Source organism: Nycticebus coucang, chromosome 4 (assembly GCF_027406575.1).
Source record: "Nycticebus coucang isolate mNycCou1 chromosome 4, mNycCou1.pri, whole genome shotgun sequence".
Lineage (NCBI taxonomy): Eukaryota > Metazoa > Chordata > Mammalia > Primates > Lorisidae > Nycticebus > Nycticebus coucang.
In genome coordinates this window covers 143,615,511-143,758,429 of record NC_069783.1, presented here as the reverse complement: position 1 = coordinate 143,758,429, position 142,919 = coordinate 143,615,511, and the positions used below count along the sequence as shown (strand labels likewise).

At 45.6% G+C, this 142,919-nt stretch overlaps 3 protein-coding genes and 1 long non-coding RNA gene across 26 annotated transcripts in view; 1 reads left to right on the top strand and 3 right to left on the bottom strand.

Annotated features, from left to right (window-relative positions):
- The window catches only part of LOC128584226 (leucine-rich repeat-containing protein 37A3-like), a 3,186-nt gene extending 1,060 nt beyond the window's left edge, over positions 1-2,126 (bottom strand). Inside the window, exon 1 of the mRNA XM_053589284.1 lies at positions 2,053-2,126. The gene's annotated coding sequence lies outside the window, so the exon portion shown is untranslated. The remainder of the gene's footprint in view (positions 1-2,052) is intronic.
- Positions 2,127-22,126: 20,000 nt separating this feature from the next.
- On the top strand, positions 22,127-103,260 carry LOC128584216 (small G protein signaling modulator 1). 23 transcript variants are annotated; one of them, XM_053589264.1, is made up of 26 exons: positions 22,424-23,170; positions 23,278-23,321; positions 44,309-44,384; positions 47,610-47,772; positions 51,872-52,024; positions 54,795-54,862; positions 55,128-55,273; positions 55,390-55,521; positions 58,257-58,381; positions 61,569-61,636; positions 62,816-62,979; positions 63,314-63,446; positions 68,264-68,428; positions 70,314-70,452; positions 72,793-72,857; positions 75,381-75,526; positions 78,693-78,821; positions 81,968-82,150; positions 83,389-83,457; positions 84,949-85,536; positions 88,227-88,351; positions 89,740-89,822; positions 93,678-93,787; positions 96,472-96,568; positions 98,103-98,270; positions 101,190-103,260. In XM_053589264.1, the coding sequence occupies exons 1-26, from the start codon at positions 22,834-22,836 to the stop codon at positions 101,276-101,278; spliced, it is 3,765 nt and encodes a 1,254-aa protein (XP_053445239.1). In that variant the 5' UTR covers positions 22,424-22,833; the 3' UTR covers positions 101,279-103,260. The 23 variants fall into 23 exon arrangements, 20 of the variants coding, with proteins under 20 accessions (XP_053445226.1, XP_053445230.1, XP_053445237.1 ...); XM_053589257.1 differs by lacking the exon at positions 68,264-68,428 and adding an exon at positions 25,738-25,898 and having other exon boundaries at positions 23,078-23,170; positions 88,227-88,360; positions 96,439-96,568; XM_053589258.1 differs by lacking the exon at positions 68,264-68,428 and adding an exon at positions 25,738-25,898 and having other exon boundaries at positions 23,086-23,180; positions 88,227-88,360; positions 96,439-96,568.
- Positions 50,765-61,578, bottom strand: LOC128584252 (uncharacterized). The gene is made up of 3 exons (XR_008379669.1): positions 60,747-61,578; positions 60,284-60,329; positions 50,765-51,222 (listed from the first exon to the last, which is right to left on the bottom strand). It is a non-coding gene; the product is annotated as an uncharacterized LOC128584252 (long non-coding RNA).
- Positions 103,261-109,387: 6,127 nt separating the features above from the next.
- Positions 109,388-136,190, bottom strand: LOC128584235 (LHFPL tetraspan subfamily member 7 protein-like). Its single transcript, XM_053589295.1, has 5 exons — positions 136,159-136,190; positions 129,889-129,960; positions 112,777-112,994; positions 111,762-111,900; positions 109,388-109,814 (listed from the first exon to the last, which is right to left on the bottom strand). The coding sequence occupies exons 2-5, from the start codon at positions 129,944-129,946 to the stop codon at positions 109,546-109,548; spliced, it is 684 nt and encodes a 227-aa protein (XP_053445270.1). The 5' UTR covers positions 129,947-129,960; positions 136,159-136,190; the 3' UTR covers positions 109,388-109,545.
- Between the last annotated feature and the right edge of the window lie 6,729 nt (positions 136,191-142,919).

The window sequence follows — 142,919 nt, the reverse complement described above, 5'->3', positions numbered from 1 at the left end:
TCTGAGAAATAAGGCAATATGTAATTAAGTGCACTAATGACATCGCTTTCATCACTGAAGTCCATCTGGTCGCTCGTGAAGCCTGACAAGCTGACGCCATTTTTATTTGCGGATACCTCTGGCTCAATGGTCAGCTCGGTGCTCATGTGCTTCTTCCGAGCCTGTAATACCTTCATGAGCCCTCCCTCCGCATTTCCTACACTTGCTTCTTCAACTGTCAAGAAAGAAGAGACTGCTTTTGAAGATGGAAGGCTGATGGCATAGCTTTTTGCCAATCCACAGCCATATAACCCAGTCAAATAAATTAGGAGTCAGCAAACAGAAGAGTGCCACTTAGAGAGGAAAAAAAGAAACCCCAGTTTAAACCTATACAATGGAATAATAAAAGGAGAAAAATATCTTTGGGAAAAGTGGCTACCTTCTCAGAACATTCCATAATGTGACATACAGTTACAATACTTGGGGTTATTCCACTGGTCCCCAAAATCCACTCGCCCAGCACTCAGTAAATGCCCCAGATGGGAGACCCTTGCTCCCTGCTCCTGGCTGAACCAGCCCTTCTGCAGCCCAGACTGTCCTGCCTCAGATGCAGAGGGGGCATGCTTGTAGATGACTCTGATGAAAGACAGTTCCCTAAGGGGACCAAGAGAAGAGATGCTAATGTGGAGGCCCCAATCCTATTACGAAGACGTCCTTATCTGGACATGGCCTTGTCATCTCCCCACCCAGTTCCTCTTCTTGGCCCCTGCTCTCATGTATCCTAGCCCGGATAATAGGAGGTTCTGCACAGAAAAAACACGAGGTAGATTCTGGTTCTTTCCTCAATTTGGGCTGGGATCTGGGATGGAGGTTAAGAGGTTTTTATTTCCCAGATTATATGCTTATGTGGCGTGTTCAATAAATCTAAGGAATAACAGCAATTTTAGATAAACATTACTTGACTTCCTAAAATGCAGAAAGGAAAAAGCAACTTTTTCAGATGCCCACTTTGCTTTCGTTTCATTTCTATAATTCCCAGCTTTACTTGTGGAACCATCGAAAGCTTCTAACTGCATGAAAAACAAGTGTACCATTGTGTAGCTGGGTTCCTGTCCAGAATGAAAAGTTTCTCTGGTAGTGGTTAAAGGTCAGAGAAGTAGTAAGCATCATGAGAAATGAGGAACATGGGCTATGGAGAACCCAAATTTGGGGACAGAAGGCCTGAGAATAGGCTACAGCACTAAATGCCTCTGATCTTGTTTTTCCTCATCTGTAAAACAAGATTAGAAATGTTTGTTCTGCCTACTTTCAGGGGAGAAGAGACTAATACAATATAATATAATATGTGAAAAATTGTTTTGGAAAGTATGCAACTTTAGTATCACGGGTAGAGATCTGTATTCAATTGTGTGGACATGAAAGCAGTCACATTTTGATGAAGTTAGTGCTAATAAACGTAATATGAGAAAAACACTTTAAAAAGCACCCGAGTGTTTGTTCTGTGGATATAAATGCTTTAGATTTAGAGCAAGTTCAGAGTTGGAGAGTCTAAGAATGGAAAAGCTCTCTGTTTCTTTAGAAGGGCCAGGTAGCAATTTCTGCTCATGCAACTGGAAACTCTCAGGCTCCAAATATCACTTCTACTCTTTGTAAAAATAAACGAACCAAAACCCGATCTATACCTGTCCTATAAGGCAAAGAGCTCTTGAGACCTAATGGATATAAAACCAGTTACAAACTTTGAGGAGCTGTATAGACAAGTTATTGGTGGGGGGCAAAACACCAAGCAGAGACACAGTACAGAGTATGTGGCCACTAATATTATACTCTCCCCCTTCCGTTCCTTCCTCTCTGTCCTTTATGGATGTGGAACAGTTACATTATTAAATTATGTAATAATAATTGAGAACCTGACTTTCAGCCAGGGAGTAGTTCAGAAATACAGGGAGTTTAACTCTGAACGAATAAACAAGAATAAAGCAATTTCATCATTAGCTTAAAAATTCTCAAATTAAAAACTTAAAAAACAAAATAAAAATTAAAAAAATTTATAATTAAGCAATTTAAACTCACAACAATCTTCTGTGCTGTTTCCTATCCATGCATCACAATGTAGCTTCACTGTCTTGCAGACAACCTCAATAGTATTTTTAAATTGGCAGAGGCAGCAGGCCATATGGCTAGGTAAGATCCTATAAATGGAAACACAGAGAATTAAATGAATGGTAAAGGGATGACTTCAGTTGGTAGAAGAGGGAGGTTGAAACTACCGCAGGGCTAGGCAAGAAGAGTTCTTGAGGCATATGGCCTGGTCAGTTGTTGGGTAGGAACCAGAAAGGCAAAAGGAAAGGAGACAGAGAGATGGGTGAACATGGCAGTGGATATGGTATGCCTAGAGTAAACGTGATAGAGATTAGAGGTGCCAGGTATGGTAGCTTTCACCTGTAATTCCAGCTACAGGGGAGGCTAAAGCAGGAGGATTGCTTGGTGCTAGGGTTTGAGACCAGCCTGGGCAACATAGCAAGACCCTGCCCCTACAAAAAATTTTTCTTAATTAGCTGGGCATTGTGGTGTGCACCCGTGGTTGCAGCCACTCAGGAGAGTAAGGTGGGAGGATTGCTTGAGGCCAGAACTTTGAGACCAGCCTAGGCAAGCTAGCAAGACCTCATCTCTAAAAATAATAAATTTTTAAAAAAGGAACTAGAATTGGGTGACACTGATTTGTAGTTTCATTCAGAAATTATCTTCTCCCATAGAAGACAGAAGAAGAAAATCTGTCTCACTTTGGGTTGAGAGGACGCAGGAGGCAGACTTCTAAGAAGAGTCTGGAGGCCCCAAACTTCTAGAATTCCTTTCTCAATTACTGGTGGGAGTGGTAAATATTAGAAATTACTCTGGGCATAAATGATAGCTTAGTTTAAACCACTTTAGAGGGTTGAACAATGAAGATTACATTGGCCAAATGTGGACAATTTCAGCCTTCAAAATAATAATGATGATAATCAGGTACAACATAATTACTATAAAGAAGAATCCATGAATTCACAGAAGAATCCATGAATTCACAAAAGGAAAAGAGGGCCAGCTCTTCTTTAATATTAATAGAATAATGCCAGCTATGTAGAAGGAATGATATAATTAGAAAAGTGTCATTTTGCAAACACGATAATAATGGATTTGGATAGTGATTATCACTGATGCACAGTTGGTTGGTTTGTTTGTTTTTTAAGACAGAGCCTCAAGCTGTCGCCCTGGGTAGAGTGCCATGGCGTCACAGATCACAGCAACCTCCAACTCCTGGGCTTAAGCGATTCTCTTGTCTCACTGATGCACAGTTGGGTAAAAACATGTTTTGAAAGAAGGATCTTCACTGATCTCAAAGCATCACCCCGGAGATTATTTATACTTATTATTGTTTCTTCTTGGACTTTTGTCTACGATCAAATGTATTTACACATATTAATTAACAATGGAAAAAATAACTTTATAATGGAGAGCTCTAGAAGATATCACTCTGTAATCAAGTGATCAAACTTAGCATTATGGGCCATCTGAAGTCATGAGGTAGGAAGAACACATCGTCTATTTATTAATAGTATTCTTCCTCAAAATGTTTTACCTGAATCTAATCAAGAGGAAATAGACAAATCCGGATTGTGGGAGTATTTACAAAACAACCCTGTTAGACTCTTCAATGCATGAAAGACCAAGAAAAAGTAGACAAATGTTTTAGACTAAAGGAAACAGAGACATAACGAGCAATGCCTGATCTCTGATTGGATCCTGGATCAAAACAAAGCAGATTTAAAGATTATTATTAGATTCTGGCCAAGATGTAATAACAGGGACATTGCACCCCTGGCCAGAAACAACCAAAATACCAGATAAAAGAAACAAAACAACAGTTTTAAAGACACTGGACATCAGGCAATGAAGGACGGTGATCTCCGTAAGATGTGAAATAAATGAAGTGAGCCCCGTGACTGCCCTAGCTTACTTCTTTGAGAGAGTTTCCAGGTCATGGTGCTAGGATAGGAAACTGGTGGACTCTTCGATTAAGGAAATGGAGCTGCGAGTCTGCGAAAACCAAGGTGGCTAGAAGTCTCAAAGCAGAGTACTAGAGAGAAAAGAGGCACACAGAACATGAACTCTGGAGACACACAGAGGGAGCTCTTGAGTGTTCAGAAAAGTACTGATTGGTGCACGTGTATGAGGAAACTACTTGAGGCTAGGAAAAGAACCACCCAAAAGTATCAGAAAATAATTAGATGGTGCTCAAGATTAGGAAGACTGCCTGTTAGCATAAGCTAGATAGGACACTCTCATGAACCATGGGGCAACACGTACCAAGATCCAATAGAAAATTACCAAACATGAAAAGAAGCAAGAAAATACGACCCATAGTAAAGAAACAAAGCAATCAATAAGAAACAACTCAGAACCTACATGGATAGAATGAGCAGGCAAGGACATTAAAATCGTTATTTCAAAAACTTAAAACTTCCCAAAATGAAACACAAGGAGAAACAAAATAAAACATGAACAGAGCATCAATGAGCTATGCAACAATATTCTGGGCCATAAAACAAATTTTAATAAATTCAAAAGAATTCAAGTCATTCAATATGTGTTCTCTGATCATAATGGAATTAAATTAGAAACCAACAGAAAGATCTGAAAAATCGCCACATATTTGGAAACTAAACAACACCTACTGTTTTCTTTCCTTTTTTTCCTTTTTCTTTTTTTTTTTTTTTTTAAATTTTTTTATTAAATCATAAGTGTATACAATGATATGATTATGGGGCATCATACACTCACTTCATAAACCATTTGACACATTTTTATCCCAGTGGTTAACATAGCCTTTCCGGCGTTATCTCAGTTACTGTGCCAAAACATTTATATTCTACATTTACCAAGTTTCGCAAATACCCCTGTAATATGCACCACAGGTGTGATCCCACCGATTCCCCTCCCTCTACCCACCCCCCCTTTCCCACTTCCCCCTATTGTTAAGTTGTAGCTGGGTTATAGCTTTCATGTGAGAGTCCCAAATTAGTTTCATAGTAGGGCTGTGTACATTGGATATTTTTTCTTCCATTCTTGGGATACTTTACTAAGAAGAATATGTTCCAGCTCCATCCATGTAAACATGAAAGAGGTAAAGTCTCCATCTTTCTTTAAGGCTGCATAGTATTCCATGGTATACATATACCACAATTTATTAATCCATTCGTGGATCGATGGGCACTTCGGCTTTTTCCATGACTTAGCAATTATGAATTGGGCTGCAATAAACATTCTGGTACAAATATCTTTGTTATGTTGTGATTTTTGGTCTTCTGGGTATATGCCCAGCAGAGGAATTACAGGATTGAATGGCAGATCTATTTTTAGATCTCTGAGTGTTCTCCATATATCCCTCCAAAAGGAATGTATTAATTTGCATTCCCACCAGCAGTGCAGAAGTGTTCCCTTTTCACCGCATCCACGCCAACATCTCTGGTCTTGAGATTTTGTGATATAGGCTAGTCTCATTGGAGTTAGATGATATCTCAAAGTAGTTTTGATTTGCATTTCTCTGATGATTAAAGATGATGAGCATTTTTTCATATGTCTGAAGGCCGTGCGCCTGTCTTCTTCAGAGAAGTTTCTCTTCAAATCCCTTGCCCAGCCTGCGATGGGATCCCTTGTTTTTTTCTTGCTGATGCGTTTGAGTTCTCTGTGGATTCTGGTTATTAAACCTTTGTCAGAGTTATACCCTGCAAATATCTTCTCCCATTCTGAGGGCTGTCTGCTTGCTCTGCTTACTGTGTTCTTAGCTGTGCAGAAGCTTTTTAGTTTGATCAAGTCCCAGTAGTGTATTTTTGAAGCTGCTTCAATTGCCCGGGGGGTTCTCCTCATGAAATACTCACCCAGACCAATTTCTTCAAGGGTTTTCCCTGCATTCTCCTCTAGTATTTTTATAGTTTCATGTCTTAAGTTTAAATCTTTAATCCAATGAGAGTCTATCTTAGTTAATGGTGAAAGGTGTGGGTCTAATTTCAGTCTTCTGCAGGTTGCCAGCCAGTTCACCCAGCACCATTTGTTAAATAGGGAATCTTTTCCCCACTGAATGTTTTTAATTGGCTTGTCAAAAATCAAATAGCGGTAAGTAGCTGGATTCATCTCTTGGTTCTCTATTCTATTCCAGATATCTACTTCTCTGTTTTTGTGCCAATACCATGCTGTTTTGATCACTATCGATTTGTAGTAAAGTCTGAGGTCTGGTAGTGTGATTCCTCCTGTTTTGTTTTTATTTCTGAGTAAGGTCTTGGCTATTCGAGGTTTTTTCTGATTCCATATAAAACGAAGTAATGTTTTTTCAAGATCTTTAAAATATGACAGTGGAGCTTTAATAGGGAGTGCGTTGAAAGTATATATTGCTTTGGGTAGTATGGACATTTTGATAATGTTGATTCTTCCTAGCCATGAGCATGGTATGTTTTTCCATTTGTTAACATTTTCAGCTATTTCTTTTCTTAGAGTTTCATAGTTCTCTTTATAGAGATCTTTCACGTCTTTTGTTAGGTAAATTCCCAAATATTTCATCTTCTTTGGCACTACTGTGAATGGGATAGAGTCCTTAACTGCTTTTTCAATTTGACTGTTGTTGGTGTATATAAAGGCTACCGATTTATGAATGTTGATTTTGTAACCTGAGACGCTGCTGTATTCCTTGATCACTTCTAGGAGTTTTGTAGTAGAGTCCCTAGTGTTTTCCAGATACACAATCATATCATCTGCGAAGAGCGAGAGTTTGATCTCTTCTGACCCTATATGGATACCCTTGATCGCCTTTTCTTCCCTAATTGCGGTGGCTAAAACTTCCATTACAATGTTGAAAAGCAATGGAGACAATGGGCAGCCTTGTCTGGTTCCTGATCTGAGTGGAAATGATTCCAATTTAACTCCATTCAATATGATATTGGCTGTGGGGTTGCTGTAGATAGCCTCTATCAGTTTAAGAAAAGTCCCTTCTAGACCAATTTTCTTGAGTGTTCTGATCATGAAGGGATGCTGGATATTATCAAAAGCTTTTTCTGCATCAATTGAGAGAATCATATGGTCTTTGTTTTTTAATTTGTTTATGTGCTGAATTACATTTATAGATTTACGTATATTGAACCAGCCTTGAGACCCTGGGATAAAACCAACTTGGTCATGATGTATAATTTGTTTGATGTGTTGCTGGATTCTGTTTGTTAGGATCTTGTTGAATATTTTTGCATCTATATTCATTAGTGATATTGGTCTATAATTTTCTTTTCTTGTTGGGTCTTTTCCTGGTTTGGGGATCAGGGTGATATTTGCTTCATAGAACGTGTTGGGTAGTCTTCCTTCTTTTTCTACATTTTGGAACAGGTTGAGTAATATAGGTACTAATTCCTCTTTAAAGGTTTGGTAGAATTCTGACGTGAAACCATCTGGTCCCGGGCTTTTCTTTTTAGGGAGGTTTTGTATAGTTGATGCTATTTCTGAACTTGATATGGGTCTGTTCAACATTTCCACTTCATTCTGGTTAAGTCTTGGAAGGTGGCGTGCTTCCAAGTATCGGTCTATTTCCTTCAGATTTTCATATTTCTGAGAATAAAGTTTCTTGTAATATTCATTAAGGATTTTTTGGATTTCTGATGAGTCTGTGGTTATTTTGTCTTTGTTGTTTCTGATTGATGATATTAGAGATTTTACTCTTTTTTTCCTGATTAGGTTGGCCAGAGGTTTATCTATTTTATTGACCTTTTCAAAAAACCAGCTTTTTGATTTATTGATCTGTTGTATTATTCTTTTGTTTTCAATTTCATTTAATTCTGCTCTAATTTTGGTTATTTCTTTTCTTCTACTGGGTTTGGGGTTGGAATGTTCTTCCTTTTCCAGTTGCGTGAGATGTCCCATTAAGTTGTTAACTTCCTCTCTTTCCGTTCTCTTGAGGAAGGCTTGCAGTGCTATAAATTTCCCTCTTAGAACTGCCTTTGCAGTGTCCCAGAGGTTCTGATAGCTTGTGTCTTCATTGTCATTTTGTTCCAAAAAATTGGTGATTTCTTTCTTAATCTCATCTCTGACCCAGCTATCATTCAGCATAAGGTTATTTAACTTCCATGTTTTTGTATGGGTATGCAGATTCCTGTTGTTACTCAATTCAAGTTTTATTCCATGATGGTCCGAGAAGATGCACGGAATAATTTCTATTCCTTTAAATTTACTGAGGTTAGACTTGTGACCTAAAATGTGATCAATTTTGGAGTAAGTTCCGTGGGCTGATGAGAAGTATGTGTATTCAGTTTTGTTGGGATGAAATGTTCTGTAGATGTCTGCTAAATCTAAATATTGGATGGTTAGGTTTAAATCTAAGATTTCTTTGCTCAGCTTCTTTCTGGAGGATCGATCCAACACTGCCAAGGGAGTGTTGAAATCTCCAACGATTATGGAGCTGGAGGAAATCAAGTTACTCATGTCTGTTAGAGTTTCTCTTATAAATTGAGGTGCATTCTGGTTGCGTGCATAGATATTAATAATTGAGATCTCGTCATATTGAGTATTACCCTTAACAAATATGAAGTGACCATTCTTGTCCTTCCTTACTTTTGATGGTTTAAAGCCTACTGTATCTGCAAATAAAATTGCAACACCTGCTTTTTTCTGATTACCATTTGCCTGAAATATGGATGACCATCCTTTCACCCTGAGTCTGTATTTGTCTTTTAAGTTGAGATGTGACTCTTGTATGCAACAAATATCTGGCTTAAGTTTTTGTATCCAGTCAGCTAACCTATGCCTCTTTAGAGGACAGTTTAAGCCATTCACATTGATGGAGAGTAAGGATAAGTCTGGTGGAATTTTGGGTATCGAGTTTTTCAAAGGTCCAGTGGACATTTTTAATCCTTTCGCCAGTGTGGAAGTTGGAGTTTGATCCGAAGTTTCTGAGTGAGTTTACTTTTGTGGTATAGGATTGGGTTGGTCATTGTGGAGGATAGGTCTGAGAACATCCTGAAGAGCTGGTTTACTTATGGCAAATTTTTTCAACATATGAATGTCATTGAAGTATTTAATTTCTCCATCATAGATGAAACTCAGTTCAGCTGGATACAAGATCCTGGGTTGAAAGTTTTTTTGCTTTAGGAGATTAAAAGTTGATGACCAGCCTCTTCTTGCTTGAAAAGTTTCAGCAGAGAGATCTGCAGTTATTCTAATATTCTTACCTTTGTACGTTATAGTTTTCTTTCGCTGGGCTGCTTTGAGAATCTTCTCTTTCATGTTAACTTTAATGAAGCTAATTATGATATGTCTGGGAGATGGCTTTTTGGGGTTGAATCGTGCTGGGGTTCTGAAGCTGTCTGCTCTCTGAATTTCAGATTCTCTAGGCATGTCTGGAAAATTTTCTTTCATAATTTCATGTAGAAGGGCCTCTGTGTCCTTGGCTGCCACGTCATCAGTCTCCGAAATTCCTATAACCCTTATGTTATTTTTTTTCGAATTATCTGAGAGCTCTCTGAGTGAGTGATCCGTTTTTGCTCTCCATTTCTCTTCCTCTTTGAGAGATTGGGAGCGTTCGAAGACTTTATCTTCAATGTCAGAAATCCTTTCTTCTGCTTGCTCCATTCTGTTACTGAGGGATTCTACTGTATTTTTCATATCTTTGAGGGCTGTAAGTTCTTGTTTCAGTGTGTCTAAGTCTTTGGTGGTTTTGTCTTTAAATTCGTTAAATTCTTGAGACAGTTTTTGAATTTCTCCTCGAATTCCTAATTCCATTTTATTAATCTTGTCTGCAAACCAAATTCTGAATTCGACTTCTGACATCTCAGCCAGTTGTTTATGAATGGGATCTTCAATCACATCTGCCGTATCTTTTCTTGGGGGGGTTGATCTATTCTGGTTATTCATGTTACCAGAGTTTTTCCGCTGATTCCGCCCCATGGTTTACTCCCTTTGGTTTTTCCCCTGGGGTTTTATCGAGGGCCCGTACAGTGTTGTGGCCTGAGAAACTGGGGCCCTGTCTGGTGTGGTGGAGCAAAGTGGTTCTGTCTTGTTTTCAGCTGGTTTCTGTTCGATCCTATTGCAACTTCTACTCTGGCTTGAAGTCTCAGCTGTGTGGAAAAATCAGCAATTAAGTCACCCCGCCTGCCCACCTCTGGCCCCAGTTGGAAAAGGAGAATCAAACCTTCCTACAATCGCACACCCAGGGCACCACCTGAAAAGTCCTCAGTCTATTAGCCCAGTTCAAAAGGTCCGAATCAACTGTCTCAATCGGCACTTGTCTCAGGTGGAAGGGTTCAAGAGGTCTCTGGGAACTGGATCACAGGGGCCTGGTGACTCCTCTGAGACAGCTCACCCCAGTGCAGCGTGGAGTCAGGAGGAGCCACCCCGCAAACAGAGCCGTCTGGGAAGGTTGACGTCTCCTTCCCCACTTTGCCCCTCCATCGGACCCAGTCACTGGTATCTCTGCAGATGGCTAACCCAGTTGCCTGCAGTGAACGGACACTCCAGGGGTTTGCACCTGCCTGAATCGCGAGGAAGTCTGCCAGGCCCCCGCAGACTGCCGCTATCTAGCAGGAGGAGATGGGGCCTGACATCTTTGAGTGTTTGATGCAGGTGATGGGAAGGAGGTGTTCACTCAGGCTTAGCCCCGTCCCTGATGGATGCTGCTAACAGAACAGAACAGAACAGACAACTTTGTGAGGTTCTGTCTCTGTTCCTGTCGTCGCCTACAGGAGACGGGCTGTTTTGAGTTCAAACGTCTTTGCTGCTGGAGAATTGCGTCTGAACACCTCTCTGGGTCGGCCCCGCCCTGGAGGCTTCCGGGTTTGTGAGCCGTGTCACCGGTGGCCTCCTCTGGTTGCCCAGGGAGACGGGGGTGTGGCCTCAGAATATCCAGAAGTGAGCGTTCTGCCGTTAAAGAAAAAACGGCTGTTGATCTACCTCCAGGGAACTGCTGCTCTGGTGTGGGCACTCAGGCGACCCTTTTCTCCTCTGTCCCGCGCCCCAGAGTCAGCACTGAGCGGCCGCAGTTTGTGCTGGGTCCACACCCCTTAAGAGATCCCCCAAGAATCAGAACTCTTGGGGGATGGGCCCCCAGACCCGGATTGGGAGTGGGGCGGGGGGAAGCTAGAGTTTCATTCAGTTTCACGCAATACTACGGTCAGGGGAGGGCTCCTGCACTGCACCGCAGGGAAGTGCCGCCAAGGCTTGATTTCCCCTCAGCAGAGTGCCCTCTCCTCGCTCACGTATCCCAGAGTCAGCGCTGACCTGACGCAGCTCAGGCACTGTGCACTCCCCTCGAGAAATCACCCAAGGAGCCGAACTCCGGAGGGATAGGCCCTCAGACCCCGAGTGAGAGTAGGGGTTCTCAGCTCTCAGCGGGGAGGCCAGAGTCTGATTCAGTCTTGGGCCCTGTATGCCCGGGGAGGGTTGCTGTACTGCACCGCAGGGAAGTGCTGCCAAAGCTTGATTTTCCCTCAGCAGAGTGCCCTCTCCTCGCTCACGTATCCCAGAGTCAGCGCTGACCTGACGCAGCTCAGGCACTGTGCACTCCCCTCGAGAAATCACCCAAGGAGCCGAACTCCGGAGGGATAGGCCCTCAGACCCCGAGTGAGAGTAGGGGCTCTCAGCTCTCAGCGGGGAGGCCAGAGTCTTATTCAGTCTTGTGCCCGGGGAGGGCTCCTGCACTGCACTGCAGGGAAGTGCCGCCAAGGCTTGATTTCCCCTCAGCGGAGTGCCCTCTCCTCGCTCACGTGTCCCAGAGTCAGCGCTGACCTGACGCAGCTCAGGCACTGTGCACTCCCCTCGAGAAATCACCCAAGGAGCCGAACTCCTGGGGGATAGGCCCTCAGACCCCGAGTGAGAGTAGGGGTTCTCAGCTCTCAGCGGGGAGGCCAGAGTCTGATTCAGTCTTGGGTCCCCTATGCCCGGGAAGGGTTGGTGCACTGCACCGCAGGGAAGTGCCGCGAGGCGTGACTCCCCCTCAGCCCGGTGCCCTCTCCTCACTCGGCGCGCCTCAGAGTCAATGCTGACCAGTCGCAACTCGGGGACTGTCCACTCCCCTTGAGAAATCACCCAAGGATCCGAAGTCCTGGGGGACAGGCCTCCAGACCTCAGTGGGCGGGAGGGGAGCGCCGGGGATTCAGGGTTGCCGGCAAAGGATTCCCAAAGTTTTATTCAGCCCTATGTCCGGCAGGAGAACGCCACGGCACCCCAGTAGGGGAGGTAGGTCCAGTTTTTAGAAGGTCTCTCCCGTGGAGTGTAGTGGGAGGGGCTTTAATTTCTGCCCGCTTGTTCAATTGTGGGGCTACAGAGCCGGTCTTATGGGGGAGGGGGACTCCCGTCCGCTTGGTGGTGGATTTTGTACCTTTTGTTTGCGTCCTTGTGATCACAACTTGCCTCAGCGGTGTTGATGTGCGTTCTTCAGCCTTCTCTCTTGGTGAGGCTCAAGTCCACCAGGATACTTACTAAATTCCTGTCCCTTAACTCTCCTTCTGGACGGGAGCCTTTGTTGAAAGCTGGCTTCAGTCCGCCATCTTGTCTCCCCTCATCCATACCTTCTTGCTATAAATAAAAGTTACTGTTTCCCTGTAACTTAGAAAATTACATAATCTGATATCCTAATGTTAGTTTAATTCATAACTTCCCAAACAAATTAAGTTTATCTTACAGAACTAAATGGAAAACTATTTAAAAATTGATCTGGGGTCAGGCACACTGGCTCACACCTATAATCCTAGCACTTTGGGAGGCTGAGGTGGGTGGACTGTTTGAGCTTGTGAGTTTGAGAAATGACTGAGCAAGAGCAAGAACCCTCTCTACTAAAAATAGAAAAACTAACTAGCTAGCCATGGTGGTAGAAGCCTATAGTCCAAGCTGCTCTGGAAGCTGAGGCAAGAGGATCACTTGAGCCCGAGAGTTGAAGTTGCTATAAGCTATGACACCACAGCACTCTACCCAAGGTGAATACAATGAGACTCTGTCTCCAAAAAATTATTGTTATTATTATTATAAAATAAAAATTAATCTGGGAGCTTAAAACATATTAACAGTAAAAGAAATATAAGCCTGAGACCAAAAGAGTATGAATATGATTTTAGTTAATATTTATAATATAATTTAATTTCTTATTTATTTATGCCTGTGATTTATAAAGTGCTCCAGAATTGTCTGTGGTTACTTTGAAGAAAATGTGTACTAAGTGGAAAAGCTCATAAACATGAATAAAAAGTAACTTCCAATAATAGTTTTTGGTGTTCTTGGTTTAACTGGCCCATTGTGGGCAATGCTAGAGAAATAAGATGCTTGGAGAGATGTTGCTCAATGTGAAGACGTGGGTCCATTACTAAGGTGACAAAAAGTCATATTTGTGATGCCCATATCCAGCAAAATCCCTACTCTGTGTAACCAGAGATTCACCCACAGTGCAGGTGGAGGCACAGTGCTGGCTGAATTCCCTTTATCGAACTCAGTGTCCAGAATCCAAGTTCTAAAGCCAGTTGGATCTGTCCTCACTGGGAAGCAGATTCTTTGCAAACTCCCAGATCCGCATCCTCATAATGGCTGACAGAGTGAACCTAGGGGAGCCCAGGACACAAATTCGGAAGCTGAATTTCTCAGCGTAGCCTTTCAGATCCTGTTTGATACACCCATAGTGGTCACTCCAAAGGTCATCAGAAATGATGAGGACCTCATTAGCTTTGTCAACATCCAAGGTCCTATCTGCTGTGGAAGAAAAATGAGTGGCTCAGCAAACGGGCAGACTGAAGATGAACTCTTCATTTTGCAAAGGCTCCAGCATCTCATTCACTTCAACTTCATTAATTCTTTCCCCCTAAATCAGAAATCTTCCTAGTGAATCTTTCCTGAACTCCTGACTAGGGCCATTATCCTACCAGAAAGATTTTGTAAAACATCTGTCTTGTCTTAATAGTAGCTTTCTGTTTATTGCAAATGACATTATCTAAAGTTTTTTTTTCTTTAACTTGTAAGATCCGTTAGGGCAGGGACCATGGACATTGTTTGCTTTCCAATTTAAAATATATGTTGGCACAAATATACATCCTATCAAAATATAAGCATTCCATATGTACTTTGAAGAAAACATAATTTTATTGATTGCAGAAGAATATAGAAATATAACACTTGTTTCCTTGCATTTCCATCTCATCCTACTGGCTAGACAATTGCATGCAAAGCTTCCTTTTACTAGTGTGATAACAAAATGAAGAGTTCTAAGATGAGCTGGGCTACCATTGCACAAGTCCAGATAGACGAAGAGATTCCCTTGGGCATGAGTTGAGATATCTTTGGATTTTGGCAGCACTGAGATCCAGAACTTACACGTAGTACTGTTTAGAGTTGAGGGGAACTTGGGAACCAGTGACTTTTTGCGTTGCCAACATTTCCAGTAATTCTTAGTTATTGGGATAACAGCACAGAGCTGCTTGTTCTGATGAGGCCAAGTGGATGGATGCAATGGTAACCACAGAAATAAACCCTTTGGACGAAGTACCAATTACTTCCCCAGGATTCCTTTTCAATTAGCACCTTGGAAGGTTCTGAGTCTGTCCTGGCCCATACAAGCCTTGCAAAGGACCAAAAATGTTTGGGACATGTTTTATCACCCCAAATGAAAGTGTGCTCACTTAGAAAGTATAGTATTTTGTTTTCCTTGTGACTGATTCTGTGTACTACCATATAAGATAAAGTATATCTCATCATAAGCAAACCCAGCACAGCCACCATTGATTCTATGAGGCATCCTATAGTAGACACTGGGAAAAGACAGAGCAGGAGGACTTGGCACATTCAGCGGAGTCTGGATCCAGGACTCTGGCAGGTGGGGCCTGTCTCCCTACATTTAGCACAATGGGGATACAGTTGCATTCTAGCAATTCACTGTGTACCTTTGGAAAATCAGGTCATAAGTATGGGGTAGAGTTCAGTTGTGACATTGAATCAGGCACTTATATACTTTAGAGCCTGGCACACGATAGGGTGTTCAGGGCCAGAATCTACAACCAACCTCAGTCTACAGGATCAACAGTCACATGCAGTTTTACCAGCCTTTGCTTGGTTCTCAGGATGGACTCTGGGTTAAAATCCACCCAGGCGCCTTTACACGTTCAGGGCCTTGCAGCCAGAGAGAACCCCAGATGTAACTGGTGTAGGTCTTGCTACCCAGCAGGTATTCAGGAAGCAGCTACAGCAGCACCACCTGGGTACCTGGGTCAGAAACCCAGATGCTCAGGCCAGCCCAGTGCTGTGGAATCAGAATCTTCATTTTCAAAAGAGCCAGGGTCATCTAACAAACACCAGGCCTGGAAAGCCACAGGGCAGTGCTCCCATTACAGAGACATGATGCCACCACAAGTGTAATTTTAGTTCCTAGTAGCCATATTATCAAACATAAAGAGACACCAACGAACTAATTTTAATGTTTTATTTGACCCAATGCATTAAAAATATTACCATTTTCCTACCTGGCTATAGCCACATTTCAAGTGCTAACTAGCCACAGTGGCTATCATTTTGGACAGCACAGATATAGGGCAGGACCTAAATATTATAGTTCCTTCCAAATATCCAGGTGGTTCTAATCTATACTCAGGGCAGAGAACTAGTGTTGCTTGGAGAGTGTTAGGTGCCAGGAATCGGCTAACTCCTATATTTAACGGAGAGCCTTTTGTACTTTGCATTTCTGGGGACTTCATGGGGAGGGCTGGGTAGGACAGAGCCTCACTTTGAACTTCAGCATCCTTGGCTTCAAGTGGTTTTGTATATCAAGGAAGTGAAGTCCCCCTGAGACTATTCTGCACCTGGTCATTGACATGAAGGATCTAGTCCTGCCTACGGCTCTGGAGTAGAGGGCCTGGTGGCCCTACGTGCACACACTGTGCCTGGCACTGACTTGGCCTCAGTCAGCACTTGCCATATCAATTACTCCAGTCTTGAAACCTCACTCTTTTACATTTACCTCTCATACAAAGTTGAGATGTAAAAAAAGAAATGATTGGCCTCATTTCCATGAGAGTCTTCTCTGTCCTCTAGCTGCTTCTGAAGGTAGCTCAGATGTGGAGATCCACCTGCCAGGGGCTTTTACACAGACGGTCCCTCCTACCGTCTTATCACCTTGCCTCTCTAATTCAATCACAGCCTCATTGAAATCTGCCATAAATGAGTTTTTGCTGAAGAGGCATAGAAGTACTATGTGCAAAATAGAGCAAATTATCCCGAAGCTGTTGTATTTTTATTAACATACACAGACACCCCTTCTTCTAGATTAGCTCTTGAATATCATGTCTGTATATGACAGTGGTTCTCAACCTTCCTGATGCCTCCTTATGCCACAACCCTTTAATACAGGTCCTCATGTTGTGGTGACCCCCCAACCATAAAATTATTTTCATTGCTACTTCATAACTGTAATTTTGCTACTGCTATGAATCATAATGTAAAGATCTGATATGCAGGATGTATTTTCACTGTTACAAAAGGGTTGTTGCGACCCACAGGTTGAATTGCTGGTATATGAGAAGATTTGAAATTTGGAAAGTAACTTTTAAAACAAAATGTTTGGTCTCCTTATTACTGTTTGTGCAATGAGTGGAGTTGGTTTCAAATACTTTTTGCTCACAAAGTAAAACCACCTCATATTTTGATTTGGGCAACTGAGGAAACCTAATTTGTCCTTTTTAAAAATCACCTTCACTAGACCACAGTGACACCTTCAAATGGGCTTTTTCTCCATGATTGTGAAGATCCATGTTTTAGAAGTTTCGCAATAAACAAAAACAAAAAAATGAAAAAAATTTTAAACCCACACTGTTCCAAGATAATCATTTGGTCATTCAAGGTCCTGGGTTTTGTTTCTGTTTCTCTCTTTGTTATTTGCTGTAACCCTATCAAAAATAAAAAGTATTTTCATAATCTATTTCCTTATATCACAATTTATATAAAACGATTTTTTTAACCTTCAAAAAAGTCTCCATGTTTTCATTTTTATTTCATTTTTTTAGAGGCAGAGCATAACTCCACTACCAGGCTGGCGTGCACTGACTAAATCATAGCCCACTGCGGTCCCAAACTCCTAGGCCCAAGTCATCCTCCTGCCTCAGCTTCCTGAGTACCTGGGACTACAGGCACTCACCACTGTGACCAACTAATTTCTTTACACTTTTTATAGAGCTGGGACCTTGCTATGATGTCCAGCCTACTCTTAAATCTTGGCCTCAACCATTCCTGGCCAATTTTTCTTATTTTTGTAGAGACAGGGTCTTGATTTTGCTCCAGCTGTTCTTGAACTCCTGACCTTAAGCAATCCTCCCACCTAGTCTCCCAGAGTGCTAGAACCATCAAGAACTAAAAAGAAGACTTTCCCAAACCACAGCTTAGTGCAGCTCGTCTGCACTAACAGAGACACCTCTTAATCCACGGAGTGCACTGTTTTCACATGTGACCCTGCTCAGCTGTTTCTTCCTCTCTTCTTTTATCTCTTGTGGCATCCTCACTGCTGTGCTCTGACAGACCTGGTGGCTGTTGAGACAGCATGCCAGTTGCTAGTTAAAAGAAAACAGGACTTGAGGAGGGAAAAAAGATGGCAGTCAAGTAACAGCTTCTGTGCAGCCGGGCACAGTGAGAGTGGCGAGAGAAGACTCCAGGCATCTCTGGCTGGTGAGTTTTGCCCAGAGGCTTCCCTTTGGTGACACAGGAAGCCAGTGAGAGACTTCTGGACCCAATGAGGAGGACAGAAGCAGTGGAAAATCTGGCAAGTGGTAGGTGCGTTTGTTCAATCAGAGGCTGCCTGCAGCTGCACCCATAGCAACAGCGAGACTGCACGCAGGAAAAGCCTTACCTGTGGGCTGTTTGGGTTTTCTTGGACTTGGGCACTCAATTAAACTGCCTTGGGAGATCTTGGGCCGTGTGTGAAGACGACTTTGGGCCTTGTCTGGGGCCCGGGTCAGAGACACTGAGCCGGAAGGAAGCTAATATCGTTCAGCTTTGCACTGCCTGCACAGCTGCTGTGGGAGAGCTGCCCTGTGTGTTGCAGCGTGGAGATCAGCCGGGAGAACTTGGGTGAGCAATCTAGTGACTGAGCTGTCCAAAGGAGGGCACTGAGACACTGGGGAAGTGTGGAGTTCCAAGTGTGGCAGATTAAAATCCTTGGCCCTCAGGGGCATAGTGGGAGTCTGGACGTGGTGCACTGGATAAGCAGGCAGCCACACTGGGAGAGATCCCAGGGATAAGTGCTTTCCCTGGAAAGCTTCTGCTTGGCCAAGGTTCATAGTTTGGAGTGTCTTTTAAGTGGGCTGAGGACATTTTTGGGCTCCCAAGCCTGCAGGGTCTGAGAGGTCAGCAGAGACCTCCAGTCTCCATCTTGTACAGCTGTATCAACATTGTGATTAACATCTTATAACTCAGAAGATCGCCTGTTGCCCGGACAATATTCAGTAAGATATATATAGTATTTGGTTATTTTGGGTTGTTTTTGGGGGGGGGTTGGGGTTTTTCTTTTTTTGTTTATTTGTTTGTTTTCTTAATTCCAACATTTTTCCCTGGTGTTTTTCTTGTTTTTTTTTTTTTTTTTTATATATATTCTTTCTTTTTTTTTTTTTCACTATCCTAGTTTAAATACAATCTTCCATTTTTGCCTTCTTTAACAATTAGAATTTCATTTTTGCCAGTGTTTCTGCCCCTATTATTTGTTGTTGGTTTTTTTTTGCTCCAATGTTACCCCATTAGGGTTCTTGCTTGTTTGTTTTGGTTTTATTTACAGTATTTTTGGCTTTTCACTTTACCAGGTGGAGGTGGGGTACTGTTTTTGATCCGGCTGGCAAAGAGCTGTTGACCTCAAGGGAATCACCCAACCCAGCACCCCCAGAGGTTGGGGTCTTCAAGGTTGTGTCATAGTACACTACTATACAACTATATTACTCCTGTTTCTTTCTTTCAGTGCTTTCCTTTATTTTTTTTCTCAATATTTCCTTTTACTCACCACCTCTTCTTTCTCTTTTTTCTTTCTTAAATCTTTTTTCCCTTCTTACTCTTCAATTTTCTCATGCTTCTAGTCGCCTACCAAAAGAACCTATTAAAACTTTAACGAGTGGAGTTTATCTAACAAAGGACGAGAAAGATCTCTATAAAGAGAACTATGAAATTCTAAGAAAAGAAATAGCTGAAAATGTTAACAAATGGAAAAACATACCATGCTCACGGCTGGGACGAATCGGCATTGTAAAAATGTTCATACTACCCAAAGCAATATACAATTTTAATGCAATCCCTATTAAAGTTCCACTGTCGTACTTTAAAGATCTTGAAAAAATAATACTTCGTTTTATATGGAATCAGGAAAAACCTCGAATAGCCAAGATATCTGGGCAAATTCAGTCTTCTCATGAGGAAGAGAAGGGGAATGGATATTGAAGTGACAACTGTATTAGTTATGGTTCTCCAGGGAAACACAGCCAATAACATGTATATGTGTGCATATATAGACACACCTATGCACGTGTATACATGCATATATGTATATAAAGAGAAGCATTATAAGGAATTTGCTCCTACAATTATGCAGGCTGAGCAGTCCCAAGATTTGCAGAAAGCTGAAGACCCAAGAGGACTAATGCAGACCTGCAATCCAAGAGCCAAGGTTTTTAATTCAAGTCAAAATGTAGGAAAAGATCAATTTCCTAGCACAAGCAATCAAGGAAGAGTAGTTCCCTCTCATTCAGCCTTTTTCGTTCTATTCAAGTCTTCAGTTAATGAGGCCCTTTCAAATCATAGAGGGCAGTTGGCTGTACTCAGTCAATACACTCAAATGTTAATCTCACCCAGAAACACCATCATAGACACACCCAGAGTAATATCTTATCAAGTGTCTGGGCACCCTGTGGTCCAGTCAAGTCGACACATCCAATTAACCACCACAGCAACAAAGAGCATCTATTGCATAGGGCATACAAAACAACGTGTATAGCAAGTTGGTTAAGAGTGCCTTGGCCTAAATCTACCCTCTATTACTTACTGTCTAACTACATGTCTCTGGTTAAGATAATTTTTTGAGCCTCCACTATAAAATTCAGACAAAGGGAGGAACCTGTATCACTGGGTTGACCTGTAAATTAAGTGAGATTGTATGTGAATAGTTCATATTAATATGTCAGACACATTAAATACGCAACAAACTGTAGATGTTATTAACATGAATCATAATATTACGCATTGTGTCAGTTATCAATGGATTGCCTCTGAGCTCCAAATTCATTCTTCAGCGTTTGCTTCTCCTAACATACAGGAATTTTTTATTTATTTATGCCGAGCTCGATGCTGAGCTTCCTCAGTAGAGGGCGCTAAAGGAACACCGCAGGAGGAAGAGGCTTCTCTTACCAGCAGCAGCACCATCGGTCAGCGGCGAGGTATGAGGTGTAGCCTGGGTAGCCTGGGTCAGCTGATAGCCATTTTCAGACTCTGGAAAAAAGCCTTTGAGACCTGAGTAAGTTTACCTGCTCTGGCCCCATGGAGGGTCCAACTCTTCCTACATTGTTCTTAGGTGAGGTTGCCCCTAGTGGTGAATGTTCCAACTGCAGCAGGGGCCGAGCTCCAGATTCAGAAGTTGGGCAATCTCTGGTTTCAGCCAGGCCCATCTTCCTGTGGCTATTGAGCCAAACGCTGTCAAGTCCTTTATCTTGGAGGGAAAGCCCCAGGTTTTCAAGGAAAGACCAGCACAGATCAATTTCCTAGGCTTGGTGCTTGGCAGAGAAACGAAAAGCAAGGATTTTGAAAATCTGTTCCCTTGGGTGAGGCTTAGGCACCCTACCTTTTTATAGAGACAGAGTTTCACTTTATCGAGCTCGGTAGAGTGCCGTGGCGTCACACAGCTTACAGCAACCTCCAACTCCTGGGCTCAGGCGATTCTCCTGCCTCAGCCTCCCGAGTAGCTGGGACTACAGGCGCCCGCCACAACGCCCGGCTATTTTTTTGTTGCAGTTTGGCCGGGGCCGGGTTTGAACCCGCCACCCTCGGTACATGGGGCCGGCGCTCTGCTCACTGAGCCACAGGGGCGGCCTGGCACCCTACCTTTTTAAAGTACTCCTGTTAATTTAAGGATACAGCCAAGGAGGAGAACCACTGGATGAATCGCTTTGGCTCTGCGCTCAGAATTTCTCTGGCCCAGAACTCAGATGCTTTCTTTATCCGGTTGTAGGGATAGGCTGGGAAGGGGATCAATAAGGTCATGGAAGCAAGGCTCAAAGCCTGTACAGTGCTGGACACATAGGAGGTCCTCAATATATGACTTTTTATGCCAAGGAATAATTTCCTATTCTCCAGTCTCCTGGATGGCTCACTACACCCTCACTGGAGATAGTGAGGAGGTGGGATTGTAACTGAGACTCCCCTCCCCTAGCCAAAAGGCAGGTGTGTGTCTCAAGTCAGGCCAATTGAATGCTCCTTCCCTGGAACAGGAACCTTCAACAGATGGAGTTCCTTTCACCTGAATGGTGGCACCATAATTACACTGTCTTTGCCAGGTGAATACTCCCCAAACTTCCCCTGTCTGGCATTCTAAAGCTGCTTCGGTTTCATTTCCCAGTTCTCCATGTTCCCATGGATTCTAGAAACACACATATTTCCAGTCTATTACATTTTGCCAAAGTTGGCTTCCGTGGCTTATGGCCAAAAACTCCTGCCACTGACCAATGTAATAAAGAGGACCCTGGATCCACTGCTGCAGGGAGAGGGCCTGCTCTGAGCTGTCCCAAGGTCCTTCTGAAGGGAAGACTGAATACTGGGGAGGGCGATAAAAGGCATTGCAAATCCCTATAGGAAACTTGGCGGCCTCACAGGATCTTGGTCCACCACCTGTCTGGCCCACCTCCCCCTTACTCCTGCCACTCCATCCACCGACCTCCTTACTATTTGTCACCCTCAGTGGGCACATCCGCACCTCAGGGCCTTTGCACTTGCTGTTCCCTTGGTGTGAACTGCTCTTCCTCCAGAAATCCCCACCATGTCTTCTTTTTCCACTTTGTTCAAATGTCATCTGCTCAGTTGGGCCTCGTTCAACCACTGTATTTCAGAACACACACTCCACCTATCTGGGTCCTTACTGTCTCCTTTGCCTGATTTTCTCCAGAACCTTCCAACATACTACATCATTTAATTATTTATTTTGCTGTCTGCCTCCTAAGCTCCAGGAGGGCAGGGATTTTGGTCTGTCTTGCTCACTTAGAAATTTCCCACACAGTTACCTGGCACATAGTAGATGCTCAATGAGTATTTGTTGACCTGAGTTGCATTCTGGGTAGACACGGTCAGGGACCTGTGGGGTAGGGGTTGCTCTTGGTGAAATAAGTGTATGTCTTACAGAGCCGACTGCCTGCCCAGCCCTGGAGATCTTGACTGACAGGTGCCAATATTAGGGGCTGACTCCTGGGAGGACCCACTCCCCCAGTAACCCTGCACATGGGATAGGGAGGCACTTTAAGTCCTGGCTTCTTCTGAGATAAAGAGCCAGTATATCTTGATACTACACTTGATCTTAGCCAAAAGGCCAAGAAGTGACAGCCAGTACACCTTGAAAGACTTTGAATGACAACAACAACAATAATAACAATAGCAGTGACAGCTACCATTTATGGTTGCTGGTCATTTTCCCTTGGGTCTGTGTTAAGTGCTTTGCAGTGAATATCTCACTTAATTTCAGATCATTCTGAGACCCATGTTATACCATATTGTACCCATTTTAAAAATGGCGAAAACTGAGGCTCAGAGACTGTTAACGACGACAGCCCCACCGTCTCCCATCATTTCCTCCAGTCCAGTGCATAGCAGATGGTCAGTAAACAAGACGCATTTTTTGTAAGAGGGTGGGAAACGGGGCGTCGGATAAGGAGAGTGGGGGGCCCCCTCTGGAAACTCAGGCACTGGATGTGCAGCACCGACCCTACCACCGGCGACCTCGGCTGCTCGGCTGTGCCGCGGCTTTCCGGAGGGGTGGGGCGAGCGCAGCCAGTCCTGACGTCGGGCGCCCTGCGGCCGTCACTCGGCGCTCGGCCCCGCCCCGCGGCCGCCGCCGCAGCAGCAGCCACAGCGCCCAGGCCAGAGCTACGGCCGCCGCCGCCGCCGCCGCCGCCCGGGACTCGGAACACCGCGCGGAGCCATGGCTTCGGTCCCCGCGGGTAGGGGGGCGCGGGGCGTGCGGGCGGCGGGAGGGCGGCCCCGGGCCCCAGCTCCCACCCCTGGGCTGATCCGCCGCTTCTCCGTCTGGTCCCTCAGAGGCGGAGACCCGGCAGAGGCTGCTGCGCACCGTCAAGAAGGAGGTAGGTGACGGGGTGGGGGGCGCTGTGGGGGGCGCTCGGTGCGATCCCCCAGGGAAGGGACAGCCGCAGCCACGCGGGGAGAAGAGTCTCTGTGGAAGGGTGGCGCCTGGCGGCGGGGCCGGCCCCCTCAGGAGTGGGGTTCACCTCTGTAGGCACTTACCTCCCGCAAGGCTGGGGATATGGCGAATGAGTTGGGGGGTCCTAAGTATGGAAGGACTCTGGATGTCTGGAAGCTGTTTGTGGGGGTGCACGCGGCACGAGGGTCCTCCAAACGTAGGGGGCATGCCTGGGTGTGTTTGATAGGACCCCTCTCCTGTGTAGGAGCAGGTGGGTGGTCTCAGGAGATCTGGGTGAGAGGAGCTGGGCGGGGGAGCAGGGCGCGTTGGGGGAGGGGCGCTCACGTAGCTACAGGCCAAAAGGGGACCAGACTTCAGGAAAACAGAGCGTTTCGATTTGGGAAATTAAACCCTCCCTTCCCCTACCCCAGTTCTCAGTCCTTGGAGCCACCTCCAGGAGCCAGGGGACTGTTCCCTTGGCAGTCAGGGTCCCCTCACCTTCCTTTCCCCACCCCGCACATAGGAGGGTGAAAATCAGACAGGCTTCCACTGCCCCTCTGCCCCTCCACTCTGTCTCCCTGGTGCCAGTTGGAAGCCCAGTCTGGTTTCTAGGGCTAGTAAACATTGACACCCCCCACCCCCACCCCACCCCCACCCAGAGAGAGTTTACAGTGGTAGGGCCCCTGCTAGGCATTTGGATGCTTGGATTGCGTGTGTACATGCATGCATAAGCCTGCGTGGTTGAGGACATGTGGCTGTATGTGTATGTGACAATGTTTGTGCATTTGTCTGGAGATACCTGGTGTATCTCTATCCCTCTGTGTGTATATCTGTGTGTATGTCTGGTTTTGTGAGTATGGGTCTCTGTGTGTGTAATTTGTGTGATGTATGAGTCGTGAATGAGTGCGGCTGTGATCGTGTGCATATGTGTCTTGAGGGGGTGTGAAACGTGTGATGCATGAGTCTGTGTGAATGACTAAGGCTGTGACTGTGTGTGTTTTGCCCTCCCTGTGTCAGCTTGGGACCCCTTTGCTGCCGCGTCTATGCCCTGAGTTCAAGGCTGCATGGTTGCAGACCTGGTGGGTAGGCCTGGTCCCTGTGCCTGGCTCTGTGTGTGTGTGTGTGTGTGTGTGTACTGTGAATGTCAGCTGTAGTGACAGTGCCCAGCACAACTGAGGAGCCCCTCCCTGCGCAGTATCAGACAACCACCAAGGGCAGCCTCAGGAGGCCAGGACCTGTTGCTGTCCCTTGCTCCTCCTTGGGAAGTGGGTGTGTGTATGTGTGTGGCCTGTCCTATTTTGCTTAAAGATTAGCTCCATGGCTGACTGCACATTCTAGTGTTTTCAAATAAGGAGATACATAAGGTCCCTCAGAAAGGCCCAGAAATTTTCAGCTCCTTAAAGACCCTTGTAAAGACCCCAAAATAGCTCTGTGTAGGCCCCATTCCCAACAAAACCCACAAATCCACAACATTCTCATGGTGATTTTAAGAGAGGAGTGTACGTGGACCCACAGAAAACCTTAGGCTAAAAACCAGCTGTCTTTTTGTTCAGACCAAGATGTAGTATTTGCTCCCCAGATGTTTTTGCCTAGGGTAAATTGTTTTGAAGGAAATGGTTGGTTTAGTTTCTGAGGGGCCTGCAGTCAAAAGAGAGTTTCAGCCAGTCTTCTAGGGAGGGCTCAGGCTGAGGTCCTGCTTCCAGCTGCCTCAGTGCCCCACACAAGTCCTTTGCTCTGTCTAGGACTCAGTCTCCCCATCTTCAGAAAGATTCATTTGTCCTGATGTCCTTTGAGGTACAGTCCATGTCAGTCTATAGTCCAGTTTGGGTTCTGGGTAGACTCAGAAAAGGGGATTGATTTCACAAGAGCATGCAGCTAAGAATGGGCAGAGTCTGGCCTTACCCCTCAAGTCTGTCTGACAAGCTCTTACCCTCCCATACCACAGGTGTGCCCACCCATAGCTACACAGTGCCTCACCTTAGGATGTGTGGGTGGTATAATTTCCATTGTGTGGATGAGAATACTGTGGCCCAGAGACAATGAGTCATATTCCAGGGACACTGAACCAGTGCTGCAGAAAGAGGTCCAGTCTTCAGTCTTTGAGCCCCCCATTCAACATAATGACTATTCCATGTCCCCAAAGCAGCCCTCCCATGTCCTTTCCTTCCTTTACATACCTCTTCGGTGGACATCTCCCCCAGTATCAGAGGATGAGTCTCCAGTCAAATGGAAGGGAAAGTTCTTTGCTAGAAATCTGAGAGTCAAGTTATGTCTTCTCTCTCCCCACCCTCCCTGGGTTCAGAGGAGCCACATCTCTGCATGTCACAGCCTTGCACAGAGCCACTTCTCATCCTTTCTAGAAGGGGTGCCTTAGCCATCAGCTTCTTTAGATAAGGAGAGCAGCTCTGCGAGTTTGACTGGAGCTACTGCAGCCACCAAGGGTCCAGCAGAGTTTGTATGGCTGGAAACTCTGCCCAGTGCTGATCTGGGAGACCAGGAGGACCCAGCACCCAGAAGGCAGGTGAGGAAGGACCTTTGGACTCACCCAGAGTTGGATGGAAATCCCAGAAGTGTTTATTTACTGAGAGTTGTACATCAGGCACTGGGCTAGGTTCTGTGGATACAGCAGTGAATAAGATAGGCCCTATCCTTGTCCACTTGGGGCTGACATTGCCATGGGGGGGTGGGGGAGATACCAACAGATGTTAAATCCCAGTTACAAGGAGAATGACATGTTGAGCACAGAGATCTGAAGGGAGGTACCAGGTGCCACAAGAACACGAAACAGAGAGTACTGACCATGAGCAGGGGCCCAGGACAGGATGTTTCAGAAGGCATCTGGAAGATGAGTAGGTGAAGGTATGATGGGATGGGGGGCGCCCAGGGAGAGGGATCTGGGTATGCAAAGGCTCTGTGGCCAGACAACACTGAATTTGAAGGAATTCAAGTGACTGGAGCAGAGAGGAAGGAGAAGGGTGAGGTTGCTGAGGAGGCAGAGCACAGGGTCGTGCTTTAAAAGCAAAAGAAAAGTAATGGGGGTGGTGCCTGTAGCTCAGTAGGTGGGGCACCGGCCACATACAGCGAGGCTGGTGGGTTGGAGCCCAGCCCGGACCTGCTGAAACACCAATGACAACTGTAACAAAAAAAATAGCTGGCTGTTGTGGCAGGCGCCTATAGTCCCAGGTACTTGGGAGGCTGAGGCAAGAGAATCACTTAAGCCCAAGAGTTTGAGGTTACTGTGAGCTGGAATGCCATGGCATTCTACCAAGGGCGACATAGTGAGGCTCTGTCTCCAAAAAAAAAAGAAAAAAAAGAAAGAAAGAAAGGGAATGGGGAGGGCACAGGGAACGGAATGGGGGGGGGAGCTGATGTTGACTGCATGTTCATTGCACAAGCATAGACAAGATCCGTCTTCACCTTCCACAGTGTGCGGGTTTTAGTCTATTCATAACAGGGATGAAAATTGTTCAGACGATAGGATAAACCCTGTGACAACACCCACCGTGTTAGCATGAGCTTCTGCAGGGCAGGCATGTTATTTTTCATCTTGTCTCTCCCTCCCCAGTGCCACCAAGGGAGAGCTGGAGACAGGGTGTCCTCAGCATGGTCTCTTCCTGTCAGATCCACCTGGCTCTTTTCTGGCTCCTTCCTGGCTTGTTCTGCCCTCCCACAGCCACCCCTTAATTTTGTTTTGGTTCCTGGAGTGAGAGAAGAGACTGGCTTCCTGTTCCCATGACAACTGCCATTAAAGGAGCTGGTCATGTGATGCCAGTTGATAAGGGAAGCAAAGTGACTAACTGCTTTGTTTTCCTGCCTCCAGGTTGCTGGGCCTAGGAGGCCAGTTAATTGTAGGGGAGGAGGTAGGGGCTTGTGGGCAGCAGAGGGGACCCCGGGAGGGAGGCAGGGAGATGAGGTAGTTGCTGGGGGAAGCTGCTGCATTTAGCTCTGCACACTGGAGTTCATGGAAGGGTGTTGATTCTGAGTCCTTCAGCGCAGCTGCCTGAGAAGAGTTAAGTTCGGGAAACAGAGCTTCTCAGCCTCTGGGTTGGAGACAGTGGGTTTCAAGAGAAAGGCGAGACGTGCCGGGAAGGTTGAAGAAAGATGAGGGAAGCAGTCTATGTTACTATGGAGACCCCCATGGTTTTACTCTAACTCAGTGGTTCTTAATGAGAACGAGGACAGTTTTGTCTCCCAGTCGTAGGTTGGCAAGGTAACATATAGGTTAGCCCATTAAATCAGACTTTCAGATAAACGATGAGTAAGTTTTTAGTTTAAGTGTGTGTTGCTAAATTGGTCAATCCTGCTCCAGAGGACAGAAAACGTCTGGAAAGTTTTTGGTTGTCACAGTTGGGGGGGCGCTGCCGGCACGTAGTGGGAAGAGGCCCATGATGCTCCTTACGTTCTTGGAATGCACAAGACATCGCGCACTGCACCCTGAGAATGCGTCTGTTTCTTCTAAAATGAGCTGAGGCCATAGGACAGAAATTGAACTAGGTAATAGCATTCCTAATTCTGTCTGTTATGAATGATTAACTCTGTGCCAGGCACTGTGCACAGTGCTTCCTAAGCACTGTCTCCTCCACTCCTCACCATCAGCCCAAGAGGGCAGTCATCATCCCCTTTCCTGGACAGATGAGGAACTGGAGGTGCAGAGAGGTCACATGGCTCACTTTAAGGTCACACAGTTAGTCCACCAGAAGCCAGGATTCCACCTTCACCCTGCTGGCATCTGAGGGTAGCCTCATGCCTCTGGCTTACAGAGGGTACGGCAGTAGGGAGAATATGAACTTCAAACAAGCCCCTGGAAACACAGCTTGGGGTAAAGTCTGTGTAGGGGGAGGAGATGAGACAGGAAATGTCCATTTGTCCCAGTTTGTGCAGGGCTCTGTGTGTCAGGCTGCAGCATTTGGACTTGCCTCAGCAGATAGTGGGGGGCTATAGAGGATTTATGAGCAAGGGAGGGTTTGGGTTAGAGCTGTGCCGAAGAAATAGAGACACCAGGTAATGAGGCAAGAGAGGAAGTTTCTGTCTTGTTCTTTGCTGACCTTTCAATTCTTGGATTGGAAATCACAGGACCCTCTACTCCCACACTCCCCTCTGTGCCACCATGTGGAGTAAAGGCTCCAAAAATGCATGTGCCTGTAATCGCTACTATTTGAGGAATTGAAGGAGAAGGGTCACCTGAGCCCAGGAGTTTGAGGCTGCAGTGCACCATGATTGGACCTGTGACCAGTCACTGCATTCTAGCCTGGGCAACATGGCAAGACCATGTCTGGGGGAAAAAAAGAAAGAAAAACGCATGAGGTTGAATGAGTGCACGAGTGCCAGGTGCCTTTTGGGGGGCTCTCTAATGCTTGCAGGATGGACTCAGATCAGCTTGTGTCACATCTGTGAGCTTAAGAGGGCGGAAATTCTGTTAATGAATAATGCAGCCATATTCACATGATGTGCTTTGATGTATTTTCAGGTCTCTGGCAACCTGGCTTCTGGGAGCTTTTGGTAGCGATGGGTGTCTGTAGCAGGCGTGGGCGCCCTGGTTCGATGTGGCGAGGGTAGCTGGAGGGACTCTAGCTCTCTTGCTTGATCTCTTGTACTGTCTGGCTGAGTCTCCCCCAGTGACCTCATGAGGTGTCCCAGGAGCTGGTGGTAGCATTTGTTGCTGGTTGGGGTAGGAAAGTGCATTTTTGTTACCCCAGGTGCCCACAGTTGCTGACTGCAGAACCCAGGGTGGGAAGTGAGGAGACCTGAGTCCTGATTATGATTCTTCCCCTAACAATCTGTGTGGCTTCCGAAGCAGGTTCATCCTCCTAGCCTCATTTTTCTACTTTCTAAGTGGATGAGGTCAGACAGCTCCAGAATTCTAAGAATGTCAACTCATCTAATTTGGCCAGCATCACTTTCTGAGAGCCAAGTCTTCCACATTTTGTCTCCTGTGAATTTGCCAATTCAGTATTTAAACCTTATTAGAACTCTGTAGCTGATAAGGCTTTATGGGAACCTTCAGTCCATTCGGGGAAAGCCAGGGCTTAACTAAAGACTTCCAAATAGGATAAATTTAATAAAAAACAAACAACAACAACAACAAAAAAAACCCCAGCATATACTGAACCTTTCGTATAAGTGACCTTATTTATATTCACACCCTGTGAAGTGAGGAAAGCCCCTTCTCAAGGAAGTCAAGGCACAGAGATGACAAGTAACTTGTCCAATAGTCCAGCCTGGGAGGCTGGCTCCAGATTCCTGTTCTTTATGACTCTGGTGCTAAAGCCAATATCACACACATGGTGATGAGCTCTGCTTAAGGTCATGGAGTGGGGAAGACGTTCCAGGTTTGGAACCAGGTGGCCCTGCATTTGAATTGTGGCCCTGCCACTTAGTAGCTGGGTGAACCTCTATGACGTGAGTCTACTCACGTGTCACACACAGAGGGCATTCATGCAGCAGTGCTGCTGGGCTGGCACTGTCAGGCAGTCAGCAGCATTTATGGAAGGGTCAGGCACAGGGCTTGGCTCACCTGTAGGGGGCAAGATGGACTCAGTCACAGAAGAACACTTTGCTGCCCTTTCCAGTCACATCTGAACTTGGCAGATGCTCTCAGCATGAGATATTCCTCTCCCTGAATGAGCCCTGGGCTGAGGGGTGCTACAGCCCCCAGAGTAGAACTGCGGAATGAATGGGAAGAGGTGTTTCTTGAGGTCCAAAGGGACAAGCTCTTGTGTGGCAGTCAGTGAGCTGAGTCTTGGCTGGCTGTATTGCCATCCTGGGGTGGGCAGCCGAGTTTTCCTTCTGGGTCTGGTTGCTCATAAGCTCAATAGAGATAATCTCTGAGCCTAGGAGATCAGAGTCCCTAGTGAGTCTCCTGTCCCTGCTGCTTAATTGCTATGCTCCCCAGGCGAGGGGGCTAAGAGTGCTAAACTCAGATGTGAGAGGTGGGCATGTATTTTTTTCTTTTTTATAGAGACAGAGTCTCACGGTACCGCCCTCGGGTAGAGTGCCGTGGCGTCACACGGCTCACAGCAACCTCTAACTCTTGGGCTTACGCGATTCTCTTGCCTCAGCCTCCCGAGCAGCTGGGACTACAGGTGCCCACCACAACACCCGGCTATTTTTCTGTTGCAGTTTGGCCGGGGCTGGGTCCGAACCTGCCACCTCCGGCATATGGGGCCAGCGCCCTACTCACTGAGCCACAGGCGCCGCCCTGTATTTTTTTCTTTTAGTGATATATATTACGAGAAGGGATGGGAGATGATTGCACAACTTGGCAGGAACTCAGATGGTAGGTGTTTATCAGGAGCACGACAGTTCCTTTTTCAGGAATGTCCCATTTAAAAATCAGATAACTGGGGCAGTGCCTGTGGCTCAAAGGGGTAGGGCGCCAGCCCCATATGCCGGAGGTGGCGGGTTCAAACCCAGCCCCGGCCAAAAACTGCAAAAAATAAAAATAAATAAAATAAATAAAAATCAGATAGCTGGCCAGTTGTGGTTGCTTATACCTGTAATCCTAGCACTCTGTGAGGCCAGGATGGGAGGACTGTTTGAGGCCAGGAGTTTGAGACCAACATGAACAACATAGAGAGGGTCTCTCTCTCTATTGACAGGGGTCCTCAAACTTTTTAAACAGGAGGTCAGTTCACTGTCCCTCAGACCGTTGGAGGGCCGGTCTATAGTTTAAAAACAAAAACTGAACAAATCCTATGCACACTGCCCATATCTTATTTTGAAGTAAAAAAACGAAATGGGAACAAATACAATCACACTGTCGCATGTGGCCTGCGGGCCATAGTTTGAGGACCCCTGCTAGAAAAATTAAGTCGGGTGTGCTGGTATGTGCCTGTAGTCCCAGCTACTTGAAAGGCTGAGGCAGGAGGATCACTTGAGCCCAGGTGTTGGAGGTTGCAGTGAACTGTGATGACATCACTGCTCCCATGCTTAGGCAATAGAGTGAGATCCTATCTCAAAAAAAAAAAAAAAAAAGTAATAAAATAAAAATCAGATAACTGAAGCCCCAAGAGTTAAGAAACTGGTGATACTTGGGACATTCAATTAATTACTGTATTATTATTGTTTAGTAAATTATGCTTAATTAGTAAATTAAAATTATAACAACTGCCATTTACCAAACATTGCTGTAAGTGCTTTGCTTTATCTCATTTTATCTACAAATCATTCTTTAGGAGAGCCAGCACAAGTAGCAACTTCTCTTTAATACCAAGGAAATTAAAGCTCAGACAGGTTAAGAAACTGAATCAAGGTCACACAGCTGAGAAGCAGTAGAGCAAGGCGTTTTCATCAACTCCATGCCATGTCAAGTTAGATAAACCCTAATTAAACTAGCCAGGGTGATGGGGCAGTGCCTGTGTCACATGCTTCTTTTGCACCAATCACAGTGGGGCAGATGGCCCTGATTGGACAAGCCTGCAGGGATGAGGGTGGACTCAGCCTTCTGAGAGTAAGGAAAGGGCACCAGTGGAGAGTCAAGGTGAAATGACCAGACAGGGAGATTGAAACCAGGCAGACAAACCACAAATGTCCACATCAGAGGAGTAAGGCGCCAGCATTTGGAGCTCAGCCTCTGACAGTGGAGTCGTCCCCTCCTGGGCTCTGCTTGTGTCCCTCATGCTGTGTGCCAGGTGTCTGCTGGATCAAGGACTTCTCTTCTAGGGATAAGCAAACCCTGAAATTGTACAAGTACTTTGTGCTTCCCATGTGGAGAGAAGATTAAGCTTTCATCAGTACCTGAAAAGGGTTCCACAACACAGATACCCAAACAGGGTTCAGGATCACCCTGTGTCTTCCTCAGTACATAACAAAGTACTAAGACTGGGAGGCTTTTGTGTAAACAACAGAAATATATTTCTCATAGTTCTGGTGGCTAAAGTCTGAGATCAGGGTGCCAAAGCATAATCAGATTGTCTTCCAGTTGCCAGGGTGCTGACTTCTCATCATATCCTCACATGGTGGAAAGGGAGTAAGAGAGGTCATTGGGTGCCTTGTATAAGGGCAATCATTCCATTCAAGAGGGCTCGGCCCTCATGACTTAATTACTGCCCAAAGGCCCACCTCCTAATACCATCACTTTGGAGGTTAGAATTTCAACACATGACTCTTGGGAGAGACACAAACATTCACTCTCTAACACCCTGCAAGATGATGTGATACAAAAATGAATACATTGTACTTTCTGTCCTTGATATGCTCAGAAACGAACTAGTGCCTCCTAATTTCTAACCCAGTGAGCTTTTAACAAAAATGGTAACACCTGATAATAATTAGCATTTCTTGGGCACCTACTACATTCCAGACCCACTCTGTCTAATATGTTAGCTACTAGTCACAAGAGATTATTTACATTTCAATTAAATGGGATTCAAAATGCAATTTCTCATTTTAAAATTGGAACTAAATGATCAACACTCAGGCATTAAAATTAAATTCCGTGGAAATTCAGTGGAAATCAAGCAGGTGGGAGGAGGAGTGGAGGTAAATTCACACCTAACAGGTGTAGTGCTTACTAGCTGCAGGATGGACACACTTATAACTTAAACTGTACAGAAGTAATGCATATAACCAAAACTTTATACTCCCATAATATTCTGAAATAAAAACATAATTAAAATAAAATAAAATAAAAATACAATTCAATTCAATTTCTCCATCACATTAGCCACATTTCAATTGTTTTGTAGCTATAAGTGGCTAGTGACACTATGTGGGACAGGACAGGTACAGAAAATTCCAGAAAGTTCTGCCATGTCCTAGACATTATGTTATGTGCTTTATATGCATTAATTTATTTCATGTCAGAAAAAAGTAACACCTTGGTAGAGGAAGTCATACATATTGTCCCGATTTATAGATAATTACCATAAATTAAGCACATCGGGATGTAGTGACTTGCCCAAGGCCACACAGCTGGCAAGAGGTGGAGACAGAATTTGAACAGTATTTGAAGTTACCTTTAGACAATATTGGGCTGCTTTGCCTTCTAAGGTCAGGGGAAAGTGGATTATTCCCTTTTCTTGTTTACCAGTGTGTTTTAAGCAACCTCCTGGGAATTTCGTTTCTTATTTTTCCACAGCTGCCCAGACGCCTCCTTCCATCCCACGTTTGGGCAGTCTTCCAGAGGGTCTGTGTGCATCCTCCTCTCCTGTGAGGCCTGTGGGTCTGTGAAGATGGGGCATGTTGCCATGGGAGTCCAGCTCCACACGGTGGACAGAGCACCCAGGAGAGAGCTGGCTGGTCTCCAGGGTGTGGGCTGGGGATATGCAACATGCTGGTTGATTTCTCTGGGAATAGGAAGAGGCGGGGTGGGGAGGTGCGTTCTTCCCAGCTGCACCCTCTCCAGTGGGCGTTTGCCTGGGCATTTTAGCCTGAAGCACTTTCATGCCCAGATGCCCCCAGGTGAATGCTCCAAAATCACACATTGAGGGGACCTTCTCATCAGGGGATGTCTGAGGAACGTTGGGTAGTGAGGGGAGGCCTGTTTGTAGAACACTGCTCCTTCTGGGTGGTGGCAGGTTGACTGGTCCTCAGACTGTCAGGGAACAATGCATGGCACCTCTTTATAGCATGCCAGTAAACCATTAACAGGAGCCAGGCTAGCAGCAGCTGAGTTAGAGGCATTTGCTTTTCCTAGAAACCCCAGAACCTTTTACGGTAGGTTAAGTGGGGAGGAACTGGAAGAAGGATTTCCTAACACTCTAAAGATCCACTGGCCACCACTTTATAATTTTCCCTCCCTTTCTCCTCCCCACTCATGCCCATCACAGGGGCTGTAGAACACCCTCCTGGGCGCTGCTTTCATTATCTGTGCCATGTGGAAGTGATGAGAAGAATAGAAGGGTATTGGCAAGAGGGTGGGACATGTCTGTCCTGGAGCTACAGGTGAGGAGTCCAAAAAAGGGAGCTTTGATCTTCCCACCAGCATTTGCTGGGCTCCTGGCCTTTGGTGGATGCTGAGAGGGCAGCAGTGAGTACGGGTGAGATCTCCACCTGCTTGGAGCTGACCCTCTAGCAGTCCCTAATCTTTTTGGCACCAGGGACTGGTTTCATGGAAGACAGTTTTTCCATAGACCAGGAGCAGGGGCATTGATTCTCGTAAAGAGTGTGCACAACCTAGATCCCTCCCATGTGCAGTTTACAGTAGGATTCCTGCTCCTGTGAGAATCTAATGCCACTGCTGTTGTGACAGGAGATGGAGCTCAGGTAGTGTGTGGCTATGCAAGTGATGGGGAGCGGCTATCAATACAGATGAAGCTTCACTTGCTTACTCACCTGTTGCTCACCTGCTGTGCAGCCTGGTTCCTAACAGGCAACAGACTGGTACCAGTCTGCAGCCCAGGCTTTAAGGACCACAGATACAGAGCAAAAGGGAGGTGGTGATGGGCGGCTCCTGTGGCTCAAAGGAGGAGGGCTCTGGCCCCATATGCTGGAGGTGGCGGGTTCAAACCCAGCCCCAGCTAAAACTGCAAAAGAAAAACCAAAAGGGAAGTGGTGAACAAGCAAACAGATGAAGAAGTATGATTAATACAGAAATGGATGAGAGCACAGCACTGGCGGCGGCAGGGAGAGGCTAGGGAAGGCAGCAGTTTATCTGGGCAGTCAGGGTGGGCCTCTCTGAGGTGGTGGCACTTGAGATGAAAAGGAGCAGCTGTGCAGAGAGAGCTGGGCATAGTAAGAACAAGGGAACTGAGGAAAAGAGGAGCATGAGACATTGGAGGAAAGGCAGGGAGCTGGGAACGAGGAAGAAAGACATGGAAGACAGATCAGAGACAAATGGGGCCCCTGTGACTTGCTGTTCCCTGATTGTCCCCCCGGTGGAGGTAGGGAGGAAGGTTTCGAGATAACACCACCAGACACCTTGTGAAGACGCCATAGTCCATTGCAGGTCACTGTGGGCCGAGGGTATGGAGAAGGAGGTGTTTAGTCTGTTTGCTGGAAGGTCGGGATCCCTGCCAACATCCTCCTTTATTTCTTGTTTTGGTGGACTTCACTTTTTATGCTAGGTTTAGGTTTACAGCAAAATGGAGCAGAACGTGCAGAGATTTCCCATCTATCCTTTGCCCCTGCACACACACAGCCTTCCCCCACCATCAGCATCCCCCACGAGACTGGTACTTTTGCCACAGTTGACAGTCTACATTGACACATCATTATCACCCCAAGTCCACAGGTTATATTAGGGTCCACGCTTGGTGTTGTGCATTCTGCGGGCTTGGACCTATATATAATGACATGGGTCCACAGTTGCATTGTCTCACCAAGTGTTTTCATGTCCTAAAACTCCTGTGCTCCACCTATTCATCCCTCCTCCCTCCCTCCACCTCCTCTCCTGGCAACCAATGATCTTTTTTCCTTTTCCAGTCTTTTTGCCTTTCCACCATTATAGGTGGAATCATATGGTGATCAGCTTTTTTTAGATTGGCTTTTTTTCACAAGAAGTAGGCATTTAAGGTTGGATATTTCTTTTTGTTAGCACAATTCTCCTTTGGGAACAGACAGGCATAGGTGCCAGGAGATGCCTGGGATGCAGGGGGAGGTGAACTGTGAAAAATGGTGGCTAAGGTCAGAGGTCCGGGAGCAGGTGTGTTGGCCAACCTGCTGCTAGGGTCCCCAGTGCAAACTGGGGCTGTGGAGCAGGAGATCTTGCTTCAAATCCTGGCCACCTTACAAATCTGATGGCTTTTGCCTCTCTCGGGTCTGCTCCCTCAGTGGGAAAAATGGGGATCATAAGAGCAACACCTGTGTGCTTGCGAATCTTTGGGCCTGTGTGTAAAGCACCTGCTGTATGCCAGGCTTAGTGCAGGGCAGATAATCCTGGGTTTTAGTCTCACCCTGCTGTTCCCAAGCCTTGTGCTCTTGGACAAGTCATTTCACCTGACAGAGACTCGGTGTCCTCATCTGTAAAACAGAAGGGCTAACGCTACCCACCTCACTGAATTACTATGACGATTAGGTGAGATCAAGCCCCTAAGCACAGGGCCACACATAGTGCATACTTTTTAAATGAATGTTGGCTGTTATTATTTAAAGCAAATGTCTAAAGCACTCACTGTGGGGTAGCTATTGTGTTAAGTGTTTTAAGTATATTATTTTATACCTGTGAGGCAGATAACTAATATCACCCATTTCACTGACGAGAGGGAAAGCTGAGACTCAGAGAAGGGACATGATTTGCCCAAGGTCATGCATGCAAGAGCTGGCTGGGAATTCTGGAAGTCTGATCCCAGACCCTAATGCTCATGGACCTGCAGCAGGTGTTACTATAGGGATGTGAAAGAGGGGGAATCATGTCAACTAGGGGTGGGAGGCTCAGGAGGGAATCGGAAGAGGGGCATGTCACCTGGTCCTAGGGGACTGGGAGATTTTTCTAGGGCTGGAGATAGACAGGAATGCAGGGAACAGCACAAGCAAGGGCCAGGAGGTGGGAATCACGTGGACATAGAAGGACCGACATGTGGGACCAGAGCTCAGGGTTCTGGGAGGAACCAGGAGTCAGCAGGAAAGGAAGATTGGGTCACACCATGGAAACAGTCACAGCTTGCATGGTGGCACCACCCCTTCCTACCATCCCTCCCCCCACCCCAAGTCTGTTGTGCTTTGGAGCTTCCCAAAATACTGTTCCCCCCTCCCAACTCTTACTTCACCCATAATAAATTAAAGCATTTAAAGCTTTGGGGCACTTTAGAGCTTTTCCCTGTCCCATTGCCCTTATATCTGGCCTGTCCCTTGGGCTCCAGGTGGCTACGCAGGGTAAGAGGTAGGGGGGACTTTCCCCTCTGCTTTAGAGTCAGAGAAACTGAGACTCAGAGTTCATTTCTACTCCTTCTTCAGATTTTGAGCCATCACCTCCTTGAGGAGGCCCTCCCTGACCTTTCTCCTTACCCCATCAGGTCTAGTTTCTTTCTTATTTGTTCTCACAGAACCCAGTTCTATGCTGCAAAGAATGGGTCTCATGTCGGAATTATTTACCCGTTGGTGTGATTCACTTTATGTCTTGCTGTCTCACTGGACTGTAACCTCCATGAAGACAGAGACTGTGTCTGCTTTGCTCCCCTGTGCCTGACACCAGGAGTGCACAGGCACTCCTGTGAATGGACAGCAGTTTTGGTGACAACATTCTGGGAAGGAAGTGTTCACAGAATATTGGAAGGACACTTGTCCAAGCTTGGGGGAGGGGCAGTTCAGGAAAGCTTCCAGGAGGAGGTAACGCTTTGGCTGAAGCTTGAAGCCTGAAGCCTGAGTTGCAGTAAGCCAGCTGGAGCACGCAATGGAGGGGCATCTGGTAGACACCCCACATGAGCAAAGGCACAGAGGTGAGCACACGGGGCCACCTTTGGGGACTTGGGTCTGAAGGTCAGCGGTCCAGGTAAGGCTGGAGACATAGGGTTCCTAAGGTGAGTGCATCTTGTCCTGAGAGTCCCAAGTACCTGCAAGGGAGGCAGAGCGACACAGGCTGCCTTCCACTCACCTCCTTAATCCAGTGGTTGTCAAGGGGCCTTTGAGTCACCCTTCTCTTCTCCCTGCCTTCCCCACATGCTGAGAGTTATTTTTAAAGCTACCCCGCAGAGCCCTCCAGCATTTTGACTTAACCATTCTCTCCACTACCTGTTGCTTACATACGTTAAGAGTCAGGGTCCCTGGGGACTCACTACACCTCTGTCACCCTCCCTGCCAAGAGGCGACCACCTGAGTGGGGCCCCAGGTAGCAACTGGAGCCACTCTGAGTCACAACTGAGGTGGTGGGCCTCGGAGGAGCAGGGGACAGCTTGGGTGATTTTTATTTAGGCCTACTGTTTGCCACCCAGGCACTGCACTGGGTGGTTTAAACCAGGGTTCCCTGTGTGTCTTTATGTCCACCTTGAGCTGTGTTGGTTTTGTTTTTACATTTTTAAAGAGTTGTAAAAACAAAAGACTTGGAAATAGCTGTGCCAAGTTTCACAAGTAGACATTTAGCAAATAAAAAATACCTTGCCAGATTTAGCGAATAAAAATTCAGGATACTTCATGACATGTGCACTTCAGAGAAATAAGCAGTAACCCACTCAATACTCCATGAGATACTCAGGACGTACTTATACTAAAAAATTATTTCTTGTTTATCTGAAATTTAGATTCAACAAGGGATCCTCGAATATTATCAGGCAGTCCTACCCCACGCCCTGAAATACTTGCTGTTTGATGCTCTTACAGTGGAAGGTGGCGGACCCCAGTCTTAAACAATTATCTGTGTGACCAGGAGACACAGGGTCTCAGAGTACCGGAAGGGATGGGAGGTTCTGAACCCGGGTTCTCAGGGTACCGAGCATGGTAAGCAGTAGCTGATGGTATTTGTGTTATTGATACACAGTGATCACCAACACATGTTGAGCACCTCTTGTGTGCCCAGACGCTGTCCTAGGGGCTCAGGGTCTTCATGGGAGGGATGGATGCTAAGCAGATAAGCCCACAGATGAGTGGAGGTCAAGCTGTGATAAATTCTAAGGAAAGTACAAAGCAAGTGCAGATGGCAGGCAGAGATTCTATTTTAGACAAGGCGATCAGGAAGCCCCTCCGATGGTGAGACTAAGCCACCCCCACTTTCCCAACAAAGGGGTTGGAGACATGGCTACCTGGCAGCTACAACTTCCCCAGCACTCACGTTGTGCCTGCCCGTTCTAGCTCTGTGTATGTTTTGCTCATGGGATCCCCAAGCAGCAGCCTTGTGGGATAATGTGGGTGCTGTCCCCACTCACAGATGAGGAAACTGAGGCAGGAGGTTACCTATTGAATGGCATGGAGTCTGGCCTAGGCGTAGTGGCTCTTCCAGGTTCACATCCTCACTTCACTGTAGTGCCCCCATTAAGGTGGCCCCAGCTGCGTGCTAGAGCCTGTGTGAGTCGCTCTGCCTATATTTTCCATAATCCTTATGACAGCCCCCCCCCCACACACACACACATACACACACAAACACAGGGGCACATAGGTCCTGTCCCAGGCTGGGAGGAGTAAACCCAGCACAGTGTGGGAGGCAGGGAGAGCCAGGGGTTAATTTGGAACTTGGTGGCGTCCAAGATGGGCAACAGGAGGGTACCTGGGTGTGGGGAGGTGGCAGGTTAGAGGAAGAGAAAGTCAGGGCAGGCTTCAGAACCTCCCGTCCCTTCCGGTTTCCCAGATTGGCCTATCTTTCCTTGCCTGGAACTGGCACCCACCAGCCCTGACACCTTCCTGAGATTAATCCTCCTTTTATGCTGTTTAAATATTTGCAAGTGGAGAGAGAGAGAGAGAAGGAAGGGCGGGGCTGGTTTCTGAATGGCTGCAGAGTGAGGCTAGGGGAGGTGAAGCAGGTGCTCTGTGGAAGGGCAGGACTAGGCCACAGCCCCAGGGGCCAGCTAGGCCCTGATTGGTGACTGTCAGTGGGTGGGAAGCTCAGGGAAGGTGGACCCGAGCTCCTCAGCAGTGGCCCTGCACCTGAGTTCAGGAGCACCTGCTGTAGGTCTGGCAGTGAGATGGATAGTCAGTGTCCTCTGAAGAGTCACTGTCATTTGCACAATCTATGCCGTGTGCCAGGTCCTGTCTCCAGGATTTTGAGTAAACCTTACATACACATGGTGTTGGAAACCTGTCCAACATCATGCAGCTAGTGAGTAGCCAGGGATTCGAGCCTGGGTAGATGACTCTGCATTCTGGACTCTTAGCCTCTCTCAATGGCTTCCTGACAGCCTGTCCTTAGTGCAAATACACTGGTTCCAAAAGGAGTGAGCTCCCCATCCTCGGAGGAATGCAAGCAGATGTTGAAGGATGTTGAAGAATAGATTCTGCAAAGGAATAAAAGCTTCTTGACCCTTGAGGGCCCCCTCTTCTAAAAGAGGGTGTGGTTGGCAGAGTCTTGTCCTGGCATCGCAGATCTCCTGACTCTCAGTTCAGTGTTTCTTTTGATCCCAAGGTTGGGAAAGCCAAGGAGTTCCTTCCACTGGCTTCCCAACACCTTGGGTTCTCAGATTACCCAGTGCTGGGCCGGGCTGGGAGCATCACTGTAGGTCAGACTGTCAGACAGGTCTAGTTTCAGATCCCAGCTGTTCCCTTTCATGAGTGTGTGACCCTGGGGAAAGTGCATAAATTCTCTGAGTCTCAGTTTAAACATCTTTTTTTTTTTTCCCCCTGTGAGCCTAAGCCTCACTCTTGTGACCCTGGGTAAAGTGCCATGGTGTCATCATAGCTCACAAAAACCTTTGACTCTTGAGTTTGAACGATTCTCCTGCTTCAACCTCCTGAGTAGCTGGGACTACAGGCACCCGCCATGATGCCAGGCTAATTTTTCTATTTTTAATAGAGATGTGGTCTTGCTCTTGCTTAGGCTGGTCTTGACTTCTGAGCTCAAGCAATCCACCTGCCTCGGCTCCCAGAGTGCTAGGACTACAGGTGTGAGCCACCACACCCGGCCAATTTAAACATCTTTAAGATGTGGATCATAATGCTCTCATGAGGATTAAATAAGGTATTCTTTACAGAGAGCACATGGAAGCAACTTGGTAAACATCCTCTATTACTTCAAGCTGGGGGATGACAAAAGCTTTGGGTTTGAAGTGGCCTCCAGCTTCTGCTATAAGCCAAGGTATTTGTTAGAACCAGGACCCTGGTTGTGACTCCCAGCCACCTCTTCATGACCCTAGACAAGTCATAACTATGTATACACATACATACATACATATATATCTATCTTTGTGCTTCTGTTTACCCATCTGTGAAATAGAATCATCTGGGAACTCACCTCATCAGGGTTGTCATGCTCACACACAGTTCCTGCAACATGGTGCTCAAAAAGTGAGTAGTGCGCTTCTCCTCCGTTCCAGCCCTGCCTCCCTTTCACACCTCACATCACATTTAATCTTTACCACAACCCAAAGGTACATGGTTTCACTTTAGAGAAGCACAGACAGAGATGCCAGCAAGGGCATGGATTGGTTGAGCTGGGATGTGAATGCAGGTCTGTGTGGCTCTGACGTAGCCACAACCACTGCCTCTGTGCTTCCCAAACCAGGTGTGATTCCTGGGCCAAAGCTTAGAAAATCACACAGGGTTTGAATGAGCCAGGATGCCACATGGCTCCACTCCCCCGCCCCCACATCACCACAGAGGCCCTGGGGTCTGTCAGCCTCCAAGTGGAGGGATTTGGGCCCTTCCTTCCAGGCCTGCCTGGCCCTCTTCCCCGGCTTACAGGTCTGGTCTGTCCCTCGGGCTGGCAAGGGTGGGCAGCATCCTCTTCCTTCCTGCTTCCAGACAGTGTCCTCTTTTGCAGAGCTTTCAGAGGGAATCTTCCACCCCCTGTTGCTAATCACCAGGCTTTTTAATTTCCTCTCCTGGTCTCAGGCTGTCAGGCTGTTATTAATTTCTGGGGCGACATCCCAGCTGGTAGCTGGGAGCCAGCAGCGGTGGGAAGGGGTCCTCTCTTGCTAGAGCCCTCCTGCAGGCTGAGGACTATTATACCCACCCTTGGTATTGCATCCCCATCTCCACATCCACCCCCACCCGATCCATTGCCAAGGTAAGAGGTTTGCAGCTCCTGCCTGCAGCCAACCTCTTGGCTGTGTCCTTGGGAGAAGCGCTTAACCTCTCTTAGTTTCAAGATCCACAGCTATAAACAGCCAGCCTTCTCTGCTCTGCGGAATTTGGACTTGTATACAATCAGAGTGCCAATAGGAAACAGATGGTTCCTCCAAACTGACTACATTAAGGCGAATTTAAGAAAAGGGTAGTTGACTAAGGGGAGAGGGAAGAATGCTGGGAGCTCCCAGGGAAGGATGGAGCACCCCAGGGATATCATCAGGGGATCCAGGAACCTTTGCCTCCTCTGGGCCTGAAAGGGGTGGGAGGGAGAGGTTAGGGAAAGGAGGCTGGGTGTGGGAGGCTCCCAGACAAGAGCTGGGGCTGCTAAGTCCCTTATTTCCTCAGGGACCCTTGAGTCACTCTTGTTCCATGTCCTGCCCCCTCCCCCTTCCCATGCACCCTCCACTTCCCTTCAACCTGCCTGTAACCCTTTCCCCCTGCTCACCACCAGGCAAAACTCCTTCTTTCTTGTATCCCCATCAGACTGCCCTTGGTGAGCGTGTTTTCCCTGCAAGGTTAACTTTGTTGCTTCTTCACTTGATTTTACATGAATAAACATGCCTGATGCACAGGGAACTGCAGTGCACAGACCAGATGTGACCGGATCCAGGCCCAGGAAGCAGGAGTGTCTTCGTTATCATTAGGAAAATGCTGATTATTGAGCACACACCAGGCACTGTGGCTGTTTTATCTGTATTGCTTCCTTTTAAATCTTTCCATAAAAAGTGGACATTCACTTAATAGTTATTGAGCACCTGCTTTGTGCTATGCACTCTGCTGGGTCTTCAGAATGGAGTACCAAGTGGCATATACAAAATTCCTGGTCTCATAGCCCACTAAATGGGAGAGTCAGAGAATAAAGTAAGTAAGCAAAACAGAGAAAGTGGTAGAGGCAGGAAGGAATTTGGAGAGAAATAAAGCTGAAAGGGGACATGTTGAGTATTGGGTGGGGGAGGTGTGCACTCTTAAAATGATGAGGGAAGTTGGCATTTGGTAGTGTTAACATTTTAGTAATATTAAGTCTTCTAATCCATGAAGATGGAATGCTTTTCCATTTTTTGTGTGCTTTTAAAAATTTCTTTCAGCAATGTTTTATAGTATTCAGTGTACAAGTCTTCTTTTAGCTTCTTTGCTTAAGTTTATTCCTAGGTATTTTATTCTTTTTGATACTATTATGAAATGGATTTAAAAGAAAATTTCCTTTTGGATTATTTCTTATTAGTGTATAGAAACACAACTTATTTGAGGGTGTTCATTTTGTATCCTGCAACTCTTCTGAGTTTGCTTATCGGTTCTATCAGTTTTTCCATAGAAGGTTTAATTTTCTACATAAAATTCATGTGAATGTTGAACAGAGATCATTTTACTTCTTCCTTTCAGACTTACATGCCTTCTATTCTTTTACTTGGCTAATTGCTATGGCTAGGACTCCAGTATGATGTTAAACAGAAGAGGTGAAAACAGGCCTCTTTGTCTTATTCCAGAACTTAAAGGGAAAAGCTTTCAGTCTTTCACCACTGAGTCTGATTTTAGATGTGGACTTTCCATATATGGCCTTTATCATGTTGAGGTAGTTTCCTTCTAGTCCAGGGACCGGTTTCATGGAAGACAATATTTCTACAGACCAGGGTGGGTGGGGGATGGTTTTGAGATGATTCAAGTGCACTACATTTATTGTGCACTTTATTTCTATTATTATTACATCATAATAAATTATATATATGAAATAATTATACAATTCACCATAATGCAGAATCAGTGGAGCCCTGAACTTGTTTTCCTGCATTTAGACAGTCTCAACACAACCAGCACCACCACCTCACCCCGCCTCAGATCATCAGGCACTAGATTTTCATAAGGATGTGCAGCCCAGATCCCTCGTGTGCAGTTCGCTGTGGTGTTTGCACTCCCAATAGAATCTAATGCTGCTGATGATCCGAGAGGAGGAGGAGCTCAGGGGGGTGATGCCAGTGATGGGGAGCGGCTGTAAACACAGATGAAGCTCCACTCAGTTGCCCACTACCACCTCCTGCTGTGTGGCCCAGTTCCTCACGGACCACAGACTGGTACCTGTACTGGTCCTTTGCCAAGGGGTTGGGGACCACACCTCTAAAGGAAGTGTAATAGGGGTCAGATTGCAGACGGGGCTGCCTTGGATAGTGTATCAGGGAAGGAGATATTTTGTGTGATGCCTGAGAGAGGCAGTAGCCAGCTGTGCAAAGAGCCTGAACAAATAATTAAGTAAAATGGTGGAAAGGCTAACAGGAAGTGATCCAGCCCTTGCAGGGGGTCTGTACCCTGATCACACTGGGTCTTTCCCCATCACCCTCTGCCTCTGCCTTCCAGGTGAAGCAGATCATGGAGGAAGCTGTCACACGCAAATTTGTCCATGAAGACAGCAGCCACATCATCTCCTTCTGTGGTGAGTCTGTGGCCCTCCCGTGGCCTGGAACTGTGGCTTCTTTCTCTGAGGGCTGCCTTGGGGAAGTAGCATCTTTGAGCCATGGTTCTCACGTCATTTTTTGCTTAGTGACTCTGAAGTTATTTTTGAATTCCAAAGAGACTCCATTGGAGAATTTTGAAATACAGAAAAGTCTAGGGGGGGTAGGGGGGCAGCAATTAAAAATGACTTCTGCCTCCCCTGAAAAGGTTGTTGTGGTTAAGGCTAGAGGGATTGATTAACTTCCCTTCCCTGAGGGCCCAGTTCACACTGACTCTTGCCCCAAGAAACAAGTGGCTTTGCATCTGAGGAGGGGACTCCCTGTGCTTTCCTCTCTCTGCTCCTGGCTATTGCTAGGTAAAGGGACAGGGTGGATGGAGACTTTTTGAACAATGGAATTAAGAGCCCTTGGCATACCTGCAGGATCACGCCCAGCTGTCCCAGCAAAGGAGGCAGGCCTGGGGCGCAAAGTGTGTCTCAGACTTGTCTCCTTGGGCCACTGAGCCCACACATTTCCAGAAATAACCCAACTGCCGGGTTCTTACTTGACAATGGCTAGAGACATGTTTTGCATGTCAGTGAAGTCAAGATTTAGCTCATAATCACTGTGTACATGTCAGTGGGAGTGTTTGTCTTTCTCCCTGAAAACTTTTCTATTTAATAATTAGAGTGAAGGACGTGCTCTAATTCCCCTCCTGCGAGCTTGGTTCTATGGAGAGGCCTGAGATAGGACACTTGGCCAGCCTGCCAACTGTCATCCAGATAGCTGGGGCACCACCCCATAGGGTCCCCAACATGCTGAGAACACTCTATGACCTGAGAGGACACTGATCTCAATTCACTACCTTTTCAGCCAGACAGACGTGGGTTTGTATCCCATCTTTGCCATTTCTTTGTTGGCTGACCTTGGGCAAGATGATATTTTTAAGTGTGACATGTTTATATATATGTGTGTGTCTATATGTTTATACACACATACACATATGCATGCATATATATGTCTATGCATTTATATTCTCAGTTTTCTGTTTTCTCTGGGGCATTTTTATTTGCAGATAAAATCATATGCATATCCATGTCAGGACTTGGTAACATACCTACCAATTAAAGACTTAAAGGAGTAGACAATTATTTTTTTAATTATAATAAATCTCCAACTTTGTGCAAAGTTTTTGGGTGGGAGACATTTGATAGCACCAAACGAGGCCTAATGAATCTCCTTCGGTTTCCCTTTATTCATTGTTCATTGTGAGCCGTTATCAGAGACAATGTCTACAGAGCCTGAACCAACAATGAACATATTTCAGTATACACAAATGAAAAGTACTGAGATTACAAATTAAAATTAAGTGATTTAAGAAATCCTCACCTGGAATATTTTAAATCCATGGGCACATTAGGCAATATTTAGACATTTATTCAAAACCAAGTAATTACCGGCTCGTAGCACAGTGGTTACGGCACCAGCCATATACACCAAGGGTGGCGTGTTCGAACCTGGCCCGGGCCAGCTAAACAACTGCAACAAAAAAAATAGCCAGGCATTGTGGCGGGTGCCTGTAGTCCCAGCTGCGTGAGAGGATGAGGCAACAGAATCGCTAAAGCCCAAGAATTTGAGGGTTCTGTGAGCTGTGACACCAGGGCACTCTACGGAGGGTGACATAGTGAGACTCTGTCTCAAAAAAAACCCCAAAAAAACAAGTAATTGCTCACTCAGAAATAAAGACAAATGATGAAACCAAAACTCTCGGTATTGCTCTGACCCTGGAGAGTGCTGGTTTACTCTGTAGAGCTCTTTACTTCATGGGTTTTGTCACAAGAATTAGGGAAGGTAAATTTTAACAGTTATCTGACACCTAGCAGGTGCCCAGCAAGGAGTAGCTGTTATTATATACATGTGCTCTTTCAATAAACATTGATTGTGCACCTGTTGTATCCCAGTGTGAGCTCCTAATCTGCTGTGTAAGACAAGAGGTAAGAGGATGAAGAGAGCTGCTGAAATTACCAGGAGAAAGACAAGCACATCAAATGGCCGTTTTCCCAGAAGAGATGACTGAGGCCCAGAGAGGGCAAGTGATTTGTCCGAGGTCACACAGCACGTTAGTGGTAGGACCCTGGCTACAACCCAGGTATCCTGCTTTGGGTTCACTCTTGAGGTGAACTTGGCAGGGCCTCCAGGGGAAGATAGAAGTGAGAAGATTACTATTAAATCCTCCTTTCAGAGATCCTTGTGGAGGCATCGTTGTTATGCATACCATAGACTGAGACCTGGCTTTGAAGCCTGGCTTACTGACTGGGTGGCCCTGAGCAATTCATTTTACCTCTTTGAGCCTCAGTGTCCACATCTGAAAAATGAGATTAGTTTTCCTTTTCTTCCTCAGCCATGGAAGAGATTGAATGAGATTCATAAATGTTGTTACTGTAATCACAATATAAATGATGATGATGATGATGTGATTCCTTATTACAGATAAAGCTCAAAAGTCATATAGTCCATACTTCCCCTCTCTTTGGTGAGAATAAAGGCTAACATTCTTAAAGCACTCACTCTGGGCCACATACTTTCCATGCAGTGTCCCTCCCACCCCCATCCTAAGAGCAGTCTTGTGAGGTTAATGTTCATACTATCCCCGTGTTACAGATGAGGAAGAGTCAGAGAAGAGAAGGTGACTGCCTGCAGTCACACAGTTGGGCAGAGGCAGAGATGGGCTGACCTCGGGCCATGACTGTGGGTATACCACAAAGCTCTCCGGCCCACTTTTTTTTTTTATTGTAGAGACAGAGTTTCACTTTATTGCCCTCGGCAGAGTGCCGCGGTGTATCACACAGCTCACAGCAACCTCCAAGCTTTTGGGCTTATGCGATTCTCCTGCCTCAGCCTCCCGAGCAGCTGGGACTACAGGCGCCCACCACAACGCCCAGCTATATTTTTGTTGCAGTTTGGCCGGGGCTGGGTTTGAACCCGCCACCCTCGGTATATGGGGCCGGCGCCCTGCTCACTGAGCCACAGGCGCCACCCTCTCCGGCCCACTTTTAAGGATACAGAAGGCAGGGTGGAATATACCTTTTTCCTTATGACCACTGTCCTGAATTTTGTGATTCTGGGGATCCTGGCTCTCCAAGTGGTCTCTGTCTGATGCTCCAGGCCCTGCTGGGCATCAGGGAGCATGGGCAGGGTGGGGCCTGCTGACCACCATGTCCTTGCAGCGGCTGTGGAGGCCTGCGTCCTGCATGGGCTTCGGCGGCGGGCGGCTGGCTTCCTGCGCAGCAACAAGATCGCGGCTCTCTTCATGAAAGTGGGCAAGAGCTTCCCACCAGCTGAGGAGCTGAGCCACAAGGTCCAGGACCTGGAGCAGCTTATCGAGAACACGTGAGTGTGGGGTGTGTGCTACAGACTGGGCAGCTCCCCAGAAGATAGTCAAGATCCTCTTCCCCTACCCTCAGTACTTCCTGCCCTCTCCTTGCTGCCCTTCAAACCTGCCAGACTGTTTCCCAACTTTAGGCCTTTGTATGTGCTGCACCCCCCCCCCACCTGCCCGAGGTTTTCCATGGCTGATTCCTGGTCATCATCCAAATATTCCCCTGTCTCAGTAAATTCCAATCCTCATCCTCACTCCATCTTCTCTCCCTATTTTCTTCCCAATTGTCATGCCATCTGTAATTAGCAATTCATTCGTTTCCTGTTTACTTGATTGTCTGCTTACTCACTTAACTCTGAACTCTGTAAGAACAGGGAACTACATCTGTGTTTCTCCATTATGTCCCCAGCGTCTGGAATAGTGTCTGGCACCTGGTAAATGGCCGACAACAATTGTTGAGTGAGTAAGTGCCTACGAGGAGCTGATCCCTGTTCTAAATGCAAGAGGACCAGAGTGTGATGCAATCAGTATGATCCTTGCCTATATGTGCAGGGGCAGGGGCCGGGGCCTCTGGTCAAAACTCATATTGCTAGGTATATTGTCACACATTTGAATACACTGATTTGAAATGTAAAAAACCTTTGAGCCAGGTGCAGTGACTCATGCCTATAAATGCCAGCACTTTAGAAGGCCAAGGCAGGAGGATCTCTTGAGGCCAGGAGCTGGAGACCAGCCTGGACAACATAGTGAGACCCCATCTCTACAAAAATGAAAATATGAGCTGGGCATGTTGGTGAGCACTTATAGTCCTAGCTACTCAGGAGGCTGAGGCACAAGAATGGCTTGAACCTAGGAGTTCAAGGCTATAGTGAGCTATGATCTGAGCCACTGCACTCTAGCCTAGGCAGCAAAGCGAGACTCTGTCTCAAATCCTACCCTCAGAAACAAAAACCGAAATTTGTATTGAAGCAACCGTCAAAAGGCAGAGGTGGCTTCCCTTACTTCTCAGAGTGACTGGTTGTATGTGTTTGGAGGAGGCTCATAGCCTGAGTGTGTGTATGTGAGCACCTTCCACAGAGCCACCCCTTGGAGTCCTGACTGCACAGCCAAAAGCCCAGCCTGGAGCCCTGTCAGGGCTGACAAAGAGGTTTCAAGTCCTGTTGGTGCTGGTGGCTGCCCAAAGGTCTCTGCTATGAAAGATTCTGAAGCTGTGATTGGGTGTCTTTGGGAAAAGTACAGTGAATGAATCAATTGGTCATGTTTGTCATGGGCTGATTGGCCATATTTATCACAGGCAAGGGCAGGGCAAAAGACCGGCATGCCGCGCCATCTCTGCTGTGGGCATTCACTCCCCTCCATCGGATTAAACAGGCCTCTCCTTGCCTTTCAGGCCCTGCCTGCCCAGGGCCTCTGGCCAGAACTGGACGATGGGCAGAGCTCAGGGCTTGGCTCTGCCAGCTCCCATTTGGAAGGACTTCACAGCCACCTGGTCTCCTGGTGCCTTCCAGTCCATCTGCTAAATTCCCAGGCATTTGCAGATAACTTTTTAAAGGGATGGATTTCCATAGGTCTTCCAAGATATTGGGAGTGACTTCCTAATGGAGGAATTAGAGATGACTGTAGCAAGTAGTACAGGAAACCATTAATTCATTTATGCCATCACTCACTTATGATCGTATTTGCTGAACCTATATGCCAGTCACTGTGCTAGACCCTGGAGATAGAGACATGAAAAGGGCCCAGGCTTGCCATATGGTAGACTTGAGGCAAGGTGTAGCTTCTAGATTCTTGGGAACGAGGCAGAGTGAAGACCTGACTACTTGGAAGTACTGCAACCCAGGGATCCTGGGGGCCCACGCTCTGTGGGAGTTGGTGTTGGGAGGTGGATAGGTTGACTTCTCGGTGGGGCACCTTGCCTCAATCCTGGGGTATCCAGGGGAGCAGCTCAGAGACGGACAATCCCTGGGGGTTCGTCAAAAACTGAAGATGAAAAGAACCCAGAGGCACCCAACAGGCTGAAATAGGCCTCTGCCTTTGAGAGTGAACAGATGAGAGGGATTACACTCTTTGAATATGTAGTTAGGTTAGGAAACCTGGCTTACTTCCCCTGCAGGAATAGAACTAGATCCTGCCTTCCCCTTTATTTAAACACACCATGGGCTGTTAACTACCCTATCTTTTGCATATGCACCTTTGTTGGAAATTAGTAAAATCCTTCTGAAGAAGGCAGAGAGAGGCTGCATTATCTCAGTCTCATTACTTGGCCTGAGTTAATGTATGCCTTCTCCAGGTACTTTCTCACTTTGTTTTAAATTTGTGTATCTTAAGTATAGTTTTCCCTGAGGGCATTCAAACCAGGTGGGAGTTCACTTTGGAAAAAACCCCTGACAGTGCGGCCCTACTCCAGATTCCAACAGTATTTATTGAGACTCAAAGAAGTGTAAGAGAAAAAGTTATAAGGAAAACGTTACAATAAACGTTACCCTGTGCAGCAGGATCCAAGATGTGCAGAGGTGACTGTTTTCCTGGGTTGATGTATCTAGTGTAGGAAATTCGTGCTTTGACACCTACTGCTTGTTAGTCTGACAGGTATCTGCCTTAGCTATTTCTGCCTAGCTAAGTGATTAATTAGTTGTGGATATGCTTGCAACTGTTGCTGCTAAAACACATGCCTTATTCTGCTATGCGTGTGATTACTACCTTTGTTGCGGTTCACATGCCCTACTCCATCTGACCCGGACATTCTGTTCCCTTTGCATATCTTGAGATGTCTTCCTTACATATGTCCCACACATATCATTTAGGACTCACGATACCTTTTCAGTTACACTCATATAGCAAGCATTAACCATAGTAAATACTGCAATGATTATATTCTGTAATTTCTTTATAGTAAAGAAATTACTGCAAGAAAATTCTGCAATTTTCTTGATAATAGAGAAAGATACAGCATGAATCTAAAGGAGATTCATACAAGGAACAACTGAATTTTGTTCTCCCACAGTACACTCTTAGTAAGTGTTTTATTTGAAAATAAAGTGAATTGACTACCTTGTACCTTTAGGATCACAATATGGAGGGGAAGATAGAAAAGTGAGCAGGAAGTTAGGCTTCAGAGGCTGAAGGAGCAGCTGAGAGGGCTTCCCGTAGGAGGTGATACCCTTGCTGAGACTCAAAGAGTGAGAAGGAATGAGCCTGGGAGTGAGGTGGGGAGGAAAACCAGGAAGAAGCAGCATCCGTGAAGGGGCTTCCCATGAGAGCCTGGAGCCTCAGGAGTCTGCAGATATCTCTGGCTGGCTGGATCATGGAGTGAAAGGAGGTGGTAGTAAGGAGAGGCCTGGAGAGGTGAACGAGGGCGAGGTCCTGGGGTGCCCTGCAAGTCATGTTAAAGAGCTTGCTTCTCAAGGGCATGGGGAGCCACTGAAGGATCCATAGTGCAAGTCTGTTTTTGGCCCAGCACTCTTTTGCAGGAGAGGGAAGGAGAGAGAGATCAGTATGAGAATCTGCCTTGCCCATTAACAGTGTATGAAAGTGTCTTTTTAACCACATCTGCACACTCTCTAGGTATTATTATTTTTCCAGCTTTTAAAACATTTTCAGAATACTATAAGGCAGTAGTTCTCAACCTGTGGGTCGCGACCCCTTTGTTCCATTTGTAACTACACGGCAATTAGGAAGATTGAGAACCACTGCTACAAGGGTATATATGTTGTATGGATTACTTTTGTATGGCCTGAGTCAGGATTTTGAGTGTGCCCACCACCCAGATAGTGTTCACTGTACCCATTAGGTATGATTTCACCCATTCCCTCCTCAAAAACCACAGTGAGATATCACTTAACCTCAGTGAGAATGGCTTTTATCAAAAAGTCCCAAAACAATAGATGCTGGTGTGGATGCAGAAAGAAAGAAACACTGTTGATTGGGACTGCAGATTAGTCCAAGTCTCGACCCATCATACTTGAGGAGCAGTATGACCTCTTGTTGTTTAATTGCCATCCCTTCATTTCCTACAGAGACTGAACAGTCATTTTCCTATTTGTATGGGATTTGTCCTGTGGATTTCTTCTTTTGTGAATAATCTATTCTCCTCCTCTATTGGTCGTGAAGGAGAAACCAGATCCAGGGCCTCCAGGAGAATGTGCGGAAGCTGCCGAAGCTGCACAACCTGTCCCCACTCGCCATCAAGCACCTGTGGATCCGCACCGCATTGTTTGAGAAGGTCCTGGACAAAATTGTGCATTACCTTGTGGAAAACAGCAGGTGAGGAAGTCTGCAGCCTGCATGTGTTCTGCCTCCACCTGCTGGCTTGTATAGGAATTGCACCCCCCTTGCGCAAAGCTGCTTTCTTTTCTCCCTTGACCACGCCCTTCAGTTTGAAAGTGTCTCCTGGATGTTTGACCATGAATTAGGCTAGCTTAGAACCTTGGGAAGATTCAGGATTTAGGGCGGGGCATAAGGATCTTGGGTTTCTTCCGCTGGATAACTGTGTGCCCAGGGAGAATCACTTATCCTCTCTCTTCCCCTGTTGTCTCTTTTGGTGAATGGGATAGGGATTGTAGCAACTCCAGAGAAGAAATGAGAAGGTAATTTGGCAAATACACAGCATTTTGAAAATGCATAGGGACCCTTTTTACATTTTCTCCCTTAGCTCGAATTAATCTGATGTGAGGGTTTATAGTATGAATCCCCTTAGGCAAACATTCATGCATGCATTCAGTCATCCAATAAATATTTAAAGAGCATCTGCTGCGTTCGAGGCAGCAACCGAAATGTCAGGGATGCAATGGTGTTGCCTGATACATTGCAGAGCTTGTATGTTATCTCAAGAGCAGTGGGGAGCCACTGAAGAATCTATAATCTAAGACTCCCCTTAGCCAGCCTGCCTCTCCAGCCTCCAAGAGAGTGGGCAGAAGAAGAGGGAGAGATCTGAGAACTTCCCCATCTTTCAGCATATAAAAGTGCTAGTTTAACCATGTCTTCAACCCAGTGGGTATTATTCTTATCTTTTCATTCATTGCCTCTTTGTGAGAGAAATAAGTGTGAAAGTACAGAGCAAAGTCCTCGCAAAACTCACATTCCAGCATGGAACACCAGCAAATATGAACTAATCATGGTGATAGGATGTGAGGAGTGTTCCAAACTGGGTGTGCTGGTGTTTCATCTTTTCTGTGTGGTCAGGAAAAGCATTCTGGATTGTGCAACAATTAAGCTATTACATATGCATTAGCCAGGTGAAGGGGGCATGTAAAAGAGTGTTTCTGGTGGAGGGAACAGCAGGTATGAAGGCCTAGAGGCAGAAGCAAAACTGAAAAAAATCTAAGGTCTGGGTCCGCAGTTCAGTTCTTCACTTCTAGGAAATGGTAACATGCCTCTGCTCCCCGTCCTGTGAAGGGTCTGGGGCCTCTTTAGTTACTGCCTTTGCCATGTGACCTCTTGATTTCCTGTTAAGTCAGTCAAAGACGTAGTAATTTATTTGAGCAGCAGTGTCAACCTGCTATTTTTTTCATTTTAAACTTTTTAATTTTAGATTTACACAGAAGTTGCAATATTAGTACAGAGAGTACTAATTGCCCAACCCCAGTGATAACATCTCACATAACCATAATACAATGATCAAAACCAGGAAATTGACATTGCCACAATACTATTAATGAATCAGAAACTTTATTTGTATTTTGCCACTTTTTACATGAACTCATTGAAAAAATATATTTCTATGAAGTTTTGATACATACACATATATAGTTGCATGTAACCAACACCACAATCAGGTTTCAGAATCTTTCCAAAGAAACTTATTACCCTAAGGAAACTTTGTGGGGCTACTTTTTACAGTGCCGGCTTGGTTCTGACTCCAGCTGCTGTTATTTGAGGCAGCATTTCCAAGGTTTACAATCATAGCACTGTGATGATTTTTGTCATGGAAACTGGGTGGTGCTGCAGTGGAAAGTGTCTTGATGTATTATCTTGAAATTTGACCCCCAAATGTATAACCTTGTTATTGAGCAAGTCTAGAGCATCTCCATTCTGGGTCGTCCAGTATCCTAGGTGATAGAAGATTTCTTTGGAGTAAGATTACAATAATGTTGCCACTGTTCAGTGAGAATTTCCTGATGTCAGGTTCTGTACTGTTGCTGTATTGGCAAGTCACCATTTAGTCCTTCCAACAACCCAGGTAAGTTGTGTCATTCTTTGCATTTGAAGATACTGAAGCTCAGAGAGAGGATATGCTTGCTCAGGGACACAACAGCCAGGCAGGGAATGGCAGATCTGAGCTCCTTCCCAGATTCTGTGTCCTTTACTTCTTGTTATATGATGGCAAGAGCTGAGCCAGCTAGCTGTGGCCCAGGCAGCATCTTCCATTCGGCAAGTTACTACGTTCTCTAAGATCCTTTGGGAGTTTGGAATGAAGTCCTCTTCAACCCAGAAATCCTATAAATTCTGTTTGTTTCTAGACTGTATGAGTTTTCAACGAATTCACACCTACTCAAACAAACAAAGGAATTCGCACAATAACTCAAACAAATCAAAAAACATTCATCATGGATGTTGTAGGGATGGCATCACGTATTATTTTGCAGAGCCAGATCCAGGGAGCATTTGGGGGCACCTCAGGCCAGCATTATCAACATTAGTCATCAGGGCAGGAAAGCCTATTAACATAGCCTTTCAGTGCACCCTGCAGCTGAACAACATTTTATTGCCTCAGTAATAGAAGGACCGACATCATCTGCGTCTCAAATGGAAGATGTGTGGAAGCAGATAGAATCGGGCAGGCTTCAGCTGCCTTCTAATTATTACTTCTGTTACCCTCATAAAGGCTCTGTTGTAACCATGTATTAAGGAGGTGCATACTGAGCACCATGCTAAATGCCCAATGAGATAAATAATTATTATCCCCATTTTACAGATGGGGCAGGTGAGGCTTTCAGTAGAAATGGGATGACAGGTGGAGATTGAACCCAGCCTTACACTGAGTGTCCTCTGCTGGTCCCCATCCAAACCTGCATGTCCTTTCCTCTCTTGCTAGTAAATACTACGAGAAGGAAGCTCTCTTGATGGACCCTGTGGATGGCCCCATCCTTGCATCTTTATTGGGTAAGTGGTCTGGTGCTTGGAGCTGCATCCAGACTTCTGCTCTTGAGTCTCCAGAGCACTTTCTCAGGACCTTTTTCATCCCCATCCAGCTTCACCCTTTCAAACTTAGCAATTTAATGTCTCTTGCTCCCAGAGCCTTGTTCTTTGCAGGACCCTGGGGCATCCTAGCTGGCTGGAGGACAGGGCAGTGAGATGGGATGATGGGAGACAGGAGGATGGGCTTCCCGGGGTGTGGATGGATTCCCAGCCCCCGTGTGCTTCACAGTGGGGCCCTGTGCCCTCGAGTACACCAAGATGAAGACTTCAGATCACTTCTGGACCGATCCCTCAGCCGATGAGCTAGTCCAGAGGCACCGCATACACAGCTCGCGCCTGCGGCAGGACTCACCCACCAAGAGGCCAGCCCTCTGTGTGAGTGGGGTGGACAGTGGGGTTTTGGGAAGGGTTTGACATGGGGGCAGAGAACAGGGTAGGGATCCTGAAGGTTGCTCCAGGCCTCATCCCTCTACCTTCCCTCATATTACCAGATCCAGAAGAGGCACTCAAGTGGCAGCATGGATGACCGGCCATCCCTCTCTGCCCGCGACTATGTGGAGTCTCTACACCAGAACTCCCGTGCCACCCTGCTCTATGGCAAGAACAACGTTCTGGTTCAGCCGGTAAGGGTTCATCTTAGGCTCAGATTTTGTGCTGAGGGTCTGGCTCCAGATTATAGAGGAGAAGTTCCCTCTGGGTCCAGGTTGCTCATCCATTCGTTCAACCACCTGCTCATCTGTCCACCCATTCATCCATCCATCCACCCATTCATTCACCTACCAATCTATCCAATCTCCCATTCATCCATCTACCCACCCACCCATCCATCTATCCATTCATCTATTCACCCACCCATCCATCTATCCATTCATCTACTCACCAACCATTCATCCGTCTATATTTATATCCATCCATCCATCCCTTCATTCATCTGTTTGTCCATTTATTTTCCAGTCTGTCTGCCTGCCCCCATGCCCACCTAGCCTTCTCTTCATCTATCCACTCTTGTTCTCACTTTCTCATTCAGCAAATGTTCATTTGGACCCGTTAGGTGCTAGATGCATGGGATTTCCAGATCATCATCCTTATAAGTAATATTTATTGAGTTGGGCACTGTGTGAAGTGCTTGTAACTATACTAAGTCATTTAAACTTCACAGCAACCCTTTGAGGTAGGCACTATTATTATAACTGGCAATACTGAGGCCTCTACAGGTGAAGTAAGGGGCAGAGTTATGAGTTGAATTCAGGCCAGCTGGTGCCAGAGTGTGCCACTGCTCAGTCACCTTTGATGCCCCTGCACCTGGCTGGGCTGCACAGATGGATGGTGAACTAGGCACACGCAGCCCCTGTCCTCATACAGTGTCTCCTCTGACTATCCCCTCCCCAGGGCCATTTGATCACAGGGTCAGCATAGTATTTGGGCTCAATTAGGAGGAAGCAGAGGGAGTACTATCAGCCACTCCAGGTCTGTGGTCACAGTTTCAGTCATTAGGGGACCCTGAGCAAGCCACTTCCTCCTCTTCAGCCACGATATTTGCATCACAATAGGTACAAGATTCTGTTTTCTTAAATCTAAGAAGCCATGTATTTAAGCTTATGGCATTATGGTGTAATGCCATATACACCATTTTTTAACATAACCATTGAGAAATTTAAAAATGCTATTTAGAGCATACTTGGAAATTTTAGCTCATGCTTTTTGAAAGCGATCTTTGAGATTTATTTTGAGATTTATTTGATATAGTTTTTTTAGTCATACATCACTTTCATAAGTAGACATCAGGGAAAATGTCATTGAAATACATTTGTTAAGATATCCCTAAAACTTCTTCCAGTTCAGAGTTCCACCTTCTGTAACACTTTTTGGCTAAGTTATTGATAGCCTTTTTGACTAAGAGTTATTTTTCCATATAGTGTTTTTCTGTTCCATCAAGAGAAGGGATCAACAAACTATAGCCCATGAGCCAAATGTAGCCCTCCACCTGTTTTTACAAATAAAGTTTTGTTGGAACACAGCTATGACCATTAGTTTATGTATTGTCTATGACTGCTTCCAGGCTGTGACGACAGAGTTGCGTGGCTGCAACTGAGTCTGTATGGCTCACAAAGCTAAAAATATCCCCTCTCTGGTGTAAAGAGCTCCTGATCCAAGAGCACAGGAAGTGCAGCATTTCTTACAAGAGTGTCTGCTCTTATTTTCAGGGTGGTTCTTAAGTCCTGTAAAGCACTGGTTGTTGCTTTGCAAGAAAATGTAGAATCGTGGGCCTCCCTGCAGGGATGAAGAATAATGTGCCTCCTTTGCCAGTATTACATTAGCACTCTGCTGCTCTGTTCCCAGCCTTCCTATTCACGATAGGTTTTCAACTCAAAGCTGAATCACTGTCTATTGTTTCTGACGACTTCTAAAATAGCCCCTATACTCTGCTTGCGAAATGGCCGCCACGCGCAAAACTTAACTGAAGTGACGCCAGTGCATCAACAGCTATGGTAGAGTTTGTGCAAGATCGGGAGATGACAACTATGTCACAGTTGTGAGATGCCACTTATCATAAGACTCATCACCATTTCAGGGACATTAAAATGTGAAAAAGCAAGCTGTGCCCCTTTGGACCAATGAAACACTGCCGTAGTACTCCCTCGTGGTGTCATAAACGTGGGATTAAGTTGACGCATGTGAAGACTGGGCCATGCTTGGTACAGCCCTGGTGCTCAGACAATGTCACTTGTCTGTCTCTGCAGGTCGTTAAGGTGACTTTGGTGGAGGGGCTCCCTCCTCTCCATGGGGGAGAGATGGTAACATTGCCTTCTCCTGCACACCCACTTGGGCTAAAACAAAGCAGGGCAGAAGTCCTCTAGGCAAACTCTGGAAAGGCTGAGGGTTGCATTGGTCAGCTGGGAGTGTAGGGGGACATTGGGAAGAAGGTTTCTGAGTAGGGTCTGCAGGACTGACCATAGAGCTTGGCTGCTGTCTCTTTCTCCCCTTAGACTGGCCAAGCTGAATGCCTTCTGTTTTGATAAGGGTGATGTTATAAGGGACACAACCCCCTTCCTGGTCCTAAAGGAACTTTGAGGAAGGTCCTGTCAACTTCAAGAGGGAAACACAAACATGAAAGTGTTGAGGGGTGGTGGCATTCACAGGTGGATGCTAGAACCTAGCCTGCAAGGTTGGCTGCAGGTGGCTCTGCTCAGCGTGGCCACTGGAAGAGGAGGCTCAGGGTCCTCCAAGTGGCCATAGCCTGGAGGCAATAACCTGACCTCTTGGTTTTGGTTATGTGTTCTTGAGCTAAATGGGCCTAGGCTGACATCCGCTGTGACTCCATCACTGTGGCCCAGCCTGAGTCCTCCTCTCTCTGCAGAGGGACGATATGGAGTCTGTGCCAGGGTACCTGTCCCTGCACCAGACAGCTGACGTCATGACCTTGAAGTGGACGCCCAACCAGCTGATGAATGGATCCGTGGGGGACCTGGACTATGAGAAGAGGTAGAACTCTGGGCCCACTACGTTCCCCTGGGTCCCTCCACTCCCTCTTGGCACACAAGAGCTGTCCTACAGGACCAGGGAGGCTTGTGCAACACCTCTGCTGGCTACTTTAGCTGGTTATGGCCACGGGGCTCACCCTCTCCGCAGCTGGGACCCAAAATGTTCAGGAAGCTACAGAAACCAACAGGAAGACTCTTAGGACTTGGGGGTTAGTCAGTGCCCTGGGACAGATACCACTCAGGGAGCGCAATCTTGACAAAGATCTCAGAAGCCTGTGAATGACAAAATACTCTCCAGTCTCAGCCACCACTGCTCATCACGCAGTAAAACAAGGAGGCAGGAGATGGTAGTGAGTGGCTGCCTCTCCTGCAGGATCCTGTGATTTTTATGATATTGCAAAGGCTTTGGGGGTCACATTGAAAGAACGCCAGGAAAGGAACTTCCCTGCTCCAGTGCCCATGTTCCAGCATAGTCAGGGAGATCAGAGGAAGCCATAGAACCTGTCTACATAGCACAATGTGTGGGATTTTGGCTACTGCAGGTGCCAATCCCTTTTTTCTTTTATATTTTCTTGCTTGTTACAAACCTTTTAGTGATGAATTTCATTTAATGATTGTCACCCTGGCTTGAGTACAGTGGTGTTATCACAGCCCACTGCAACCTTAAACTCCTGGACTCAAATGATCTTCCTGCCTCAGCCTCCCTAGAAGCTGGGACTACGTGTGATGAATTTTTAATATAAAATCAGACAGAACTCAGGGTCCCATCACCTGGCTCTAATGGCCATTAACCCACACACTTCTTTCTCCCCATACATTATTCTGAGCAACATGCCAACCTTACATCATTTCATCTATAACTATTTTAATGTCAGATAAGGACTTTTTTCAGGAAATATAACCAGAATGTTATCATTGTGTTCTCTTAAACAGTCAGGTCTCAGAGTGATTAATAGTGTTCTCTAAGCTAACAGGTCACGTCCTGTTCACAGGTCACCATCTGTCCTCAGAGATGGTTGGTAGGTGGTACAGTTGGTCCTGGGCTGAGGCTAATAATAAATTGGCTCCAGCCAGACTCAGGAGTGTACAATCAAGAGGCCGTCTTAGAGGAGCAGGGCAGGGGTCAGGGAGATGCCGTTGGCCTGGAAGCTTATCTCAGCCTCTTTATCTTCGACCTGCTATCAGGCCTTCCCTGATTTTCTTGCAAAGTTTGGATCACACTAGCCTAACCTCCTTTGTAGTGTTCGTTTGAAAACTCTGGTCACATAATGAGTCTGTGCCCACTCGTGTATCTATTGTCTCACTTCAAGCCCTGTATTCTTGAAGGCAGCGTCCTGACATGCTCATATCTCATGCCCAACACCTGTCACAGATTGGAGCACATAGCAGGTGCTCAGATCGTCCTTGTGAAATGAAGCAGAGAAGTCAGGGGGCCTGGGTTCACACCCCAAATATTTACTGAGCGTCTGCTGTGTTCTGGGCACTGTGCTTGGTACAAGGGAGATAGCCATTGAATAAAGGGACAGTCTTTACCTTCCCAGAGATCACATTATGTGGGGAAGTGTGTTATGGGACCAAGTCCCTGCTCCACCCTCACTTTGCTGACCAAAGTCCCCCTCCTCCTGGGGTATGTTGCTTCCCCACTCTGGGCCTCCAGTTTCCCTTTCTGTCAAAGGAGGGAGGAGGACAAAATGGTCTCCCCAGAACTCAAGGGACTTGAGCCCCAGAGGATCTGCAGGGGCTCCTCTCACACTGAGGTATCTTCCTCCCAACATCAAAGCTTTCAACAGCCCGAGGACCCTGTTTGTTGCTTGGACTTAAGCCCAGGGCTGTGGGGGAAACTTTCGATGCTAAACTCTTAAGAAAGGCATTGGATTCATTGATACCCAGGCCCCCTACTCACCAGCTCAGGTCATCCAGACTGTCTGTTTCTGTACCTTTTTCTCTGTCTGTAAACAAGAACATAGTAAGTGTTTCAATATTGAGTCCTAGCTGATTCTGACCTTACAAGGTCACAGCCCGCAGGCCTGAGCCCTGAACCCCCATCTTTCCTTGTTCTTTTTACCCAGGTTTTGCTGGAAGAGAAGCAGCCAGGGGAGTGGTGTGTAGGGAAGGAGTTTGTCCAGGGGCTCCAGCATCCCTTGGGGGATCAAGGAACAATGAAAAAAAAAGGAAGTGTCCCTTATCTGAGATTGTACAACGTCACAGCCCACAACTGCAACCGCTTGTCACAGCCCACAACTGCAACCGCTTGTCAGGGCCCAGGACTGGCCAGGTCTGGGGCCTGCTTATCTAGGTTCCTGAAGGGGACCTCTGAGCTATGTTGCTCGGGAACAATTACCCTTAGGTGCCTGAGGGCTATTTACCTTAGCAGAAGGGAGAGAGAGAGATCATCTTTGAGGGTGAAGTAGTCTTAGAAGAATAGAACTCAGTCTTTAGCAGAGCTTAGTGATCTTCAGCAGAGAGACACCGAGCTGGTGTTCTGCAGGCAGGAGGAGACACAGTGAGAGTAAGCGGGTCCATGATAGAATGCGCATGCTCCCAACTGCCTTCTCCTCCAGCCTAATACAAGGCTGATCTCATGCCTCTCAACACCACAGGTGTAGACACCACCAATTCACTAATGCTGTCATCTCGTGGCTCATGTGAATTGAAAAATCCATGGGCAGTGGCTTCAGGCTTGCCTGGATCCAAGGGTTTAGGTGGTGGGGACCTTCTCTTTTCCCATCTTTTGGCTCTTCCTCTCTGTTGGCATCATTTTCAGACTATGGTACCTTTCACCTGTGAAAAGACTGCTGTCCTTGCCACAACTTCCCAGGGGACGGAGGGGAGCATATCTTTCCCAGTCATTCTAAAACAATTCTGAGATTTGAGACTCCTGGGCAATGCCTGGGTCACGGAGTCATCCTTGCACTGAGCATTGTGGCCAAGCCTGGGTGCAGTGGAGTCCTGGAGTCCTACAGGGGAGAATGGGTGGGGTCGGCCTCACCTTAGCTACCTGGGCTAGGAGTAGGGCAGGGTACTTCCCTTGGAAAATTAAGGTGCTGCGACCAGAAAAAGGGGAGATAGGATCTGGGAAGGCTGAGACACAGATGTTGGGCCTGGGCAGGTTCTGGTGAGAAGGGTGGAGGATCCCATGGGTGAGGTGGGAAGACATCCTGTGAGCCTGACCCTCCCTTCCCTTTTAGCGTCTACTGGGACTATGCCATGACTATCCGCTTGGAGGAGATTGTCTACCTGCACTGCCACCAGCAAGGTAGGGGCTGTAGGGACAGCAGGGGGGGCTGGGCATTCCTCTTGGTTTCCCTTCCTATCTCCACCTGTGGGCATTCCCTATTCCCTGTGCAACCTCAAACAAGTGACTTCACCTCTCTGAGCCTCAGTTTCTCTGTCTGTAAAATGGGGATTATAACAGTACCTTCTCAGGGGGTTGTCGTGAAGATCAATTGATGGGTGTTAAAGGGCTGAGCATCACACCTGTGATGTTTGCTGCTGACACTTACTGAGCACTTATAATGTGCCAAGCACAGTTCTAAGTATTCATGTGGCTTTTATTTGTCACAATGACCCAGTGATGGGGTGACATCATTCCCACTTTAGAAGTGAGGAAGCAGCTTGGCACAAAGGCACCCAGCCTATAAGCTTCAGAGCCTGAACTTGAGCCCTGGTCTTTGTGACTCCAAAGTTAGTTCTCTGAAGATCCGGGACCAAAAACTGTAGCACTCCTTTAAAGCTGGAAAAAGATGCAGTCAGAACAAGCAGAGGCCATCCTGCTTTAGAAAGCAAGTGCTCTGTGCCTCACCAAAGCACACAACACAGTGGGTTAAGCCTTTGTAATGAGGCAGACCTGGGATCTGATCCAGGCTCTGCCACTGATCAGCTGTGTGACCTTTGGGAATTTGCTTAGCCTCTCTGAGATTTGGTTTCCTCATGCGTAAAATAGGCAATAATAGATATGCCTCTTAAGAATATTGGGAGTATTACAATAAGACAATGCCTTTAACAGGATGTGCTGATATAAAGTAAGTGCTAAATATATGCTATCCAGAGTCAATTACTGCTCCAAGGAGTAAGGCTGGAGGCCTGCCTACAAAAAGCTGTCATGTAGATTTCTAGAGGAGTGTAGAGTGTTTGGGGACATCTTTTTCTTATGGTGGTTAACTTTAGGGAGGTCAGCCACGTTCTTCTTGACTTTGTCCCATAGTTACACCACCATAGTTGTCCCATAGCTACCACCACCTTTGGGTGGTAGATGGGATGAGAGGGACCACTCAGAACGGCAGGGTAAAATCTGCCCAAGCCTTCCCTGGAGCCTCAGAGCAGGGCCCTGGGTCCTGCTTGGTTCCCCAAGTGGGATGTGTTTATAGGGAGGGTCCCATCACCATGCCTCATAGTGACCTCCCACTGGGTCTTCTCTGGCTGATTGTGGTGGCAGTCGACAGCGGTGGGACCGTGGTGCTGGTCAGCCAGGATGGGATCCAGAGGCCACCTTTCCGCTTCCCCAAGGGCGGGCACCTCCTGCAGTTCCTCTCATGCCTGGAGAACGGGCTGCTTCCACACGGGCAGCTGGACCCGCCGCTGTGGTCCCAGCGGGGGAAGGTGAGTGATTGTGGGGGCCCAGAGGGCTGGGGTGGGGCTGTCATGAGAATTGGTCACTCTTTCCTGTGGGTCCTCAGTGTGGCTTTGTGGGTTCATGCACTCACCATTGATACCCTGGGGAATGCAGGTTGTAGGTCCCTTTTGCCCAGTGGGGCATATTGGAAGGGTCAGGGCCTTGTCAGCGCCTCCCAAGAGTGGCCCTCTGAGATTGACGGGAGTATAAATACCCCAACTCCCTCACCCCTTAGGAGGGCAAACTCTGAAATGCACGTGGTCCACAGTCCCCTAGAGGTTGTGTGTCCCAAGGGCCTTGCACTGGTACATGTTCTTTCAGGGCAAAGTGTTCCCTAAGCTACGCAAGCGAAGCCCTCAAGGTTCTGCTGAGTCCACGTCTTCAGACAAGGAAGACGATGAGGCTACAGATTACGTGTTCCGGATCATCTATCCTGGCATGCAGTCTGAATTCGGTAAGCTGCCCTGTCCCTAGGGCCCTGGGATCCACCTGCTGACTGATCCGAAAACGACTAGATGAGAGGTCTAGATTCTGGGGCCCGCAGGGGCACCTGCACTCAGGAAGTCAGTAATTTGGCAGCCTTGGTTAATCCCCAAATAAGGACAAGTAACCACTGTCTACTTGGCTAATGAACAATGCCACAAGGTGGGAGGTGGCATGGGGGAGTGGCAATGGCAGGGCTCTGGAATCCTGGCTGAGCTTGGGCAAGTCACTTTGCCCCCATGTGCCTCAGTTTCCCCACCTGTAAAATGGGCACATTCACAGCACATATTTCATAAGGTTGTCCTGAGGATTAAATGAGGTAAAGTATTGGGCACACAGTGAATGCTCAAATATCAGCTGCTTAATTACAGAGTTTTTGTGGTTGCAAATACATATTTTACTTCAACATATCGTGGTAAGGATTTCAGTGAGATAATGGGATCTGCACACAGTGGGCCCTCAATAAGTGCCAGTTAGAACAGCGGAGGGCAAGCGAAGCCCCAGGCACTAGCACAAGAGATAATCTATGTCAGTGTGTGTGGTGATCGTCGTGATGTAGGTGTGTAGCTAATGGAAACTTACTATTATATTAAGATCATCATTCTCATGGGGCAGCTGTGAGTATTCAATGAATTAATATTTGAAAAGTACTGGGAAGGAGGCTGGCATTTATCAAGCACCGTATGGATGTGTGTTAAAGAAATCAGGTTTTCTGTTAACCTCATTTTATTTAACCCTCAGCAGCCTGTTATTCTCCTTCCATGGATAATAGCTCTGAGCCTCCCTTTGCTTAAGTGGCCAGGTGCTGGGCAGTGAGAGGCTCTCTTGAGAGCAGATTGTCCCCCCAGCAAGGTTGGTATCCCTTAAGTACCAAAAAGACTGTCCTGAAATTTTCCTTACCGTGTCCGTTCCTGCCTGAAGCACTCCTACCCTTGTCACAGAACCAAAGCTGTTCTGGCCCCAATGCTGAAATGGCTCCATTTGGTTCTAGGTTAGTTTAATGTACATGTGATTAGGTTACACTCTTTGCATTTGTCAGGTAAAGTCCAAGTTATGTTTGCAACTTTCACCCAGGAAGTGTGCCATTTACCCCTACATTGTACAAAGTAAAGTATCACAAGAATGGAAAATCAAGCATCCCATGTACTCAGTCTAAGCTCCATTTGTGATGGTGACGTCTCCCTGGGTGCAGAGCTGGCTTTAGTTCTGTTTCCCAACAACCTGGGCTTCCCACTCCCATGAAGACTGACATTAATTCCTACGTCCCACTTGAGAACTGCTTAATCAGAGAGTGCCACATCCCTTTGTGGCTGCCTTCCCAGGAACCTTCTTTGCACAGGCTCTCATCCACCGAGTAATTTGTAGGCTCCTGCTGGGAGCCAGGCTGGGTGCTGGATGTTTTATTTATTTGAGGAAATATCCACATTTTCCTCTTGTAGCTTGATGGAGGGCAATGGAACAGATGCTGGCTGTGCCCACCCACACCTTGGCACTTCCCATTCTGTGTGTGCTGTTCAGTTGCCAGCTCCCTGCCTCAGTGTCTCTTTGTCTGAGGGTTCTGTTTGGCTACCAGGGTCCCTTCTGCTCTGGAGTGGGGCATACTGTAAGTGTCAGGGATTCAGTGCCACCCAGGAGTGGCCCTCTGAGACTGATGGAAGTAAAATACCTCAGCTCCCTCGCCCCTAGGGAGAGCAAACTCTGAAATGCGTGTCGCCCACAGTCCTCTAGAGGTTCCTCCAGGAGATTAAGCACAGTTGTCCCTAGGGTAACTTACTCTCTGCCTTTCCTTCTCTGTCTCACTTCTCCTGTCCTCACCAATGCTTCCTGGGAACACCTCCCAAATTGACTATTTGCACTTGAGTCTTTGTCTGTCTTGGAGGAAATGACAACTAAATCAGTGTATTTATTTATTTATTTAGAGACAGGGTCTTGCTCTGTTGCCCAGGCTGGAGTGCAGTGTTGCGATCATAGCTCTCTGCAGCCTTGAACTCCTGATCTCAAGCAGTCCTCCCACCTTGGCCTCCCAAAGTGCTGGGATCACAGACATGAGCCACCTGGCCCAGCCTGATCAGTTTGTTTAAAACATGGCTTCTCAGTCTTAGCTCTGCTGACATGTTAGTTGGAATCATTTTTTGTTTTAGGGTCCTTTGTATTGTAGGATGTTGAGCAGAATCTCTGGCCTGAGCCACTAGATGCCAAATAGCAAATTCATCTCCCTCAAAGTTGTGACAGCCAGAAATGACTCTAGACATTGCCTAGTGTCTGCTGGGAGCAGGTGACAGAATTACACCTGTTTGAGAACCAGTGGTTTAGAGAAAAGAACACATCACTGTTCAGCTCTGACACTGCAGTTTGGTCAAGTGACTCTTCCTTTTCAGGTCTCCTTTCCTTGTCTATACAATGGGAATAACAACACTCCCCACTAGGATTGTATTCTGGGGAGTCAGGGTGATCATTCACAAAATACCAGTCACCTGGTCTGGGGCCTGATACTTGGCAGATGCTCAGTGAGCGATGGTAAGTGTCACGTCTTGAGCACTGCTGTGTGTGTGGCAGGCCCACATCTGTACTCTGTTCATGCCTCAATCCACTTCATCCCTGCCAGAATCCTCCCAGGCAGTTACCACTGTCTTCACCATCTCCTTTTCAGCAGAGGAGGAAATTGAGGCACAGAAAAGTTAAGCAACTGGTCCAGGGTCACACAGCTAATTCTTAGCACAGCTGGGACTTTGAACACAGGTGATTTGGCTCCAGAACCTGTCTCTAATCACCATTCCATGCATGCTGCTTTCATTGGCAGGGGAGAAAGCATTGTGGTTTTACCACGTTCATCCTCAAGAGCAGATTCAGCCCAACCCTGTTGTTGGTTGATTTCTCAGGGGCCTGAGCCACACAGGGTTATCAATAACAACCAGGTACAGTGGCTCAAGCCTATAATCTTAGCATTCTGGGAGGGCAAGGAGCATGGGTCACTTGATCTCAGGAGTTTGAGACCAACCTGAGCAAGAGGGAGACCCTGTCTTTACTGAAAATAGAAAATGAGCAGGGTGTTGTGGTGGACACCGGTAGTCCGAGCTATGTGGGAGGCTGAGGCAAGAGGATGACTTGAACCCAAGAATCTGAAGTTGCTGTGAGTTACAATGATGCCATAGCCCTCTTCTCAGGGAAACAGAGTGGGACTTGGTCTCAAAACAAACAAACAAAAAATATCTCGTGACTTTCCTCTGCGAGAATTAGGATGTCCTTTCTGGAGTAGTACCTAAATCAGAAGTCAAAAAAGCCTTTCCCACGGGAACAAATTTGGCCCATTTGCCTGTTTTTGTAAATAAAGTTGTATTGGAACACAGCCGCATCCATTTGTTTACATATAATCTGTGGCTATTTTCCTGCCACAGCAGCAGAGGTGAATAATTGTGATGGAGATGATATGGCCCACAAAACCAAAAGGCCAGGCAGTTAGTTATAGAATGACTTTCACGGGAAAGCATTTGCGGATGCCTGCTGTAAACAAAGAAAGAGTTCTACCTTGTAAGAGGGAAGATTTGGCTATGGATGGTCTAACCGCCTTTCAGTGTCTTATCACCCCTGTCTCCACTCGATTCTTTGCCTCTGTGTGCACTGAAGACAGTTCTAAAACAGATAAGGGCATTTTCAGATTACTCTGTTGTTCAGAATGTGTCTGTGTTGTTCGGTATGGCAACCACAAGCTACATGTGGCCACCAAGCAAGTGAAATGCAACTGCTGGTACAAATCAGATGTCCTGGAAGTGCAAAGTACATCCCAGATTTTAAGGACTCTATCTGAAAGGAAAAAAGAATATAAAATATCTCATTACTAATTTTATATTGATGATATGTGAAAAAGACAACATTTTGGATATATTGAACAGAATGTATTGTTGGAGTTGATTTCACCTGTTTCTTTTTACCTTTTTTAATGTGGATACTAGAAAGATTTTTAACTTGGTTGCTATTGCAGAGTGCTGGTCTAGTGCAGGGTTTCTGAGCCTCAGCACTGTGGGTATTTGGTGCTGAATAATTCTGTGGGGGGGTTGGGGGGGAGGTTAGTCTTGTGCATTGAAGAGCCCAGATTCAGCCACTAGATGCCAGTAGCATCTAGTTAATCCCCAAGTTGTGACAACCAAAAATATCTCCAGATGTTGCCAAAATTGCCCCGATTGTGAACGGATGGTGTAGGGAGAAGGGCCTATGGGAAAACATTTGAGGTTTTCCTCACATAATGAGATGAGCAGGATGTCAGAGCCAAGTCCTGTGGGGTGGAATCTTGGCTCCACCACTTGTTAGCCGGGTGGTCTTGGGTGTGTTGCTTAAATTCTTTGTGCCTCTGATTCCTAATCTCTACTGTTGGATGATGATAGTACCCACACTCAGTAAGTAACATCTGTTTTCAGTGGAAAATGAAGAGGGACTTTAGTCAAAATGACCAGATATGCTGGTTACTACCTGGTGGGGCTTGGGTGGTTAAGTTACGTCATCATTCTGAGCCTCAGTTTCTTCTTCTATAGAATGGGGGAATGCATTCTGTAAAGGCATCCCTTGCAGGGTCACTAATGATAAGGCCAGCTGCCTAGCCCAGCACCCAGCACCCAGTAGGCATTTTATTCAGCATTCTTTCTTCTGCAGATCACAGATAGTATATGTGGGAGCTGTGTAGACCAGGGTAGGGGAAGGGTTGGAGCCTCTGGGAATTGGATTTTCCAGCTGTCACGGTTTCCTGCCCACCTCAGACCTCCCATCTCACTAGTTCTTTTTGTTTTGTATCTCAAGTTACCCCCAACCTCTTGGGCAGCACCTCCCCTGTCTCCGTGGGCCCTGCCTGGACGATGGTTCCTGTAGGCCGGTCAATGCTGGTGATGGCCAGGGGGAGTCGGTGGGCACGAGCCAAATGGGATGCCACGTTCCCTACACTGGGCCTGAAGGAACAGCCCCCCAGTAATGTTCAGGCTCGCCTCTTTTCTGGGCTGGGTGCCAGCTACCTCTGCCACATTGTCATTTGAGTATTGGTCCTGCAGGATTCAAAGTGATGCCCTCTCACTGTTCAGCCTCCACCCTGCAGAAGGCAGCTTGGAGTATGGTGGGCTCAGTAGCAAAGGGATCTATTAGTGATGTCTGCATGTGTGTGAGAGCTGGAGTGCAGATATGGTTGCCACATCTGAGCTGAACTGATCAATACTTCCCCAAGATTGGCTAAGAACTAGGGATATTTTTCTCAAACATTTGACAGGGGCTCACTGGTCTTTCTTGGTTAGCTCGTGGGTGAATATACATGGAGAAGAATAGTGTAAGGAGCTATGTTTGGTGGCCACAAGAATGACATTCTGTAGGCAGCTTCGTATTCTGTCTTTTGGGGGGAGCTGACCCCGGTCAACTGCTGAGCTCTCTGATGACCAGAGAGGCCAGATCCACAAGTCCCCCACCCCTGGGAGTCCAAAGGAAGAGGAAGGGCATTACCAATTGTCCTTGCAATGCATGATATATGGGAAAATGTGCAACTGTCTTAATTTCTTAGAACAAGGATTAGAAAATGAAGACCCCTGGGCCCAATCTAGCCTTATTTTCTGTATAGCCCATGAGCTAAGAATGACTTTTAAATTTGTAAATGATCAAATAAAATCAAAAGAAGATTATTTTTTGACATGTGAAAATGACATGAAATTCACATTTCCGTATTTATGTATAAAGTTTTATTGGCACATACCCATGCTTATTTATTTATATTTGTTCATGGCTACTTTGGCACTACAAGAGTAGCACTGAGTAGCACTGATCTCTATCAGTGGCTTACAAACCCTAAAATGTTTACTACCTGGCCCTTTACAGAAAAAGTTTACTGAGCCCTGCCCTGAGAAAATAAAACTTTCGCACCTGTCTAGAAGTGCCAAAAGGCCAGGCAATTGACTATAGAATTTGTAATGCATGTGTCCCCAGTTACATGTATAATGCACGTTTGTCATGTAGTTTTGCAGATACTGAAGTTTTCATGAATCTGAGAAAGAAAAATAAAATAAGAGAAAGTATAAGTGCTGTATCTTTGGAGCAGGTGGTCAGAAATCACTGGCGTCCAAGAGTTAGGAGATCAGGGTCTCTCCAACATGACTGCTGTATCAAAATTGTTTTAAAAATAGCAATTTGAGGGCTCTGTCTCCAGTAGGTCTTAGTTTGGGAGGCCAGGTATAGGATGGGCTTATGACTCTTTAACAAGCACCCAATGTGATTCCAGGGGGTTGCCAATCTATTTGAGACCTGCTTGGTGCAGCAGCTCTGTGGCTCAGGACCACGGACAGTGTGGGTGCCTTCTTCCTTGTTCAGAGGGGACGCTATTGTTCTCTTGCCCTTGGGTCCCCTGCCTTGTCTTTTGAGTCCAGCCCCTTTCAATCCCACTACTAGAAACTCCCATGAAGTCTGTATCTGGGGCTTCCAGAACATTAGCCTCCCCCAGCAGCACCCAGTAGGCTCCCCTTCCTTCCTGCACCGTCCTATGAGCATGACTAAATGACAACGTGGCAAGGCTTGGCCGCCATTCTCGGATTGGGCCTATTTTCTTGGTTCATCTCTGTCTTTCTTTCTTTGCCTGTCGTCCTCTCTGCCACATCTGCTGGGCCTTCAGGTTTTGGTGATGGCTTTCATTGGATCAGGCAGGCTGAAGGGTCAGGGTTAAATGATGATTGGGGTTGTTGTTTCCTGTTGTCACGTTCGGGGATCTTTCTCTATGCCTGTGCTAGCCTGGGGATAAACTGCTTGCTTTGGAGAGAGCTTTCTGTGATCTACACGGGCTTAACCGAGGCTTTTCTTCTGCCCTTTCTTCTGTCCACCACAGTGCCCCAGGATCTGATGGAAGTCTCAGTAAGCAACCTCCCATCCCTGTGGCAACCCAGTCCCCGGAAATCCTCTTGTTCATCCTGTTCACAGAGTGGCTCAGCTGATGGCAGCTCAACCAATGGTTGCAACCATGAAAGGTATGAGGGCCTCAAGCCGTAAATGGAGGGGGCTGAAGGATTTCCAACACTAGAGGATGCCTTTTCTTCTCCTGCACTAAATTCAGAGGAGACATAGCCTATGAAATCATCCAGGTCTGAGTTCAATGCTAAGTTTGTGAAGTCCTAGCTATTGGAGTTGACTTATGTGTTTCAGGATAAACAAGGTTACGCTGCGGTAACAAACAGTCCCAAAATCCTGGTGTATTTTTACAACAAAGCTTTATATATCAGGCCTGCTCTGTGTCTATAATGGGTCAGCTAGGGGTTCTGCTTTCTCCACACTAAAAGGCAAACTACCACCCTGAATACTGCCAATCACAGTGACAGAAGGAGCCATAGCTCTGGTGGACCTGAACCAACAATAAATGCTCCACTCAAAAGCAGCACATGCCATTTCTGCTCACAACCCATTTGTCCCATGCACGAGGGGCCAGGAAGCACAGCCCCACCATGTGCCTAGAAGCCAGAAGAATACCAGAAATATTACTTGGTGCCAACCACATTCATCTCAGATTTCATCTCCACAAAATGGATATTCTAATGCTCACTTTACATGGCTACTCTAAGGACCAAATCACATAATGGTTTAAAGCAGCCAGCATGTGGTGCCTGGCACAGAGTAATAGTCAATAAGTGACACTTACTGCTTTATTATATACAGTTAAATCTCAAACTCAACTCTATTTGTTTGCCCATAGAGTTTTTGTCTCTTTGGAGCTATTCAGCCAATTCCAGGCTGGCCTGGCCTGGGAGAATGGAATCCTTTTGTCCTTGCTGGTTTCTGTCCCCATGGTGATCCAGTCTTCATGTAAGGGGTGGGAGCTGGCATCACATTTTTGAAGTTATGTAACCACTGGCTCCACAGTGTGTGTTCAGTGAACCAGCATTATCACCTGGGAAGATTCTCATTCTCCCTTCCCAAACTTGTTAGATCGGAATCTGTATTTAACATGATCCCAAGAGCATGTACATGCTTTCAGTTTGAGAAGTGATGATAAAACCAGAGATTCCCAAACTTTACCAGAGGAGATCAAAACATACCAGTTCCTGGGCAACTTCCCCCCAGTCATGATTGAGTAGGTCTGTGTGGAGCCCAGGAATCTACATTTTGATGAAACCCCAAGTAAATCTTGGGATCGTGATCCATGGACCAGTGAGAAATATTGCTGTAACCTTTTGCCCCTGTTATGGCATCTGCTTACACACTTGGAGTGACGGGGAGCTCACTGTCTTGTGGAGAGCCAAGTTCCCTGTGGGACAGTTGCCAGCGTGATGCCGTCTTATGTAACCTGAGCAAGTCTGAACCTCAGACCTGAGGCTGAGGACACAAAGTGAGACACTTTAATGTTTAATGCCTCCATGTGTATAATGACTTCAGCTACTCTTCCCCCGCAGGTCTCCCTAGGTTTTTCTGGGTGTCCTCAGATATTATTCCATTCTGTCCTCTGTAAGAATACACAGTGTCCTTCCAAAAATCTTTGTTTTCTTCAACAATGGTGGAGTCTTGCTCCTCTTTCCTCTTTCAGCCAAAAAAAGCCTCCCCCCACCAAGATTACCATGCAAGGAGAAGGTTGGAGGCATCACCTACTTTGCAAACAGCCAGATTCTGAATCCAAGTTTGGCTCACTTTGGTTCACCTGGGTCACTCTAGAAGTCAGAACTCTTTCTGCAAGTGACAGCAATCCACTTCAAACTGGTTGAAGTAAAAAAGAAAATTTGTTGATGTAACTGAGAAGTTCAGAGGCACAGTGTCTTCAGGCATGGCTGGATCCAGGTGCTCCCATAGGACTCTCTCTCTCTGTTTTTCTCTTAGCTTTGCTTGCCTCTGTGATGGTTCCATTGTCAGGTAGGCCCTTCCCAGGCAGTGGCAAAGATGGCTCCCAGCAGACACTGCCCTATATCCCACTTGCTTAGAGACTCAGACAAAAAAAAAAAAAAAAGAGGGAGAGAGAAAGTGTGTCTGTTTGCTATAGTAGTTCCAATAAAAGTCCCAGGGCTGATTCCCATTGCCCTGGATTGGATCACAGATTCATCTCTGATCCAATCACTATGATCGCAACCTGGGTTCAGTACCAGGTAGAGTCATCTCCATCTGAAGCATTAGGACAGAGTTATGGAGGGGTTGATTCCTGAAAGGAAGATTGGGGCACTGATAGAAGAAGGGGCATTGATGCTATATGGGTAGAAATAATATTATGGCAGGTCTTCCTCCACTCCCTCTGTCTGGATTTAACCTACGCTCTTGAGTTCTGCTCCTCGCCAGAAAACTGGGCTATGTTTGGATCTATTCAAAGCATCTTTCTCTCTCTCCATCTGCAGGGCTCCCCTGAAACTTCTCTGTGACAACATGAAGTACCAGATCCTTTCCAGAGCCTTCTATGGATGTACGTATAGGCCTTCATTGCCAGTGTGGTCTATGAGGAGCAGTTATGGAGTGCCTATTGTATGCCAGCAGTATCAGAGGAAATCAGCTCTGGAGTTTGAACCTCTGCTCCTTTACTCCATAGATGTCTGATTTCCATGAAGTTGTGTTAACCTCTCTCTGAGCCTCAGTTTTCTCATCTACAGATTGGAGATAAATTGTGTCCCTGGATCCCAAGAGAGAGCAGCGAACAGAGGAGTACCTGGGGAACAGAAACTTGGTTTAATAACCTTTCCATCCCCAGGGCCCACGTTGGAGGGTTTGTTTTCAGGATTGATTGAGAAGCATGTATCATATAAAGCTCCAAACACCTAATATTGCATGTCGTGGGTGCTCAATAAATTTCAGCTCCTTTCTCCTGTGGGCAGAGGCAGAAGAGTAAGGTAGTCTGATCTCTTCCTAAAACTTTAAAAATTAATTTCATAATACTGCTATTCTGATTATTCTCATTTAACAAGATGAGGAAACTAAGGCACAGAGTAGCATAGTGAAACAGCAGAGCTGAGGATTCAAACCCTGGCCTGCTTGACTCCAAAGGCTTTGTTGTTTTCTTCTCTGCTATATTGATTCTTATCAGGTTTTATTTACCCCGGCTTCACAGCCTCAATGGGGGAAATAAAATGTGTATATTTTCAGAAATTCTAGAAAAGTCTTAATACAATTTGCATGGGCCTATGAAATAGCAGTGCAGATCACATGCCCAGGTGCCTGAAAAGACAGGTAGACCGTGAGCTCCGCTAGGACGGGGTTTTGCCTATTATTTTGCTACTCATCCCAGTGCATGGCTAGGCATGGAACAGGTACTGGGCAGGTATTTCTGTACCCAATTTGAAGATCTTCCTGGAGGAAGGGGTAGAGGTTGAGATCGCTCTGGAATGGATGTCATTGGACAATCTGGCTCATCCCTGACAGTGGTTGAGAGTCCAGGTTATGGTGCCCAGTGTCCTGGTTTCAAATCCCAACTCCACACTTTGCAGCAAAGTGACTTGTGCAAGGGACATAACCAGTCTGTGCCTCAGCTGGAGATAATAATGATCCCTGCTTCATAGGGTTGAGGCAAAGACTGGGGACAGGTCCCTGGCATGTCATGCATGCTCTGTAAATATTATCAAGAAGTTTTTCAAGGTGAGTCCTCAGTTTCCAGAAGGTTCAGAATTCTCTCTGGAAATTGGAGAAGAAAGGGACAGAAAGAGGCAGAAGGAAGGGGCATGATCAGAGCTAACAGCATTGGCTGGCATTGGCTCAGTCCTTCCTCTGTACTAGGCACTTTGCCAAGCACCCTCCAGGTGATCAGAGTGGGACAGATAAGGTGTGTCACCTTGTCAGGTACCCCCTTAAGGGGGCAGGGCCATCTCTGAAAGCAAACTAAGTGCCCTCAGCATCTCCCCAGTTACTTCCTTGCTGGGCCCTTTCTTATCCACCTGCAATTTGAGTGGGAATCTTTTTGAATTGTTTTATAGCTTGTAATTGTACGCATTTTGGGGGTACTTGTGTTATTTTTATAGGTATGCAATGTGTATTGATCAAGTCTAGGTAATTGTTATATCCCTTAGCTCAAACATTTATCTTTTCTTTGTGTTGGGACATTACAATTCTTCTCTTCTGAGCTCTTTTGAAAAATACAATACATTTTTGTTAACTATAATTTCTCTACTGTACTATCGAATTTGAGAACTTATTTCTTCTATCTAACTGTATTTTTATACCCATGAACAAACTTGTCTTCCCAGCCTCTGGCAACCACCACTGTACTCTCTCCTTCTACAACGAGCAGCTCCCACATATGAGTGAAAACATGAAATATTTGTCTTTTTGTGCCTGGCTTCTTGCCAGTTCCATCCATGTTGCTGCAAATGATGGATTCCACTCCTTTTTAATGGCTGGATAGTATTCCATTGTACCATATGTACCACATTCTCTTTATCCATTCATCGGTTGGTGGACACTTTGCTTGATTCTCTGTGTTGGTTGTTGTGAATAGTACTGTGATGTACATGGGAGTGCAGATATTTCTTTGAGCCATTGATTTCCTTTCTTTGAGATGTATACCCATCCAAATGCAATTTGGATGGGATTCAACCATATCTCACATTCTCTTTCTTTGTGTGGACTGAAAGCAGACAGAGCCATAGCGAACCTGCGGAGTCACAGACCCCCTTCCTTCATGCCCTTCTCTGACTCCAGCCTATTAATTAAACTTTTTGGCTTCCAGCAGGGGAGAGTGGAACCACCTGGCCAGAGACTAAGAAAGGAGATCAGACTTCCCAAGGGTAACAGAGCTAATGAACAGTCAAGTCAGCAAGTGACAGTCCCCCTGTGGGCCTCACCTTCCTTGTCTGGAAAAGGGGAGAGGAGATGATGAGAATTCACTGAATTATGGGAGTTCAGTAAGAAGGGGACTAGGACAGACCCTGGAGACTTCATGAGACAAGGTGAGGTGGTATCAGATGGTGGATGATGACACTTTCCTTCCCTCCCCTGACAGGGCTTGCCTACTGCAGACACTTGTCCACCGTGAGGACCCACTTGTCAGCCCTGGTCAATCACATGATCGTGTCTCCAGACTTGCCCTGTGATGCTGGACAGGGACTGACGGCTGGGATCTGGGAGCAGTACCTTCAGGACAGCACAGTAAGGCTTAACTGAGGTTGACCTGCAATGGTGCCGAGGCTGCAGGGAAGGTCATCTTGTCGCCTTGTTACCTAAGAAAAAATCCCACCTGCTTGTGGGGGCTCAAGTTGCCTTGCTTGGATTCTGCATAGACAAACTCAACCTCCCTTCCTCTTGCTGAGAGTTCTAAGACCCACAGCTCACTTCTGCCCTCTAGGATGGAGATAGAGGGAATAGAAAACATATGCTCACCTGGGAGTAAAGAATGAATTGGTCACTGAACATTTATTATTAAGCATCAGCTGTATGCTCAGTTCTGTAGAAAATGCTGAGACATGACCCCAGCTAGGAGGAATTTATGGCCTAGTCCAAACTACCTAAGAGTAGCTAAGTTAGAGGGAGGCAGCTAGACCAAGAAAACCCTTCCACCACTGTTCTAAAGTCTTTGTTCCATCTCTGTCTTGGGCCCAGATAGTTCACTTGGAATTCTTTCTAAGATTTTTTTTTATTAGAATACAAATATTTCTGGAAGAGAAATGTTTATGTTTAAAAAAAGTTTCATAGGCAAATAGGCAAATGAAGTTAAACAGTTCTCTGTATTTTGCAGGACTTCTCAGAGCCTTGGCCGTACAATATCCTTGCCACCCTTAAGAAATTGGGGCATGGGAGAGAGGATATGGAATATTCCCTTGAATGTATTTAGCCACTGAAACCTTTATTAGAAAAGTGCCTTCTAGCCTAGCAGGAAGGTAGAACCCACTTTGAGAAGCACTAGTTTATCTCTGCCAAGAACAAAGTTTAGAAGGACATACCTCTTTCCTCCACACTGAATCAATCTAGTGGCCCAATTTCTGAGTACCTTCCCACCCAGGGACTGAGGAGGGCTGAGCTGGTGAGCACCTGGGCCAGGCTGGCTTCCACACCTTGAAGGAAGGTGCTATTCTGTACATTACTTCTAAGATGCCACTGGATTCGGTGGTAAAGACAAATCAGATTCCAAATCTGGGCAAACAGAAAGATTATTTTTCTTTTTGCCAGAAAGAGTTGGGTTTTTTAAAAATTATAGGAGTAATACCTACTTATTGTAACAATTCCAAGCATGAAGAATGCAGGTGTACAAAATTAAAATAAAATTTTAAATGCTGTCTTTCTCCTTCATCCCTCTAGTTTGGATCATTCAAATGAATGATGCTTTGATCCTCAGTTTGGTGTAGACACTTCTGAATATTTCCTATGTTTATCCATAGGAATATCTCTATATATCTTTATTTCTATACATCTATATCTATAGATGCAAATCTACATAAAATACCTATATCTGTATATGTTTTATCTATATTTATATCTATAGTACATATCTTTGTCTTTATCTTTGTATCTTTATAGATTTATGTGTAGATATAATACATATAGAAATATAATATCTACATATAATATGTAATAGATACAAAGCCATATCTTCATAATGTTTATATTGCCTATTTTTTAAGTGAGGGACATTTATACTTTTAAGTGACAAATTTACATTTATATCAAGGACATCCCTCAGATCTCTAGGTGAAATATTGAATGTTAGAACCTTAGCATTTCACATGTGGATGCCCCATAATTTATTCAAATTCTCCCTAAATTATTTCAAACTATGTTGCAGTTGACATCTTTATAAGCACATACCTTTCTGTACTAGTGCTTTTATTACAAGAGAGGATTCCTAGAAGTAAAAGTGCTTGATGTACATTTAAAATTTAAATAATTTAAATAGATACACCCACCCATATTCTCCAAAGGTCATAATGTTCCTATCCCACAGCAGTCTCTGAGTGTGCATATTTCCCAAGGAATTTAAAAGATTTATAGATTTCTGGGCTCAGCTCCAGTTTTGTTGATTTAGCATCTCTGGGAGTAGAGCCCAAGAATATATATATATTTTTGATGATCTTTCCCATTGGGGAAGCACCAGTCTAAGGACAAATTGGTTGAAACAGTAGTCAGAAATGAATATTTGTTCATTTAAAAATAAATATTTGTTCATCTAACAGCATTCCCAGCCTTTGGCCGTGTTTTCACCCTTGTTAGTTGCATTGCTGTATGAGTGTAGCCTGAGCCCCAGTAACAAACAGTCCCCACTATTTCAGTTGCCTGACACCATAAAGTTTTATTTCTTGCTCACTCAGCAGTTCTGGAGATGGGGTTCCTGGCAAGTAGGCATCCCCCTTCCTCTGAGAGGTTCAGGGTCCTAGGGTCTTGTGGTCCTATGGTCTTCCAGGGCCTCATGATCGTCTGCCTCCAGCTGGCAGAAAGGGAGAATAGAGGAGCATACCCCATTGGCCATGTACCTGCCAGATGGCCAAACCTAACTGCAAAGGAGGCTGGGAAATGGACTCCAGATGTGGGCTCCAGTGTACACCTAAGATTAGTGTTAAGACGTGAAATAGGTGGAACGTGAAGCAAAGAGGTCAGAGGAAAGCAGGGTCTCTGGAGCCTTTCATAGCAGCCTTCTAGCACCCTCAGGACTTCCCACATGCACACATTTTTAGAACCTGCCAGTCCGTCAGCTTCACTAACTGTAGCTGCAAAGCCTTTGCCTGAAAATGAATTTAAAAAAAAAAAAAAGGCAAGCAGGTTAGCTATTAAAGTCATCTTACTTTTGCACAAAATGTATTAGCATATGAGGCAGTAGCTGGAAATGTTCATTTTGGATTAATTTGCTTTGGAGATGTTTTCTTAAAGCTGAGCCAAAATTAATAACTCCAAGGTATTTCCACATTAACACAGTATGGAAAATTGACGGGAGATTGGAAAGATTACTTCATTATATACAGCCCTTTCTTTTTCTTTTTATAAAAATGGGTTCATAGTAGACATGTTCTGCCTCCTGTTTTTTTTCCCCCCTCAGTGATACACATTGAGCATCTTTTTATGTAGGTCCTGATAGATGTGCCCCCCTCTTTAAATCCCTGTGTGGCGTACCCATGTGGTGTGCATGTTTATGTTTGTGGGCAGTTGAAGAATTGCTGGGGGGTGGCTTTTTCATATGACGCTGTGATGAATATCTAGTTACGCATGGCTTTGTGTGCTCACATCAGGATATTTGGAGGATGGGTCCGAGGAGCAGGGCTGCTAGGCCACGGAGTCCATTTCCTGATCTTTAGATGACCACAGTCTGCTTCTGCCCTGCCCTCCACAGAGTTACGAACCGCAGGAGCTGCTGCGTCTCATTTACTACGGAGGCATCCAGCCGGAGATCCGCAAGGCCGTGTGGCCCTTCCTCCTGGGCCACTACCAGTTCGGGATGACAGAAACAGAAAGAAAGGAGGTTGGTGACCCGTGGGTGCTAGGATCTTTAGCAACAAAAGGAACCAGATACTCTGAGGCTAGGGGAACTCTCTCCTCATGTTGGACCAAGATGGATCTGGGAGATGTTGGGGAGACAGGAACCCCAACGGTAGTGCTAATAGGTAGACAACACAGGCTACATATGTAAAACAGAATTTTTTTGAGCTAGGTCTCACTCTGTCACTTGGGCTAGCATGCTGTGGTATCATCATAGCTCACTGCAATTTCAAACTTCTGGCTTGAATGATCCTTCACCCTCACCCTCCCAAAGTGTTAGGATTACAGGCGTGAGCCACCACACCCGGCCTGCCTGTAATTTTTTTAATAAACATTTTATTTTGCTATAACTATCAATCCACATACAGTTGTAAGAAATAATGTAAAGAAATAACATGCATCCTTTACCCAACTTCTTCCAATGGTAACATCCTGCAAAATTGTCATGTCATACAATATCACAACCAGGGTATTGACACTGCTACAATATACTAATCTTATTTAGATTTCCCCAGTTTTACCGATACTTGTGTGTGTGTCTGTGTGTGTGTGTGTGTGTTTTGTTCTCTGCCATCTTCTCACATGTGGACATTTGTGTCCATCACCAGAGGCAACATACAGACTATCTGTAATACCAAAGGGACCCTGAGATGTTGTACTTTTATAGTTACACCTACCTCCTTCCAGCGCCTATCCCTAATTCCTGGAAACCACTAATAATATGTTCTCCATTTCTATAACTTAGTCATTTTAAGAGTGTTGTATAAATAGAATCATTTGGTATGTAACTTATTGGGACTGATTCCTCTTTGTGGCTGCACAGTATTCTATGAGGTGGATGTTCTACAGTTTAACTACACACCTTTTGGTGCATATAGCTAGATTGTTTCTAGTTTTTTGGCTATTACAAATAAAGCTGCAAAGAACATTCATGTACCATTCATGCCAATACCATGTGTGTATGTTGGATGAGTACAAGTTATCATATCTCTGGTAACAAATGAGCAAGAATCCAATTGCTGAGTCATATGGTAGTTGCATGTTTGGTTTTATAAGAAACTGGGAAACTTGCAGCTGCTGTACCATTTCATGTTACCCCCAGCAATATATGAATGATTCCCATTTGCATCTTCACCCGGGATTGATGTTGCCCCTCTTTTGTATTTTAGCCACTCTGACGGTATATAAATGATATTTCATTATGGTTCTCAATTTGCATTTCTCAAATGGCTAATGAGGTTGGACATCTTTGCATGCGCTTATTTACCATTGTATATCTTCTCTGGTGAAATGGCTGCTCATGCCTTTTGCCAGTTTTCTAATTGGATTGCTGAGAGTTCTTTCTATATTCAGGTAATAGTCCTTTGTCAAATACATGGTTTGCAAATATTTCCTCCCAGTCTTAGTTTGTCATCATTTTAATAGAGTCATTTTTAGTTTAGTCTTTTTTTTGAGACAGAGTCTCACTCTGTTGCCCAAGCTAGAGTGCCCTGGTATCAGCCTAGCTCACAGCAACCTCAAACTCCTGGGTTCAGTTGATCCTCCTGCCTCAGCCTCCCTAGTAGCTGGGACTACAGGCATCTGCCATGATGTCGGCTAATTTTTCTACTTTTTGTAGAGACAGGGGGTCTCACTCTTGCTCAGGCTGGTCTCGAACTCCTGAGGTCAAATGATCTTCCTGCCTTGGCATCCTAGAGTGCTGGGATTATAGGTGTGAGCCACTGTGCCAGGCCCTAGAGTTTTTTATAAAACAAATTTTTAAATTTTTGATGAACTTCAGTTTAGCAAGTTTTTCTTTTATGGATTGTGCTTTTGATATAGATCTAGATTCTGAAGATCTCCTACAGTTTCTCCTAGAAGTTTTGTATTTACATTAAATATAGAACATTTTGAGTTCATTTTTTGCTTGTGAATATCCGATTGCTCTATCACCATCTGTCGAAAAAATATCTTTTCTCCACTGAATTGCTTCTGCATCTTTGTCCAAAATTGTTTGGGCGGATTTGTGTGTCTATTCCTGGGTTTTCTATTCTGTTCCATTAATCCATGTGTCTGTCCTGTAAATACCATGCTATCTTGATTATTGTAGCACATTTACAATTTTAAATGTTTTAGTGGTTATATTTAAGAAGTAAAAAAGAAACAGATGCAATTAATATTTTCAAAAAGTTTATTTTGAAATATAGATGATCCCTTACTCATGATGGTTCAACATAATGAATTTTTGACTTTACAATGAGCTTATTGGGCTCTGGCACACCAAAAATGCATTTTTGACTTGCGGTGTTTTTGATTTGTGATAGTTTTATCTGGTCTTAACACCACTGTAAGTTAATGAGCATCTGTAATTACAGGTTCACAAGAAGTTGCAAAATAATACAGAAGTCCTATGTACTCATCATCTGGCTTATCAAATCAGATGAATCAGTGAATGAATGTTTGAGTGAGAAATGAAGGAAGGAAAGTAGTACAAAAGGAAAGAAGTAGTCTTTTCCTTTTGGTGTTTCCAGGGCCTGTACACTGTGTGGCACATAGTAGGGGCTCAACAATGGTTGTGTGCATGAAGAGAGAGGCCAGGCATAGTGGCTCACACCTGTAATCCCAGCACTTTGGGAGGCTGAGGCAGGAAGATCACTGGAGGCTAAGAGAAGACCAGCCTGAGCGAGAGTGTGACCCTGTCTCTTAAAAAACAGAAAAATTAGCCGGGAAGAATGGCACAGCTTTATAGTCCCAGCTGCTAGGGAGGCTGAGGCAGACAGATTGTTTGAGCCCGTGAGTTTGAAGTTGCAGTAAGTTGTAATCACTATGATGACATCACTGCATTTTAGCCCAGGCAACAGAGAGAGACCTTATTTCAAAAAACAAACAGAAAAAAAAAATGGAGAGAGAGAAAAGGAAGAAAGAAGGGTGGGAGGGAGGAAGGGGAAAAAATGAAAGAAAGATGTAGCTTGTTCCCTTTCCTGTGCCTTCAGGACCTTGCCAGTGCTAGATGTGACATCGTAGGTACTCGGCGAATATCTAATTGCTAATTGCATGAATGTTGGATGGTTCAGAGCCACTCTCTTCAGGTGAGGCTGACTCTCTTCAGGGGCCTCAGCATTTCAAGTGACCTTGCATCTGCCCTGGCAGGTGGATGAGCAGATTCATGCCTGCTACGCACAGACCATGGCCGAGTGGCTGGGCTGCGAAGCAATCGTGCGACAGAGGGAGCGGGAGTCACATGCTGCAGCTCTGGCCAAATGCTCTTCGGGAGCCAGCCTAGACAGCCACCTGCACCGAATGATGCACAGAGACTCCACCATCAGCAATGAGGTGACAGCAGTGGCTTTAGGGAACAAGAGGGGTGGTGAAGGCCAAGACTTGCTTTATTAGGCTGAGTGTCTGGGGTTTTGGGACAGTACCACTCATGGCTTTATTTTTGAGGTTGGGGGCGGTGAATGACTCTGCAATTAGACCTGGGTTCTAACTCCACCCTTACCTAGCTCTGGGGTCTCCTGCAAACACCTTTTCTTCTGGGCCTCAGTTTCTGCATCTATAAAGTGGGAATAATCAGGTGTACAGAGGAGGTTTGTGTATAGCTCAAACAAGACAAGGTATATAAAGTCCCTAGCACAATGTCTGGCTTTAATTGATTTAACAAATGCTTATTGAGTACCTACTACGTGCTAGTTACTGTCAGAAATGTCCTAGAATGTCAAGAATGTTCCAGTAACCTCCCAGAACCTCCAGTTAAACAGCCTCAAGCAGGAGCTCAGGAAAAAAAGGTTAATTCTGTTCACCAGTTATCTCTATCAGTTATCAATTGCCATGATACTGCTGTATAACAAACAACCACCAAAAGTCAGTGACTTCCAAAAATCAACATTTATTTTTGCTCACCAGTCTGTGAGACCAGGTGAGAGGTTCTGCTCTGAGCTGGGCTGGGTGGGGCTCACTCTGGCATCAGCTGTCTGTGTCTGGTTAACTAAAAGGTTTGTTGATCTCAGTTGGGCATTCTCGTTTGTCTGTGATGACACAGCCGTGTGCACCAGGGGCCTCATCGTCCCTCCAGCAAGGAGCAGATGCTGAAGAGATAAGCCAGAAATGCACAAGCACATTTTAAGCCTCTACTGAGTTAAGTTTGCTAATCCCGATGACTGAAGCAAGCCACATGGCCAGGCATAGCATCAGAATAGGCAAGAACTGCCAAATTCAAGGGCAGAAGGCACGTATGCAGGCAGCAGGTAAATAAAAATGAGCCATAAATACAACCAGTTACTCTGAACTAAAATATCTGGCAGACGTCTCAAGTAGAGAGCGGTTGATGGTGGGTGCTCCAGTTGTGGAAGTGGGAGGTGGAGGCCCAGAGGCCAAAGCAGTCTCTGAGGAAGCTCTGGGAAGCAGAGAGTGGTTCCCTCTTTGCATTTTATAGCTAAGAAGCTGAGCCCCTGAGGGGGTGAGCCAGTCAGGATAGAGAGGAAATCAGGCTTCTTGGCTCACAGACCAGCAGACACTCCTGCTGCGGGCCAGGATGCAGCCTCACCCTCTCTCCCTCCTATTCCTTCTCTCAGTCCTCCCAGAGCTGCAGCTCGGGCCACCAGAACATCCGCCTGCACAGTGACTCCAGCAGCAGCACACAGGTGACCGCTCAGAGGCCCCACCCCTTCCACCGGCCTCACCCTGCCAGCCCATGCCCCTCCCTTCCACCCCAGGTGATGGGGATTGGATGTCCATCATTTGCAGTTCATTTTCTGGGTTATTTAAGCTTTTCATACTAGCTTTAAAAGTCAAGTTTTTTCCAAGTAACATATGAATCTAGTCCCCCTGTAAAAAACTAAAACATTGCAGAGAAAGTCAAAGTTTACTTTGATCATCTTTAATCCCTGGCTGCCCACCATTGAAATAACATCACCATCATCATTTTGCTGAATATCCTTTCAAGACCTTCTGTATGCCTTTACATAACAGAAAGCTGTACATAATATAGCAATGTTATAGCAAATATAGCAGTGTTTAGTAGTCTTTAAAAAAAATTCTACATAAATGCCATCAATGTGTTCAAGAACTTTCCATTTCATTTGATGAAAAGAGATAGCTCCATCTCCCTCGATATCAAAGAAGAAAAGAAACATGTGTAGTATGTCACCTTTCTTGTAAAAAGAGGAAATATTAATATAGGTATATTTTTGCATCTGCTTTCAAAAACAGCAGAAAGAGGCGGGCGCCTGTAGTCCCAGCTGCTCAGGAGGCTGAGGCAGGAGAATCGCGTAAGCCCAGGAGTTAGAGGTTGCTGTGAGCCGGGTGACGCCACGGCACTCTACCCGAGGGCGGTACAGTGAGACTCTGTCTCTACAAAAAAAAAAAAAAACAGCAGAAAGATAAACCAGAATTAAATCAAAATGATTACCAAAAGGGGAAGGGGACAGGGAAAGAAGCTACATTTCCCTGAATATGCTTTTTCTTTTTTCTAATTTTGACTTTGAATTTAAATGGAGTTAGGCAAATTTTTTACTTATCTTAAACCAATTAAATCCAAAATAAGTTTTTAAAAGCACAGAAATATACAAAACTAACCATAAATCAAGTTGGTGAGATAAGAGAAAAGAAATATTTCAGGTGACTTTGGAATACAGTTTTTGGCTGTCTAACCTTGATGGGATATGACCTGAGGACATAAAGAAACACAAATAAATCTTTAAAATGTATCCTGGATATTTCTTCATAGTGTCTCATATATATCCAACTACATTTTAAAATTGATCCATAATTATCAACCACATGGCTATAAAAGACTCTTTTTTAAAAATTGATCCCTTTTTTTTTTTCCTTTTAAAGAATGATGTGCACGTGGTAGAGGTCTGTCTGATGAAAAAACATGTTCCTCCCCCATTTCAATGCCCTAGGTCCCCTTCTGGCTTATTCTATGCACACACGAGCATGGAGGTCACGTTTTTATTTATCACAAGCAGGAATCTGTATTCTGCCTTGTTCTACCTCTCTTTTCACTTGGTTGTCTGGTATTCCACTGTGTGCATGTGGCATGTTTGGACTGATCCCTGTTGTTGGGTACTCAGGTTGCTGCTGTGAGCAGGGAATCCTAGTCCATCTGTCTCTGTGCACCTTGTCCTCAGGTGTTTGAGTCTGTTGATGAGGTGGAGCAGGTGGAAACTGAAGGCAGGTTGGAAGGGAAACAGCCCAAGATCCCGAATGGAAACCTGGTGAATGGCACTTGTTCCCCAGACTCTGGGCATCCCTCCTCCCATAACTTCTCCTCGGGCCTCTCGGAGCACTCGGAGCCCAGTCTGAGCACAGAAGACAGTGTCCTGGATGCCCAGCGGAATATCCCCCCAGTGCTGCAACCCAGGGACAGCAGCATGGATGACAGGCAGAGCAGTGAGGCCACCACTTCCCAGGACGAGGCTCGTGAGGAGCTGGCTGTGCAGGACAGCCTGGAGAGTGACCTCCTTGCCAACGAGAGCATGGATGAGTTCATGTCCATCACTGGCAGCATGGACGTGGCCCTGCCTGAAAAGGATGATACTGTGATGGAGAGCTGGCGGGGCAGCGAGGCAGAGAAACGTAGCCAGATGGACAGTGAGGACAACCTCTCAGAGGAGCCTGAGATGGAAAGCCTCTTCCCTGCGCTGGCTTCTCTGGTTGTGACCACTTCTGCCAACAATGAGGTGTCCCCTGTGTCGTCCAGTGGTGTCACCTACTCTGTAAGTCACCAGGACTCTCCACTCAATTATCTTAGCTCCAGCTGTAGGATGGAGGGGATGTACCACAAACCCTTTATCCAGAACAACCCGGTAGTGAGCCCTCTGGGTTGTTGCATTTTGCCCATCACAGAGGATTCACTATAGAAACACATTTGGGAGGGAGGACAATATTTAAAGGTTTTGCAGTAAATAATCCTGGGTTCAAATCTCAGCTTTGGCAAGTCACTTGATCCCTTCTGAGCCTCCGTTTCCCTATTCCTTCCTAAGTTGCTTTCAAAATTAACAAGTTAAAGTCCCATGTGCCTGGAATATCGTAAGCACTTGATCACCAGCAACCTTGATGATGAGCTTTGTGATTTAGACTCAGGTCCAGTGTCTTTTGAATATTCAAATTTGCTTCCTTGCCAGAAAGTCCAAGCCAAGGGACATCAGCTGAAAGGAGATTTTTTACTGACTTTGCTATGTATTTATCATCAATTCACTCCTCCGAATCTTCCAGTTTTCTAAAAATCTCTTCTCAAGATTTTGGATATGTCAGGTTTATTTATTTGGGACATCCAAAGAATTCCTGAGGCTTTCAGGCATTGCCCTGTCCCCATGCCTGAGCTGTAGTTGTTATCCACCCTCATCTCACGTCCCCTTTGCTTTGCTTCTCTTCTATTTTCTGTCTCATATTTACCTCTTTCTTGGTTCTCTCCCTTGTTGAGGGGCACATGCCCCAGTGGCATCCACATCCTTAGCGTTTCATTCCTTCTTACATCATAGGCCTCTCGTTCTGGGATACCTGTCTTTTTGTACGAAGTGCACTCTTTAGCATGTCCTGTTGCAGAGTATCTCTCCATTTTGAACAGTATTCATCTCATCTTATTCTTGCAAGGTGTTTTCACGGAATATGCAGCTCTAGATTGTAGTTATTTTCTCTCAGTATTTTGAAGGTATTGTTCCACTGTCTTGTAGATTCCGTTGTTGCTGTGGATAAATCAGTTGTTTACTTGTCATTCCTTTAAAAAATCTTGAAAGATCTAATTTTCATTTTTTTAAAGATAATCTCCTCTCTTTCTGGCTGCCTTTAGGGTTTTTTTTTTTTTTTTTTTTGGCCGGGGCTGGGTTTGAACCCACCACCTCCGGCCTGTGGGGCTGGTGCCTTACTCCTTTGAGCCACAGGTGCTGCCCACCTTTAGGGTTCTTTTTTTGGGTGTGTGACATTGTGTGCCTAGGTATGGATTTCTTTTTTGTAGTGGTTTGTTGGGTTTTATGTATCTGCAAATTGGTGTCTTTAGACAGTTCTGGAAAATTCTCATCTATTATTTACTCAGCTGTTGCTACTTCCCCATTTTCTCCCTCCGGCTGTAGCTCTGGTTAAACGTTTGTTACATCTTCTCACCCTGTCCTCTATGGATACCACTTCTCTTTCATTTTATCATTTCCTTGACGTTCTGTGCTGAATTCTGGATATTTTCTTCAGATCTCCTTTTAATTCACTAATTGTCTCTTCAGAGTGTCTAATTTTCTGTCACCTTTCTCTAATTAGCATTTAATAAGCCTTTTTAAAGTTTTATTTGGCTTTTCTGCAGTTGTGCTTTAAAACAATCTACTTATTTTTATAGTCTATTCCTCTTGTTTTTAACCTCTTTTATTTCTTTAAATAGAGCAAACATATTTATGTATTTTGCTTTAAATACAGCAAAAACTAAGCAGGAGTCTCATTCTGCTATCTGGTATTTATGCTGTTATTTATGATACCTTTCTTTCTCTGGGGGTGTTTTCTGATTTTTGAGCACAAGTTCGTATTTCTTGGAGTTCTGTCTGTTGCACTATTTAAAGCCTAGGTGTGAAGCAGATTCCTCAATAGAGGGTTTTCTTCCTGGTACCAGAAGAATACAAGTGTGAGATGACTTTGAACTAAATTCTCTGATCTTTCATACCATCCAGGTTGTGGAAATGTGGGTTATAAATCTGCATGAGTTGTAAACCTGACTTGTGGCTCTTAATCATCTAGGGAGATCATTTACACTTAATTTATACATATGTTCAGGGCATCAAGGCATTGTTTTGAGACTCTGTGACATTAGTATTAATAGTTTTTCTAGTCATCCCTTACTGAAGGTGTGATTCTTTGGGGTTCTACCTTTCTTCAGGAAGGTCTTTTATTAGACTCCGCACCTCAGAAGGTTTGGGGAACACAAAGTAATTAAATCTAAGCTTAAATTTTCCAATTTGGCATCTTCCCTCAGGGAGTAAGCCAATTTTGGTGTTATCTCACCTTTCTGGATTAGGTTTTGATCCTTAAATGTTGCCATTTCCTTGTCATACCATTGAACAATTTCAAAATTAAGCCCAGAGTGCATTCATCCATTCTCCTTATCCAGTTTCTAGCAGAGAGCAGTGCACTCCCTGTAGTTGCGACTCTTTGAGAAAGAATTGTATCCTGTAGAATAAAAGACACTTGCCCTCAAAACAAACTATTCATGTGATGGATACACTGAAAGCCCAGACTTCTCACCATACAGTTCATCCATGTAACAAAAGCCATTTGTACTGCCTAAATTTATTGGAATAAAAAAAAATAAAAACAAATGAAATCAAACACCCAAGCGGTCCAGGAGAGGATTAGGAGGAGGGGAGATGCTCTTTTCCTAGTGAGGAGTTGGGTGTAATTTTTCATTTCTTCCCCTCTTGGGGCCTTATAGCCGGAGCTGCTGGACCTATATACAGTGAATCTGCATCGCATCGAGAAGGATGTGCAGAGGTGTGACCGCAACTACTGGTACTTCACCCCTGCCAACTTGGAGAAGCTGCGCAACATCATGTGCAGGTGGTGGGGGTGAGGGGAAGGACCCGGGAAGGGAGAGGGTTTGGACAAGATCAGGACTTTTGCAGGCCCAGGGAGAATTTATTTCGGTCTCTGAAGCTGACTTCATTCCCACCTGGAATCTAATTTCAACCCACACTGACAAATAATAATAACAACAACAACACCGAGCATTTATTAAGCACCTACTGTATACCACTGTTCTGAGCCTTTTTTGATCATTGCTTAATCAGTCCTCAACTAACCCTCAACCTATCCCCTTTTATAAGTGGGGATGTGCAGGCTCAGAGAGGAACTACATTACTCAGAGCACTCTGGGCTGTGGGTAGCTCACAGCCACATCTCTCTGTATCTACAATCTGCCTTCTTTTTCTTTTTTTCTTTAAGTCAAGATCTAGGGCTTAAGTACTATTCATTAAAAAATAACTACTGGCATTTATTAAAATATGGACGTTGGCCTCTTTGCATATTTGCCCTGTCAATGGAGGCTCATTGGCTTTCTATGGCAAACACATCCTGCTTTGTCAACTTTCTTACTCTGTAAACTTATCTTTCTCTTCCTCAATAAACTTTGTATCACTCTTGCCTAAAAAAAAAATACAAAAGTAACCCCTGCTTATTAAAAAATTCAAGTAAGTTAAGGAGATTAGAGCCTTATAAGATATAAAGAGAAACTTCTCCTCATCTTCAGTAGTCAATGCCACTCGCCCAGAATTAATGACTACAGACAATTTAGTAGTAACTAATTGATTGTATGGCTACAAAATGGGATGCTGATGGTAACTGTTTTGTGTGATTATTTTGAAAAGTAAATGGTGCAATGCATGCATAGTGGGCTGAGTATACAGAAAATGCTCAGTAAATATAAATTATTGTTATATTAATAAAGGGTAGACCAAGATTCCAGATAGAGGAAACTGCTAGGGCAAAGGCACCGAGGTATAAATGTGGTTTATTTGTGCAAGGGGAAGTGTGGCTGGAGGGGAAGAGAAACTAAGAAGTAATATGTAAGCTGTAAACATGAATTGAGAACAGGTTATAAATGCTTTATACCCCCAGTAAAGGAGTTTGTACATCATCCCATCAGACAGTGGGGACCTCATGAAGGTTTTTGAACATATAGAAGCCTCCTGGAGCTGGACTTCAGGGAGGTCATTCTGATGGCTGCTCATAGGATGCTTGAAGAGAGTAGGACGGGTAGTCAGGATGCTGAGGGAGTGGTCCAAGTGAAGGGTGGGAGACCAAACAGGGGGGGAGGGGCCTGCAGAGGCAGGTTGTGCAGGGGGGAGGGGCGGAGGGGCCTGCAGAGGTGGGTCGTGCGGGGGGAGGGGCGGAGGGGCCTGCAGAGGCGGGTTGTGCATGCCATCACTGGCCCCTCACATCTCTCATAGCTACGTCTGGCAGCACATTGAGATCGGCTATGTCCAGGGCATGTGTGACCTTCTGGCTCCACTGCTGGTCATTCTGGATGATGGTGAGTGTGTCTTCCCTGCCCCAGGACTGGGGGGTACAGTTTCCTTCCCACCACAGGGCAGGGAGGTTAAACTCACTTTGTGACTCCATGGAATGGGTCAGGACAGGTGCTCAGAAGACCTGTCTGGAGAATACATCAAGATTCTAGTGAAGTAAAATTCCTTGTGTCCCTTGATGCCCAATACTTAACACATATCCAGGCCTTTGCTAGCCACTGATTGTATGTACATGAATATGAATTTTTTAAAAAAAAAAAAGCCAGTAAGGCCCAGATGGCTTTACTGGGTAGTTCTACCAAACATTCAAAGAATTACCACCAATTATGTAGAAGCTCTTTTTAAAAAATACAGAAGGAAGGAACACTTCCCAACTCATTTTGAGGCCAGTCCTCATATGAGTACTGGGTACCTCACTGGTACCCTGACACCCAGTACCAGACAAAGACATTACAAGATAACTACATACCAATATTATTTAAGAATATAAATGCAAAAATCCTCATCAAAGTATCAACGGACTTATTCCAACAAGATACAAAATGGACTGTAAACAAAAACAAAGTGTGGTTTATTCCAGGAATGCAAGAGAGATTCGACATACAAAACTAAATCATTGTAATTCACACATTAACAGATTAAAAGGCAAAGAACACACAAGTATCTCAATTGACATAGAAAAACATAACAACATCCAGTACCTTTTTATGATTAAAAAAAAAACTCAACAGGGCCGGGCTCAATGACTCACGCCTGTAATCCAGCACTCTGGGAGGCCAAGAGGAGTGGATTTCCTGAGCTCACAGGTTCATGACCAGCCTGAGCCAGTGCGAGACCTCGTCTCTAAAAAAAAAAAAGAAAAGAAAAATAGCTGGGCATGTGGTGAGCACCTGTAGTCCCAGCTCCTAGGGAGGCTAAGGCATGAGAATTGCTTGAGCCCGAGAGTTTGAGGTTGCTGTGAGCTGTGACACTAAGGCACTCGACCCAGGGCAACAAAGTGGCAACCCTTCCCCACCACCACCAAAAAAAAACAAAAAACAAACACTCAACAAATTAGGAATGGAAGGGAACTTACTCACCTTACTCAACATGATAAAGAGTACCTCAGAAAACCCACAAATAGCATCATATTAAATAAGGAAAGATTTGAGCACGTTCCCCCTGAGGTTAGGAACAAGACAGGATATCTAATTTGCCACTACAAGTTTTGCAGGGCAATTAAGGAAGAAAAAGAAATGTAAGCCATCCAGATTGGAAAAGAAGTTAAATCTCTATTCATGTATGACACGATTTTGAATATAGAAAATCCTAAGGAATAAAAGAAAAGATAGAACTCATAAGTTTAGCAAGGTTGCAGGATACAATACACGGTCAATAAATAAAAGCCTATTGTACTTCTATATGCCTGAACAATCCCAGAATGAAATTAGGGAAACAATTCCATTTGCAGTAGCATCTAAAAGAAAAAATATTTATGAATAAATTTAACAGAACTGTAGTGTTTGTACATCGAAAACTACAAGACATTGATAAAAGAAAATTTTAGAAACCTAAATAAATGGAAAGACACCTCATATTCATGGACTTGAAGACTTAGTATTGTTAAGGTAGCAATGCTTTCCAAATTGATCTGTAGATTCAGTACAATCTCTATCAAAAATTTGCTGCCTTTTTTGCAAAAATTGACAAGCTACCCCTAAAATTGATACAGAAATACAACTCAATGAGGAAAAAATAGTCTTTTCAACATACGGTACTGAAACAACTGGATATCTTTATGCAAAAGATTGAAGTTGAACCCTTACCTCACACCATGGACAAAAAACTAATTCAAAATGGATCATAGATCTAAATACAAGAACTAAAATTGTAAAACTCTTAGAAGAAAACACAGAGAATTCTTTGTGACATTGGTTTCTTAGATGTGACATCAAAAGCATAAATGACAAAAGAAAGAATAGGCAAATTGGACTTCATCAAAATTGAAAAATTGTGTATTCCATAGGAAACCATCAAGAAAACAAAGAGAATCTAAAGAATGGAAAAAAACATTGCAGGTCAAATATGTGATGATAAGGGACTTCTATCCAAAATATACAAAGAACTCTTATAATTCAATAATAAAAAAGATAATTTAAAATGGATAAAGGATTTTAATAGACATTTCTCAATAGAATCAAAGATATAGAAAAAGTCCACCAAGCACATTAATCATTAATCAGTAGGAACATCATTAATCAGTAGGAATATGCAAATCAAGTTGAACTGTGTCTTGGCATCATTGTCAAAATCAATTCACCATCAGCGAAAGGGCTTATTTCTGGACTGTGATTTCTGTTCCACTGATAGATAGAGATTTGTATGACTCCATTTATATGAAATGTCCAGAAAAGGCAAAGCCAGAGACAGAAGGTAGACTAGTGCTACACACCTCTCCAGGGACTGGGTGGAGAGGGAAATGGGGAGTGGCTGCTTCGTGGGTACAGGGTTTCCTTGTGGAGTGAAGAAATGTTCTGGAACTAGATAGTGGTGAATTCACACAACATTGTGAATGTATTAAAACTACTAAGACTATTCAAAAATGGGAGTACAACCCCACTCTTCAGCCACAGGCTGCACATGGTGATTTCCTTCAAAAAGTCCAATATGGTGGGAATGGTGGGACATATGGGTGAGGGAGAAACATTAAAGCTCTAAAACCTGACAAACACTATCTCAGCCAGGTGAACAAGGTCAACATCAATCTTAAATTGCATTGATAGTGTATGCCTTTGATATGATACAATTAAAATGGCACTTTACCTCCATGGTCTGCTGTCCAATAACCCATAACCTTTCTTATTGTGAGAGAAACATTAGGCAAATTCCATTACTCATGGTGGAAGATCCTACAGAAATACCTGATTGGTACTCCCACAAGCTGTCAAAGTCATCAAAAACAAGAAAAGCCTAAAAAACTGCCACAGCCAAGAGGAGACATATGTGCTATCTTGGGTGGGATCTTGGAACAGAAAAAGCACATTCAGTAAAAACTAAGGAAATCCGAATATATACTTTAGTTAATAAGGGCATCAACATTGGTTTATTAAGTGTAACAAAGGTGTCGGGCTAATATTAAGATGTTAATAATAGAGGAAACTGATGTGAAGTATGTGAGAACTCTACTATCTTCTCAATTATTTATAGATTTAAACTATTCTAAAAAATGTCTTTGAAAAAATAAATGACATCCTACTTTGAGAACCCTTCAGACTAGTGTAGCTTTCTCCAAAGTTATCAATTGCTAAGAGAAAATAAAATACCATTTTCAAAAAGTTTTTGAAACACTGAGTTAAACAAAACAAATTGCAGGACTTGTCAGCACCTTTACTTACTAGATACATGTAGTGATTCCTGACGCAGCAGATATTCTAAGCATTTCACAAAGTTACCTGGCCTTTTCTTTGCTTATCATCTATAAAAGTTCTTCCAGTATTGACAATTGCTGTGCAAGTACAATGGTTCCCATACTTGAGAATTTCAGGAACCAATAGAATGGCAAAAGGGGGGGGGGATGTTTGGGACCAACAAAACATTATCAGTTTTTCATTGTAGCAAATAAGGATCTTCTTAACAAGAGCATCTGCTGTTAGCCATCATTTCCTAAAAGAAGATGTTTCAAAACCTGCAAGGTGAGAAATATGTAATGAATTTAAGATTAGAAAGCATCCCTTGAAATGGAATACTCTTGGTTCTGCATTGTCCATAAGTTATGTATTTGGCTGTGGACTTTGAACCAGCTCTGGGCCTTAGACCATCACTTTGGGAACCCCTGTCCCCTGGGCAATGATACAGCTGATTGTCCTGTGCTGCTTCCTCAGAAGCCCTCGCCTTCAGCTGCTTCACAGAGCTCATGAAGAGGATGAACCAGAACTTCCCCCATGGAGGCGCCATGGACACACACTTTGCAAACATGAGGTCACTGATCCAGGTATGAGCCAGTCTCTAGCCCTGTTTGGACTTTTTGGAGAAACAGTAAGTGTATCTTAGTGGCTTAAGAGTGAGCAATTTGGAGCCAACTCAATAGGTTTGAGTCCTATTTCTGCTGCTCACTAGCTGTCCAGCCTCATAGGCTTTTATCTCCCTGAGCCTCAGTGTTCTCATCTGTAAAAGTGGCTTATTTTCTTATTTATGTGAGTCCCAATAAATTTTTACACTTACAAGGGAAATGAAACAAACTAATGCATTTATAGATCTTAGCCCGATGTCTGGCAATGCCTCTCAGAGTCTAGTCCATGAGCAGCATTATCAGCCTCACCTCAGAACTTTTAGAAATGCAAATTACTAGGCAAGGTCTCCCACTGAATTAGAATTTCTGAGAGTTGGGCCAAGGAATCCATGCCATTTGACGCTCCAGAGGTGATTTCGATGCAAGCTCAAGTTTGAGAAGTGCTATAATAAATGCTAGCTCTTTAGCATCTATAGTGTATCTGCTCCCAGATGAATTGAGACATTCACCCCTGTGAGCAGAAGGAATGGAAATGTATTAACCCAAGTAAATAATAGGGACCTGTAATGATCTACGAACAAGCAGTGGAGCTACATCCTTAATCACATTAGCTCTGAAAGATTCCTTGGTAGAGTTAAAAAAAAAGTTACTAAATCCTTTTGACCTGAGAAAAGTAGAAAGAGTAATATAATGAATACCCACGTTTCCACCTGCACCTGCCCAAGAACTAGAACGTTAACTACAGATTTATTTCTCAGCCTTCATGTAGGCATTCCCCTACTTTTGTCATCTTAGGGGTAAGCACTTTCTAGTATGTGACATTTATCACTAAAATGCATTTTTTTAAATTCTTTAAAGCATACACATATAATCCTAAATAACATCTAATACTACATATTGTTTCTCAAGTTCCCCTACTTACATAAATAGTTGTAAATGGTATAAATTCTTCTGCAGTTTGGTTTTATACTCAGTAACAGGTTTGCGATGCTCACGCCCAACAGTGCAATTAATTCCTGGAAGTACAGTCATGCACTTCAAGAGTGTAACACTTTATATCACATTTTATTTGAATCCACTATCCTGTTGGTGATCATTTAGGTTGTTTTCATTTTGTTTTGTTTTGTTTTTGCTTTGGGGAATTTTGGGGTTTTGTTTTTGGTCAGTGCTGTACTGAAATTCTTGTGTGCATTTCTCTGTGAATACATGCAAGAGTGTTGCAAGAGGGCAGGTCCCTGGAGTGGAACTGCTGGTCAGAGAGAGCGTGCGCATCTTCAGCAGACACAAGCTCGCTCAGCCTCCAAAGTGACTGTACCAGTTTCTGTGCTCAAGAGCAGTGTTGGAAGGGTTTTTTGACACAATCCATCATCACTTGATATTGTCACACATCTTAATTTTCACCAGTATCTTGGGTGTGATTAGAACATCCTGTTGGGATTTTATTTGCGTTTTTCTTGATTAACAGTGGAACTGAATATCTTTTCTTTTTTCTTTTTTTTTGTTTATTTGGACTACTATTCTGATGAATTACCTGTTCTATTATATATTTTGCCATTTTATACGGCTATTTTTTCCATAATTAGAATCATAACTCCACATATTTTCCCCTTATTTTTGTGCATACTATTTTGAACTTGCTGTTTTTATCTTTTCACTTAACAGCATATCTGTTAGCTGGAGACATTCTTCCACCACCTTTTTTAAAATAATAATTCTTTTGCAATATAAGTCAGATATCATACGATTCATCCTTGAAAATTGTACAGTTCGGTGGTTTTTAGTATATGCATAGAGTTGTGCACACATCACCAATTTCAGAACATCTTCATTACCCACCAAGGAAGCTCTTTACCCATGAGCAGTCACTCCCCGCTTCCTCTCTCTCCTCAAACCCTGGAAGCCACTGTCTACTTTCTGTCTTTATACAGATTTAGCTTTTCTAAACATTTCATGTAAATGGAACCATATAATATATGGCCTTTTGTGACTGGCTTCTTTCACTTAGTGTAATGTTTTCAAGGTTCATCCACATTGTTCCATATATTAGAATTTCTTTCCTTTTTATTACCAGGTCATATTGAATTAAATCATATGAATATACCACTTCTTGTGTATCCATTCATCTGTCGATGGACATTCAAATTGCTTCCGTTTTTGGCTATTACAAATGATGCTGCTACCCACATTTATTCATGTACAAATTTTATGTGAATCTATGTTTTATTTCTCTTGGGATTATACCTAGGAGTTGAGTGACATGGAAATTTCATGTTTAACTTTCTGAGGAGCTGCGAGACTGCTTTCCACAGCAGGTGCACCAGTTTGCATTCCCAGGAGCAGGGCAAGAGGTTCCAGTTTCTCTGAATCCTTGCCAACACCTGTTACTGTCTATCATTTTGATTTTAACCATGCTTATGAGTATGAAGTGGGTATATTGTTGTGGTTTTGATTTGTATTTCCTTAATGACTGATGATGTTAAGCATCTTTGGTGTGCTTGTTAGCCATTTGTAAATCTTTTTTGGAGAAATATCTGCTCAGATCTTTTGCCCATGTTTTTAACCCCACTGGTATATGTTGTGCAGATGTGCCACTATTATTCAACCGTCCCCTCTGCTCCAACTTTTTTTCTCAGGAGGCTGATGCTGCCCTTTCCTTCTTCCAACAGATCCTGGACTCAGAGCTATTTGAGCTGATGCATCAGAATGGGGACTACACTCACTTTTACTTCTGCTATCGCTGGTTCCTGCTGGATTTTAAGCGAGGTACACTGGAGGTTTTATTTCTAGACTATTTATAGCAGAACTGAACGGGAAAAGACATTGTAGAGGTGTGTCTGAAGGGTGCTGGGGCAAAGGCAGCAGAGGAAAGTGGCACACGTGAGTGGAGCTCTGACAGTCTATTCACTCTGCCGTAGGTGCTGTTAAGATCCCAATTTGACCGTGAATGGGTTAACAAACTGTGGTATATGTATACCATGGAATAGTATTTAGCCATAAAAGAAGATGGGGACTTTACAGCTTTTGTATTAACCTGGATGGAATGGAAATACATTCTTCTTAGTAAAGTATAACAAGAATGGAGGAGCAAGAATCCAGTGTAATCAAATACTGATATGAAGACAGTGGATGAACTAATACATGCCCACACAAGAGAAAACCTCAATTCAAGCTGGGGGAGAAAGGAAGGGAAGGGGAAGAAGGGAGGGGGAGGGAGACCAGTGAGCTCCCACCCAGTGGGCACAATGTAAGGCGTATGACACAACTCCTGGGGGCAGGACACAACTATAACAGGGACCTTACCTAACAACGCAAACACTGTAACCTAATCGTTTGTACCTTCCTATTAATCTGAAATTAAAAAAAAAATCCAAATTTGACCAATGAGGAAAGTGCTGTTGAGAAGAATGACATTCAGAGCTCGGACTGGGAGAGCCAGGATCTGAATACACCTTTGTCTACTCCCAAAGCCTCTTCCCTTCCTTTCTGTAATGATGCTTATCAGGGACCGGGACTTGTAAAGCCCACCGGGCAGGGGTTATTCTGTACACATTTCAAACATGACTTGGAAGTGATGCATATCACACAGCACGCTGTTGCCATTGTGCAAACGTAGGGGAAGGTAATAATAATAACATCTAATATATATGAAGGGCTTTATTAGTTGATGGACACTGTGCTTCACCTCACTGGTTACCTTCTACTATCAGCTTCACTCACCTTCCAGATGAGGAAAGAAAGAGGGAAATAGAGAAGTAACTAGCCCGAGGTCCCCTGGCTAGCGAGTACTGGAGGAAGGATTCACAGTAGTTTACTGGACATGGGAAGCCTTGCTTTTAACCCCTGCTGTGTTCTGTCTCTTTACTAGAATCAGAGGCAGCACCAGCTCTGCCTATGTGCTTGGGAGACAAGCTTTAGAGACACTTCCATAGGTGCTAATGGAGATGGAGATGTGGGTTAGGGGTGAACTCTGGTCAAAGGGCAGGGCAGGGACAGGTCTGTGTAAATCAAACCTGGACGTGCCAAGTTCCTCTGCTCACAGAGTATCAGAGCTGGAAGGAACTTAGAACCCACCTGCTTTACATAACCCACTCTACAGATGGGTAAATCTGAGGCTTCTGTCAAATGACAGAGTCCAGGTCTCTTGGACCTGGCCTGGGCTCTATCCGTTGCACCAGCACAGAAGCACAAATCAGAGCTGGCCTGGGATTTTCCCAGAATGATTTTCACAAGGGAGGGCAGCACCATGGGCCCTGTTGCTGACTCTCTCCCCATGCATGTGTGTGTTGTGTTTCCATAGAACTCGTTTATGATGATGTCTTCTCTGTCTGGGAGACTATCTGGGCAGCCAAACATGTCTCATCCACCCACTATGTCCTTTTCATCGCACTGGCTCTGGTGGAAGTCTACCGAGACATCATTTTGGAAAACAACATGGATTTCACAGATATCATCAAATTCTTTAATGGTACCTGCATGACTAGGTTGTCTTGTGGTGGGTGCACGCTTCTGTATGGCCCCATTCATGAGGGTTGGACAGTTGCTGAAATTGATTCATGGTGAAGGGGATGATAAGGGTTCTTCTCACTTCTTATTGACTATTTGATGATTCTCAAAAGGATAAGTTGATATTTTGTAATGCTGAAAATGTTTTTCTCAGGCATCTGGCAGAGGGATCATGGGTGTTGAAATAAGCTCAGGGACAAAGCCTGGCCCTGCCACTAACCATCTGTGCCAATGGACAATACATTTTCATTCTCTCTAAACACACACTTCCTCATCTGTGAACTGGGGTAGCAGCATCTGCTTCAGAGGGTTGATATGTATAAGAAAAGCATGAGAAAGGGACAGCCTTTGAAACCAGACAAATGCGAATTCTGATCCCAGCTCTGCCATTCAGGAGCTGTGTGACCCTGTCCAAATGACTTTACATCTCTGGGCCCCTTCAGAGATAAAATGTTGCTAACACCACTTCCCTCCCAGCAATGCCCAAAGAATTAAATGAGACAACATGGGTAAGTTGCATCACGTGGCTCACAGGAGGGGCCCCATAAGTGAAAGCTATTGCTACTGTTGTCTCTATTTTAAATAAATTTTAAAAAATGAAGGAAGGTTATAGAAAAACCAAAAGAAGAAAAAGGCCACCTGTGATGTCACTTTTTTTTTTTTTGACACAGAGTCTCTGTGTTGCCCTGGATAGAGTGCTGTGGCATCATAGCTCACAGCAACCTCATACTCCTGGGCTTAAGCAATCTTCTCTTACCTTAGCCTCCCAGTAGCCACAACGCTTGGCTAGTTTTTCTATTTTAGTAGGGTCTCACTCTTGCTAAGGCTGATCTGAAACTCCTGAGTTCAAGCAATCCACCTGCCTAAGCCTCCCACAATGCTAAGATTGTAGGCGTGAGCCACCACGCTTCTGATGGCACTTTTGATGCGTTATGAGGGTTCTTACTTTAAGTAAACTTTTTGTTCTGAAATAATTTTGGATTTTCCTTATCTACTAAAATTTTAGATTTAGAACTGTTTTAGATTTAAAATAGTACAGAGAGTTAATGATACCCTTTGCCTAGCCTTGCCGACTGTTAGCATTTTACACAATCCTGGAATATTTGTCAATATTAAGAAATTACTATTGGCACATTACTATTCACTAAACTACAGGTTTTATTTCGACTTCACCTGGTTTTTTACTAATGACCTTTTTCTACTCTAGGATCCATTCCCAGAAACCACAGTCATGTATATTTTTATGTTTTTACCATCACAGAATCCAAATGTATGTAGCTTATTTTTTTTACTATTATTACAATTTTTTTACTATTTCAAAAATTGTCTTCTATATAATAATTTTCTTTTGAGACAGAGTCCATATGATAACTTTTTAAGACTATAGAATATACCTCTCGTAACTGTCCCATAGCTTACTGAACCATCTCTTATCATTAGCATCTAGGTTGTTTTCAGTTTGAAGGTGTAATTGAGCACCCAAGGCCATTCATATATTAGTGTAGAGCAGTGTTTTTCAACCCTTTTTTATCTCACAGCACACTTGAACCTATACTTAAACTTCCACAGCATACTTAAATTACGTTGATCCAAACAAAGAATTAGAAAAGGACATGCTTACTATGCTTTGAACTTCTTTCAAAAGTAATTTAATTAGGGCAGCACCTGTGGCTCAAAGGAGTAGGGCGCAGGCCCCAAATACGGAAGCTGGTGGGTTGAAACAGCCACAGCCAAAAAAAAAAGAATTTAATTAATGATCTTTAAAAATGTTTGCGGCACGCCTAAGATCCTCTCATGGCATGCTAAGTGTTCTGTGGCACACGGGTTGAAAATCACTAGTGTAGAGGTTCCCAAACTTGCTTAATTCCTGGCATCCCTAGTGTGTCTATAAAATGTTTACAGCACCTCAGGTCAAAGGTTGCATTTAGTAAACATTTAGGTCCAAACCTCTTAATAAGTATTTATATGTCCTAACAACTTAATGGCATTTGAAAACAGACATACATTGAAGGAAAATAACACTTTTATTCTTATATAAGTACGATTACTTACTAATGGGGTGTGCGCACGTGTTAGGTTTGTATAACTTCTCAAGCCTCGGTAGCCGATTGAACACTACCACCTTCGTTTTCTGCTCCATGTCGATTTTCACGTAGTGCTTGCTTTTTATCATAGTGACCACTGAAAATCTAGCTTGCAAAAATGCAAAGGAATTGATAGGAATGTCATGCCCTTTGTGAACTCACCCCAGCTAGCAGTTGATGTGGTGCTCAATAAAGGTAGAGTGTTTCTGTGTTCCCCTCAAAACTTACATATTCCACAGTGCCCCTGTGAGTTCACTGTAGCACTCTAAACTATCTCAGCACCCACAATCTTAGTTGTTCTGTTTGGGCTTTTTCCCCCCTCTACAAAATAGTTTCTTTAAGATTAATGTTTAAATTTAGAATTTCTCTGGTTTACAGGTCTGCATTTTATGTGACTCTTGATAAAATTATTATTATTGTTGTTATTTTGCTTTTTCATCCTTCTCTCTCCTCCTTTCTCCTTTACTCGCATTATTACCTCCTCTTTTTTTGTATCTTTATGCATCTGCTGTGTGCCTGGCATTGCTTTCACAAGTTCCGTTTGTAGTAGAGGGGAGGAATGATGTCATGTTTTTTTAAGCACGTTTTGTGAACCAACCTCATTTGATCCCCACAGTGACCTTGAGATGTAGCTGCTCTTCTGACAATCCCCATTTTACAGATGAGGAAAGTGGGATCTGGAGGCACAGGCCTCCTCCAAAGTCTCTGCTTCCAGATACCCTCCCCAGGGGCTAGAAATGTATCCCCAGGCTGCACACAGAAGGAGGCTCATGATATTTCGCCTTCTCCTCTTTCAGAAATGGCCGAGCGACACAACACCAAGCAAGTCCTGAAGCTGGCCCGGGACCTGGTGTACAAAGTGCAGACTCTGATTGAGAACAAGTGAGGGGCACCTCGCCCGGGCAGTGCCAGCGAGCCACCCCCTGCCCGTCCCCTGCCCTCTTTTCTTCCCTGCCAGAGGCTATCCCTGAAGCCAGGGCCTGGCATCTGTTCAAGTGCACTGAGTTCTGTGCAAGAGAAACTATCCTGACTTTGGCTGCTGGGCGGATGGGGTCGCGGGGTATCCTTTCAGTTCAGCCTTATACGTTCTGCTGTTTGACCAAAGATTGCCTGGAAACGTCTGGCATTTCTCCCTTGTGGGAGCTGGGGGTTGTTGGTGCCGTTCCTGGTCTCCAAAAGGATGTCCTTTTCTTCTTTCTCCATTTTTCCGAGCTGTCTTGTCAGATGAGACTTTGGGAGGGAATTTTTGCTTTGAAATTGGTGTAGAAGAAGTCTATGGGACTCTCTGCACTCTGAAAGGGCCCTTGGGAGATGTTCCAGATCATGGCCACAGACTGGCTCTGAGCAGGGTCTCTCCCCATCAGTATTACTGACATTTGGGGCAGGTGATTATTTTGAGAGGGATTGTCCTGTGTATTGTAGGATGTTGAGCAGCACCTCTGACCTCTACCTATAAGATGCCAGTTGCACCATTCCCTATCCCTACCCTGGTTGTGACAAAAAAAAAAATCTCCAGACATTGCCAGATGTCCCCTGCAGGGCACAATTGCCCCTATTTGAGAACCACTGGCTTAGAGGAAGGCTACAAATGTACCTCCCACCCCACTGTCTTTGGGTCCTGCCCAAAGAGGTCAGGGCAGAATCCACATCCTGCTACCTTTGTCCAAGGGAGGACCTTGCCTCTTCTTCCACATACTGAGTCTCGGAAAGGCATGTGTTTGGTGAAAGCCTCTTGATCAAGGAGGCTGGCTTTTCTCTAAGCTTACTCAGGACCTAGAAGGAAAAGGAAGGCAGAGGTCAGCCAGCGTAGAGTGTGGTATGTGTTTTCCTTAGGAAACACCTGCTGATGAACCGGGGCCAGGGAACAGCTAAATCTGGGAACGGCCACCTCCACATCTTCACACAGAGTCACCAATCCACAGACTGCACATGAACTAGTTTACTCTTTCTGCCTTCCTCTCCCTTTAGTAGAGCAGTCTTGACAATTGCTCTGTTCTGAGAATGGACCCAGAATAGGAGGAAATGGTGGACACCGGGGGAAAGGGTCTTTCCCAATAGACCCTCTAGGGTGCTGAAGGAATGTCAGGTAGGACTTTGGAGCGGCGATGAGATAGGAAATGCAGTCTCCTGAGGTGTTTGCAGAGGGGCAGTCCTCCACCCAGAGCAAACCAGGATGGAAGGCATCCCTGCCCTGTGTGCTTGTCAAGCTTTCTCTCTGCTGCAGCAACTGCAGCTTCGTCTGAACCCCCAGCCTCTGCCCTGAGAGGTGCAGGTGGGCAGAGGCCATGTGGGGCCTTGCTCGAAGAGAACTCCCTCCCCGGGAGACTTGAAGCTACAGTAATCTCACCAGTCCCACCTCTCGTTCCACCTCAGCAAAGCGAAAGGGACATAGTCAATGTTCTTGCTACTGTTACAGTTGCATCTGCCCCCCTGGCCCCCCAGCTTCCCCAGATAGGAAGAAAGGTGCAAAAGGCCCCTCGGGATGAAAGTCCTATTTTGCCACTCAGCAGTTCTCTACAGAGGATGTTATTTTAGCAAGACCCAAGTCTCAGACCTTCTGATTCTTTATTTATTTTTTTAACAGACTAGTCTTAAAGTACAGCACAAGATGTCTTCTCTGCCTTCTGTGGTGTTCTGGAGAGCATCTGTGATTGTGATTTGGAATAATTCATATATATTTTGTTTATCGTGCTTATTCAGATTTTTGTACATGGTGTGTGTCTGTGTCCTGGAATTGGATGCGTGGGAATTGTTCTGTGTATGGAGTGCCCTCTTTTTTCCCAGTGTGCCCCATATATCTTGTAAATGTTTGCTGAAGATTTGTGTCTATATATAGAGAAATATATATAAACAGAGAAATAATGTCAATCTGCTTTTTTTGTTGTGGTTGTTGTTTCATTATTATTAGGGGTTTTTCTTAATTTTTTTTTAATTGGGAAGAAAGAAATGTTTGCTTCTGAAGACTGTGTTCCTTCTCTTCCACCTTAGTGACCCCAGATGGGGGTCAGCTTCTCATGACGGTTGTCTGGCCTTTCCCCAGAAAGGTGAATCACGCCACATCCCTTGTATCAGTCAATTGTTACCACAGTGATGCTGCATGACAAACCACCCAAAACATAGTGGTTTAAAATAGCCATTTATTTACCTCATGATTCTATGGGTCAAAAGTCTGGGCTAGGTTCAGTTAGGAGGTTCTTCTGGTCTCAGACAGACTCCTTCATGCATCTGTGGTCAGCTGATGGACAGATAGGCATCTCCATTTCTGATGGCTGTTGGCTGGGCCAGTGGAAGAAACTAGATCATGTGACTGTCATCCTCCTGCAGGGTAGCTTTGGCCTGTTTGCATGGCTTTGATGACAAATGGCATGAAAGGAAGCAGAAGCAGGCACTGCCTCTTACCAGCCCAGCCTCACTGGCATAAAGTCATGACTGCCACATTCTGTTGGTCAGAGCAAGTCACATAACTGAGCCTACAATTAGAGGTGGAAAAAAAGATTCCACTTCCTAATAGGGGGCTTTGAAACATTACATTGAAAAGGAGCATGGATACAAGCAGGGAAATAATTGAGGCCACTTTTGTAAACTGTCTTCCACATCCCCCAAGGTCTAGTGCACCACGGGGGTCCCCAGTCAGTCAGTCATGTGACATGGGAGCATACCCGTAAGTAGCCTCTCTGCATCCTGACTGCTGAGCTAGCTGACCTTTCACCTCTTTCACCCCACAGACCACACACCCGTCTGCTAGGCATCTCTGGTTCTGACTCATGGCTGCCATTCAGAACCAGAGTCATCAGGCAATGGGGACCTGTGTATGGATCTTCACCTCCAGAAGTTTCTAAATATGGCCTGCCTGATGGAAATGTCTGGTTTTCAACTACAAAATTAAAGCTTGATTTAATCTAATGAGCACCCATCAAAACTTCAGGTTGTATATAGAGAAAGTTAGATTTCCAAATTATGCCTACAAAGTAGCAGAGATGTACAGATGACATCAGGTACCTGGATGTGCCCCATCACTGCTTTCTTGGAAGATTCCCAGCAGAGCTGAGTGTGAAGCCACTCACAGAAGCAGCCCAGTGGGATTTGCCTTTGTCCTTTATCCAGCCCATTTGGGGGCTCTCTTAGTTGGAAGGTTTGCTTCTTCCTGAGGGAAGTTTCTCAGAAGAAAGACGGGTCTTGGTGTTCCGACTGTGCTTTGAGGTCCCCAGTCTCATTTCTCTGACTTCATCCTTAACTCGGTCCATGTGGCCCTCCTTCTGGAGGATTCCACTATGGCTTACAGCCACCTGGTACTGCCAGACCCGGGGAACGTCAGAGCACCTGTTGTGTGTGCACAAATGGCCGGTTACATGCACTGTTGGCCTCTGGTTATTGACAATGTATTTTATAGGGAAAAATCCCAGGAGAACATTTTTGCTTTTTGTCCAGACTTTCCTAAGCACGTGCATCTGAAGTAGACGTGAGAAGATACATCTTGACTCACGAGGCATACTGTCCTGACCTAGTGGGGATCGAGCGGTCTCGGTCCTGTGCCCGGGTGCCGTCTGTATCGTGGCCGCCACTGCCTCCCTCTTCCTGCTCTTCCTTCTCCCCCTGCTTCTGCTTCTCCTTGTAGCAAAGAGCACTTGAATAGAGTCTTGTGCCCACATTTTCTACCTGAATTGTGCTGATTTTCTTTTCTTTTTTGTTTTTTTGAGATAGTCTCATTATGTTACCCTCGGTCGAGTGCTGTGGCATCACAGCTCACAGCAACCTCTAACTCCTGGGCTTAAGCAATTCTCTTGCCTCAGCCTCCCAAGTAGTTGGGACTACAGGCGCCCGCCACAATGCCCAGCTAATTTTTGTTGCAGTTGTCATTGTTGATTAGCTGGCCCAGGGCCGGGTTTGAACCCACCAGCCTTGTTGTATGTGGCTGGCGCCGTAACCACTGTGCTACAGGCACCAAGCCAATTGTGCTGATTTTCATTTGGAAAAGACAGCAGGGGGAAGGCCCTTCTAAGCCATCTACTTTCTTTTCGCCTAGACTAGAGCTTTCCCTTTGGCTTACAGGGGGGTCATGGGGCAGTTGAGAAGCACTTTCCTACAAAGAGTTTGGGAGGCCCTCGCCTTCCATTGCAGAATGGGTGGAAACCATGGTAAGCCATATTCTTTCATCGCCTTTCTTCCCTTCTCTCCTTCTCTCCCAGGAGTCCAGGGGGAGGGGAGGTGAGGGTGTAGTCAGGAACAGTGGTGGGAAGCAATTTAGTTTGGGTTGGTTTTTATGTTTTTGGTTTTTAAGAGACAAGAGTCTTACTTTGTCACTCAGGCTGGAGTGCAGTGATACTCACTGTAACCTCAAACTCCTGGGCTTAAGCCATCCTCCTGCCTCTGCCTCCCACATTGCTGGGACTACAGGTGCAACTGCCCCTGGCTAGTTTTTATTATTTTTTTATAGAGATGGAATCTCACTATCTTGCCCAGGCTGGACTCAAATTCTTGGCCTCAAGCGATCCTCCCCTGTCAGCTTGGAAAAGTGCTGGGACTATAGGTGTCTAGAAGGAGATTTTCTTCTCTTCTTATCAGATACTCTTTTGAGTTTGACAGACATTAGACCCATTAATCAAGGAGGCTTTCTTCTTGGAGGACTTAAAGGAGAATTAAAATAAAAATGACTTTCTCACTGCACTGACTAAAATGTTGTTTATCCTTGTCCACATGTTTGGTGAGCCATGATTTGGGATTCCAGATCTGCTATCGATGGCTGTGTGGCCTTAGTTTTCACGTCCATGAAATGGGGATAACGACGCCTCCCTTGGTTCTGGATTTACTTCTAAGCCCCTCTTCTGGGGAACCCTGGTCCCTCGGCAACACTGGGGACAGCGTTGGAAACCCATTTCCTCACAGTTCCCATGTCAGGTTTTCTGGTGAGTCTTTGTCTTTTTTTTTTTTTTTTTAAGAGACAGAGTCTCACTCTGTGGCCCTCGGTAAAGTGTCCTGGCATCACAGCTCACAGCGACTTCCAACTCTTGGGCTTAGGCAATTGTCTTGCCTCAGCCTCCCTAGCTGGGACGACAGGTGCCCACTACAATGCCTGGCTATTTTTTGGTTGCAGTTTGGTCAGGGCTGGGTTTGAACCCGCCACCCTTGGTATATGGGGCCAGCTCCCTACTCACTGAGGCACTGGTGCCACCTATTCTGGTGAATCTGTGAAACTTAAGAGAACGTGAGTCTTTGAAACTACAGAGAACTCAGAAGGGGGTGAGCGCTGAGCCCTGTAAGGCTAGTCTTGAAGAAACACTGGAGTTAGGTGTGGTTAGGCCATCAATTCTTGGCAAGAGGAGCATCCATGCTGAGTCTGCAGTTTGCATCTGATTCTGCTGAGTCAGGAAAGGGCCCCCAGGTCTCCTTTTGTCGTTACTTTCAAGCCACTGGGTACATTAACAGCTTGCTCCCAGGACAGATACAGACTTTAGAGCAGTGATTTTCCACTAGTGTGCCACGGCCCACTGGTGTGCTATGAAAGCTTCTTAGATGTGCCTCAAAAATTTTTAAAGATCATTAAATTATTTTTGAAAGGAGTTCAAAGCACAATAAGTGTGTTCTCTTTTTTTACTCTTTTTTGGATCAACATAATTTAAGTGTGCCATGGAAGTTTAAATAAGGGTTCAAGTGTGCTGTAAGATAAAAAAAAGGTTGAAAAACACTGCCCCAGAGGAACACAATTTGAGGTTCTTTTAAGTGCCAACTTGATAATCCATTTCTGACTGTCAGCCTAGCAGAATTCCAGTAACAGGAGCGTATGGTTCTGGACACTTTCCATTACATTAGGATGTGGTAGAAGAAACCTCCACTATCTTCCTGGCATTTTTTTTTTTTTTTCAGATTTGTGAGCACGATGATTTCTAGACTTTGTAGGTACAGGGCTCCTTTCAAACAACAGGTGTCCCTTGTTTTAATGAAAAGAAGATAATAGAGAAATGTCTCTGTCTAATACCAAATAAAGATGGAGTCTTTCTGTAAATGATTTTGCTTTATGGGGTAGAGAATCACTCCTTTTGGCATTGCTGAAACAGTTCAAATGGAAAATTAAGGAACACGGGGGCCATTACAGGAGAGGAAGCAGCACATACCAAATGCCAACAGGTGACCATACCCTTAGTTTGGGCTGCTACTTGGTGGCTTCCACTTGCTGTTCTTTGTTCTGGAAACTTCCTAGGGCTCAAGGAACAGTCCCTCATGAGACTGATTTGCACTGAGGTGCTTCTAATGATATTCCAAATAAACTGCTGCATTTGTAATCCATTTGAACGCTGTGTGGTGGCTTCCTGGCTATTCTATTACTTTACCAAAAAAAATTTTTTAAACTCTGTTTTTGCTTATTATTCTTTCTGAAAGATAAATACAAGGTGCATTCTCTGTTATTTGTATGTCTTCAGTGTAAAAGAATCACTCCTGGGGCGGGAGGTGTTTATGGATATTCTTTGGTGAGCATTTGAAGCCAAAAAGAGTTTGATGAAGGTGAGCTGGTTGTGTGGGGCAGAGCGAGCAAATCCAGGTGTTATTTTGCTGGGTGCACATCCCAGCTCTTCCACTGATCTGCTGTGCAGCCTAGGGCAAGTGACTTTACCTCTGAGCCTCAATTTTCACTTCTGTGAAATAGGGACAATAAAGCCTCCCTTAAAGAGAGAGCTGGCCACTGACTGCTTCTGTCTGCTTAGCATCCTTCCTCAATTCTGGTACCAGCAACCACCTTCCCCCACCCTTTAGGAAACTCTACCTACTCCACTATAATTATGGGCCTTCTAGTGAGACTGCCAGCATGCCTCTCCCAGTCAGTGTCAGTGATGGGCACATGCCCAGTGCTGGCCAATCAGACTCCTCCTTAGATGAGTATGTACCAGAAGAGGAAAAGGAAGTTGACTCTTTCTTCTGGGGCAGTTAAGCTAGGGGGAGGTCAGCCTGGAGCTGCCTATGACCCTGTCTCCTGAAAGGAAGAGTTCAGGAATGGCTGGATCCAGGTATTCAAATGCAGTCCTTAGAGGTCCATCTCATGGTTCTGCTCTCCTCCATGCCGGCATGCAGGCTTCTAATCAATCATTCTGACCAGGACTGAATGTCCTGGAGGGTTCATTTGTCCACCTTAAAGACCCTGTGGCTAGAGAATAACCCCCAGGGAAGACTGGGACTTCTAAAGGAGGGCAGTGGGTCAGGACAGGCAAAACTAACAGGTGGACGGCAGCATCCTTGGCAGAGGAAGCAGCACGTGCAAAGATACGGAGGTGTCAGAGGCCTCCCAAAGCTCAGTGCATTGTGGCTGAAGGGAGTGGCACAGGGGTTGGGTGGTGACAAGAAAGAGGCTGAAGAGAGTAGCTGGAACTGGGCTGTAAAGAGCTTCATGTGCCCCAACTAAAAGTTTCCACATCATTGTGATTATTTGCCCTTAAATTCCTCAATCCCCCATCCCAGCACTGACACAAAGTCTTGTACTTATAGACACTTGCTAATTGATGGGGAAATGAATAATTTTCAAATTCTCTAAGAAAAGGGGGGCATTATAAAAAGGAAAGGAAGATAAAGAGAAAGTGTACATCCCCATTAAAAGATTTAATAATTAGCCTGACATGATGACACATGCCTTCAGTCCCAGCTGAATCCTTACTGAGGAGGCTGAGGCAGGAGGATCACTTGAACCCAGGAGTTTGAGGTTGCAGTGAGCTGTGATGATGCCACTGGACTCTAGCCCAGGGCAACAGAGCAAGATTCTGTCTAAAAGAAAGTAAAATAATAAAATAAAATATTTAGTATTTAAGTGACAACCACATACTCAGAATTGGCCTAGACACTTTTTATGAATACATTTAACTCCCACCACAACCCTGTGAGGTAGAGATTATAATAATAGTAGCTAACATTTATTGAGTGTTGTGTGCCAGACATGGTGCGAAGTGCTTTACTTATATAAAGAAACTGGAGTTAATTCTCAGAGCAACCTCATGAGGTAGGCATTATTTCAACTTTCATTTTATAGAAGGGAAAACTAGGGTCCAGAGAGGTGAAGGGTCTTGCCTGAGGTCACACCACAAGGAAGCAGTAGAGCTTGGATTTGAGACTAGCTATGTGACCATTTCATACAACTCTAGATCTAGCACTCTTTTTGCTTCTCCTGGGAGATTTTTATTTGTTCATTTCCGGCATAAGGATGATTCTGTCTGTGTCGCTGGAGAAGAAGATAATCATCCCCTGGATGCTGGTCATGGTCACACGAGGCCAGCTGATCACAGGCAGGAGGCTGGCCAGGACTCCATTGAAGATGGCAATCACATAGCCCCAGCCTGGTTGGCACCTTCCACCATGATACACAGAGGAGCCTTCACAGACTGCTTTGGCGAATGGGGAAGCCAGGCTGATTGGGAAAACCAGCAGGCCCGCAGTGGTGGCAGTGGCTGAAAATGACAGGAAGGAAAGCTACTGTGTTGTCGATCAAAGGGCACCGGGCTAACCTTCCATCCCAGGATTCACTCATCCACCCACTAGCAACCCCTCTACCACCTCCCCATCCATTCATTCACTTATTTAGGGGCTCATCGCTCCTTCAATCGACTCACTCACTCAGCTACCCTTCTACCCTCCTGTCTATCCACTCATCTATTCATTCAACCATAATCTTACCCACTTCTCCCCATTCCTCCATCCCACCTATCCGGTCATTAATCCATCTGCCTACTTAGCCACTTGACCCCCACTTAATCTTCCATGTATCTGGTGATTTTCTAATCTACCCATCTTCCCTATCCACCCACCATCCATGTGCTAAAATATCCATCTATCCATCCATCAGTTCATCCATTCATTCTTCAAAATTGTAGCGGTGCTGTAGTGGGCATTAATGATACTAATGAAGTGAACCAGACACCTCCGTGCCTCAAGGCACTCCTGGTGGTACAGAAGAGTCGGATGCCCCACAGCCTCCCCGGGTGTCTCCAGCCACACTGGCCCACTTTCAGTTCCCTGTGTATGTCTTGCCCTCTTGTCTCCCTGCCTTTGCCCCTGATCTTCCCATTACCTGAAATGCCCTTGTCCTCTGGTTAACTTCTACCCATCCTTCCACACTCAGGTCAAGAGATACCTCCTTGAGGAAGCTTGCCTCAACATGCTGCATGCACTGAGTCAGATGCCTCCTGGAGTTTTTCTTACCACCCTGCGCTCATCCACGTTGTTCCAAATATCCAGTGAGTTGTAACCACCTAATCCTCCCAAGCCCTGCCAACTAGACACTAGAGCCTAGAGCAAGGACCGTATCTCTACCCATTGACTCAGCAAATTCCAGTGACCTGGAATTACTGGATATCTAAGATGTGTGGAGCACTGTGCTAGGCCCTGGTGATAAGAAGGCACACAGACATGTCTTTACTCTCACGGAGCTGACATTTAGTGGAAAAGAGTGGACAAAATTCAAGTAGGTAGATAAGATATTTCAGGTAAGTAAGATGTGCTGCAAAAATAGATAAAGCAAGGTAAGAGGATGGAGATTATAAGGAGAGGGAAGCTCCCTTCACTAGAGGTCACGGAAGCCCCCCGTGGAGGCAGTGATATCTGAGCAGTGCCCTAAATGAAGTGGGGTGCGAGATATGAGAAGATCTGGAGAAAGAGAACTCCAGGCAGAGGAAGCAAAAATGGGGTGTGTGAACAACAGAGCAAACCAGGACGGCTGGAACACACTGAGCCTGGCAGAGTAGGGGAGATGCGGATGGAGAGGGAATGGGGGCAGGATCATGTGAGCCATCTTAGGCCAGGTAAAAGAGTTTAGATTTTATTCTCAGGGTGATGGGAAGCCACTGGAGGGTGGATAAGTTGAGCTGACTAGCATGATCTGATTTCAGTTTCCAGCGTGTGGCAGACAGACTCCAGGGGGAAAGGGTGGCAGCAGGGAGCCCCGTGTGGAGTATTGCTATAATCCAGGTGAGAGAATTAATTGAATGAGGGTTGCAATCAAGACTTAGGCCACCGCATCCGAAAGCTATGTGTGAGTTAGAGAAAAGCACCTGAGGCTCACAGTTTAGTAAGTACAGCATGGCCAAGGCTTGAGCATCTCCTGAGCTCTTGGATGTGCATCTTTGTGTAGTGCACAACATGCCTGCCCAACCATGGTGGCCCAAGGGGGACAGATTATTAGGACTGAGTTGGGTAAGGGCATGAATGGGTGGCATTAGGGATGCCATCTCTTCTTTCCCTCAATTTCTGGCTTGTTACAGGACCAAGATAGTTGACAATCCTCGGATTTATCTCTGAGGTCTGACCCAGAAGTCCAGACTCTGTTCATAGGCTCATTCATTCATTCACTCATTCATTCCATATGTCTACAGCACTTAAATATGTGCCAGTGTATTTACCTGCCACTGCCTGCACCCCTGGCATTGGGCCACTGACCCTGCTTGGGCACAGCCCTTTGGGGGCCAGGGCCCAGGACAGGAGGAGAATTGCATTGAAGACCAATAGCAGCCAGCCTCCGAGAAGCATCACAGCTGAGACCTGCCAGGGAGAAATAAGAGGAAGGGTTTTGGCTGGGACAGGGGCCAGTGGATGCTGCTGCTGCTTCTTAAATGACCAGCATCTGAGTCCTCACAATGTCCCCATGAGGTCTATTCTATTATTATAACCATTTTACATATAAACAGAGGTCCATGAAATTGTCATCATTTGCCTAAGGACACACAGCAAGTTAAATGGTAGAGCCAGAATTAAGATCCAGACTGATTGGCTACCACACCATAACTTTAGTAAGTACCTGCTACATGTCAGGATCACCAGGAAAGGCACCTGGTGGGTGTTGTTACACCACCTTTGCAATGATCAGTTTTGAAGGCTATACATTCTTCCTTAGAGGTACCAAACTAGGAGTCCTTACCCATTTTCCCCATTGTTGCTCTTGGTAACATGCATCACAACAGGGACTTAGCTTTCATTTCTAAACCTAACAGTGCTTAGAGCAGTGGTCAGGTAGGTGTGCACAGGTTGTACACTGAGCAACTCTAGGAGATACCTTTGGGGTTATCATAGATTTGCATACTGATTACAGCTATTTCCCAGCAGATGGCAGTATAGTGTCCTGAAGAAGGGGTGCTATTTCCTATGCACAGAGGTGCTGTATGGGCAGGTGACTGCCTTGCGAATGCAGGTGGAGCCCAGAACTTGGCATTTTTGCAAAGATCTACAGGTGTTTCTTAAAGGCTGTCAGGTTTGAGAACCTGTCTCAGTTCATAGGAGAGACTAAGGGTGAGTTCACAGACACTGGGACACCCAGGTAGCAAGGAAAGGCCCTTCACATCCCATTCACTGAGCTTCCCTCCCATGATGCGTTGGACTGTGCCCCCAGAGGACTCAGGAATCAGTGAACCCAGGTCTCACCTTCCAAGGAAAGTCAGAAATATCCTTGAGGGACCTGAAGGTCACACAGCTCTGGTTCCAGCTGTCACCTTGAGGCGAAGAGCAGTAGGTGAGGACACCAAAGGAGAAAGTGTGTGTCTGGAACCACGCAGGGGAGATGAGGCTGAGGGCTGAGATGCAGGTAAGGGACAGCCCCAGAGCTGCCCACACGCTGCTCACCATTAGGGAGTATTGTTGACCTAGGTTTCAACCAGCAAGATTAGTAATAGAGACCACCAGGGCAAGAGGTGAAACAGGGACTGGCAGATCCCCCTGACCCCAGCCAGGAATCTGCTGCTAGGGACAGACCCTAGGACATTAGCCCCCCCTTCCCCCTTGAGCCTGGAGTTGGGTGGGGGAGACCCTTTGCCCTAACAATTTCTGGAAGTAGAATAGAATAAATGTTAGCACTTACAGACCTTTGAACAGATCTCCACCTTCTGCATGGTAAATCATCATCACTGGTCCAACAAGGCACCTCTCATGTTTCATTCATTCATTCATTCTTTCTGCCCATCAAGCCTTCTCTACCCAAAAGGGATGCTTCTACTGGGGTTTGGGGGAGCATGCCTTTTTAAAATTCACACATAATGCTGTTTCTAGCAGCCACCCTGTCCAACAGCTAATGCCTCTTAATCAATAAGACTTTTTTTTATTTTTGAGACGGAGTCTAACTCTGTTGTCCTGGGTAGAGTGCTGTGGCATCATAGCTCACAGCAACCTGAAACTCTTGGGCTTGACCAATCCTCTTGCCTCAGCCTCCCTAGGAACTGGGACCACAGGCATGTGCCACTACACCTAGCTAGTTTTGTTTTTTTTTCCTATTTTTAGTAGAGATGAGATTTTGATCTTACTCAGGTTGGTCTCCAACTCCTAAACTCAAGCCATCCATCTGCTTTGGCCTCCCAGAGTGCTAGGATTACAGGTGTGAGCTACCACACACGGCCCAATACCACTGTTAATTCTTTTATGTGCGTTTGGGGGTATTTTTGCAAAATTGGTGTTGTATAATACATGTGCACTTCTCACGTATGTAAATGGTATGACTTCAGGTTTTACCTTTGGTTTCTACTTCTGGCATTAAGCATAATGTTTTTAGGGTTTGTGTTGTCATGAGTATACCTATTCCACCCGTCCTGGTCCGGGTTCCTATAGGCAGAGCCCAAGGGCAACCTTAGGGGTTAGGATTTCATCACATAAATTTTGGGGAGGAGTTAGGATTTCATCACATAGGAGTTAGGATTTCATCACATAAATTTTGGGGAGGATATAAATATTCAGTTCACCAATGACATGTCTGAGCTTAGAAGGCAGTTTGATAACAGCAAGCCTGTCATTGATGGCTGGAAGGGAGGCCTGGAGGGGTAAGCCTGCCCAAAGACTCCCGGGGTCAAAAGCAGCTACCTGCCAACTATGCCAAGAGCATCCACTCAGACTTCCCAGACCACTGGGTTATATACCTTGGGTTTCACTTTATCAATCTAAGCCTGGCCAGCACTTTAAATGTGGCAAGAATTCTTGGTTTGGAGGCCAACCAGCCCTGTACTATTTATTTACCAGCTGTGGGACCTGGTACAAGTTCCAGATTGCCCTGGGCCTCAGTTTCTCCATATGTACAAGAAGATTATAAATCTCTGGGGGCAGAGAGTATTGGGCTGAATCACCAAGCAGAGTGATGTGGTGGAAAGAGGCAGAGAGGCCTGAATAGTCCCCTTCCCAGCTGTGTGAGCTAAGAAAATGGGAATACTCACCATTTAACACTCTCTGGAAAATGGGAGTGGGAGTTGTGATAGTTCTGGGGAATAAAATGCAAGTGTGTTGCAGGGAGAGGGGCAGAGATAAGCCTGAGAAGGTAGGTCAGGGTCAAGTTGCATGGGCTTTTTACTCTGGGATTAGAAAAACATCCTGGCTGCTTGCCAGCAAGTGAGATGTGCTCCCTTGAGTGAGAGAGGATGGTTTTTGTTGTTTTTTCCCCTTCTATACTCAAATCAGCCTCTCCTTTGGGCTGGTAGCATCCCGAGGGGTGTAATTCCAGCCAGGAAGCTGGGGATAGCTGAATACACCTAGGCTGGTGGTTTTGCCTCTCTCAGGCTACACCAGTGGCCCTCTAGGCATTTCTGACCTTGAAAGGAGTTTTGTTCTTTAGATAATGCTCAATGTCACCTGGGAAAATCATGCCAACAGTCCAGGTGCCCAGAAACCTAAATGAGGCGCAATAACCTGAAACCACATCCGGCCAAGCTCCAATTAGCTGGAATCCACCTAAGGGAAGCTTGAAAGGAACTGAATCTTTTCTCCTCCTGCTCAGTACTTAACTTTTAGTAGCAGTCAGCAATTCCTGAGCATTCACAGGCCCCATTCTAAGCACTTTCAGTGCCTCTTGCATGTAATCCTCATGGCCACCTGATGAGTGCAGATTCTGTTATTCTCATTCCCATTTTACAGATGATAAAACTGAGGCTCAGGAAGTAAGTGGTGGAGCTGGCACTCAGGGAATCAGGCTCCAACTCTGGGCCCTAAGCCCAAAGTGGTATTAAAGTTTAATTTAAAAGCCAAATACCAATAAAAAAAAAATAAAATAAAAGCCAAATACTCCAGTGGTTTCTCAGGGCTTTCCAAGGTTACGACATGGTCAGCTCTCTCACCCGCTCTGTCTAGGGGGCATGGATGATTCTAGAAGAGTCATATTCAGCTACAGGCAGAATCTTAGGAGGAGAACTGTGACTCAGTTTAGAAGTGGCTGCTATAGGGACTTGGGCTTCCATGTTCTCAGTTTTTAAAAGACCAGATTGATCATTCATTTCTTCTACTTTGACGTGCCCAGCCCAGTGTGACTCCTTAACCCTCCACCCCTGGGAATACAGTGATGACCAGAACGTAGTCCCTGACTTCAAGGAGTTTAGAGTTTTGTGGGCAAGACAGACAAACAGGATAGAACAATATGTCCATCCATCCATCCATCCAACAAATGCTTACTGAGTATCTACTATGTTCCAGGCACTGTTTTAGGTGCTAGGGATTTGGCAGTGAGGAAAACAGACAAAGTCCCTCCTCCTGGAACTTACCTTCTAGCAAAGGACAGAGTCAGCAAGGAGATAAACAAGTCAGTATATTACATGCTGGATGTTAATGGTGCTCTAGAGAAAAATGAAGCACGGAGGCAGAGAGTGAGTGATTGGGAAGTGGTCATGGAAAACCACAGAAAAGGTGAACTTTGAGCAGGGACCTGAGGGTGGGGTGTCAGGGAGGGAGGAATATTTCAGGCCGAAGATGGAGCAGGTACAAAGGCCCTGGTGCTTGGCATGGCAGAGGCTGGAAAAGATGAGGACTGAGAGAGCGGGGGGCCTTGCAGGCTTTGGCTTTTCATTTCTGAGTGAGATGGAGAATCTGTAGACAGTCGTGGGCAGGGGTATGACGAGACCTGTCCTAAGTTTTAGAGAGAGCACTCTGCGTCAAGCACAGTGGCTCATGCCTACAACTCCAGCACTTTGAGACGCCATGGTGAGAGGATCACTTGAGACCAGGAGTTGAGAGAGCCTGGACAACATACACAAAATAAAATCCCCCATCGCTACACAAAATACCATTTTAAAAGTTAGCCAGGCATGGTGGTGCACACCTGTAGTCCCACCTACTCAGGAGACTAGAGGATCGCTTGAGCCCAGGAGTTTGAGGCTGCAGTGAGTATGATAACACCACTCCAGCCTGGGCGACAGAACAAGACGGGCTCCTGGGTGGGGAACAGGTAGAAGGGAAGGCTGGAGAGAAGCATTCAGAAAGCTCCTTGTCAAGTCAGGTGAGCCACAAGGCTGGATCAGAGTAGGGTGCAGGAAAGGCAGGCAAGGGAAAGGGGGTCCGATTCTGAATCTATTGTGAAGGACAAAGGTCAAGTTGACCAGACGTACTGACGGGGTGGCTCCGGGCAGGAGGGAAAGCAGGGAGGCAAGCGCGCCTCTAGGGTCTGACCTGGGCACAGGGGACCGCGGAGCCACCATTACGCCAGCTGGGGCACCTGCAGGAGGAACGGGTTCACCAGGGGAGGGGGAGACTCTGAGTGTGACATGGTATGAGTCTAGCTTGAGTTGTGTGCTTTTGCTGCCTTTTGATCAGCAGGTACGTCCAGGTATATGCCTGTCGTATGCAGGTATGTGCGTGTCTGGATGTATGGACAGATGTATACAGGCACAGCTCCAGACCACAGGAAAGCCCGGGTGATGCTGGGGGCAGGCATGGAGAAAGGGCACTGGATCCAATCTGGGGGGTCCAGGTGTTGTCCAGGCTGAGACCCACAGACGGCCAAGCTGGGCCTGGGGAGGACATTGACTTGCACCTCTCGTGTAAGCCTCCCTTACACAGCCAGTCCAATTCTGGTTGTCTTCCAGCCTTTGTCACAAGTTGGCTGTGTCTCCTTGGAACAAATTCTATGATGGCTCCGAGCCTCAGTTTCCCCATGTACAGAACTAAATCTATGTCCTAGACCCGTGGGACTTAATTTTTTGGAGGTGGTGCTTTCCTTTGAAAATACGATTTAAAACTATGTTTGCTTTCCCTATGCAGATTAGAACGCACAGTGCACACATACACACACACTATTGTAATTTCAGAGCTCATGGACCGCCCCCCCCCCCAGCCCATTATGGACCTTGAACTATCCCCTGGAGCTGTTCCAGTTTCCTCTCCTCCCCCATCCTGAGCGCAGATCACTCTCCCCTCCAGACTCCCCGCACTTCAGGTCAGGACCCTCCAATGTGGACACTCCTGCTCAGGCTCCGGCGTTAGACCCAAGTCTGTGACCTCATAAAAGGTTATTTTCCCTTTGGAGGAAACATTCAGGTTGCGGAACAAAGCCGGGCGTGTGTGATAAGCTGTTCTGAGGGTGTGTGCCTGTGTCCTTTCCAGTTCCTTAAATCCAGCCTTTCACTCTGGGTGGGCAAAGAAGGAAAAGCCAGCCCCAAATGGGGACGGGGTGAGGAGACTGTGTTTTCCGGGCAGAAGTCACACAAAGGGATTAACTGAGCTACAATTAAGCACCAGCTGGAGAAAACTTTGCCACTCTCTCCGCTACCTTTCGCCCTGGTAATTCTAGTCCAGGGAACTGCGTGCACGTATCTTTGCATTTCTTTTGTTTGTTTCTTTTTTTGAGACAGAGTCTCACTATGTTGCCCTAGGTAGAGTGCTGTAGCGTCACAGCTCACAGCAACCTCCAAGTCTTGGGCTTAAGCGACTCTCCCAAGTAGCTGGGATATAGGCGCCCAGCACAACACCCGGCTATTTTTTGGTTGTAGTTGTCATTGTTGTTTGGCAGGCCCAGGCTGGGTTCGAACCCGCCAGCTCTGGTGTATGTGGCTGGTGCCCTAGCCACTGAGCCTCAGGCGCTGAGTCTACCTTTGCATTTCTTTCTTTTTTTTTTTTTTAATTTATTTATTTTTATTGTTAAATCATAGCTGTGTACATCAGTACAATCAAGGGGTACAACGTGATGGTTTCATATACAATCTGAAAAATTCTCATCAAACTGTTCAACGTAGCCTTCATGGCATTTTTTTAGTTACTATAAGTAGGCATTTGTATTCTGCATTTAGTAAGTTTCGCCTATACCCAGTTTCTTGAAGCTTCTCCTGCTATGGAACTCCCAGAGTCAGACACTGTATCTTAAACGTCTTTATTCCCAGCATCCATCCACATAATACTTGGCACAGACCAGGTGCTTGTCTTGTCTTTTACTGCAAGAGATGAAGTGCAGCTCAAACTGGCTCAAGGAGAAATGAAAAATTATTGGCTCACATAACTGAACATTCTCTGATATGACTGGATTCAGGCACAGCAGGATCCAGGTAAATAAGCAATATCTTCAGGATCTCTCTCTCTGCTCTGTGTTTTGCTTGGTTGGCTTTATTCTTAGGCAGATCCTTTCTAACTGTGTTGGCCATCAGTGGCTCCAGGCTGACATTCCTAGACTCAGCAACCCTAGAGAAAAGAAAGGGTTGCTCTTCTTTGCAGTTACAGCAAGTGCTGTGATGAACTCTGTCAGATGTGGATCACATGCTCAGCCATGGACCAATCATGCGTCCAAGAAAATGGGATGTTCTGATTGGCCTGACCTAGGTCCTGGGGCATAGCATTGGGGCTTGAGGTTTGGGAATTCTGGTAGCATAGGAATGCCATGAGGCTCACCTCCCTAAACCACATGGACTGAGTGTGGGGAATGGGGTCATTCCCAGGAAGAAAACTGAGGTGCTGTTAGCAGAGGAGGGGGAATGGATGCGGGGCTGGTGAGAACAATGTTCAGGAAATGGTGGTATGACTTGAGCTGGTGCTGTCAGAAGCAGGAGGCTCCAGCAAGTTACATGCAGAAAACTTGAGTGAAGCCTCAGACACAGGCTCAAGTCCCAGCTCTTCCACCTACATTCGGTGTGCCCTGGTTTGGGGCATCTCTGCCTCTCTGGGCCTCAGTTTCTCCACCTGTAAAATGAGGGCATCTGGAGTGATGACTGTCACGGTTTCCTCCCACTCATTCCATCATTCATTTATTAATTTTTCCTCCCACTTATTCCATCATTCATTTATTTTTTCTCCTTTCAATCGCTATTTGTTGTTGAAGGGATTTGGATTCAGCCTAAACCACATGTCAGTTTTGAGGTTTACTAGCTGTGTCAGGTTTACTGGTGCACCACTCAGCTGTGCCCAGCTGTGGCCTTCCTGGCCTCCCAGCAGCATTGGACACAATCCAGCCTCCCCTCCCCTCCCCTCCCCTTGCAGGCATTCTGGATCAGTTGCTGCAGCCGCATGGCCAGCTAGGCCTGAAGCGAGGTGGCCTGCATCATGGCTCAGGCTCCCAACACCCTCGGGTGTCAACCAAGCTGACCTGCCTGGACCCTTTGAAGGAGGGAGCTTTAGAACCTCCTCTTACAGGCTCAGGTGAAGCTGTGCATGGAACTGGCTATCCCTGTGGCTTCCTGGAGGTGAAGGCAACGCAACCCAGCTGTGAGAAGCAGCTGGGCCCAACCATGACTAATGGTGAACAAGTGGTGAGAGGTATCAGCCCATGACACTTTTCATCTCTGCAATAGTCTGTTTTCCCTTCATTTCTGCAGTGGTCTGTTTCACATGGCTTATCCAGAGACACCGTGAATGGAGGAACTCCAGCAGTGTTTTGTGGAGACACTGTGGCCAGCCCACTAAGGCATGTCTTGTATTTCTCTCCTTTCTTTTCTCTCCCTTTACCCTTGCTGGGCTGGGATTACATCTCCAAGAAAGCATTAGCACATATTGCCTTAGGCTCTGTTTTCCAGGGATCCGACTGAGATACTAGCTGTGTGACCTTGAGCAACTTTCTTAACCTCTCTGAGCTTCTGATCCTTCATCTATAAAAGGGAGATAATAGTGCAGCATCTTTCACAGGTGTTGTGGTATTTAACAAGACAGCACAAGCTAAGTACTTTCATTAGTATCATTACTGAATCAGGCACTAGGTCCTATCATGTGAAAACACTTTTTTAACATTGATTGCCATGAATATTGTCAACTGGGTTTCGGGTACTATGCTAGTCTCTGCCCTCAAGGACCTAGAAAGTGAGAGAGAAGTAATTGTGAAATTATACTCAGTATAATCAGAGTTTAATGGAGGAGGGGGGTGCACAAGACTAAGAGGCTGTGACACCTAATCAGTCTTGGTAGTCAGGGATGGTGTTTCAGAGGAAGAATCTAAGGTCTGAGGGACATGTAGTTGTTAACCAGATGGTGGACAGGCAGAGGGCAAAGTATTCTTTTTTTTTTTTTGTAGAGAGAGAGAGTCTCACTTTATGGCCCTCGGTAGAGTGCAGTGGCCTCACACAGCTCACAGCAACCTCCAACTCCTGGGCTTAAGTGATTCTCTTGCCTCAGCGTCCCGAGTAGCTGGGACTACAAGACCACAACGCCCAGCTATTTTTTGGTTGCAGTTTGGCCGGGGCCGGGTTTGAACCCGCCACCCTCGGTATATGGGGCCGGCGCCCTACCCACTGAGCCACAGGTGCCGCCCCAGGGCAAAGTATTATTAGCAGAGGGCATGGCGTGGGCAAAGGATTTGTGTTGAGGGAAAACATTTCAAATATACTGGCTCTCCCTCTCATGAACCAGGTAAATTACAGGAAAAACAAAATGGATAAATATGCACCAACAAAAATGCATAAACGGGCAGCACCTGTGGCTCAAAGGAGTAGGGCGCCAGCCCCATATGCTAGAGGTGGTGGGTTCAAACCCAGCCCCGGCCAAAAACTGCAAAAAAAAAGAAAAGAAAAAAGAAAAGAAATGCATAAACGTGGTCTCTGCCAAGGAGCGTGTGGGTTGTGGAGCTGTACAATTCAATACAGTAGCTATGGCGGCATGTGACTATTTAAATTAATTAAAATGAAACAAAATTTAAGATTTATTTCCTCAGTTCCGCTGACCTCATTTCCAGTGCTCCATAGTCATTTGTGGGCAATGTTGGACTGTGCAGACATAGAACACCTCTATCACTGCAGAAAATTCTACTGGGCAGAGCTGCCAAAGATTCTGAGAACAGGCAGTCTAATCAGGACAGATTTCCTGGAGAAGGGGACAGAAGGGCATAGAAAAGAGGTTTGGGAAGGGCTCTGGGTGGTGGCATTGCCTTCTGTCCTCAGGAAGAGAAAATCCAGAGCTGACAGGAGGGGCGGGGGTAGTGGCTGTAGAAACAGTGTACAACCTGACACCTCTTTGATCAGGGTACAATCACTGAGAGGGAGCACACAGGAATGCAGGGGGAGCCCGCTAAGGCCAAGCTGAACTAGGAAGAACCACCCTTTCTGGGGCCAGGAGGACGCTGGGAGTTGTAGTTTGGCACTTCTGGACACACACACCCACCCAAAGCTGGAGAGGGATGGAAAAGCTGAAACACTGGACTGGGCTGGAGGATATCTTTTTGGGCAGGTGGTCAAGGCTGGGGACACATCTGGGTTTGGGGGCCTTGCAAGGGTGAGGAATGGGCCTTAGGGAGAGGTGGAAGGATGACTAATTCCCTTCAGTGTTTATGTTCTGAGATAGAAAGTGCCATGACAGAAAACTCAGTTGTCTGAGAAACATGGAATATTTAGTTAAGCAGAACCTTCAGCCCACTTATTCTTGTTCATGGGAATTTTCCCACCAGAGATAAGAAGTTCTCTAGCAGGTGCGTCCAACCTTGTCTTTTCTCTATTACACATTGGAACTTCTTCTCTGGCCATACAGTATATACACAAGCACTAGGGAGAGCTGATTAGCAAAAGAAAAAGGTCCGGCATACTTTGCAATACCACAGACAAGCAAGAAAAGTCCTCACGAGATCAGTGTGCGGCTCAGGGGCCACAGGTTGGACACCCCTGCTCTAAAGTTAGGGAGGAGAAGGAGCAGCAGGTTATTCATGCACCCAGCATCTATTCATCCATCACCTACTGTGTGTGGAGCTCTGCTCTAGGCACTGGAAATCAGGGGAGTGAATAAGAGACAAAAGTCTCTCCTTGAGAAGTTCTAGAGAGAAGAGCAGACAATAAATGATTTATCTTTGCTCATGTAACTAACATACAGGTACCATATAAAAGCACCACTTAAGGTGGATTTGAGGGATTTTAATTTTCAATTCGTTCCTGACCTCACAGACTTCTCTTGGAAGTGGCAGTCATAGGTAAAAGCCACTGGGTTTGGTCCTATCCATTATTATGCTCAAGATATCCAGATGATAAAGGAGACCGTCCTAAAACATAAAAGACTTGATGAAGCCTCTGCCTCACCACCCCCACCATTTCTGGATTTCATCACTATGGGAGAGTCTGCTAGGGAGCCTCAGGCTGTTGATAAAATGGGGGTGGAGATCCCAACTTCAAAAAGGTTGTGGTGGAAAAGGATGTGCAACGGGAGCCGCCCTTGTGCCACACACACACACACAACATACCTCAACAACTTAGGAGAAAGATGAGGCAAAAGGGCTCCTGTCAATTCTGAAGCCACACAATGTGAAGTTTTTTTTCTCTCTCTTTAGTGAAATCCAGCCGACTTACAATAAAGGCACATATGATTTTAGGGCCTCTGGTTATTCATGCTTTGCACATCTTCCTTAGGAGGACATGTCACAAATGCAATTCCATTTACTCATGCAATTGTTTTTTTCTTTTCTTTTCTTTCTTTTTTTTTTTTTTTTTGTAGAGACAGAGTTTCACTTTATTGCCGTCAGTAGAGTGCCATGGCCACAGCTCACAGCAACCTCCAACTCCTGGGCTTAGGCAATTCTCTTGCCTCAGCCTCCCGAGCAGCTGGGACTACAGGCGCCCGCCACAACGCCCAGCTATTTTTTTGTTGTAGTTTGGCCGGGGCTGGGTTTGAACCCGCCACCCTCGGTATATGGGGCCGGCGCCCTGCTCACTGAGCCTCAGGCGCCGCCCTGTTTTTTTCAATATTTGTAAGCTTCACAAAGCCTGGATCTTGCCAGCAGCTTCACCGCTATGTCTCCAGCACCCGATGTACAGTAAGTGCTTAATAAAGATCTGTTGAATGAAATTTGTAAAGGATATCAGAACAGGCATTTTCTGTTCCAGGGGTGACCTATGATTCTGTCAACTCGTCCGCAAGTCTCTATAGCCATGACCCCACAACCCTTACCCTAGCACAACAGCAGGAGGCTTCTCACACGGTAGGCGCCTGTGCTTGCCGCGAGGGGGCGCCAACGCCTCGCGCAGACCTTGCCGCTCCCGGGCAGGCGCCCGCAGCCCCGGCGATTCGCTGGATCAGACTTTACCAAGCGCCGGGCTGCCTTAGGCTTTGCGGGGCGCAGACCTAGATGGTGCCTGCGGATACTCCGGGGACCGTTAAGTGACGTTCCTAGTCGGACACACCAGGGTCGGGATTCGAGGGGCGAGAGAGCTTCCGGCTGGTGTGTCCCGGGAAGACTGCCGACCTCTGACCCGCCGGACAGTCCCCAGGCCCAGGCGCCAGGCAGTGGCTCGGGTCCTATGAGCAGTGCTCCATCCGGAGCCCCTCCGCGCAGGCGCCGCCGCCGCAGTTCCCATGGCGACGGGGGCGCGTCCCTGCACCAGGCCCCGCCCCCAGCAGGCTGGGCTGCGCAGGGCCGCTGGCGGCGCGGGCAGGTGCCGCGGGCTGCGGGCAGGTGGCGGCGCGGCGCGGCGCGGGCCGGAAACGGCTGCAGGGTAGGTTGCTCAGCGGTCGCCGGGGGTGGGGGCTGGCCAGTTGCCCCCAGTCCTGACCCACCAGGAGTCAGGGGAGGCAGCCGAGGGGGAAGGCTGCCAAGTTTCTGCTCGGCCGGGGCCCCGAGAGAAAAGTTGGCAAAGTTGGCCAGGGAAGAGGCGGGGACCCGGAGGATCTCTCTGGGCTCTGGATCCGCTGGGAGGGAGGATTCTGGTTGCAAGTCAGAGAATCTGTTTCCCGAGACTTGGGAATGGATCCCGCGGGAAGATCCCGCACAGGGCATCCAATGGATCCCGCGCCATCTGGCTGGCGACTAGAGAGTCGATCCAAGAAGGGGATCAGGCGGCGGCGGCCTGGGGTCCCCCTGGATCCCCAGCCAGGAGTGACGGCGTAGAGTGATTCCGGGCGGGGAGCGAGAGGATCCCCGTCTCTCCTACGCCGGTCTGATCCTTGAGAGTGGATTCCAAAAGCAGATCTGGTGGCCGGGAGCTGAGGGATCGCTGGGGATCTGGGATACCCAGCTTGGCGCTGCTAGGATCTAGACATCTGTGCGGGTTGAAGGCCCCGGAGGTGGACAGTGGGGCGTTAGTGCGACGAGCGAGACTGAGCCCCGGGAGAAGGGAGCACAGGGACAACCGGGGGCATGAGAAGGGCAGCGATTGGAGTCCCCGACGCCTGGGCTGTGGCCGCGTCCTCGGGATCAGGCCTGCGCTCCGCTGCGCTGGTCTTCTGTGGGCAGAGGCGCCCGGCTGGGATTCAGGCAGTGGCCTGCGTGCAGGCAGGCCGGCGTGGTCCCCGCCTGGGTGGCAGCGCCGCCCGGGGACACGGGTGGGCCCCTGGGAAGGGAAGCTGCCCATTGACCCCCACCCCAGCCTGACCTTTTCACACCCTACTGGCACACAGTCGTCTGGGAGCAGGGGCACCGCGCCCTGAAACCCTGCTCTCTGTCCTGGAGCCGGCTTGCCTGTGACCTCCGCAGGCGCTAGGTCACAGGGCTTCCTGCCGGTCAGGGCTTCCTGCCGGTCAGGCCTGAACTTTCTCTAGCCCGGAGCAGCCATTACCTTTTGCAAGGAAAAGGCTGTACCTGTTGCATGAAGAAAAAGCTTTTTCTTTGCAGCTTCTTCGTGACCTTGGGAAAGCACTTAACCTATCTGAGACCAGATTTCCTCCCTGGACAAAATGGGCTTAGGGAAGGGGGAGGGTCACAATTCCTCTTCTAGGGGGCTGGTGGATGGATCCCTATGATTCTATAGTAAGGGTTCTATAAATATTAGTGCCTCTCTTGTTCTAGCCCTTCCTTTTCATGTCCCATCCTCTGGGGTTGCTCTCCAGTAAGCCAGTGAAGGCTCCAGAAACCCAACTTGCTATCTTTTTAAACTGCAGGATTAGAGAAGTATTTATCTTGACCTTTCTTTCAAATGGGTTAATTGCCCCTCTGATTCCCCCCTTGCAGAGAGAATCTCTGAGATTTGGCTAATCAGTAACCAGGACATTTGGACAAGCCTTCTCCCCTGGCCTGGCTTTCTTGCTACTAATCCATCAAGGCTCTTGGACAAACATGCCTTCATCCCTAGACATTGGCGCCTCCTTCCTTCCCCTTGCCAGGGAAGATTCCCCAGGGAGTCTCACTCTCAATTAGGCTGCACTCGAACACATGAGCTCAAGGGATCCTCCTACCCTGGACTCCCAGAGTGCCAGGATTACAGGTGTGAGCCACTGCACCTGTCCTTAAACAACTATTTTCAATAAGAGTATAGTAATTTCTGCTATGAAATCCTCACTGCCAGCCTATTCTCTTAAATATATATATTTAATATATGATTAAATTAAATCATTTCTATATGATTTTAATATCATGTTCTTATATTAAATATTTAATATTCTTTAATATTTTATATTCTTAAATGTATTTATTCTTTATAATTCATCTGCTTATTTAATAGTTAAATGTTAATTTAATTCAGATTAAATTATCAAAAACTTCTGGATTAATGGTATTCAAACTAGTGTAGATGGTCTATATTTTCCTTTCCTTTCCTTTGAGCAACAACTTACAGTTTAATTCTTCTCATGCTACTAAACCAACTTTTTCAAATCCTTTTTCTTTCTTTCTTTCTTTTTTTTTTGTTTGCATTTTTTTTTCGCCGGGGCTGGGTTTGAACCCACCACCTCCGGCACCTAGGGCTGGCACTCTACTCCTTCGAGCCACAGGCGCCACCCAAATTTAGCCTTTTTCTGAAGGCTAAATAGTAATACTTTAGGCTTTGTAGGTCACATATGGTCTCTGTTGCATATTCTTGTCTTTCTTTTTCTTTTACAGACCCTTTAAAAATGTAAAAGCCATTCTTAACTTACAGGCTGTAAATAAAAACAGACTGTGGATTAGATTTGCTCTATGGGTTGTAGACTAAATATAAATATAAGCAGATGATATATAAAACTTATAAAACGAGGTTCAATGGGTGTCAATAATTGCTCAGATGTTATTACCACTTTTTCCTTATAAGCAAAGTTTTTTTCTATCCGTATCTTATCTATATGATTTTAAAAACTAAAAATGCACAGAGATGGGCTAGAGACGGGCTAAAACGCTACACGGATTTAGAGAACTGCAGCATTTTATTGCTGAAAGAAGTTTTAGAGATTATCTAATTTGAACCCCTGATTCACTTTACAGATAATATCACTAAAAGCTCATAAATAAATATGATTAAATACTGGAGGGATAGCAGGCCTTCAAATGAATCTTTATGTAATTCGGTCAAATGATTTTCACTGAGAATTCTGAAAAAGGATAAGGTTATTTGTTATTTCTTTTTTAAGATTTTATTATTGTTTCGGGTTAATCTGAGGGCACAAAGAAATAGGTTACAATGTTTGCATTAGTTAGGTAGAGTTCCTCTTATAATTGTGTACTGCCCCCAAGAAGTGTGCCATGCACTCGAACTTTGGGCCCATTGAGTGGGAGCACCTCCATCCTCCTCCTTCCCCTCTCCCTGCTCCCTCTTTCCCCATCCCAGACCTTGAATTGATTTGAGTTTTTCTCTTATGTGGGAATGTATCAGATTATCTACTGGCCTCATGTTAGTATTGAGGACATTGGATTCCTGCTTCTCCACTCTGATACTTTACTAAGAAGAATGTGTTTCAATTCCATCCAGATTAATACAAAAGATGTAATGTCTCCATCTTTTTTAATGGCTGAATAGTATTCCATGGTATACATATACCACAGTTTGGTATATCCATTCCTGGGTTGGTGGCATTTAGGTTGTTTCCAAATTTGGCCAATTGTAAATTGAGCTGCGATAAACAACCTAGTACAAATGTCTTTATGATAGAATGATTTTTTTTTTCTTCTGGATACATGACTAATAGTGGGATTGAGGAATCAAATGGGAGATCTAATTTGAGTTCTTTGAGGATTCTCCATACTTCTTTCCAAAGAGGTAGAATTAGTTTGCAGTCCCACCAACAGTGTAAAGGAAGAGGTTATTTCTAAATAAAAATGCAAACAATTTGCCATATCGGACTAACTCCTATCTGTGGAGGAAACCTGGGTAATGGTGCCAATTGAATACACTCATTCTTATTTAATTTCAAGGTGGCAACATCTGCTTTGTTTTCATTCAAACCTTTTTTCACATTTTCCTTTTTGTGTCCAAATCTCTACACACACACACCCCTACCCACTATTCCCACCAAATTTTATATTTAATGCCTACTCTCTAGATCACAACAACCCTGTTAGAACCCAACTCTCGTTCTAATCAAGACCAGCAGAACTGCCATTTCCTCGTCTCTTTCCCCCCAATTTTTTTTTTTTTGTTGTTGTTGTTGCTTTTTTTGAGACAGAGCCTCAAGCTGTCATCCTGGGTAGAGTGCTGTGGCATCACAGCTCACAGCAACCTCCAACTCCTGGGCTTAAGAGATTCTCTTGCCTCAGTCTCCCAAGTAGCTGGGACTACAGGTGCCCGCCACAACACCCAGTTATTTTTTGGTTGTAGTTGTCATTGTTGTTTGGCAGGCCCAGGGTGGATTTGAACCTGCCAGCTCTGGTGTATGTGTCTGGCGCCTTAGCCGCTTGAGCTACAGGCACCGAGCCCCAAATGTTATTATTAAAGCCCCACATGGACCTATGTCAGGCTACAAGTGAAGTCATTAGGCTTTTCCCCGCATTTAAAAAATGTTTTTTGTTTTTGTTTTTTTTTTTTTTTTTGAGAAATACAATGCGCATAAAATGCATATAACTTAAATGTTCAGTTTAAATAATTGTAAAGCAGGTACCCATGTAATATCATCACGTCAAGAAAGAGTACCATGAGCATCCAGAAGCTCGTGTGGCCCTTTCCAATCACAACCCTCTCTCTGACCTCTGAAGATAACCACTATCTTAACTTTTATAGTAATTTCCTTGTTTTCAAAATATAGTTTCACCTGTTACATGTCAGTCACACACAACATACTTTAGTTTGCCTCTTCCTGAACTTTATATAAATGGAATCATATTACAAGGGGACAAACTTTCATGGAAAATAAAATGACATCTCTATTTTCAAAAATGAAAACTCAGAGATCGCCTATACAAGTTGAACTGATGACACACAAACTACTGTATTTTTCCAAAATAACTTATGTATCTAAATTGACTGCTTTAATAAATTAATAAGAAAATGATGAAAATAATTCAAAAGGAAAATGGATAAAGGACAGAAAACTCAGAAGAAACACAAATGTTCACCAACTTTTAACAAATAAAGGTATTTAAATTCGAGAGTAATCAGAAAAGACCCTTTTTGTTCACCCATCATATCAGCAAAGAGTTGGAGAATACTCAGTGGAAAAAGGCTGTCATATTCGGTTGAGTATAGTATAAGTTGGCACAACTTTTTTGAGGACAATTAAAATTTAATACCTACATTGTCCTCATATCAACCATTCCATTTCTAGATATCTGTTCTACAGAAATATTTGCCCAAGTTTACAAAGAAGCAGCAATGTACCTAACAAGAAAACTGGACATAGGAGGGTGTTGCCTGTGGCTCAGTGAGTAGGGTACCGGCCCCATATACCGAGGGCGACAGGCTCGAGCCTGGCCCCCACCAAATTGCACCAAACTGCAACAAAAAAATAGCCAGGCATTGTGGCGGGCGCCTATAGTCCCAGCTACTCGGGAGGCTGAGGCAAGAGAATCGCCTAAGCCCAGGAGTTGGAGGTTGCTGTGAGCTGTGATGTCAGGGCACTCTACCGAGGGTGACACAGTGAGACTCTGTCTAAAAAAAAAAGAAAAAGAAAAGAAAACTGGACATAATCTAAACATCCATCCATAAGGGAATTATTAAATAATTCATGCCACATCCATAGTATGGAATCCATAATATGGAATGATGCAAGAGTTTAAATGAATGGGGTAACCCTCTAAGTGCTGTGAAAGAAAAATCTAACATGTATCATGAAGTGAAAGAATCAAGTTGTAAGATGTTACCATTTCTATAAAACAAAAAACGTAAGGCCACACAAAAAATTCATTTTGCTATATGTAAATATGTATGTAGGCAAATACTTGGGAAAGGTCTGGAAGGATATGCACCATACTTAGGGGTAGTGGTTACCTCAGGGACCAGGCATCAGGGCACAAGGAGGGTTTCCATTATACCTGTTATTTTGTTTTTATATATTAAGAGTATAATGTGTATTACTTACATAATAAAAATACATTTAAATTGCCTCTTTCTTTTAAAGAGAGCCCAACAAATTTAATTTTAAAATAATCATAGAATTATAATCAACAGACATTGATTTGAGATGTGGAGGAAGAAACACCTTTCCTTAGAAGCGTTGACCTCAAAATTCTGGACCAGGAAGGATCTTACAATGCAGCTAAGTTTTTGTACTCATATCTGGAGAGAGTATACTCACAGTTTCTCACTCCAACAGTATGATTTCCATACATTCTCATCAATGTAAGAAATAGCATTTCCTTGGAAATTTCTGTGAAGAAACACAGGCGATATTCAAATACAGAAAATACTTCCAGTTTTCTAATTTCCAGAGCTATGAGCTTCCTAGTTTGCACAATTAATCAAGAAATAATGTGGGGATTCCTGGAGATTCCAGGTGTCTCTGCAGCAGCCTCTGTCACCCTGTGACCTGCAGGTACTGGGACATCTCGGGAGCTGGGAAGTGATGCACAGCCAGAAAGAAGAAGGCGGCACCGAGGATTCTGAGCAGCGTTTGTCTCTGGAGTTGGGCTCTGAGCTACGGCCTCCTCTTCAGCTGTTCCCTTTCCTGGGGATCCTAAGTGTCTCTGCAGCAGCCTCTGTCACTCTGCTTCTGCAGAGAATTGACCTGCAGGACACCGGGACATCCCGGAAGCTGGGAAATGCCCAGAGCTGTCTGAGCAGCTGTCTGCCTGCAGCGCCCAGCGTCCCTCCCTCGTGGTGACATTCAAAAGGTCCTCAGGGAAGAATCCAAAGGAGTGTTGACATTCAAGGACATGTCTGTTGAATTCTCTATGGAAGAGTCGGCCTGCTTGGACCCTGCTCAGCAGCATTTGTATGGGGAAGTCATGTTAGAGACCTACAGAAACCTGTTCTTCCTGGGTCTTACTGTCTCTAAGCCAGAACTCATCCCCTGTCTGGAGCAAAGCAAAGAACCCTGGAAGGCGAAGACACACCAGACACTAGTCAAGCACCCAGCTCTATATACTCATTATACTGGAGACCGTTTTCAAGAGTGGGGCACAAATATTTTATTTCCAGAGATGATCCTGACCAGATATCAAAGCTATGGCTCCGAGAATTTAAACTTAACAAAATATTGGGAAAGTGTGTATAAGTGTGATGAGCAGAAAGTAAGTTACAGTGGACTTCACCAATGATTAACAGCTACCTATGGCAAAGTATTCCAATGTAGTAACTCTTTGAACACCTTCAGACAATTGTTAAATCTCAATGGACAAATAACGATATATACCTTAGAGAAAACTTTTACTTGTAAAAGCTATAGGAAAGCCTCTAACTTCTGGTCACTTGTTACAGAACATAAGATCACTCATATTGGAAAAAACAGTCCAAATGCAAAGAAGGTAGCCAAGTTTTTCAGTCTTGCTCAAGATTCGATACTGGAGAGAAACTGGACACGTGTGAAAATGATGGCAAATGTCTTAGCCACAGTTCAAAATATCGTAACCATGAGAATTTTGATACTGGAGGAAAAACCTGCAACTATAAGGAATGTGACAAACTTACCAAGCAACACTCACATGTTTCTGGACGAGAAAAAGAATTGATTCTGCATTCCTTTCAAATGTGAAGAATGTGGCATAACCTTTAACCAGCACTCTCTCCTCTGTAGACATCAAAGAATTCATTCTGGAGATAAACCCTACAAATGTCAGCAATGTGGCAAAGCCTTTAACAAGTACTCAAACCTTTCTGTACATCAAAGAATTCATTCTGAAGAGAAACCCTACGGATGTGAAGAATGTGGCAAAGCCTTTAAACACCACTCACACCTTTCTAGACATCAAAGAATTCACTCTGGAGAGAAACCCTACAAAGGTCAAGAATGTGGAAAATCCTTTAAGTACTACACAAGCTTTTCTAGACATCAAAGAATTCACTCTGGAGGGAAACCCTACAAATGTCGAGAGTGTGGCAAAGCCTTTAACTGTGACTCAAACCTTTCTGTACTTCAAAGAATTTACTTTGGACATAAAACTTACAAATTTAGAGAATGCACTAAAGCCTTTTTCCTTAGTTAAACTCATAGTGAACATAACAGAATTTCTTGTGGAGAGAAACTCCACAAATGTGAAGAAGGGGGCAAGGCATTTACACTGTACTCGACCCTTTCTGTTCATCAAAGTAGTCATTCTTGAAAGAAACTACAGTGGTCAAAATGTGGCATAGACTTTCATTAGTTTGTGAACATTTCTAGACATTTAAGAATTTATTCTGGAGGAAAACCTTTTAAATATGGACAGTGTGGCAAAATCTAACTCAAATTCAATCCTCACTGTACACAGAGGAAATCACACAGAGAGAAACCCTCCATTTGAAGACTGCGGCAGTGCCTTGACCTGGTGTTGATAGCATGCTAAGCATAGAAGAATTCAAACTGGAGAGTAATCCTACAAATGTGAACAGTGTGGCAATGACCTTAACCAGAGCTCAAACCTTAACATACGAACATTCATATTGGAGAGAAATCTTCCAAATATCGATAATGTGGCAAAGGTTTTCAGTGGTCCTCAGTCTCATTAAACATAAGAGAAACCATAGGAGAAAAAACGGAAACGATGTGAAGATGTGGCAGAGCCTCATGACAGTATGCACTGTTTTCTGTACACAATAGAATTCGTGTGGAAGAGAAAGTCTAAAAAGAAAAAGAAAGAAAGAAAGAATGTGGGGCTATGGGCACAAATAATAAGGCATCTCCTCAGAAGCTTAACTTCCTGTCTGTGCAATCTCTTGGAAGATAATATCAGTTATGAATGAATAAATGGATAAAATCACTTATGTGTCTAAATTATCATATATCAACGTTTGCTCTTCACAGATGATATGATTGTATATCTGGAAAACACCAGGGATTCTACTACAAAACTTTCAGAAGTGATCAAGGAATACAGCAGTGTCTCAGGTTACAAAATCAATATTCATAAATCGGTAGCCTTTATATATACCAACAATAGTCAAGCTGAAAAAACAGTTAAGGTCTATATTCCATTCACAGTACTGCCAAAGAAGATGAAATATTTGGGAGTTTATCTAACAAAGGATGTGAAAGATCTCTACAAAGAGAACTATGAAACTCTAAGAAAATAAATAGCTGAAAATGTTAACAAATGGAAAAACATGCCATGCTCATGGCTGGGAAGAATCAACATTGTTAAAATGTCCATACTACCGGAAGCAAAATACAATTTTAGTGCAATCCCTATTAAAGCTCCACTATCATACTTTAAAGATCTTGAAAAAATAATACTTCATTTTATATGGGATCAGAAAAAACCTCGAATAGCCAAGACATTACTCAGAAATAAAAACACAGCAGGAGGAATCACTCTACCAGACCTGAGACTTTACTATAAATCGATAGTGATCAAAACAGCATGTTTTGGCACAAAAGCAGAGAAGTAGATGTCTGGAACAGAATAGAGAACCAAGAGATGAATCCAGCTACTTACTGTTATTTGATGTTTGACAAGCCAATTAAAAACATTCAGCGGGGAAAAGACTCCCTATTTAACAAATGGTGCTGGGTGAACTGGCTGGCAACCTGTAGAAGACTGAAACTGGACCCACACCTTTCACCATTAACTAAGATAGATTCTCACTGGGTTAAAGATTTAAACTTAAGACATGAAACTATAAAAATACTAGAAGAGAGTGCAGGGAAAACCCATGAAGAAATAAAAAATAATAAATTATCATATATCATATATATACATGCACACATATACACATATATACACACATGTATTTCCATGACTTTTTTTAAAAAAGTGTAAATATATCCATGAATGACATGTTTGAAAGCAAACTGTTAAATGCCTTACAATCAGTTTCAGCTCTGTGGATAACTTTAAATCTTTACCTTTAACACTGTTCCCTATTCCTCAGCAACAAATTTTTTTTTTGAGGCAGTATCTCACTATGTTGCCCTGGGTAGAGTGCTGTGGCATCACAGCTCACAGCAACCTCAAACTCTTGGCTCTTGGGTTTAAGCAATTCTCTTGCCTTAGCCTCCCGTGTAGCTGCGGCTACAGGCACCCATAACAATGCCTGGCTATTTTTTGGTTGCAGTTATCATTGTTGTTTAGCTGGCCCGGGTCGGAATCGAACCTGCCAGCCCGGGTGTATGTGACCAGGGCCCTACTCACTGAGCTACAGGCGCCGCCCCTCAGCAATAATTTTACCTATTTACTTTATAGGTGTATTTTTCCCAGTTGGGGGCAGGGGTAGAAATAAGACAGTCGTCTGCCTAATGCACATTTCCATTTAACCAGAAGCTTTCTGGTTGTTTAATGCTCAGAAATTTAAAAAAATGCCCAAACTGATCTTCTCTCCCTCAAATTGGCTCTGAGTGCTGCACTTGTTATATACCACCATCATTGTCTTTTTTTTTTATTATTAAATCATAGCTGTGTACATTAATGCGATCACGGGGCACCATACACTGGTTTTATAGACCGTTTGACACATTTTCATCACATTGGTCAACATAGCCTTCCTGGCATTTTCTTAGTTATTCTGTTAAGACATTTACATTCTACATTTACTAAGTTTCACATATACCCTTGTAAGACACAACGCAGGTGTAATCCCACCAATCACCCTGCCTCTGCCCAACTCCCCCCTCCCTTTCCCCCTTCCCTCTATAGCTTTCATGTGAAAGCCATAAATTAGTTTCATAGTAGGGCTGAGTACATTGGATACTTTTTCTTCCATTCTTGAGATACTTTACTAAGAAGAACATTTTCCAGCTCCATCCATGTAAGCATGAAAGAGGTAAAGTCTCCATCTTTCTTTAAGGCTGCATAGTATTCCACAACCATCATTATCTTCATCATGCAGGACAGAAACCATGGAGTCACATTTGATTTCTCCCTTCCCTATACACATCCTCTCCCAACTCATTAGTTGGTCACTAAATCCTGTCCTTCCTTTGTAGTATCCCCGGGACTTTATTCCCACTTCTATCACAAGCACTCAGCTTTAGTCCTTTCTCACTTTACTTCTAAATTTTGCTAGACAAGCTTACCATTTGGTTTCCCAGAGTTAAGCTTCCCCCTCTAGAGCATGCTATGTATGGATTCTAAAATAATCCTTTTGTCTTTTTTTTTTTTTTGTAGAGACAGAGTCTCACTTTATGGCCCTCGGTAGAGTGCCGTGGCCTCACACAGCTCACAGCAACCTCCAACTCCTGGGCTTAAGCGATTCTCTTGCCTCAGCCTCCCGTGTAGCTGGGACTACAGGCGCCCGCCACAATGCCCGGCTATTTTTTGGTTGCAGTTTGGCCGGGGCCGGGTTTGAACCCGCCACCCTCGGTATATGGGGCCGGCGCCTTACCGACTGAGGCACGGCGCTTAATCATTTCTTTCTCTTGCTTAAAAACTTTCCATGGCTCTCCATACCTCATTGCATATAACTTTCAAACTCCCATATCTGATGTTCAAGGTTTTTCATAATCACGTTTTCCACTGCTTCCTAACCCAATTCTTGGAAGCAAGACTGGTCTTCTAAATCCCCATCATTCCTGCAGCCATGCCGTTGCCTAGGCTTTACTCCCAATGTTTCTCTTTAACAGATTATAGATGCTTTTTAAGCCCCAGGCAAAGTTTCAGCTTATCCAGGGAGCTTTCCCTGACCTCCATAGGTCAATGATTATAGATTCTGGTGAATTACAGAATCTATGGTCTCTATATCTCTTTAGGACTTAATTATAAACCACCTCCCTTTTGATGCCTATTTCTTTTCTTCCTACCTATAATTTTCATATTCTAGAGATAATGTCATACTCTTCCCTGAGTTGGGCACAAAATGGGCACTACATACAGGAAACCAGGTACAAAGATGAGGCCTGGACATAATTAAGGGACTGAATAATGATAATAATAGTTAACATTCATATATATGCTAGGCACTGATACACATGTAAGTATTACATGTACTCCCACCCCTAAATCTCACAACAATCCTATGAAATGGTAAGTATCACAATCCCCATATTAAAGATGAGGAAATTGAGCCACAGAGTGGAATGACTTGCCCAAGGTCACAAAACTAATAAATGACAGACCTGGGTTGTTGTTTTTTTTTGGCCGGGGCTGGCTTTGAACTTGCCACCCTTGGTATATGAGGTTGGCACCCTACTCCTTGAGCCACAGGTGCCACCCAGAGGAATATGCTTCTGTGAAGAGAGTGAAGCAAACTCAGAAGAGAAGAGGTAAGCAATGATATGATGGGACTAAAGAGAAATGGATAAAGAAGTAAAGAGTAATCACAGGTAAAAGTTTGGAGAAGGGGCACAATAGTACAAAGGAGAATGAGGATAAGGAAAATCTGACAAGTAAAAGGTAAAAGCAGAAAGTCAACCAATGAAGAAAGCCCACAAGTGTCTCAAGGAAAAGGCTGCCATGTGAGGCAGGATGCAGAGAACGAATGAGGATAAGTGACTTACAAGACGGTGAAGGTGCCATTATAGGCTTCAGGCTCCTGCACAGGCACTCGGCGAGTCTCTTCTCTGGGCTGAGACCAACACACGACAGTGTCTCATCTCTGCAGGTACAGAGCTCACATATGCTGGTGTTCATGTCGGTGTTGATATTGGCAATCTCTTGTTCCATGTTGTAATTTGGCAACGAATTTTGAGTTACGGTAATGTCTGACTCGGATATTTGAATTGTAACTTCAGTCGGGATTGGAGGCTGAGTCTGAATCTGGTCTGGATGGGAAGCTGCCATCGTCTCCTGAGCCACAGGATGTTCAACCTCTGATGTAGTTGCTAAAGTTACAACAAATTCCAGGCTCAAAGGTAAAACTGTGATCGTGACACCAGGGGACCGTGTATGCTGGGCTTGATCCTGACCCGGTGTTGGAACTGTTGTTTCATAATAGGCTGGAGCTACTACATCCCTTGGTACCTCTAGAGGTTGAGTTGGAGTCTCTTGCATGGTTGGAGAAGGTTTAACCTCTCTAGTTTGTTCTGAAGTCATGGTAAGTTCCAGGTCCAAAAGCTTAACTGTGACCTCAGCTGGGTTTGTCTGCCGAGTCTCCATCTGGTCTAGATGTGGAAGTGTCACATCAAGATGCTGAAGTGTCACCTCAGGATGCGCAACTGTGACTTCAGAATGTGGAAGTGTCGCCGCAACCTCAAGATGTGGAAGTGTCACCTCAGGATGCGAAAGTGTCACCTCAGGATGCGGAAGTGTCACCTCAGGATCTGGAATTGTCACCTCCACATCTGGAGGTTTAACTGTAACATTGGGCAAGTAATAAAGATGAGGTTGATCCTCATCTGGAGGTGGAACTGTCACCTCATGATTAGGTGGAGTTTGAGCCATATTCTCCATGGGGGAATCTGGAGCTTGAGCTGTTACCTCCTGCTGCATTTGAGAAGGTTCAGTCTCGCCAGGAGACACAAAAGACTGAGGTGGCTGCTCCTGCTTACTGGGGGAAGGCTCAGCCTCCCCACAATAGCATGGGCACTCAGTTGGGGTCTTCTCCTGGATGGCAGGTGGTTTCACGTCCTCAGGATGCTCTGGAGGCTGAGTTGGAGTCTCCTGCTGGGCTGAAGAAGATTCTGCCTCCATCACAGGCTCTGAGGTTATGGAAACCTCCACATCCGGAGGTTTACCTGTCACCTCATGATTAGGTAGAGTTTGAGCTATACTCTCCATAGGGGACTGTGTAGTTTGAGCTGTGGCCTCCTGCTGTATTTGAGAATGGTCAATCTCCCCCGGAGACACAAAAGGCTGAGGTGGCTGCTCTTCCTCACTGCGGCAAGGTCCACCCTCTGCAGGAAAGCCTGGAGACTCAGTTGGGGTCTCTTCCTGAGTGGCAGAAGGTTTATCCTCCTCTGGATGTTCTAGAGGGTGAGTTGGGGTCTCCTCCTGGGTGGCAGAAGGTTTCACCTCCTCAGCATGCTCTGGAGGCCGAGTTGGTGTCTCCTCCTGGGTGGCAGAAGGTTGTGCCTCCTCAGGATGCTCTGGAGGCTGAGTTGGGGTCTCCTGCTGGGTTATAGAAGATTCGGCCTCTTTGGTAGGCTCCGAAGTTATGGTAACCTCCACATCTGGAGGTTTAACTGTAACATTGGGCAAGTAATAAAGATGAGGTTGATCCTCACCTGGAGGTGAAACTGTCACCTCATGATTAGGTGGAGTTTGAGCTATATTCTCCATCAGGGACTCTGGAGCTTGAGCTGTGACCTCCTGCTGGATTTGAGAAAGTTCACTCTCCCCAGGAGACAGAAAAGGCTGAGGTGGCTGCTCCTGCTCACTGGGGGAAGGCTCAGCCTTCCCACAAAAGCATCGGCACTGAGTTGGGGTCTCCTCCTGGATGGCTGGTGGTTTCACCTCCTCAGGATGCTCTGGAGGCTGAGTTGGAGTCTCCTGCTGGGCTGAAGAAGATTCAGCCTCCGTCACAGGCTCTGAAGTTATGTAAACCTCCACACCCGGAGGTTTACCTGTCACCTCATGATTAGGTAGAGTTTGAGCTATACTCTCCATAGGGGACTGTGTAGTTTGAGCTGTGGCCTCCTGCTGTATTTGAGAATCGTCAATCTCCCCCGGAGACACAAAAGGCTGAGGTGGCTGCTCTTCCTCACTGCGGCAAGGTCCACCCTCTGCAGGAAAGCCTGGAGACTCAGTTGGGGTCTCTTCCTGAGTGGCAGAAGGTTTACCCTCCTCTGGATGTTCTAGAGGGTGAGTTGGGGTCTCCTCCTGGGTGGCAGAAGGTTTCACCTCCTCAGCATGCTCTGGAGGCTGAGTTGGGTTCTCCTCCTGGGTGGCAGACGGTTTCCCCTCCTCAGGATGCTCTGGAGACTGAATTGGTTTCTCCTCCTGGGTGGCAGAAGGTTTTGCCTCCTCAGGATGCTCTGGAGGCTGAGTTGGGGTCTCCTCCTTGGTTAAAGAAAGTTCGGCCTTTTTGGTAGGCTCTGAAGTTATGGTAACCTCCACATCTGGAGGTTTAACTGTAACGTTGGGCAAGTAATAAAGATGTGGTTGATCCTCACCTGGACGTGGAACTCTCACCTCATGTTTAGGTGAAGTTTGAGCTATATTCTCCATCGGTGACTCTGGAGCTTGAGCTCTGACCTTCTGCTGGATTTGAGAAGGTTCAGTCTCCCCAGGAGACACAAAAGGCTGAGGTGGCTGCTCCTGCTTACTGGGGGAAGGCTCAGCCTCCCCACAAAAGCATGGGCACTCAGTTGGGGTCTTCTCCTGGATGGCAGGTGGTTTCACCTCCTCAGGATGCTCTGGAGGCTGAGTTGGAGTCTCCTGCTGGGCTGAAGAAGATTCTGCCTCCATCACAGGCTCTGAGGTTATGGAAACCTCCACATCCGGAGGTTTACCTGTCACCTCATGATTAGGTAGAGTTTGAGCTATACTCTCCATAGGGGACTGTGTAGTTTGAGCTGTGGCCTCCTGCTGTATTTGAGAATGGTCAATCTCCCCCGGAGACACAAAAGGCTGAGGTGGCTGCTCTTCCTCACTGCGGCAAGGTCCACCCTCTGCAGGAAAGCCTGGAGACTCAGTTGGGGTCTCTTCCTGAGTGGCAGAAGGTTTACCCTCCTCTGGATGTTCTAGAGGGTGAGTTGGGGTCTCCTCCTGGGTGGCAGAAGGTTTCACCTCCTCAGCATGCTCTGGAGGCTGAGTTGGGTTCTCCTCCTGGGTGGCAGAAGGTTTCCCCTCCTCAGGATGCTCTGGAGACTGAATTGGTTTCTCCTCCTGGGTGGCAGAAGGTTTTGCCTCCTCAGGATGCTCTGGAGGCTGAGTTGGGGTCTCCTCCTTGGTTAAAGAAAGTTCGGCCTTTTTGGTAGGCTCTGAAGTTATGGTAACCTCCACATCTGGAGGTTTAACTGTAACATTGGGCAAGTAATAAAGATGTGGTTGATCCTCACCTGGACGTGGAACTCTCACCTCATGTTTAGGTGAAGTTTGAGCTATATTCTGCATCGGTGACTCTGGAGCTTGAGCTCTGACCTTCTGCTGGATTTGAGAAGGTTCAGTCTCCCCAGGAGACACAAAAGGCTGAGGTGGCTGCTCCTGCTTACTGGGGGAAGGCTCAGCCTCCCCACAAAAGCATGGGCACTCAGTTGGGGTCTTCTCCTGGATGGCAGGTGGTTTCACCTCCTCAGGATGCTCTGGAGGCTGAGTTGGAGTCTCCTGCTGGGCTGAAGAAGATTCTGCCTCCATCACAGGCTCTGAGGTTATGGAAACCTCCACATCCGGAGGTTTACCTGTCACCTCATGATTAGGTAGAGTTTGAGCTACACTCTCCATAGGGGACTGTGTAGTTTGAGCTGTGGCCTCCTGCTGTATTTGAGAATGGTCAATCTCCCCCGGAGACACAAAAGGCTGAGGTGGCTGCTCTTCCTCACTGCGGCAAGGTCCACCCTCTGCAGGAAAGCCTGGAGACTCAGTTGGGGTCTCTTCCTGAGTGGCAGAAGGTTTACCCTCCTCTGGATGTTCTAGAGGGTGAGTTGGGGTCTCCTCCTGGGTGGCAGAAGGTTTCACCTCCTCAGCATGCTCTGGAGGCTGAGTTGGGTTCTCCTCCTGGGTGGCAGACGGTTTCCCCTCCTCAGGATGCTCTGGAGACTGAATTGGTTTCTCCTCCTGGGTGGCAGAAGGTTTTGCCTCCTCAGGATGCTCTGGAGGCTGAGTTGGGGTCTCCTCCTTGGTTAAAGAAAGTTCGGCCTTTTTGGTAGGCTCTGAAGTTATGGTAACCTCCACATCTGGAGGTTTAACTGTAACATTGGGCAAGTAATAAAGATGTGGTTGATCCTCACCTGGACGTGGAACTCTCACCTCATGTTTAGGTGAAGTTTGAGCTATATTCTCCATCGGTGACTCTGGAGCTTGAGCTCTGACCTTCTGCTGGATTTGAGAAGGTTCAGTCTCCCCAGGAGACACAAAAGGCTGAGGTGGCTGCTCCTGCTTACTGGGGGAAGGCTCAGCCTCCCCACAAAAGCATGGGCACTCAGTTGGGGTCTTCTCCTGGATGGCAGGTGGTTTCACCTCCTCAGGATGCTCTGGAGGCTGAGTTGGGGTCTCCTGCTGGGCTGAAGAAGATTCTGCCTCCATCACAGGCTCTGAGGTTATGGAAACCTCCACATCCGGAGGTTTACCTGTCACCTCATGATTAGGTAGAGTTTGAGCTATACTCTCCATAGGGGACTGTGTAGTTTGAGCTGTGGCCTCCTGCTGTATTTGAGAATGGTCAATCTCCCCCGGAGACACAAAAGGCTGAGGTGGCTGCTCTTCCTCACTGCGGCAAGGTCCACCCTCTGCAGGAAAGCCTGGAGACTCAGTTGGGGTCTCTTCCTGAGTGGCAGAAGGTTTACCCTCCTCTGGATGTTCTAGAGGGTGAGTTGGGGTCTCCTCCTGGGTGGCAGAAGGTTTCACCTCCTCAGCATGCTCTGGAGGCTGAGTTGGGTTCTCCTCCTGGGTGGCAGACGGTTTCCCCTCCTCAGGATGCTCTGGAGACTGAATTGGTTTCTCCTCCTGGGTGGCAGAAGGTTTTGCCTCCTCAGGATGCTCTGGAGGCTGAGTTGGGGTCTCCTCCTTGGTTAAAGAAAGTTCGGCCTTTTTGGTAGGCTCTGAAGTTATGGTAACCTCCACATCTGGAGGTTTAACTGTAACATTGGGCAAGTAATAAAGATGTGGTTGATCCTCACCTGGACGTGGAACTCTCACCTCATGTTTAGGTGAAGTTTGAGCTATATTCTCCATCGGTGACTCTGGAGCTTGAGCTCTGACCTTCTGCTGGATTTGAGAAGGTTCAGTCTCCCCAGGAGACACAAAAGGCTGAGGTGGCTGCTCCTGCTTACTGGGGGAAGGCTCAGCCTCCCCACAAAAGCATGGGCACTCAGTTGGGGTCTTCTCCTGGATGGCAGGTGGTTTCACCTCCTCAGGATGCTCTGGAGGCTGAGTTGGAGTCTCCTGCTGGGCTGAAGAAGATTCTGCCTCCATCACAGGCTCTGAGGTTATGGAAACCTCCACATCCGGAGGTTTACCTGTCACCTCATGATTAGGTAGAGTTTGAGCTACACTCTCCATAGGGGACTGTGTAGTTTGAGCTGTGGCCTCCTGCTGTATTTGAGAATGGTCAATCTCCCCCGGAGACACAAAAGGCTGAGGTGGCTGCTCTTCCTCACTGCGGCAAGGTCCACCCTCTGCAGGAAAGCCTGGAGACTCAGTTGGGGTCTCTTCCTGAGTGGCAGAAGGTTTACCCTCCTCTGGATGTTCTAGAGGGTGAGTTGGGGTCTCCTCCTGGGTGGCAGAAGGTTTCACCTCCTCAGCATGCTCTGGAGGCTGAGTTGGGTTCTCCTCCTGGGTGGCAGACGGTTTCCCCTCCTCAGGATGCTCTGGAGACTGAATTGGTTTCTCCTCCTGGGTGGCAGAAGGTTTTGCCTCCTCAGGATGCTCTGGAGGCTGAGTTGGGGTCTCCTCCTTGGTTAAAGAAAGTTCGGCCTTTTTGGTAGGCTCTGAAGTTATGGTAACCTCCACATCTGGAGGTTTAACTGTAACATTGGGCAAGTAATAAAGATGTGGTTGATCCTCACCTGGACGTGGAACTCTCACCTCATGTTTAGGTGAAGTTTGAGCTATATTCTCCATCGGTGACTCTGGAGCTTGAGCTCTGACCTTCTGCTGGATTTGAGAAGGTTCAGTCTCCCCAGGAGACACAAAAGGCTGAGGTGGCTGCTCCTGCTTACTGGGGGAAGGCTCAGCCTCCCCACAAAAGCATGGGCACTCAGTTGGGGTCTTCTCCTGGATGGCAGGTGGTTTCACCTCCTCAGGATGCTCTGGAGGCTGAGTTGGAGTCTCCTGCTGGGCTGAAGAAGATTCTGCCTCCATCACAGGCTCTGAGGTTATGGAAACCTCCACATCCGGAGGTTTACCTGTCACCTCATGATTAGGTAGAGTTTGAGCTACACTCTCCATAGGGGACTGTGTAGTTTGAGCTGTGGCCTCCTGCTGTATTTGAGAATGGTCAATCTCCCCCGGAGACACAAAAGGCTGAGGTGGCTGCTCTTCCTCACTGCGGCAAGGTCCACCCTCTGCAGGAAAGCCTGGAGACTCAGTTGGGGTCTCTTCCTGAGTGGCAGAAGGTTTACCCTCCTCTGGATGTTCTAGAGGGTGAGTTGGGGTCTCCTCCTGGGTGGCAGAAGGTTTCACCTCCTCAGCATGCTCTGGAGGCTGAGTTGGGTTCTCCTCC

Excerpts from the sequence above, each read along its gene's own strand:
- LOC128584216 (XM_053589264.1), top strand. The coding sequence starts at position 22,834 with ATGGTCAGTAAACAAGACGCATTTTTTGTAAGAGGGTGGGAAACGGGG. Across the intron at positions 52,025-54,794 it reads TACCTTGTGGAAAACAGCAG|TAAATACTACGAGAAGGAAG; the intron begins GTGAGGAAGTCT and ends CTCTCTTGCTAG. Across the intron at positions 55,274-55,389 it reads CCAAGAGGCCAGCCCTCTGT|ATCCAGAAGAGGCACTCAAG; the intron begins GTGAGTGGGGTG and ends TCATATTACCAG.
- LOC128584235 (XM_053589295.1), bottom strand. The coding sequence starts at position 129,946 with ATGCTATTTCTTACATTGATGAGAATGTATGGAAATCATACTGTTGGA. Across the intron at positions 111,901-112,776 it reads TTTCTGACTTTCCTTGGAAG|GTCTCAGCTGTGATGCTTCT; the intron begins GTGAGACCTGGG and ends TCTCCCTGGCAG. Across the intron at positions 109,815-111,761 it reads AGGGGTGCAGGCAGTGGCAG|CCACTGCCACCACTGCGGGC; the intron begins GTAAATACACTG and ends TGTCATTTTCAG.